At 38.6% G+C, this 121,896-nt stretch overlaps 3 protein-coding genes and 1 long non-coding RNA gene across 5 annotated transcripts; 1 reads left to right on the top strand and 3 right to left on the bottom strand.

The window, feature by feature from the left end:
• Positions 1–1,694: 1,694 nt before the first annotated feature.
• Positions 1,695–36,232, bottom strand: FAM171B (family with sequence similarity 171 member B). Of its 2 annotated transcripts, none has more exons than XM_015867883.3 (8): positions 35,991–36,232; positions 15,567–15,800; positions 14,785–14,877; positions 14,274–14,432; positions 12,245–12,412; positions 8,883–8,999; positions 7,940–8,063; positions 1,695–7,613 (listed from the first exon to the last, which is right to left on the bottom strand). In XM_015867883.3, exons 1-8 carry the CDS (start codon positions 36,139–36,141, stop codon positions 6,278–6,280), a joined length of 2,382 nt encoding a protein of 793 aa, XP_015723369.3. In that variant the 5' UTR covers positions 36,142–36,232; the 3' UTR covers positions 1,695–6,277. The 2 variants fall into 2 exon arrangements, with proteins under 2 accessions (XP_015723369.3, XP_085409715.1); XM_085553589.1 differs by lacking the exon at positions 35,991–36,232 and adding an exon at positions 33,120–33,287.
• A 2,997-nt stretch (positions 36,233–39,229) lies between these two features.
• Positions 39,230–84,467, bottom strand: ITGAV (integrin subunit alpha V). The gene is made up of 30 exons (XM_015867881.3): positions 84,166–84,467; positions 81,512–81,639; positions 69,964–70,055; positions 69,378–69,492; positions 68,094–68,155; positions 66,454–66,499; positions 65,023–65,148; positions 63,714–63,758; positions 63,498–63,541; positions 63,359–63,415; positions 62,680–62,732; positions 62,042–62,244; positions 59,485–59,676; positions 59,282–59,327; positions 58,579–58,680; positions 57,246–57,304; positions 56,549–56,703; positions 55,388–55,525; positions 54,736–54,803; positions 54,201–54,348; positions 53,394–53,486; positions 52,283–52,362; positions 50,016–50,096; positions 49,379–49,484; positions 48,319–48,477; positions 46,919–47,032; positions 46,369–46,482; positions 46,169–46,276; positions 45,042–45,164; positions 39,230–44,661 (listed from the first exon to the last, which is right to left on the bottom strand). The coding sequence occupies exons 1-30, from the start codon at positions 84,315–84,317 to the stop codon at positions 44,566–44,568; spliced, it is 3,105 nt and encodes a 1,034-aa protein (XP_015723367.2). The 5' UTR covers positions 84,318–84,467; the 3' UTR covers positions 39,230–44,565.
• Positions 84,468–89,174: 4,707 nt separating this feature from the next.
• Positions 89,175–93,341, top strand: LOC107316440 (uncharacterized). Its single transcript, XR_004308044.2, has 2 exons — positions 89,175–89,566; positions 91,660–93,341. It is a non-coding gene; the product is annotated as an uncharacterized LOC107316440 (long non-coding RNA).
• On the bottom strand, positions 93,053–105,124 carry ZC3H15 (zinc finger CCCH-type containing 15). The gene is made up of 10 exons (XM_015867892.3): positions 104,939–105,124; positions 102,900–103,001; positions 100,912–101,023; positions 99,226–99,378; positions 97,802–97,893; positions 96,944–97,126; positions 96,250–96,396; positions 95,995–96,099; positions 95,610–95,736; positions 93,053–94,986 (listed from the first exon to the last, which is right to left on the bottom strand). The coding sequence occupies exons 1-10, from the start codon at positions 105,014–105,016 to the stop codon at positions 94,796–94,798; spliced, it is 1,290 nt and encodes a 429-aa protein (XP_015723378.2). The 5' UTR covers positions 105,017–105,124; the 3' UTR covers positions 93,053–94,795.
• Positions 105,125–121,896: the final 16,772 nt, after the last annotated feature.

The following is a 121,896-nucleotide window of genomic DNA, read 5'->3' as shown; positions in this document are numbered from 1 at the left end:
ACAATACTTCTCTAAGCTCTTCTGAGGCAGCATTTTCTCAGAAGTCTGATACCATTTGAAAGGATGACATAAACAAAGCTTTGAGAAGCCCACATCATTCTGACAGTTTAAGTACAAATAAGGCATTTGTTTTTAAAACAGGTGTCTGAGACAACTCCTCAGTGTAATTCCTCAGTTCAAAGATATCCCAGAGTCCTGATGTTTCACATCAATCTGTGTAGCAAGCCATTCTTCATAAAAGGACAGCAGAAGCACGTGAGACAATGGACTCCTGAATCATCTCAAATTTAAACCAACTGAAATAGCTTTATTAGTGGAAGGATTTCTTCTGCATACCAGCTCATGATTGTCTTGTTTTACACAACACAGCAGTATTGTTCCAAGAAATGTAACACGAGTACAGCTTTTATCTTCTTGAAAGACCAATTACAACGAAGATCTTAACCAGAGCTGTAATAAATAAAACCAGACTGTTTTTAACAAGGTTACTGGAAAAAACAAACAAAAAACAACAAACAAAAAACCAGCTATTTTCAATGCACAATAATGAAAAGGAGATGAACAAGAACCTATTTATAGTGTCAGGTTAGTTTCTGTGAGGTCTGCTATAGTTCACTGATAACTTAAGCTCAGAAGAGGAACTAAACCTTGACACAGAATACAGTATATATCTAGGTTCCTAAAAAGAATAATGAAAATTAAAGTTCAAATGCCTGCAATAGTTCATTTCTTACCACAAGCTTGGCCAAATTCCAGATATAACTCTTTCCATTCATCTTTCCTTATGTTTAAATAAAAAAAAAAAAAAAAACTATTTTGAAGCAGTTTCTTTAGAACAAACTTAACAGGGTCATCTACTCACAGACTTAAACTATTATTTAAGTAAGAAATACACAGAGTTTAAGTTTTAGGATGGGGGAGTTGATAGAGCAAGTTGAACTCAAGCTCGTTTTCCATGTAATTATTTGCATTTACAGTAATTTCCTGCATTAGATTGCAGAGCACATGCAAATGTCCGCTGTGGCAAGAGAAGCTTTTCTGTGTGCTTACCTGTAGTCTCGCAGTGTTTCAGAACTAATAGGAAATAATTGACAAATGGCTTCTGTAGAAAGTTAAAAAGGCTTGAGGAATATTGCACTATATGTCATTAAATCAATCCTTCATACCCCAAAGTTCAGTTCAAGCTCTCCTATATCACAGAAGTATTCTGTTCTTATTGATATTTTGAGATGATCAGCAGATGGAATTGATATTTCTGCATGTCTGCACATTCTGATACACAGAAATCTTATTTGTTCTTGGAGTCACAGAAAGTATCCAAATGAAAGAATGGAGGAAAACGATTATGAGCATGAACAAAACCTGAAATAGTATTCTTGTTCTCTGGGTCTCCCATTTCAATTCAACAAAATCCATTTACACAGGTAATACTCTAAGCTGCACCAGCAAACAGGACTCAGATGCAACGGGGAGATAAAAGGCTTTCCTCACTAGAAATGGAACAGAATATAACTGAATTAAAACTGGTAAAGTTTGAAGGTGGATAACATCATCCAAACACTGAAATTATGGCCATGGAACAAATACAGAATTTTTTAACCGTTATTTAACAAAGAAAAAAAATGTCAAGTGAGACATGTCCTTGGACAACGTACGATTTCAGAAAGAACAAAAATTAAAGGTATGGCACCGGCGACTTTTAACTCTTTTATTATATTGCATAAGCTCTAACATTTTACAAGTCTTAGTTACATTTGGAACAACAATTCACCGATACTGTAATAAAGAGAGATTAAAAGTCACCTCTGTTAAAATACAGAAAGGTAAAAACATTTAAAACCTGGATGCTGAACATAAGGAATGTTGTAAATGAACATCTCATCTGTTCTTGAACGTTTCTGACAATGATTGCCAAGGTAATGAAGTGCCTGCTGAGTGTAAATCTCCAACATGCAAGGTGATGACAACAACTATCAGCTTGCCTATGTCTTGGTACTTCAACACCATTCTGTGGCTTCTGTGCATCAAGTGTACACTGAACAGTGTCATCACACACAGTAGCAAGATGTTGCAAACTGTTAGTACTGTTCTAACATGGACTGAAGTGCAGCAGGTTCTTCAAAGGAACTGAAAAAATGAACTGAGGAAAAATGTAGCACTACAGTTTTTGAACAGATGCAAATATAGAAATGTTGACTAATTGTATGTTGTCTAGAAAAAGTTCCATTCTGTAAGATAATCATCAGGCTGACTGTCAATAGCAAAGACTTGAACAGATTTCTTCTGCCAGTCTAGAAAACTATCTTAAGTAATTTTTGTCTTTTAATCAGCAGAACACACTGAATACTGCTTTTAAAAGAAAATGAAGTTTGGATTAAAATCTCTTAACCCATTTCTAGTATGAGTTCTTTCACAGAAACATACCCATCCTCTGTTAGAACTGTAAACAATGCAAGTTAGGCCTCAAAATGAGAAACAAACAGGTTTTATAGCACAAGAAATGCTCAATACACCTTCTGCTGTCAATAAGGATTAGCAACTCTCAATGGCTTTTTATGATCATCACAATTTGTGTTAAAAACAAAATGATTTCAGTCCAGAAGTTAAAATCCCATTTTCAGACCCGTAAGCCCACTGACTTCCCAGATGCTTCATTCTGACTTAATAAAGTGAAATGGATTACGTACATGCCTTGTAAAAGATACTACTATTCAGATTGCTAAAGATATACTCCTTTAATTTTTTTTCAAACATAAAATACAAAAAAGACAGGGTGTACAACAGTCATTATTGTCAACATGCAGAAGTCAGTATTCCAACATAAAAACACTACATCTGCCTCTGAAAACATAAAAGCAACACAATTCAAAGTTAGAATTGGGGTTTTTGGCTAACAGAAAAAAAAACAACCCACATACCTGTGCTTCTCAGTTAGTCAGGAGTCCCACTCATAAAATAAGTCCAATGAAAGAGAAAGGCACTTCAGCAGGCTAATTCAGGTCTTGGGGTATTCCTAGTATGCCATGTTTCACGTGCAGTAGTGGACAACGGTTGTAGCGCACTGCATTTTCATTTGTACCCCATTACAACAGTAATATTGTTCATCTGCATCTTATTTTAACTGACAAGAAGAATTTGAAGTGCCGTCCAATCATCTCAACCTCTTTGGTACAACTGACTGCACAGAAATAGCAGAGAACTAACAAATGTGCAATCCTGCATTCAGGATTATCTCTTGTGCATCATCTCCAGCTCTGCAGTGGTAAATAACGTCCCTAATTATCAAATCAGCTGCGCATTCTGGTTTATAAGATAGCCAACTTCTCCTAATTCTGAGAGTATTAGAAACATTTTTCTTGCTAATTCAATATAATTGTCAGGTAACTTTCTTTTTTTAAATTTCTGTAGTACCTGGCTTTTTGTAACCACCAAAAAATTACTTTTTATTACCTCATTTGTATTCTGGTTAACATACACATATTAAGGTACATACAGCTAAGTATTATTTAATCTGATCATTTATATTATCATAAGATCATTTGAATTTGAAGGGACCCCTAAAGATCATCTAGTCCAACTCCCCTGCAATGCACAGGGATATCTACAGCTCCATCAGGCGCTCAGAGCCCCATCCAGCCTGACCTCGAGGTCATCCACTGCATCTCTGGACAACCTCCAGCACCTCACCACTCCAACTGTAAAATACTTCTTCCCTACACCTAGTCTTTCCTCTTTTACTTTGAAATGATTTCCCCTTGTCCTGTCACAACAGACCCTGCTAAAGAATCCATTCCCTTCTTATAGCCCCCCTTTAGATCCTGAAAATGTTTATAGTGCATCTAAGAACCGATCTGAGCCACACAGACTCATGTGCAGAAGCAAAGCCTCAGCTAACTCCATCAACCACCTCAGTACCTACAAATTAAAACATGCTTTAAACAAGATAATCAGTCTGCTGTATATTTAAATGACTGCAGAAAAACACGACTAGATTTACATGAATCCACTGTCAGGGATTTACTGTTATTTTCAACAGAATATATAAAAATCTCTTTTCAAAAAGGGATGCATCGCAACCGACGCAACTCTAAGCAGGGCAATACTGAACCTTATAAATAAAAGTAACTTTCAAATGAATTTTGTGTTCGTATGAATATACACTTCAAAATATATAATGGGTAAGCAGTAAAGGAAACGGTGAAAACCACCACTTTGGGCTATGGAGTGAATACAGGAAAATAGGTACTGTATTTCATACACATAAGTTAAATTAGTCACAAAGAAAAAGTACAAAAGCAATGCTAACATGGAAAGCCATCTTAACCTCTAAAACAAATCATCTGCATAATTAAATCAGAGTCTTTCAGCGAAAGACAATTAGAGACATAAGAAAAACTTGGACTAATGGACTGCTAGTAACATCCCAATTATGTCACGTATTCTCCTAGAATATTAGGTAATTGCCCAAGAATATGTCAGACACCTGACAATCCCAACAGAACAGACACACTTGACAGAACCATTTCCTGAGTGAACACTCCCAGAAGGCTGTCATGTAAAGTACTTCCCAGCTCTGTGTGCACACGTGGGACAGACATTAATGAACACTACCACCGTACTTTTCTCCCCCCTGCCCCCAATTCCTCAAAATAAAGAATTCCTGAAGGCAGGAAGGTGTGCTTCTGCAAAAACAGTGGCAAAAATGCAGCAGGATGGCAGAACAAGACAGACAACTAAGTGTATCACACAGTTTACCTGTGTGCATTTCATTCTTGGGCCTCAGTGTTGAACCCCAACTATTACAAACTAGGGGACATATTTATAGCATTTCTTTAGGTTGACTTGTAATCAAACTTCCAAGGCCAAGATACTGGAACTTATTTAATCGGGGAAGCATCTTCAAAGCCACAGCAAGACATTCTATATATGGTACAAAGCACATTCAAGGGGTACGCATATTTTTCTGTTAGCCAAAGTTAAAACTATCACTTTAACAAGATTAACGTTAAAAATAAAGAACATTTTCATGGCCTTTCCCTTCCTCTATACATATCTTAGTTACATTTCATGCATCCATGACTTTTGGTTAAGTTTAACTCTGAGTTGAGTCATAAGTAGTATTTATATTGCATTACAGACCAAATTTTGCAATCTGCTCTCATGCTTATAAAAAACCCCAATTTTTAAAGCCTGCTTAACCCCGCTGCGATGCACAATCTGGAATAAAAGTAGCTTGGGTTAGTAAAATGTAGGCACATAAATCTCCAAATCATAAAATAAAAAGCAACAGCTTTCCCATCAAAGGGCACTATTACATACTACAACGTAACTCATCTAAACTTGCATACTTCTTCATCACAGGCCAAAGTCAAACTTATAAATCCGCAGGAATTCAAGACAATGTTTTGGAGCACAACTGTTTCAACAGTAGGCAGAAAAGAGGATTTTAACTAGTAACAAAGCCTAGAAGAAGCCACTGATGTTACCAGTAACGACAGCTTTAAATGTGACCAGAACCAGTCCTTTTCTGCAGGAGGTGGATGCTTCCGAGCTGATGCCAGTCATCAACATCCTCAGATCAGAAAAAAGCGGACTAAAAAAGATGGGCGACATCTTAAGACAGCAGAGATCAAGAACTCCAGTAACCACAAAGCATGGTCACAGGTCCCCCTACTGCCACTGCTATACAAAACAGTTACCTCTTGCACACCGATGGACATGGAGAGGATAGTAGCATGTCAGGACCCTTCCGATAAATCCAATAGAGCTCTTCTTCTGGTGCCATGGGACTAAACGAAGAGGTATTATACAAAGTGGTAGCAACAAACCTCTATAAAAACCTCACATATAAAATACTGTACAAATATTTAGTAGGACCAAGACTGAGAAATGGCTTGAGCCACAATAGCGACGCTTTAACAAAAATTAATAAAAGATTAAACAAATGAAAGATGTGCCTACATTTCTCACTGTGCATTTCAACAGTTGAGTCAAGAACAAAAATGACTGGCTGATTAAAATGTGGACCATCTCACTACACTGCCAGCAAAATTAGGAATCAGAAAACTTACATTTGCATATTCCTGTTATCAATTCATATTGAATATCAATTGCCCAGTTGAAGTTATCGTAACTCAATCTGTACATTAAAAAACGTTAATTTTTCTTGATACTAGAAAACAATAATTCCCTTGTAAACCCTACACTGCAGAATTACACAAGCAGCCAAGAGGTCAACAACCAGCAGGGAGAGCAACAGCACAAAGCACACTGTGTTTTAATTTATAGGAATAAGTGGCCTCTCCTCCCTTTTCTTCCAGATATTACTTTTGCTATCTCTTTTTGTGAGAGACGGCCTATCCCTTTTTTTAGGGGAAGGGATACCGGATTCCTGATTTCCTGACACAGTTTTTCTTCTTAGACCCTCTTCGTCATGCTGTTCTATGGCTGGCCCATTCCCTCCGTCCAGAATGTGCCTCGCAGCCTGGTCCTCTGGAGTACACACGGTGGTCCCGCTTTCGCTACTACTCAGATCCAGATCTTCCAAGTAAAGGATCTTTGAATGCGGCATATTTTTTATGAAGGTTTTCTCTCGCTCCAGTTTCCTACCAGGATGATGCTCATTCATGTCCACACCAGAGTCCAGACTGGTGTCATTGCTCTCTGTTTTCTTGCCCTTTTTAATATCTATAAAAGAATGCCTCACTTGAGCTATTGGCTTTCCATCCAGGGACACAAACCATGCTCGAGGATGTGGAGATGGCTTTCCTTTTGAGAGTTCCAATAATGTTTGTTCTGAAATGCCTTGAAGCTCAGATGAAAATGGAGTCATTACAACTGCCTCATTCAACGTTCCAGGGACAGAGACGGATTCCAGTAAGCTGTTAGTGTACCGACCCCAGTTTGATGCTTGAGAAGGCAAGCCTTGTTCGCCATCCAATGTGCTTTTTTCATCTCTGCAGGCAGAAGGCTGCGGATGAGAGTGCACTGGCATTTTAGGTAGTGTTTGTATGTAACCATCTCGATTCACAGGCTCCATCATAGGGCTATACACTAACTGTCCTTTCCTTGGCAGAGTTGCTGATTTAGCGGCATGCAATTGTTCTGGGGAATGGAAAAGATCCGACGTTTGAAGAATAGCAATAGGTTGATTATAAATATGCATTAGATGTTCTGGGATATGGGAAAGCCCATATATCTCCTCTTGCAGTGTAAGGTATCTGTTTTGCTCTTGAATCTCCCTAGGAGCCTGGGAAGCAGCACTGTTAGCATGCTTTGGTGGCTGTAAGTGTCTGAGTCCAACACCGGGCTCCAATGAATGAGGTGAATTTATTGACTGACCAGTCTGATAGGATGACTGATAAGAAGCATCTTCTGAGTAGATTTTAAAATTGTCTCGTGATTTTCCATCTTCTGTGTCTGTGGACACCCTTCTCTGAGGACTGTATGAAGACATCTTGGGCGTGTATAACTGTGACTTATCCTCTAACTTCAAAGACCCCTTGACAGCATTGATGTGATTTATATGAGTTGTTGATGTTGTCTGGTCTTTCTTTATGACATCCAGTTTAGTTGTATTTTTTTCCTTCTTTTGTGTCCGACCACATTTGTCCCTAAGCAAAAGAAACACAGAGTGACTGCAGAGCATGCTAGGAAATACAACTGCTCATTGCTATAGCTGAAAATCATATGTTGTTTAATAAGTTACTAGTATAATATACCATCAAAAAACTTAAAATGAACATCCATAAGCACCAAAATGAAAGAAATCTTAGCCTATATATTGGAGTCAGGCATACGCAGCAAACCAAACATTTTAAAGTCTTAATATCTTAACGACTTTTCAATAGGGTTAAGAAACCTGACAAGTCCAAGTAAATGTCCATCAATCTTAAATTAAATTAATGCTGAGCTCATTACAGCCCCTCTTTTTGCTTACCTGCAGTAACAAAGAAGAACAGCGAAAAATCCAATTATAATGATAACAGTACCTCCCAGTATGGCTGTAAGGAACACCGTGTGATAGGCTGTTATGTCCTTGGAAACTGCACTAATTATCGATTCTAGATTTTCAAACAAAAAAGCAGACAAGAATTACATTTCACAATCACAATCAAGTAACTGTTCTTGATACGCAGATCTGCAGCTAATACAGCACACTGAACTTATCCCATAATTGTGTTTCTGCAGTAATCTATCCCTTAACATTTTGCTATTTCAGCAGACTAGAAGATGTGCAGCGTTCACAGTATAATGGATTTCTCAAGGTTCACCTTAGATGCTAAAGCAAGACCGTGACATCTACTCAACTCCAGCCAAATGACATTTGTCTAGGGTATCCAAATGGAGTTAGAAACATAATCTATATACTGGTTAGTGCTTCTGTTAAGAAATGCTTTTATAACACTTGCAGTTAGACATCACATTTCTCCTGGGAAAATCCCTAAATGTTAATATGCAAAATCCAAGTACAGAACACATGTATATACAAAAGGATCCACTGAAACCATACACCTAAGCCTAACCTCTCCTTGCATTTCTTCCTGTTTTAGGCTATCCTGAGCTGTAAGGGACACAGTATTGCTGAGTTTGAATCTCCAAAGCTACTGTTTCCTTGCAAGGTCCTTCCAGAAGATGTCAATAGTATAAATGTATCACTTTGAATGCTGCTGTAGGGAAATCCAGGCTGTATTGCAAGTCGTAGGAAACAACCGCATGTAGAAAGGCATGCGTAATCAGAACTCAAACAAGCAGAAGTGATCCAATTGTTGAAATTCCATACTGTTTTCCCTTCCTTTTGTTATTCAAAACAATCAAACTAAGCCTGATGACAAATTTGTACTTGAGTTATTCACTACTTCCTTTAACCATGGTTGCAATACCTCTTGTTCCAGGCAGCGGAGCTACTATCCAGTAGCCTAAGTGTTGAGCAGTGTACGTCCACACTAATTGACCATTTGCTTCCTTTACCATTCCTAGGCCACGGCTTACCCAAGCACCTGAAAAAGATAAGATAATGCAAATACCATGCCACGGTCCTCTCCATATAAAGCACTGTCACTGAAACACTTCCAAAAAAAAAAAAACAAGAAAAAAATGAACTTCTGCCCTATACCACATATCTTACATTTTCAGTTAAAAATGCAAGTTTTCACTTGATGATTACAATACAAACATCCTTGTGTACATTGACTTTGAAATAAAATATCATCAGTAATTACTTAGATTATTTTCAACATTCATTTCTGACTGTCAGTTATCTGAAATGGATAAAACCTGCAAGTTACTTCAACAAAAAGAAAACCCATCTTATTTTATGAACTTAAACAGGTATAAAACTAAAGAAAATCAAGGAGCGAGTAATTTAAGGCTATGAAAGGAAATTTTCCATCAGCTCACACCTCTCAGTGGGAAAGCAACATAATCTAATAAGCTACAATAGGATAAACAATGCTCGTCATGAACGTTCCTTTCTTGTTCCCTCCTCCAAGACAATAACAGCTGAATTAGACCAAGGAAGGTCACTTGTTAGGCCACAGACACCACACCATCTGGTAGACAATCCAAAGGACAAGTGTCATGGTATGCCAGCTTCTACAGCTAATAACGCATGCAGTAGAAGAGATGGAATTAAACAGCACATTATTTGAATACATTAATTGCATACCATCTGGGAAATCCTGAAAAACGAAAACTGTCTCCTATAAACAACCTTACATTTTCAAACTACAAATACCAAGGAAAAAAAAAAAATGTTAACACACACAAAAAGTAAGAACCAAATTACATAAAAACTGCGATTTACATAAAGTCTGTCACATAATCTGATCTCCTGTGCCACACGTGTCCACAACCCTCCTTCACCTCTCCAAACTATTCGGCACTAAAATCTGCAGTCTTTTTTTGGTACTTAAGGTGGCTGGCAGAGAGCGAACAGCCACAGCCCAGAACCCTGAAAGACATGGTTTTTGAATTACCTTGAGAACCTCTTGTCCAGACTCAGAAGCAGCAGCACCTCTAGGTGTCTTCCATCCCTAATTCCCACACAGGCTTTTAAAAACATAAATTAATAGCACGACACCACACTTAAAAGATTCTAAGTCTCCAAAAGCTCTACTTGAATTAAGATATCAATAAGAAGCAGTATAATCTCTAATAACCACTACAATTTGACCTTGCCTACATAGGCATAGAAAAAAAATAACACACATTAAGAAAAAAATGAGAATATTTCTGAGTGCACATTGCACGTAGAGCCTGATCTAGCTGTGATGTCCCTGTTCACTGTAGGCGAGTTGGACTACATGACCCCAGAGGTCCATTCCAACTCTAAGGATTCTATGATTCTGCTGACAGTTGTAACAAAGTGTTAAGCAACAATAAGGCCACACTCAGCATATGTAAATAGACTATGCATTTACAGCAGCTGTAAGAACAATAACTGAACTTCATCAAGTGTCAGTACCAGTACACTGAGCTATCCCAGGGAGCACTTCATGAGCTGACACAAGAACACAGTTTCTATATTTTTATTTCTGGTGTGCGTGGATCATTCACATAACAACACAGACTTTTCACTTACCTCTATCAGCACTAACACAGAAGTACTGATTATATGTGACAAACTACCCAAGGATTTGAGAATATGGAAGTACACTTCAACATCTTTTTTGGGCCATCCTGCACAGGAGACCTTTCATACCACAGCCTATCACAGCATGGTGATAGCTCTCTGCTCAGCCCCTGTAGGGGGTCGTGCTGCTACCTGTGGATACTCTTGACTTTGTGCTAGAGCTGAGACACTCAGTTGGCCCAGCTTCAGTCACCACCACTTTTATTATTTCGCTATTCCTCAGCTACCTTAGAAATGAATCACAAACTGCAAAGCTCAGAGTAAAAGTAAAATAAATAAAGGTATGTAAGAAAAACCATACAGAACCATAAAGAAACTTGGAAACATCTACTCCACAGGACATCTGAAGAAGTAAAATTCAAAAAATGTAACTTAAAGTTACACCTCAAAAAAATCTTTCTCCTTGATCCCAGTTCTCCTTGTTCTTCCCTCACCAAGCTCCAGGCTCCACCTCAGTACTGCACTTCAATGATGATCATCACAAACAATGTACCTCGACAGAACCTCTAATAGCGAACAACCCCAAAGGCAAAAAAATCAACTACTCTTTCATCGCTGCGGTTGTTAGGTTAGCACATCATGTTCTTACTCTACCCTCAAGACCAACACACCTCATCAGGCACGTTAGGTAGGCTCCTCAGCACTCATATATGCATCTTACACTGGTTTCGTTCTAATTTTCCCCTATGCTGATCTGCTCTACTTCTGTCAGTTCATTGTTTTTATAGCACTGCTGACCTAGTTTTGTTCATTTACTAAGTCAAAACAGCTCAGCATAGGTACAAATGATGACTTAGATGGCTATGACAACAAAAAATTAAATCCCCTTACACTATTTTGCCATCACAGATAAAGACTCTTAGATGAAAAATGCTTCGCCACTTTCCTTTCTGAAAGCCTCCTAGGTATGCAGATAGATTTAAACGTGATGTCAGGAATTTCCCTATATGCCAATTTTTAATTAACACACTTAGTTTAAATCAAGTATGTTGTTTGGTTGTTATTAATGTGATTAATTTCTCTGTCAAAGAGAAGTACATTGCACATTATTCTTGACTAAAATTAGACGTGAACTGATGACAAAAGGTTTAGCACGTCTTCTCCCCAGCCCCACACATATACTTAAAGAAATATGGTGTTCCCGTGGATAATTCTTTCTTAGCCTCCATTTCACTTTCATAATTGTTTTATTCACTTAAGTAACATCTATTCCAGTTTTAATAGCAAAGGATCTTCAGAGCTATACTTCAGAGAAAAAAAGGACTTGAATTCTCAACTCTGATTTATTTGGCTTTAGAAAGTCAAAGACAGAGCGGTTTAAACATGTAATGCCATGCAATATGTGCTCACTGAAACATTAGCCCCCCATGAAAATAAAAAACGGTTAAATTAAACATGCATTGAATAGAAACGTTAATGGATTAGAGAAAACAAATAAATAACTTTGAACAATTCAGACTAGTCAACCAAAAACCAACACAAAACCTCTAGCCAAACTCATGTCTACATAACAACAATTTATCATCACTATTAGTACTTAATGATGAAATGGCACACACTCAGAACTGTGTAAATGTGTTAAAACGTTGATTAACAAATTAGCCTGCTTACCAGATTTCATATCGAATGTCCATGCAGGTATAGCATCTCCTGATTTTACAGTACTTGTAGGAAGAGGAAGCGTAATCTGAATAGGGCCATTTACTTTCAGCTCTTTCCCAGCCAAAAGAACATTCACACATACTGCGGCAAGAGGAGTCAATTCAATGCTTTTGAAACCTGAATTAGAGAAATACCATATCTGTAATTCTGCACTCATAGAACACTTTCAAAAAAAAAATAAAAAATAAAAAATAATAATTTAGAATTTATAATGTATCCTTGCAAACAAAGTCAAGCCCTCATTCAGCTACACAGTAATACATTGCTAACTTGGTCAAATAAAACAAACATTTCTGGACTTGTTAACCCTGTGTTCTAAGCCCAAAGCTTGGTATATCAGATCAATAAAAGAGAAACATACTCCTGACATACAGATCCATCACTGGCTGTGGAATCAGTGCCTAAGCAAAAGATGAGTTGGAGACAGAGAAACCCTTCTTTATCATATAATTCAATTCCCGAACAGTTAGCCAATAGATGAACTTTTTTTTTAATCCTGCAATATACACAACTTTGGAATCAACTGAAGACTTGATGCAAATATACAACTGCCACAAATCTTGTAGTCAGACCCTCTAAATAAACGTTCCTGTATCAATTAATTTGCTAATTTGGCATGGACAATTAACTGAATAATTCAGCTTGAAGTATGTCAACGCATTCTAAGCAAACTCCATATACAAAAATTTTACAGCGCAGCTTGTCATTTTGTTTCCTTTGTTTTCCTTCACACTAATTTGCAAATACTTCAGAGTCCATGATATGACAGACTACTGGAAAAAACTGAAACAGAATTAAGAAGTACTAGAATAATATTAAATCCACGCAGGCTTTTAGAAGCTGGCTGTGACAAAACTCCTGATGCATCAGATATCAATTAGCTTCCACCCACCCTAAAAGGAAGCTTACTCCTACGGGAGCATATGAATAATTTAAAACACATGCCAGACAGATTGAAAGAAAAAACTAAGGGGAGAAATGCTGCTTATTCTCTTACGCTTTAAATTTAACAAGGAGTGATACAGATGAGAACTAAAATAGTAAAATACATCAGTCAACATATCAATTATATGTGATATTCAATGAAAATTAAAGTACAGTTCATGGAAAGAAAACAACTAGTAGCCACCACATGCACTGTAACCAAATTAGGAGCCACAATGCTCCAAGCTCCCTGGGAATCGAAAGAAAAGAACAAAAGAGATTGAACTGTACAGTCTGCCAGAAATAAATGTAAAAATAAATCTCTGATATGATGACAAACACTCAAGTACTTATGACAATATGCAGTAGGATCTAATGGCTAGTGAAATCACTTAGTGCTACTCCAGTGAAACAGAATAACAGAAAACATTACAACTGTGCACTGTATACATTAGAGACTACTTGGTCACAAACAGGCTCATGCGGATTAACAGTGATCCAAATTATACCTTGCACAAAACTTTGGTGCTAGATGTAAAGTTCTAACAAATAGGCCACTGAAATGTAGTGAAAAAGCAAACAAGCCCATTGTTAAAATTGACTGCTGCAATCCCACTGACTGCTTTTGATTCCGATAATTCACACTGTCCACAACTGCATCTTAAGGTGTTTATTTGACTACCTCTCCAGCCTCATGGTACCTCAGTTATCTACAACTGAAAGTCATTTAAAAAATTACTCATAGTGCATTAGAACCCTACAACTGTGCTTCAGCATGAAGAAGAACTATCTTTACATATCTATAAGGACAAATTCACTATTATGAGCTCTGGCTCACTACAGTGAACATAAACCAAACAAATCCAAGAGCAACATTACTTACCAGCCGTGTTCATAGCATTTCTCCATAGGAACAAGAGTAAACCAATTTAAAGCATTGGAAGCTGGTTCAGGCACTTTTAATTTAAGCACATTTTTAATAAACATTGTCTGCTCAAAAGCATTATATTTGAAAAATCCTTCTTTAAAAACATCAATTACACATCTACCATACCTGATTTATTTAGAAGAATTCCTGTCGTATAAAGAAAACTGTCCACTTTCAAGAATTGCTCTGGCACCGTCAAATAAGCTGTGACATTTGTAATGTGGTGATCTGTTGGAAGCTTTATTAAAGACTTCTGAAACTGAACACTTGGTTGAGATTTGGCATCTGTAAAAGAGAACAATTTTGACTTAGCAACGGTAAAAAAAAACATTTCCTGTCATTACTGCTCAGAAATACACTCAGCACAACAGTCTTTTTTCAACTACTTTCTCCAACACTTGTATATTTCTAGTCCTGTATCTGTCACAAATAGTTAAACAATTAACCAAACCTGTAGCCTTGGTATAGGCAATAGCTATCTCTTCTTGGGAAATGCAATGCTTACGTAGCTCCTGCTAAAGTGGCTTCTATTTCCACAGAAGATCAGCAAATATAGATAAATGAACATGAACTCATTAATTCTTTTTTCAATGGATCACGAAATGTTTAGCCTGTAGTACATACACAGTGAACTTACCAGACAGTTTTCCAGTGATTAGAAGAGTATCTTCAAACAGCCATATATTGGCTTGACTTTGTGGGAATAATGAGAGTGTCACAGACGAGTATACTGCAGAAAGTGATAACATCTGTTATATTATGCAACTGAAAAAATAACCATCTCATAAGACCTCTGATTCTGAAAGCATAGAGGAGTTGAAAAAGGAGCATATGAAGACTAGATAAATCAAAGACAGAAGAGGAATTACAGTGGTTACACAGAATGATACACACCGTATGTTTGCTACTGTTGTATGTTTACTAAAGTATAAGAGCGTCTAGGGATCTTAGAAGGATCCTCTTATTGATTTGTTTCTTAAATATAAACTTTTTCCTTGCCTCTTTAAGAAAAGGACAACTTAGGAAGAAGTACTGCTGAAAAGGTGTAACAAAAGGCTACACCTGTTATTCTACACTCAAACCAATGGCACAACAGGAATCACCAGAGAAAATTTTTATCATAAGCACAAAACGCATAAAAAGTCCTTTGCTACACTTAAGTGAATGATTTGTGAGCACACTCAGTATCGCAGTACATCTTACTTTATGTTAACAAGAGCTCTTTTCACTTTTACAGTAATTAGAATGCGTGACAAATCTAATAGGCCATTCACCCTTAACAGCCACACTGACAGGCACCACCTCCCTCAACTGACTGCAGTCATTTTAACCTGACAGTAACTACATCGACAGCTGAGAAAAAGTACTTAATTACCAATAGACACAGTTTAATAATAGGACAGTAAGAGGCTTACGTACTTGGCATTCTCCCAGTCTTCCAAGGCAAAGGTGTTAACATGTAGCCATCTTTGTACGACACAATAGTTAAGCTTAATCCTAATTTATATGGAACTTTTATTAATACTGCGCCATTGCTTCCAGTGAGAGTAGAATTTGTCTTGCTGTAGTTAACGAACACTTCCACTACTGCTTGTGCCAGGTACTGATGACTGATGATGTCATTTACTTGAACCTTTAGCATAAACACCGATCCTATAAAGAGAAAAACAAAAGAGATCATAATACTGGGAGATAATAATGTAGCTGAAGACTCTAACTAAAGCATTTCACTAGGTCCTGCAGTTCATGCCTTACATATTTACGCAGTGTATGGTCCATTCTTGTCCCACCACAGCTTAAGTACTGCAGAAAGGAGGAAAAGACATTCTGCAAGTGAGCAAAAAAACCTTGGGAATGGGATAGAGCTCCCAGAAGTTACCAAAATAAAAAAGGACCATCATTTATCAACAAAAAAAACCCAACACTTTCCCAAATTGAGAAGTAATTCTTCCTGCTCTCTCTTGTGTTTGAACAATGCAGGGACAATGAGACTCAGCGTGCCCTGCAAGAACCCTGTGATATCACACCGACAGTTGTAGCTGCTCTTGTTAGCCAGGTGTAACCATCAACTTGGCTCTCTCACTTCTAGAGATGCCCTTGACATATATTATTTTAAAACAGAGAAATTAAATCCTACATACTGTGGGCCAAAATTTTTTCATACATGTATGAAGTTCTTGACCAGTAAACAAATGCATTTAATCTATTTAATATCTCTCATTGGATCTATCCTCCTGGTTTGGCTTTCACCTTTCAGTATCATGCTTTATAAATGGCATTTGTCTATTGCTCATTACACAGTCCGACCTTCATACCAGCATACCAGGTGTCATGCAAAGATGATGATCATAATGACTAAGCAATACACTGAAAACATTAAGTCCACTTGAATAACTCTCAGTTTAATCTGCTGCCTTGGCTGTAACTAAGCTACCAGGGAATCTTTCCACAGAGAACCGGTACGTGAAAGTGAACCAGAAGAAAGAAATTCATGTTACTTCCAGGATGAAATGCAGTGCTCAACATAAATTTAAGTGCCAACAAACTACTGGTAAAGCAGGTTGTGCCACCAAATGACATCCACTTCCTAATATTTCCATTACAGAATTACTACTATTCAACATCACGGCACTCCTACTACACAAGCATTATCAAACAGATGAATTACAGACACGCATTCCTGTTTAAGTTAATTGTCAAGCTAAGTTTCCTTGAAATTTCGCAACACAGAAATAGACCCAATTTCATTATGTTATCTCCCCTGTAATCAAGATTGATGCCGCACAACAAGATTACTACCACTGACCTTGATTTAAATCAAAAGGCCTCAGGAGGCCAACTGCTATCTATCCAACAAGACAGTATGCAAGGAAAACATGTAACTGAGGTCTCTGTGAAATAAATACCAGCTAGTATCTATTGTATTCATGCAGCACACTACATATCCATGCACAAAAGCTATACTTGATCGCTCAGTTTACTACTACCTATGACATGTAGCAAATACCTTAGAGCTTTGTCCGTCTGATCCATAAGGACAGAGTAATCCACATCTTCCTCAGCAAATTAGTAACTACTTAAAGCAAAATGGTACTCAAACGTAATTACAGAATTAGAAAGCAATGAACTTAGAATGTTGCTGTCATTTCTTATTCAAAGCTTTTCTCAAATATAATTGCATTAAACTTGTTGCTGAGAAAGGATTTCTAAATCTTTTAACTATTAGACACAGTCGTGTCAACTAACCAAATTATGATGACTAAGCAGATCCCTCAACACTGGTCCAGTTGCACACAACCTAGCATCATTTCAGGGGTTCCTGAAACTTGGAAGACAGGCAATTTGCCCTGAGCAATGACCATTGAAACAGCCACTAAAATAGGGCCAACAGGTCACGCCAAACATTCTGATCCTGTTGCCAGAAGCTTTGGCTAAATAGTATTAAAACATATAATAAAATCACTAGCATAGGACTGAAGCTTGTGCCAGTAGGAATGAAGTTTGTTTACCAGGAACAAAACAGTATTTTAACAGCTGGAATTAAGCCATTAGAGAAAGGATCCTACCATTAACAGCTCGATGCAGTCAAAAAAAATTGAAACCTACAATGTTCAAACTTCTGACATTATATAATTCTATCACATTTTTATTTTGTGTGTGTTTCCATTTCCTACAAATAAATCCAATTAAATTAAAATAAAGGGAATCACTACATCCTTCCACCAGCAATTCATACATTCAAAGCTACTATTATGCAGGAATAGGTCTTCCTCTTGTTGCCTTCAGTTACAGCCATGCTCAAAGCCACTTCTCTAGAAAGGTTTGACTGAAACAAGAGACTGCAGAATCCCTCAGGAAAAACTAGATCTTTCCTGCTCCCTCAGCCATGTTTCACTGTTGTACTGATGAATTTGGCCACACCAGAGCATCATGCAGCAGGGCAGCAACAACAGCCTAGTTAAAAGCAAAACAATGCTTTGGTTCTCAGAGCTCAGACTGTGCGTGCATCAGTGCTGCAGTGCCCCTAAGTGATCCATTCCTTCCCAAACCTGACATTCATCTCTGGCCCAACTCTTCTCCAATCAGCCTTTTCAAACACCTCACATACATTTAGTGTGCAAATTTATCAGCGTATTTAACAGCGCTGAGTTATTAACAACATTATTTTACCATTCCCGATACCTCAGTTTTGAAGACCTTCTCCTCTATGACAGATCTTAATGCCCAAGTCCTCAAGAATGCTCAGGTCTCAGATACAATGGAGAATACGGTAGGTTTTTTCTTTTTTTTTTTTAACATCACCACAATGCATACTGAACAAAGTACTGTGGACAACAAAAGAGACTGCTGGTTAACTATTTCACAGAACCAAAGCTCATATGTCTAAGAACTTCCTGAACTCCTGCAGTCTTCTGGTCACTACCACTTGCCAAACACAAGTGGGTCAGCTCTGTCTCAGTATTAAATAGATTAGATAGAACTCCCACAGTTAGAAAAAAGAACTCAGTCTGCGCTAATTTGATTTGCGCTGCCTCTGAGGAATAGAGATTTGTCTCTTGGCAAGCCCATTGAAAATGCCAGCTTTAAGACATTTAAACATTTGCTGATAAATGTTCATACAAATGCAGGAGTTAATTAGAAAAAGGGAAACAATGCCTTCTACAACATTTAGTACGCTTCAGAAGTGCCACAGTCAATAAATGACAACTCACACTGAGCAACAGCACTTAGTGCCTGAGATTTGGTTCCCCATCACAATCCTAATCCACAAATCATACCACAGTGTTAATTCCAAGGAATACTTTGTACGCAGCTATCAATTCCAAGCATAACAGTGTAAAGAAAAATCTGTCTTTGCAATAGCCTGATGTAATAAGTTAATAATTCACCTGCAGATAAACGTGTTACCTAGTTGCTGTATTTACCTGTGGGCCTGGCTGTTCTATCACAGCCCCAGTTCTGATACCCAAAGCCAAAAATGCTGGAACTCAAATGCTCCCGCACCCTGGGTCAGGGAACTACCTGGGAAGCACCCCTACACATTGTGAGCCCCAGCCCCATTCCCCTTTCCTATATCTCACCCATTTCCCACAGTAAGAAAGGTTCCAGGCCTCTTGCCTGGCTAGTACCCTTCTCAAGCACACTGACAACTACCTAATCAAGAAATTACTTTATAGAGTGGAAGGAACGGGAATTATTGTTAAATTATTGATCAGTTCCTTTCTTAAGAAGAGGCTTTTCTCCTTGCCTAGAAAATATTTAATCCGATGCCTGAAAAGTCCTAAAAAGACATGGACTTAAATATGTTTTATCGAAACTGCCAGCACTCCCTGGCTCTCAGCTAATGAAAGAGATAAAACAGTTGGTGTGCAATTTGCTTGACCTTAACTTACTGAACAGTTATTTCTCCTCTCTCTAATATTCTTATAGCACCATATTTTTTGGCTAAAGGTAATTAAGGATATGAAAGGTGCATTGACCTGTGAAGAACCAATCCCATGTTCTAAGAATATCAGCCTGTGCTACCCACTGGAACACTCTATGCATAGCACCAGAGAAAAAAAGTCATGGAAATGCAACCTAGACATACCCAGCTTTAGTAAAAAGATTATGTGGAAACCTTTTGTTCTGCACTAAGGTGCGATGCGCTACGAATGCAAATGTTACCACCCTGCACAGTGCATTACGATGAGCTTACTGGTGGCTCATAACCTCTGCTAACTATTTCATGGCAATATTCTGCTGATTAGTGTCAAACCCACTATGCTTTATGCTATTATGCTTCATAGCTATCAAGTAACCTGCACGTCTGATTAATAACCCCTACATCCCAACATAGGCTTCCTCTGCTATCAGGGCTTTCCTGCTCCCACACAGCCTGCTATAGACTCAGTATACAGATGGCTCTGTACATATATAAAGACATTCCTAACTCTTCACAAGCAGTTCTACCTCATCCCAGCTGGTAACAGAATATCACAATCAGAAACTAATTATGGGGTTCTTTATAAAAGATCTATGGCTGATAATTACACGGTACTCCTCTGCTTCAAAATAATAGCACAAAATAAATAAAACCACTTGGCTTCGCTTTTGTGCATTTAGATACTCACAACAAACAGACATTCTACCTGACTGGGAAGGACCAACAGTTGACAACTAGTTGACAGGGTTTCACTGTAGCCCTGGAAGACAGGCTGGAGGATGCCTCTGCAGGACCACTCCAAGCATTACAATCTCCAGCCAGCAGACTCGCAGGGAATGACCAGAGGGCAGGTGGGAAAAGAAGTGCATGCATAAGGATAGATCCGGGTTACAGCCACAGATAAGAGCTGCCCGTGTTTACTCTTATCTTCAAGCAAAGCAGTAGCATGGCAACTCTTACTTTAAAGCAAGCGTGGACTGCTCCTTGAAGCACTGTTTGGAAAAGGAACCTATTGGCATTTCAGTTTTATTTATCAGTGGTGCTGCTCAGCAGCATTCAACTATAAATAGAGACATACAGAGAACTGCTTTCAGGCAATGTAAAGGCCTTATTAAAAATGAAGTGTAAAGTAAATCAGAGCCCACAGCTAATCAACATCTGCTCCACTTGAGCGCAAACAGCTAATTCCGTGAAGGCAGGACCATAATACGGTGCAGTTCCATAGTGTAGCACTACCATAAAAATATATTTTAATGCAAAATTGGTCATGAAGATGTACAATGAAAAGGGCAAAAAATGTATGCAGTGGAGCAGAACACATTACTGACTTCCAAGGACAAAGCAGGGGAGCGCGGGGGAAAAGTAGGACACAGCAGTATTCACATTGCCCTATTTCTGGTCAACCAATTTCCACAGAAGCCATCAACAAAATCCCAATTATGAAGGAGCTAAGGCCAGATCCTGAGGGGAACAGCGGTGCCTTTCACGCAGAAAGGCATTCGCATTCATTTTTATGGCAGATGTAGATTAACCCATTCTAGGCAGATCTAGACAACTCTGACATACACCAGATTCAAGATAAACTGAGAAAGCTGAAATAGGAAAAAAAATTAACTCACTGTTGCTTAAGCATTGATTTGAAATGCCTTCCACTACTACACTGAGCTATTACTAGTCTGAAAAAATGATTGCTGCTGTCATCCCTGAGACTTTCAAACATTGAATTTTACAGGGACTCTAAACGCAGCATGAATTCAGATAGAGGCATTTCTTTGCTTCTGTAACATACTATGTAAAGCACATACAGACCACAGTGCTGGACTCTTTAAGCATCTGCAAAATCCTACAAAGAAACTGGCGGTTATCTACTGCAAGTTCGTTCATGCCGACAAGTTCATTGTTCCATCACAAGATGCAGGGTTTATGTGGCCCTTCTTTCTACCTTAACTCAACAAAACACAAACAGAACCTAAGAAAGCGTTTTGCTTACCACCTCGATTTCCCACAAGAAGACCAGATGACACCTTTCGAAACAAGTGCACGTTTGCCTTGAAGAGCTGAGCAAAGCAGCAAAGAGGGAGAGTGACATATGTATCTACTGTTATCTCTAACATCAACATTTCAGCTCTGCCTGCTCATTCATTACTCTGAAAATCAGACTTATTAGTTCTCCGTTTGCAATGCTGCCCACTTTTCTTTGAGGACATCTACTCAGTCTCCTTCATTCCATCCTGGGGCTGTTTGGGGGAGAACTCCGCATCATATTTCAGTCTGTGAGACTATGGAGAAAGAACTTCACTTCTTCTAAGAAGGCTTTTTACAAGTTCCATCAGCTTTAAAAGAAGTGACAATTATATAACATCACATGCATTGAATCAAGCCCGCCAGAATGTGCACTTCAAATGGAGAGCACAAATCTAGCAGACTGAACAGCTACATGGGGCTGCCCGTGGCAAATTAGCACAAGTCCAAAACAAGCATAAAGGTCCAAGGTGAACTGGTAGGTCAGAGACTAATTAGTCATTTAGGTCAAAATTGACCCAAAACCCAGTTTTATCTTAGAATAAAACTCTACCAAATAAGATGGAAAATCTGATGATGTACTTAAACAAAAAAACCTTTTTTTAAAGCTAGGTATTTTACAGATAGAAATAGGGTCTACTTAGCTTCTAAAAGAGATTTTTGCTGAAAAGAAGTAACAAAGCCATTGCACCACTTAAGGAATAGACCTGGTTCTCAGTTATACATCCTAACTTCTTTACAGCAAAGTTATTTGAATAGTTAGCACCATAACTTCACATAACAATGAGCACTGAATACCTACTGATGCTTTTACAAAAAAAAAAATGTTCTCCACTGAAGGAATTTACCAACCACAAATTTGGTTTCACTTAAAAACAGAATAATTCTTTATTCTCCCTTTCCACCAACATCTTTTTTTTTTGTTTGTTTTAACATTTTATAGGCACGCATGTGCATACACAAACAGAAATCTTCAGCCAAAAAGATGAAAGGAGCGTTCATTACTGCTCGGGGCAGGGATTCTGTGTGTGCGCTTCTGTTTGCATGCTTTGTTTTTCAAGCAGGAGGTCAAGAGGATGACATGGCTTCCTGAATGGAAATGTTGCCCTCAAATGGATTTCAAATTATGCCTCGTCAGTGCTCAGACACTGATGCAGTTCCCAAAATACTAAGCAGTCATTAGGTCAGCATCAATCAGTGAACTCCTCTCCCTACAGCTTATTGGAACTGGTGACTCCAAATTCAGAAGGAACTTGGAAAAAAAAAAAAAAAAAAAGACATTTATCAACACTAAGAGCCAACATCCTACACACTGGCACACTTGAGTTATCATATTTTGATAGAGGATATAACTGCCTAATGTGGGGAAATACTGCAAAGAATTGAAAGACCTTCGAGAAACCCCAGTATTTATCACATAGACATGCTGTATCAATCCAGCTACTTTATTGCATGATACACACCTATACAAACATAGATTGCGGGCTTACCTTGACTTCACATCAAAAGAAAAATTACCACGTATCAAACACAAAAGCTTTCGGTGCTTGTTATCATTGCACTAGATTTTACATATGATTTCCTAGTTTATATAAAACTTTGTAACATATGAAATGTATTACATGTTACCCAATATGGTATTTTACTGAATGTGTTTCAGCACTGAAGAGAAGGCAAGCAGTAACTTGTAGATAAAAAAAATACAGCTTACAGGACTAACACCAAAGCAGACCTAACAAAAAATTTTAAACGTTAATAAAAATTAACTACTTCAATGCCATCATCTGGACACAGAGTGAGAAATCTGTGCTATTGCATAGGTAAATTATCGTGTTGTCTGCTTCCATTTTCATCTGTTGTACACAAGAGTGGCCTTATTAATTACTTAAAAAAGAAGATATCAGTTGTGAGGGTTGATAAAAGTAATACCACTGAAAATGGTTATACTTCCAACCAAGATCTCAGACCAAACACATCACTATACTGATCAAGAGCACAGTATTCATTCCATAGTTGTTGACAAGAACCAAATATTGACAAAACCAAGCCCCCAGAAAATCTATAAAATAAACCAGATCTTTACAGGCTGCATCTTCCACAATTACTAATGCACAATCAATAAACACCTTCCAGGAATGATCATAGTTGTTAAAGCCATGCAAGAATGTCATCAGGCTAATCCATAAAGCTGCAAACAAATCACTGATCTATCTAATGGGAGTATATCCCCAAACAGTTTCAATCACAAATATTAATGAACATAAAGCAAAAGAAAACAAGTACTTACTTTAAAGATTTTTACTAGCTATCTGAGCACGAGCTATGAAATTCAGAATTAAAATCAGCTACACAATTTGTATGTGATTGGTTTATTTCTGTATGATTTCAACACTTCTACTGCACTGGGAGCTCAATTAAAAAATGCACTGCGCTCATATGGAAAATAGCTGAATGTTCCTTCCTCCCTGCTGCCAGATGCCTTCTCCATTCAACCTACATACTGTAATCAGGATGTTTCAGCACTCAAGACTGAACACGTTAGCTCACAGAAATAAGGCAGAATTCTCATATCAAATTGTATTTCATCCAATCTGCTGCATTGGTATACTTGCTTAACTAATAATAATTTCAGTAACATTCAAAATATACACACACTAGTGATGCTGCCACGATGACAATTACCATAGCAACTTAGCATTTTTATTGGCTGCTATTTAGTTGCATCAGCCAGTCTGGCTGTTAGGAGGGTGGTTACTATGGAAGCTGGTAATTCACCTCCTGGAGCAAAGCAGATGGGCAGACACGACAAATTGCTGCGGTCTGCAGAGCTTCACTTGCTTAGGATTAATTTCTTCATTTTAAGTCCCTCATTCCATAATCTTACCTAGGGAAGACATACGATGAATAAAAACCAACATAAAAATCTTCAAACACACATCAAATAAAGAAAAGACCGTGAGTGGAAGAGATTTAAATGAACGAGCAAATGCCAGGAATAACTCCCAACACCTTCAGAACAGAGCACAGCATCACATAAAGATTAGAAGCTACTGTTGGGTTTCCGATCTCAGTTATGATAGTAAATCTGCGATGCTCTTCTCTCATTTCTTGAATGACTGCCTGTACCATTTACCTTGCATCAGAATCAAGGGAATGACAAGGATGGAATATTACAATCGCAATTCCTTTCACGGTATTGAGCAGAAACCGCAGAAAGAAACATGAAATTCCACATGACAGCTTCTTTCAACTATGATGCCTAAAATACCCACACTACATTTTATACACAGAAATAAAAAAACAAAAAACTAAAATCCACCAGCAGATGCCCACTGGATGATAAGCGAACACCATTTATTTCCCACTCCTGAGATGGACAATCAAACCCCTATTACATAAAAATTCATTCAGCACCATCTCTTTGGTGAAATAATATCATTTCCTACAGAAAATTTCCAGTCATTTGTTCATCCCACCCCTTAATGGTCCACATACATGGACAGGCAGAGGATATTCTGGTATCCTCAAAGCATTGCCTTACTCGAACCTCGTAAATTAGGGGCCAGATTTAACTCAAGTATTTATTAGCTGTGGCTAGTAAGAACTAGCTGGTAAAAGACCTGTACAAGTTCAAGCACCCCCTTAATTTGACACAGAACAAAAAAAAACATGCACAGGAAAACAAAACAAAACAAAACCTTCTTCAAACATGACTCTTAATGCCCTAAAGGTATGAACTTAAGACAGATATGCCTGTACAAACTCACAGCAGAACAGCATAACCTACAAGCCAGTAGCTGAAACATCATTTCACTGATGCTTTTAATGATATCAATCAATAACGCACTGGTCACCTCTCTTGGCTGAAAACATTTCTCTTCCCTAAAAGCTGCAAGATCACACACAGATCTTATTCTCCTTGGAGAAAGATATTTGCTCTGTTCATCTTTTCTTAAGGGAAGAGGTATCCTAGCCCCTCAGTAAGCAGAAGGCCCCTCTGCAGAGATGCATATGGAGAAAATACCAGGTTCACAAGCCAGTGTTTCCCCACTGAAGTCCAGTCCACACAGGAGATGAGTTTAAGGCAGTAGATAGGAAATGCATATCACAACAACAAAACGAGGACCCAATAACCTGCTCTCTCTTCATACACAAGTACTAATAAAGCTGAATAATAATAATCTATGAACTGAATTATTAAGTACCACAGCAATAACTATGATACTTCTAGAAATATTTTGCAGATGATGCCAATGATTAATGGTTTGTTATTATTACTTTCATAAAGTGAAATTTCAAGACGCAATAGCTCCCAAATCAGATCACCTATAAAGCTGCGACAGCCCCCACAATATATCTCGAAAGCTGTAATCAAGTGCCCACAATAACACACCGCTTCTACACACAGTGATGCCACCCAGCTAAGGGGTGATCTTGAGTGCACGAACAATGCCACCGTCACTACTTGGAATCATTATCGCCTCACCACAGCTCAGCACAGGATAAAGCGCTCCAGGGCCCAGCTTAGGGACAGCTGTTTGAGATGGACGTGCAATTATCTGCCCCCCAGCTGCGTCCCCAGCACAAACACCAAGAGACAAACAAGTTCTCGTTGCACAGCAAGCAGCCGAATTCCTGCAGGGAGTAACTGGAGAACAACTTAGCACCATGGAAACCACTCCAAGATGATGAAAAGGGTTTTATCGACACCAAGACTAAAAATGGGACATGAAGTTCTGCGTTCTCCCCCAGACACTCAGATCCACCCAGCATCTGTGACACGGGGCCAGCTTTTGCAAGGCTGACAAAGCTCCAACTTCACAGGGGGAAATGGATCCACTTAGTCCTTTCTGAGGCTATCCGTCCCATGAAATTAAAATCAATGAATAGGAAACACTAGGGTAGGTTTTCCATGTTGAGCTTAGAAAAAGAAGGAAATGAGAAAGAATCTGACAACTAACGAAAAAGCAAACAGACACTACGATCTTTTGCCCAACTCCAAAAAACCATGCAATATTCTCACCAATATTCTGCCTGGGTCTCTGTTTCACTCAATGTCATTACAGAATGTTCTCAGTGTTTGTGGTATATAATCCAAAGAAAATCTCTCCAGTGAGAGTATACATTTTCTCCCTTACTTCCACAAACAATGAATTAAGCTCCTGCTATATTTATTACAGAGCGTAATTTGTTATTAACAGCTTCTACTGTTCCTAATGCCCTCAAATGATGTTCTGCATTCACCCAGCATAAAAATACTCATTTCTCCTGGCCAGCCACTTCATGAAAGATGTCAGAAAAGAAAAAATATTTTCTAGAAAGCCATTAAACAGCTTTTCTTAATTCCATTAACGTCTATAACAGTTCAAAGGGGCAAGCATCACCTCATTCATTCCAGCACAGTGCCCTGTATCTTCCGATGCCTTAACGCCTCTGATGTTTTTCCCAGCTCAGCTCACATTACTGCAGGCAAAGAATCACAGGCAAATTCTCAACCAGCTTTACAACATCATCAAAAATTACTTACAGGAGAACATTCCAATTAGCTGCATTTTTGAACATTGCCTATATAAGGCTATAAATAATGATTAATAATAAATAAATTTGGTGCCTTGCCAGATTTCACAACCCAAGAAATACTCCTCAGGAGGCAGGAAGGCCATGCTGTGCACTGTTATGGATTTCAATTGCCAACAGAGCATTTAGAAAACAGCCCCAATTCCTGCAGCCGAGGATGTAAACCCACCTTCTAATTTAATCACATTAGAAGAACCTACACCAAAAGTAAAATATATTGAAGAACACCCAAGGCATGCTGCATTGCATCAACAGCAGCATAGCAAGCAAAGTAGTTAAGTCCTTCTACTGCATCTAAAAACAGCATTTGTTAAAGCAACCCCCAAATGTTAAAAAAACAAAGAAACAAAGAAAAACTAAAAAAGCTATTCAGTAGAGGAGAAGCAAAACTAAGATGGTCAGGAGGCAGGAGCACAGGTCAACAAGGAGAGATTATGGGATTCTGGCTTGGCTACCCTCACAAAGAAAAGGCTTGAGGGCACCTAAACAAGCCTCCCTATAACTAAGGATTTACTAAGACGACAGCCTTATTATGGTTGTGGTGCATGGCAGGATTACGAGATACAGTCAGAGACCAAAGGAAAGGATCTTATTGGATGTGAGGCAACTCTTCTGCTCTCTGAGAATAAGAAACCTTTGCAATAATTTTCCCTGAGAGATTTCAGAATCCCTACTGTTGCAAGGCCAGACAGGAAAATGCCCCAAACCCCTGCTCTAAACTCAGCAACAATCCTGCTTTAAGCAGGAGGCTGGACACAGAAGAGCTCCTTGCACTTTACCCGAACACTTCATGCTTGCAAGTCTTCACAGTTAGATACTTCAGAAATCACAGCAAACACTGCAAAGGGAAAAACAAACAAACTCCAACAAAGAGCTAAGGTGGTTCAGCTGCTATTTAAAAACACTTACCAGGCCTGCCTGCTTATTTTAGGGGAACAGAAGCACCTGACAGTTTGCAGCTCAGAGCTTGATACAAATTGTACACAGACAAGGAAATGGGACAAAAAGATAAAATATACTTTGCATGATCTTACTGTAACTCACAGAAAACTGAAAACAGACAATGGTGATTCTGAAACAAAAAGCCTCCAGTGTGACTAACATAAGGACTGATTGGACCTACAGATAAAAAGATAAAATAACCTGCAGCTGCAAGCACACTCCAGTGGGAAAGCTCAACAACACAACGTAGGTTAAAAGAAGCCAACACAAAACTGGTGACAAATAGAACTGAAAGACAGGTTGACCACAGAAGAAGCAGATGAACTGCATAGCAGATTGACCACGTAGGAAGTTAAAAAGCTAGATCTAATTCTTGCCTGTAGAACAAGCTGTGTGCCTACAGGTCAGCACACCAATTTATCTGCCTACAACTCCGCTGCTCTCAGCCAAAGCACTCAAGCAAATGCTCAGACCCATGAACTGAAGCACAAACTAATCAGACCACAGTGTACAGACCTCACAGCTCTTTTGGGGCGCACTGCTTGTGTCGATAGTGCACTTAAATGTGAGTACACTGTTCGGCATCCTAATGGACATGGCTCAATATCTGCCTAACGCTCACCACGTTCAATATAAAAGGCACCACAGCTATTAATCCACCATTTGCAGGGAAATCTGCCATGGCAGGCAGGAGTTCACACAAGACTCATATCAAAGCATCTAAACCTGTCAAAATGGGAAAAATCTGAAGACAGAGGGTCTAAAAAGCTTTTCCTGCTCTCTAACCTACCCAGACCCACAATATATTTCCATGTCATTTCAGTAAAGGCCAGCTCTAGCCTCTCACACTGGTTTGACTGCACCTTCTTAGCCAGCACTATCAAGAGTAGATGCAGAATGCTTAAGTGAGGAGGGTCCTGTGAAGGGCCCAGCAGGGGGATCTGACCCTGTATCCTAAGGTCTTATTCTCACATTGAAACAGGTAACAATAGTGCCCTGAAGTCTGACCATTTCTGCCTTTCAAATACCGGAGACACTGCCTAGGCCCACACTGTAAAGCTTAATTACAGCCTGGAGGAAAAAGAAAGAAACACCAGATACTGAAGGGGAAGGAGTAACAACAGAAAGGGAGCATGACAGGATTCAGGTCTGCACTTGGTGTGCCTGAGGGGGCCTTAGGCATGCACAGACAGTAAGGAACTTCGCTCCCTAACCCTGCCAGCCACAGCAGGCAATGCAAAATGGCTCCAGGATTTACATCAGACAGGAACACACATTACTGTGGTCATGGAATGCATGAACAAAATAACCTGCAGAGCTGCAAGTAATCTGTTTATATGAATACATTATGAGCTACCAACCAAATGACAGCAGAATCATCTGGAAACTACCAGTCTGAGCAGCTGGTCAAACTCAGCAGGAAGAAGGAAAATCTTGTCATATCATCTCCAGGAATGACAACTGCTTACGCATTTCATAGCGCATGTTAGTTTGTTGCTTGACAGAACCACTGGTGTGGCACAGAATGCCGGGTTCTATCAAGGAAGCAGTGCTGAAGGCAATAGGAGAGCCTTTCACACAACACACTGTCTGCTGCTATCCACTCCTGGTCACAAGAGCTGGCTCGTGTAAAAGTTTGAAGGTGCCCTCTCCTCACAGGGGAAAAGCATCACATCTTGATCAACCTCTCTCCCAAACAGGGTAGTATATGCCAGATCATCTCTTCTTCATGGGTGAAGTGAATATGGTGAGGCCCATACAGGCATTACCTTCAATTGTGCCACAGTCCCCAATACAGCTTCGACAAACTGCATTTGGCCAGAGACCCAGAACCGACCTGGAATGCAACTGAAATGATGAGGCACAGACTGAGCAAAGTCTTCCTTACTAAACACCTGACTACGGGACAGAAGGTATGGCTAAAATTAATTCATTCCCTTGAGATTTTCACCCCTAAGTTCCCTAGCAGAGGTCATTTCATCAAACACTTCCACGTTGCTGACTGTGTAGCTATGCACATTCATATCCTCACATCAAACATGCTATCACAAGAATTTCAAGGCTCATGTTTCCTCTCCAGCAACAAGTGCAAAGCAGGAAGTGTAATAACCCCTCTGCAGCCTGATTGACAACATTTCCTGTAGATGCGTGGAAGATGTTGTTTAGAAGCAGGCATGAGGTGTGCTGAAATACTGCTGGCTATGCCCTGTCAAACCACATTACATAGAACAAGCTAGAACTGGTGATGGTTTCATCCAACAGGACACAGTAGGATAACTCAAAAGTGCACTAACCTCTACAGTGCAAAGGCCATTCCTAACCAATGGATCTGGGTGCTCTGATGACACACCGGATTGCTCTCAACCTCTAAATCTGGAATTAAATCAGCAGTAATACAGAGGACTCACTTGATCTATCACATCACACCTAAAATCCTCAATCATTACAGCAAGGTTCAGTGACAATAAAAAACATGCAGCTTTCTAGACAACATAGTAATTCCCTTTCTCTTTAAATGCCAAAAATAAGGTTCATTTTGAATAAGCTTTCCTCTCAGATCTTCGCCTTCAGAGGCTTCATCCACTCAGCTAGCTCACAGATGAAATGTACCACAGATCCCCAGCGACACACACAGGGGTTGTATCCCAGACCCTTCAACTGCCTTATTTTCAGCTGACAGCAACCGGGTGAATGCTTTTTACATATCAATTGGTCTTCGATGGCGCGTTGCCTGCCAACAGACTAAGAGAAGCTATGAAACTTAACAAAACAAAGAACTACAAACACTATCACTTGCAATCCAAAGCTTCCTGCCGTCACTGATGGCTCCCATTTCCTGTCATGTCTGTCAGGTGCAACCATGGATCCCATTTTCATGTATACTCAGCCCTGCCCTTCCTTCTCCCAGGTCTTGTTTTTTTTTTCCTTCATCAACTCAAGAGTCTTGAAAGCAAATTCTCTGAGCTCCAGAACATGACGCTGTGTAATATATGACAGATTTCACTAGAAACACAGGAGAGCTACCTACATGTTCACAACTCTTCAGTGCTTTCCTATTTATACCTACACATTTCTCCTAAGTTAGTTACCACTCGTCTCCTTTGTACTCAACCACAGAAAACTGCAAACACTTCCCTCTGCTATGGACCGAATGGCTCAAACTGCGAAACACACGGACAAATAAATGAAATTACCTTTTTTTTTTTTCATGACTCCATTCTGACTCAAACTACAGATGCTTTATCACCTCTCCGTGTCCTAATGCCCTTCCTTGTGTTCCGTCCTACTACTAAGCTTTAGAGCAGCACAGAAAGCTAAGTCACTTAAGACCATCAGGTCTAATAAATCAGGACAAGTTTAAGGCTTGCACTCTTCCCGTGCATTCTCAGCAGCAGAAAACTCAGCAGCAACTAAAAAGCCCTTCTCCAAGCTCCTGTCAAGGAGGTGCTGTTGGTTGAATGAATTCTTATTGCTGCTTGCACAAAACCATTTTGTTGGTGTGTATCTATAATACTTATGCAGTTCTTTTTGATAACAAATTATTTTTAACCATTTCGGAACTTAGTCTCTGCTACGTTTCAGGGGCTTCTTCGTATAAGAAACATACCGATTCCCAACGAACATTTACATCTGAAATAATATAAACCATAACAAAAAATCTCCTATGTCAAAAAAACAACTAGGTCCTCCACATCCAAATAAGAAACAATTAGTATAACGTAAATCATAAACTCTGATAACTTAAAAAATATATTATCTCCCCTCACACCAGTTGCATTCCAAAACCGACTGGGTAAGAAAAACATTTTCCTGGTTGTCTAAAACAATTAACCCCAGAGCTGATCAGAGCTCTCTAATTACAGAGCCCTGACTTTCAGAGCACAAAATCTCTTGTTAAGCTAGATGTTAGATGACTGCTCGATTTTCTTTTGAATAAGAATACTATACCATTTCCTATATAGTTTTTAGCACCTTGCTCGTTTTCTCAGGGTCTCTGCCTGCAATAGACGCCCTATAGCAGTGCTGCATTTATTCCTGTCCTATTAATCCCCTGCCCAGTGCCTAGAAGTGCAAGACACCCCAGCTTTGTTCCAACAAGCAACAAACCAGCAGTTCACACAGCACTGTATTATCAACAAAAAAACAAATGTGGATGACAATTTATTATCACTAACTCAAACCAGACTGACAGAACAAGCTATCAAAACCAAACGCAGCTCTGAATTCCTCAGTACCATCTATACAACATAAGGAAAAATACTTCACTACTGAAAACAAACACCCAAAGCAAAGATTAGAGAAGCAGCCAGTCACACTAGGCAACATCAGAAATATCTCTGTTAAGGCAACTTGAAAGAACCACACACAAAAAAAGCTACCTCCTCCTTGGAATATTGGAACAAGTAAGACAAAGAACTTCAGAAAAATTTTAGTGAGAAGTCCCACATCTAGAACACGGTTTCAAATTAGATAGCGACTTATCGGAGGCAAATAGATAATACTTGAGAAATGGGCAATACTGTGAACCCAAATGCACAGGCAGCACACAGACATAGCATCCACCATCCAGGGGGGCAAAAGTATCCTTTTCTTCAGAGATCCCCAGCATTTAAGCATTTCTCTTATCAGCCTGAACCAACAAAGCAGTCACCTGCTACCGCTTGCATTTCAACCGGCAAAAAAACCAAGCTGATCTTCTGTCACATACAAGGCCACATACCATTAAAAACTAAAAACAACAAAGGAATAGCAGAATAAGTACATTCCTTTTCCCTGAATTCTGTAACATAATGTAGATTGGAGATGATTTATATAAAGACAGAAGGCAAGGCAAGTCTTTCCTTGTTTATACTGGGATCTCAAAGGGCATGGCAAGTACCTATAGAGCAGAACATGCATTGATATGACATATACTGACGGACATGATAATTATTATTCTTCAACACAGCTCAAATCTAAATTAATGTTGGATTTGTTTGGGTTTTTTGTTTGTTTGTTTTTGATACCTTAATATGGTGCATGTCTTCCAATTTATTTACACACAATGTGATAGGTCCTACTTGCACAACGGCTGCTTTTCCCCCGGCATTGTTCATTCAGTACACATCAGATATGCCACAGAACCGAGGCAGTGAAGGCAATTAGGGGTCTCCGCTCAGTTCATTGCATAGAATCTGCATTATAAAGAGAATAAAAAACGCGACATATCCAGAATATCCATGCTTCTTAAACACTGACAACTGCAACCCCACAACACCTGCAAAGGATATGTATTGATACACATTAGCAAAGAAAAATAAATAACACTTGCCAGGATCAAAGCCGCCACTACAATTTACTGCCTCCTGAATCCTGCGCTCAAACCCACAGACCCCAGTGCTCAGTATTTGAAGCTCGCACTGACTTCGCTTTGATCACTGCTGCACGCCAGAGCCCAGATGTCTGAACTGACACACAGAAAATGAAAAAACTCCCTATGAATAACAAGGAATTAAGACAGTCTCTCCACTTTGGCAATCAGCAACTTTACCACAAAGGCTGGCTTTCTCTGCCAGAATACTTTCTTCTATACTTAAGAAGAATAGCTACATTCATTACATAGCACAAGTCAGACTAACTTCTTGAACCAAACCTCTCTTCTGCATGTTTTCAATGCCTGGCCTTTAGTACTTCATTATTTCTTCTGGCAGCAGAGGGTTTGTTGTTGTTTTTAAGGGAGAAGAAAAGAAGGAGAACAGAACAACTATTCAATCACGTGCAGCAGCCTCCTTGTCTCTCCACCTCCATGTTAGCAATACAGTGTGCACACCATCACCTTCATACACAGCTGTGCAGATGTGAGCATTTCTTCCCGAGCAGCATGTTAATTACGCTGGCAGAAGTTTGTTAAGCCAGGAGAGCATTGATCTGTAAAACTGCATAATTAGCACGGACTGAGCAGGGACATGGATACCGGAGTGTCAAACGAGAAAAGGTTGTGAACTCCAACCTCAGCTCTATGCCTTCTCTGTTTAGGAGGTTATGGCTCCTTTTCCCTTTCAACACTGCTATCACAAACAACCAGCATAAACCCAAACTCAGGTTTCTCCTCTTCCTCCTGCCTGCAGAGCCCCAGCGCAGAGCCTGCAGCTGCTGCAGGAGCAGCCTTTAAGAGCACAGCCCTTAGGGAACGCTCTGCTTCCAGGCTCCTGCGGGCACAGCAACAGCCATTTATCCTGCCTGCCTTTCAGCAGTAACCCCTCACGAGGAGAGCTCATTTGAGAGGGGGAGGGATACGAATATCTGATAAAGCCAGGTCCAGAGCCAAGCCACTGCTTTTTAAAATTTCAGATGCATCAAGATAACATAGATTACCTATAGTTCTTGACCGAGAAGGAATGCCACATGAAACACAGCAATGCTCAGCAGCTTTCATAGGAGGTTTCCTGACTGTGATAAGCTTGTTGCTTTTGAAGATAATCACCATAGGTTTTATCAATTTGTCATGAGAGAATAACACTGAGATGATTTAGACGGCCAGCCAATGAGTGACACAAAGCTGTAGCTGTGCTTATACACGACATAAACAACTGCCGAGGGGCAGCACAAATGACTGCTTCTAACACTTGTAAGGTGGGATTCGTTATGAAAGCTACATCCATTACCACCATTTCAGGACTTGCAAAACCATGAGACAGGGGGAAGCAAATAAAGCAAAGCAACAGTCACCCCACTGGGCACACAGCCCTGCAATGGCCACCACTGTGAACAAATGGCTTTAGGGTCAGCCTGGGTTCCACAGGGATTTTGGCAGCACTGATGGCAGTAAGGTCCTAGAGCTTCTCAAAACAAAATCGATCTGCAAGGGCAGAGAGAAGCAGCGAATCACAACAAACGGTCTTTTTTGCTAGTTTTGATGAGCCAAACGCTGGCTGCACAAGGTAGGAATGCTGACGGTGCCTTTTCACAGGGCTGATGCATGTTACATTTCTCTGAGAACAAGGAGTGCACCCAAATAAAGAGAAAAGAAATGGTTCAAAGGGAAAAGGCAGAACCAGCCCAGCACAGGCTTCCTCACAGTCCTACGGGTCAGGCCTTTCGACCTAAAGCGATTAAGGAAAGAAAAATCAAATGAAGGCATTTTAAAGCACATATCAAGCATGAGTTCAGATTTTACCCAATGTAGCTTCTTGCTTGCCACATTGAAGAAGTTAAAAGACCATAATTTGGGATCCTTTTCCTTTTCTCACTCTCCCTTTTCTCTTGTTTCCCAATTAACACACATACTTTGGTATGTACACGCTGCTGCAGTTCAGCAGGAATGCAAACCAACCACATGCCCAAAGCTAAGCACACTCTCCACCTTCTCGGAATCAGCTGGAAATAGAAACGCACACATGGCAGAGCCAAGCATATGCTTCACTGAAACCCCCAAACGGAGCCCGGGTGCTAAAAGCGCTTCAATAATTAATAATTCAATAATTAATAATGCCTGAAAGCACTCGGGGATCCTCCGCCGAAAGGCAATATGGCACGACAGACCTTAGCGTCCTCCTAACTCGAGCGGTTAATGCTTTAGAATGTATCCACAACCGCGACAATGAATGCTGAATGCCTCGCCTTAGTGCGGCTCTGCACGCGGATACAGCCGGCGGTGCCTCCCCACACGCCGCGGGGCAGCCGCGTTATCAAAGATGGATCCCGCTCCGCTCCGTTCTCGCATCCTCCGCGCAGGTACGATACAGCAGCACCGACACAGCCCCGCTCCGCCCGACCCTGCGCCACAGCCGCTTCCCTCCCCTCCTCCATTTTAACCTCTCGTAGAAACGGGGCTCCTCGGGGTCGCGTCCCCCGCGGAGGAACAGAACGGGAAGCGACGACAGATCCGGGGCCGTTACCTGAGGCCGGCGAAGGGCCGGGGGCTCCCCCCGGCAACGCCGCTCGCTCCGGCTGCGGGCGGGTGGCAGCGGAGGTCGTCGGCCGGCCCATTAGCAGCAGCATCAACAGCGCCAGGGGCAGGATGGAGAGCGGCCCGCGGGTCCCCGGCATGGCGGGCAGCCCGCGGGCAGCGGAGGAGCATCGCGGGCGAACACCGCACCGGGAGCACCGGCAACGAGCGGCCTCTGAGCCCGCCCCCTCTGATACGTGTCGGGGAGGGGCCGCCCGGCGGGGCGGTGCTGGGGCTGTGAGGGTGTGAGAGGCAGGTGCTGAAGTTTTTCCATGTGCTGCTGCAGTAATAAGCAAGTTTATTCAGAAGGTACAAAGCTGCTTGGAAATTTACTTCCTTTTAAAATTAACAAATTAATTAATTAATTAATTAAATTAACAAATAGCCAAGCAATGGTCTTTATTTTAAACAGCCAAGCTGTAGTGTTAACACCTCAGAAGATTTCTTCTATGTAGAAAAAAAGGAATACAACAGAATTAGAAGCTGTGGAAAAATATATACTTTTTCCATAGGTTACAGTGTGTTTATTCTGGGGATTTTTTTATTAACTCTAACAAAAAGTGATAAGTTTTTCTTTTAATTTATTGTCACACTGTACAGTATAACATGGATGTTCAATTGGCGTTAACTGCATAGATTCCTGTCTGTCACTGAAAATACAATTTTGTTACAGTTGCTGAGTGTTTGCTAGAAAACATGTCTTCAGCCACTCGTGCCTTACAGGCAAACTGTGCGGTGATGGGAAAGCTTACCACCTCTTCATTAGGTAAGATTCATATTTTCTTCATATTAGTTTGAGTACGTCGGTCTTCCTCTTCATCAACCCCGAAAAATACATTATAAGGAAACTCTTCTGAAGAGATCCCAACTTGAACAAAGCAAAAGTGCTTTGCTCAAAAATGCTCACAAAAAGATCACTTGCTCAGCGCCCATTTACCCAGGTCACATCCTCTGAGCAAGTTTCCTATTCAACCTTTTATCCGGACAAAGAAAAGGGGCCTGATGCTGCACAGCCTATGCTACAGTTCAATTCACTTATGAATCCACGTGCCATCCTATGTTCAGAGAGAGGAAGGAGATCAACAGAAAGCTCACTAAATGCTTTAAGCAGTTTGTCTCCTTAGTTAAATAATGTCTGATGAAGGGTGTGTGGTATTGGGTGAGCTTGGATCGAGTAGATGTTCATTTCCAAGAATCCGGGCGCTTAGAAAAATATAGATCATGTTTGGTTGATGATGGATGGTCTAACCTCCTACTTGCAGATGCAACATTTTGAATTGATGTTGATGGTGTATATAAGCATAATTAATCCTTATGAAGTTCTGAAATAAATCCATTCAGCACATGTTAAGAGATAATGTTGTTGAAAAACATTTCACAAAAGAAAGTATCATATGAATATTTGGTGCTGGTACTGCACTTAGATAAACTGCTGAAAAGGCGCTTGCATACCCTGGAGAGTACAAATAACATGAAGTTCAGAAAACAGGAAAAAACACAATCAAGTTTACAATTTCTTATCCATGTTTTCTTGAATTATTAAAAAACAAAACAACAACAAAAAACAAGTTTTAAGTCATTTATTTCACTCACCTTCCTGAGTGTTTATTTGAGGTACTAGGTCCTGCAGAAACTTCTGCACTCTGCGAAAACTGGTCTCATAATTAATAAAATAGGAATAGATTACAAGATATAAACACATCGTTAACTACCGAAGCAATGTAACATGGCATCTGGTAATATTTTGTCAGAGACTGATAAGCCTGTACAAAGGAACACAAAGTGTGAACATGAATGTGTAATGGAAATAAGAAGTAGACATGGTCTGCATGTGAAATAGTACAAACATGGTATGTCTTTCTAGCTTCTAACATTTGAAGGTCTATGTTAAACATTTGGGCCCTACTGCTAAGTCCACCTGTGAATTGAGATAATGGCTCAGCAACCAAGACAATGATGGTTTATCTGAAAGACACAGTAAAACAGATACCTGAAGATACCTTGAGTGACTATGGCCTTCTGACAGCAGTAATCTTAACTCTTTGTAAGCATTTTATACAAATACTCAAAAGTCTCAGTTTTCACCACATTCTTGAATTAATTGAACAGGTAATCTTAAAATGCATTTATATATGCTCATACTTATTAATCTACCAGTAACTTAAAACCAAAGAACATGCGAAGCAATAAAACTTACTTGGAGATAGCAGCATTCTGTTGATATGATAACATGAAGACATGGACCATCATGTTCGTTAAGGTGGTTATGGCGTAAGATCAAAGGATGTTGAAAAAACATTCTCCATTCCCATGCTGCTGTACCGATACAGCTCTTGTCATTATTTTCTTAATCCTGCATTGTTTTAGAACTGATAAACGGGTACAGCAGTCACTGTGCTGATAACTAACTGAAGCTATCCAAAACTAGGCCTGCATCGACTGCACCTTGTATTGAAAGAACACTCGGAAGCTTGTTTTGATTATTGCCATAATGTTTTGTACATGCTTCAACTGCAGCTACTGTAAAGGCACAGAGCACTGTTAATTAAAACATCACGACCAGTTTTTCATTAATTTCAGTGCCCTCCTTACCCTCATTCCCTTTAGGCCAACAAAATCTCTACCTACAATCCAGCTAACCCAGTTTTGGATATTTTCAAGTGCTCACTAATTCCAACGTTTATTTCTGAAAACTAAGTGGGCAATCAATGAAAACTATAAGTGTATAACTTCATCATGACACCAAGTATTTACCATCTCCCCACTCAAAAGAAGGATCATCTATTAGACTGCAATCCTAAAATAAGATTAGCATAAGAACACAACAACAGTGTCAACAAAAAACAATACTTAAGAGAAGTTTCCTGTTTTCTACAATGACGCGACAGCTACAAAATCTAAGTTGCTTTCAGTACATGGAAATTTCTTTGAGAAAGTTGGTTTTTTTTTTTTTTACTGTTATGACAAAATTCTTCCTGAAGAGATGCTCATTTCTGCTTGTGATGATGAATTCTTTTGACTAGAGATTAACCTGCACTGTTTTAGCTAAAAATGTAGGCATTATTGAAGTATAACCATTTCATGGTTAGTACATAACCATGTTTGTAAACATATACTACGAAATAATTTAAGGTACATTAAATTATTATTTTTTTAATAATCTAGAAAAGACAAATGTAGGAAGCCATGTTATTTGAGAGGTATTTTATTCCAAAAATTCTTAACAAAATCAATTCAAAATACATTTTTTCAAACAGGTTATCCAACAATGTTTTGAAATTGAATACACGTATAGAAAAATACAACCTAATAAAATCAATTTTCAATTAAGATGAAAAGAATGCATTGAAAAGTAAACCATAGCTTAATAGCTATTTTTGTTATCAGTACAAAATTACTGTGCTGTAATACTAACGTTTTTTGCAAGGTTCATAATTTAATAAAAATAAGGTGACTTCAAATGTATATTGCTCTCTTTAAATGTACCGAACACCTTGGAAACAAGTTCATAGTTACTGAAAATATTTCCATTCATTAAAAACATTTACTACATAACTAAAAAACCCAAAATGCAGCAGTCTCATTAGTATGTTAATTTTCTGCCTGTGCAAACAATGCTATAATGATTTACTGCACGAGCAAAAACTCAACGCACAAATTCTATTACCAAAAAATATAATGTTACATTTTCAACATATTTATATCATAGCAAATACCAGTTGCCTTCCTGGACTAGAAAGGGCCACCTAAACCTAAAAACATCTTTTGAAGATGTCTTTGAAGCTTTTGAAATGCTACATCAGTTCTTCTTTTACTTTAAAAAAGCCAAGGGTCAAGTTACTCAGTCTTAATGAAGCGTATCTGGAGAGGTCACTGCATGTAATGCTAAGTTCCTTGGGTTATTTTACTGCAACCTTCTACACAATGGAAATAAAGAGACCAACATTCTATAAAACAGCAGTAGCACTACAGACTCGAATCCATTACTGTACAGTCTCTAGTCATGTTTTCAACAGTGGATTTAGATAATATTGTACCAATTTGCAAAAATTCAACAATCAGCAATAGATACAGTTTAGAATATACAATGTGTTTCACCCAATGTGGGTGATCAACATCTCCTTGCACCACCCATTAACCATGTCATTTCATCACACTAGTTTTGTTGAAGTTTTTAAACATGCTGACCACTGCAAGCCATCCAATGCTACATCCCTTCCTAGACAAATAAAACCCGACAACTTGGCAGTGTTTCGATCATGGTATATTGCACTTAGGAATTAGAAGCTAAAGATTCGGTACCCAAGAGCTCAGATCCCACTTCCATCACTGTGAATCACTAGAGGTCAGCATGGAATCATGCTCCCACATGAGCCATTGGTTTGTAATAAGAGGCCACTGTCACTACTTACGGGTTCATCCCATCACTCGAGTAAGCTAACAAACTCTCCCTATACTGTAATGCTCATCTGTGGTCTGCCAATTACTTTTTATTATGGACTTCCATTTTCATTTCAAAAATTCCTTTATTTTTTCTTCCTCATTAACTGTCAACAACATGGAATGCAGAGAGTGTAACTGAAAGGCAGCTGCAGTCAATGTCAGGTTTTCTGACATTTCGCTGGATAGGCCTTACCAGAGACCTAAGGGAAAAATAAAAAAACCTAACTGCATTTTCACCAGTGTGATGTTGCTCCATTGTTGACTGGGACGGTATGGGATGAATACTGTAGGGCCTATGGATAACCATCAGCAAAGTTCAGTGTCGCAGAAAATTTAAGTGCAACAGGACTCCTTAGGAGAACCAAAAATATGCTGATTACAGCTTAAATGATTTTTAAATACCCATCAGAGTCTAGCTAAATTACTACTTAAGCACAGACACGCATTTGGAAACAAATAAACAAGTCTTTGCTTGGAATAAACGGGTTATAGTTTGATGAGCATTGTATGAATCCAAGATCCATATGTCAATCAACCTGTAACAATGGGACAAGTGAAATGATTAACTTGGTACTAACAACTGTCAGCAACTCTCAAATATTTCATTTTCGGTTAAGCAATGTCTACCTTTGCAGTCATGCTTAAACAGAAGCTACCTCCACTTGGTAGTGTTTCTTGAAAGCAACAACCTATGAGTTACCATCTTCCTTTATCATTTTCTAAACATACTCAAATGTTATACCAGACAATATTCATTTTTGAATCTAAGTCACCTTCCATTATGCATCATGAGATACTGCAAAAATTGTAAACTGGAGCAGTTATAGAATTTCATCTTTCACTGTAACAGATAGAGCACTTGAAAATGTTCTTACTGGTGAAATAATTACATAATTGCTGATATTATATACATAAAAATGATGCTTATAAAATGTAACTCTGTCAAAAGAAGGCTAAATCAATTACCTGATGCTGTCTTTGTGTTTGCTTTCTTGTTTCTAAATGCGTGCAGTATGCATCTTATTTGCATTGGTTTTGACTAGAGGGCATTCATTTCATTCCAAAAAACAGTTTTTAAGTTTATGTAAAATTTTTATCAACTCTCAAAAATATGTGCTATACTAATATAGTGATGCCTGTGCACCACTGTTAAGTTTTTAGCGACACAAGTGCATCTATAATTTCTTTAATTACACTACCAAATCTGAAACGCAAAAATCAAAGACCCTTTGTACAATCCTTCAGAAAAGTGATCTGTTCAAACCCCTCCTGAAAGAATAACATCAATTTGAAGTGATTTCAAGATGTTATATCTATCCCTACTTACGCTCAGCAAGTTAACTGTATGCTCTATTCATGTATGCTATTTTTCTTTCTTTAACCAATCAAACTGGAAATTAGAGGATGTGAGAAAAGTAACTAAATGCATTTACTCTCAAATAGAATATCAGAAAATAAAAATCACTTAAATAAGTCTTCTGTGTAACTTCAGCACATGGAAGAAACTCCATACAATAGATGTACCAACAATATGTACCTCTTTATCTTAAAGAACAGCAAATTTTCCAGTTGCCACAGTATAATAGAGGCATAGTTAGCACTGACATTAACAGGGCTACAAAATGCCTTGCATGTAACCTTCAGAGACCGTGTTTTATTATATTGTTGATTTTTTTCTCCTCATCTCCTAATAGTGCCTGGACACACAAGTAGTCTAATAAAATTTCAAGTCAACTTGATATGTGTATGTAAGAAAGAAATACACAAGAATTAGAGTTATCGATCTGTCTGGCAGTCCCAAAAGGCTCTTAACCTACTAAGATTAAGACTAGGGAAAACAGTCTTGTTGAACATAGATTGATGAGGTGTGAGAAACACAAGCCGCTGTAAATAACTACAGTTGTGTTTTATAAAAGTCACATTTTGAGGCCAGGATCAAACCTGACTTCCAATTCCTTACTATAGTACTAGTAACAATACTAGAAACAAATGCAAAAGAAAGACCTTGTTAACAAGGAAAACCTGAAAATTCACTGAAAACAGGATTTCAACCCTATATTCTTTCAAATAAACTAATTAGATCTAAATAACTAGTTTAAAATGAAAACATATATAATGGAAAAACACACAAGACAAGATGTGATATACAAACTGGCCCTCACAGTCTTTTTGACATCTTCCTTAATGACTCAAATGCCATCACTGTCTGGAGACTAAAAATGGACTCAACAATGAAAGCCCTTTGTGAATTACATATCTCAGAAAGGAGGGAGAAATGAGAGTCAATTCAAACTTTGCATTTCAGGTAATTCTGGGTTTACTGGGCATAGACGCATTTATTGGTGAGATGCACTTGTGAATGAAAACCAAAAATTATGATTTTTTGTCTAAGAACTTGTCACACAGAAATGACATCAGTATAACTAGAGTAGGAATGTTTCTTTATGTGGCTGCATTCTTTTTCAGAGCAAAGAAAAAACAAATCTCATAAGGCATCTTTATACCAGTTTAAGTACATCTACTGTAAGATTTGGGCAACACAGCTACATATGTCAACCAAGTGCCTGCTTAATTTGGACTTAATGAAATGCATACAGATGTTTTGTTTGCTCTCATAAGTACGTGATGCATCACTTTACTGGACCAATAATAAGAGAACTGAGCTAAGAGAAACAGTGAACAGCAGCTTGAACCCACTCACATTTTTGTATGTGTATAAACCAGTAGTCTCTCTTCTGGCAATGAAATGTATCAAACATAATAAAAAATATTTTGTGCAATCAGCTGTACAATGAACGAATGATTTGGAACAAGCCAACTCAATGTTCTCTTTTAAAACCCTTTCACTTTGCCAGCTGTACTGTACTTTGTCTGATCACTACTCTCTTAGGGTAGGTGAAAGTGAGGCTAAAGTACTGATGTATGTATACTAAATGTATTTGCATGGCACATAGTGTAGTATAAACCACTCCTGTTATCACTATATATATATACATACATATATATATATATGTGTGTGTGTGTGTGTGTGTGTGTGTGTAGTCAACAATGGAATATGAGAATTATTAACAACTTCTCCGGGGCACATCAGGTAAACTGTTACTCAGGTAACCAATCTCCATTGCTTTGCCAGAAACTATAACTCAGCCCAAGTACCATACAGATGCAGACTTCAAACCCTGCAGAGGTTTGATCTTTGGAGAAAGGTTTTCTCATCAGACATGTCTGTGGGTAGCCATGGTCCAAGATCTTGTCCCTGGTCATTACTAAAAGGCAACATACTGCCACGACACTATGGGACACATGGACCTCGCTGCATAGAAATACATAACAAAATCTTTGGATCTTGACCTGAATATTTTCACTAGGATCCAGAAAGGAAGTACATCATCTCCAGCCCTCTACCCCTCCCTTAATGTAGGGTCAACCCCTTTCGTAAGGGACCTAAGGCCTGGAGAACATCATCTGTAATATCTAGAGGGAAGACTCAAGACAGGAGAGCAGTCCAGACTGTACAGCAGGTATCACACGCATGTGATTCCACTGAATAATCTTTTTTGTACTTTCTGAGCAAGAGGGAAGTTCCAAGCAGAGTTAATGAGTCAAGGAATATTGTTTCGTAAAACAAGCCATGGTCATTTTTGTGCAACTAGCTTTCAAGAGCACGTAAATCATCTGTAGTGTACAAAAACAAGTATCTATTGAAACGAAATGTAATCTTTCAAGTATCTACAGAAGCTGTTGGCTTCAGCTGTACAAGAGGAGTCTGTGTAGTAGTTGATACCCAGTCTGTCAGCTAAAAACATGTCTCCTACATCCCAATAAGCAAACTCATAGCACTGTATTTTACTTAAGGGTTTTCACACGCAAATCAGTGCAGCAACGTTAGTCACACATACAGACATGATTAATAGAACAAGAAGGATTTAAATATATTGCTCTTATTTAAGTGTGTGCTGATTTCTCCTGATACCGTCATCCTTGCAGTCACAAGTGTTTTTCTCCTTAGGGGGGAAACTTGTATTTGAAACTAAGATGTAGGCATTTTAAAGTTTCATAATGTCTTACAGATAAAACTCTGCTTAAGCTTCTGATGTTCCTTCCCCATTCTCATGTGGTTGCAGCTGTTCTCTTTCTTGTTCTTCTTGAGGTGGTCTAACACGTTTGAAAAAGCCCATCTGTATTCAGAAAACAATCAAGAAATTGAACAGTGTGATTTGAAAACACACACAGACTTTTTTTCTTTCTGCTTCTTTAACAACAGATTTGAGCTGATCAATTATAGTCATTTCCCACCACTCACTTTCACTTGATTTTTTGACCTCTAAGGCCAATAAAAACCAGACACAGACATCAAACTGATCACTTCAGCACAACCACAGACATTCTCTGTTTATTATTCAACTTCTTCTTGACAAAGCAGTCTTCATGGCTAACTAACAAATTAACACATTTAGGCCACTGGAAAACAAGCTATTTCTGCAAGTTGCCACTACTATTTGAAGTAATACACCACTAGTACTGAAAACAACCCCAAAGTAAGCAATACTGTACTTACCCTGTACATAACGAGCACTAGAACAGCCAAGAGCAATAATCCTGCTAGGACAGCTAAAATTATAACCCACACTGGCACAGGCATAGGCTGTGGTTGAATGCCCCATGTAATATTAGTAGTAACCTAGTAGAAAAACACAATATAACACATTTTGCACAACAGGTGAATTGTGAATTCATTCCATGCATTTTAAGTACTGCTTATCTGGTTTCTATTGTAATTAAAGTAATCTTAATCCAGCACAAATTAACTTTTCACTCCAATGTGAATAAGCAGCCATAGAATTATCACAAAAAGGTTTCTGTGACCCAAATTAAATAGGATTTTCAAGAACTGTTTGGGTTGGGTTTTTTTTTCCCCTTCAGTCAGTGATACCATGGCAACATGTGTTCCATAATGCTTGGGGATTCTCAGTACAACTGCAAGGTTTCGGAAATACTTTAAAAATTAAAGAAAAATTCTTCAGTGCTTTTCTGTTCTTCCCCTTCAAAGGTAAAATGCCTTAAAATTCCTTGGCAGGGGGGATTCAACTCCAGAAGTTCTAGGTGTTAAAAAGCAGTTAATAAATGTCATTGGGAAATACACTCCAAAATAAACCATCAGGATCCTTTTTCAGTCCCTTTTTAGATCTTTAACACTATAATGCCAACCAAAAACTTATTCTGGCAGCAAAATTGAGTGATCTATATCTTTCTTCCTGTTTGCGCCTTGTCTCCTTTCTCATTAGACCTCTCTAGGGCACAAATGGTCTTCAGTTTCACACATTATAATATGGTCGAAGCCCAATACTCAGACTTTAAGTGCTACTACAGCAAAGCACAGTTTTCAAAACCAAATATTTCATTAGCAGAAATGATGTGAATAAGAATACTTACAACTGTTCACCATCACTTCCTTGTTTACTCTTTTCAGTTAATTCTTTAAAGCTACAAATAGCGTTAACTCTAGTTTAAGCACAAAATGTTCTCATTGTTCTCTACTGTATGTAACTGAAATTTATTTATGAATCAAATATTTAATAAAATTTGAATTAAACCAAGCCACAAACAGCTTCTGAACAATCATTCTTTTTGTATCATTCCCAAAATGATTCTTTTTGTTAACTCAAGATAGATTAAATGACTTACCACCGTAGAATTGTGAATATCTTCAAAAGAAAGGTTCTTGTAAGGGAACTCTATAACACTGAACGATGCAGATGACTTGAGGGAATAGGAGTGATTCTGATTTTCTTTCTGTCCAAGAAATACAAAATTAGTACTGTAAATGTATATAAAATGACTTATTGTGTTTCAGAAGCAGGGACATAGTGTACACGTTTACTTACATTCATGAAAGTTTGGGTCCAGAGTCGTGACTTTAAATACAATATTGCGCTCTTTCCCCTCTCCAGGTGGCCAACTTGGCAGACTATCTTTAAACAATCAGCATTTCCACAGCCCTGCACGTGTAAAATAGAAATGATATGAGGAAGATGTAAACATTCAAAAATTTGTTCATCACATTTTTTATACAGGTACTTATTCTATTTTCTAAGCAGGGTACATTTAGCCATTTAAATACATTAAATAAAGACCAATTTTAAATGACTATCGACAGCACTCAATAAAATCACATATAGAAAAATGCTACCGAAGCCATTTCGGCATTTTTAGATCCCAAAGCTGAAACTTCTGACAGTAGGTTTAAGGTATTTTCTTTACCTACATACACATGAAAAAATTTCTACAGGCTGGAAGGCATTTCTCATCTTTTTACATTACCATCCTCCACATTTGTTTTGGTAGGATAACTCAGGTCAATACTTCGTCACATAGAGCTTTCATTTCCCCACTAAAAATCAACATACTGAGGATATATCAATGTTGAAAGCTTACCAAGGTTTGCACATCTCCTTCAATAGCAGTTAAATCTCTCCGACTGATACGATGATTGCGATTATCTTCCCTGCTAAGTGTTTCATTCTTTTCATCCTCTTTGGAAGCAGAAATCTAGGACAAACCAAGAAGGTGCAAACAATAAATAACTCTTACCTTTAGAAAATTCTAAACATGAAAGTTCAGTTCAAAGTTCATGAAAATGATAGAACTTAGCACTTTTCCCCCCCTTTTTGTCTAAGTGAAGCTTTGCATTACTTCAGAACCTGCTTTCAGCTACAGCTGTGATTAAAACAGTCATGCCATTTCCACACCACTGCTAAACTTCTACTGAAATCTAACAAAAAGCCTTGAATAACTTAATTCTTCAACTCAAACCATTTTGAAGTGCAAAATGAACATAAAATACTCAGATTACAATCAAAAATCTCATTTTGTTAAGTTCTATTAAGTATTTTCCCTCATTTAAGATTACTTACTTTGGAAAGAACAGCACTAGTGCGATACTGATTTACCACATCACTGTACTTGTGTATACAGACAAACAGATAACTTTAAAAGTGTACAATAAGTTTCAGTAATTATTTCACTATTTTCTTACAAATTCCATATGTAAAATTGAAATATGTGTATGGGACTAGGCAGAGCCATGCTAATAGTCTACTAAGAAAGAAACTGATAGGAGGATTATCTTCTGATTATTAAGTATTCCTACACAATGAATACCTTCCCTAAATCTTTTATACATACACTCACATAATTCTTCTAAATCTAATTTCTACTACTTCTCCTAAGTTAGTTAAAGACTCAACTGTACTTTCAATCAGAATTTACTGCTTTTAATCTGACATTTCTTTGTCACTTCAGACCTAGGAACAAGTAGTTTCTTCTGTTCTGCTCTTTACAAGCCGCTTGTTTTGCTTGAGAACATAACATTTTCTTAAGCCCTGTTGAAACACAGTTAGTGACCACAGTGGGATCTTTGGAAGAGGGTAAGGAACAGAAAAGCTACTAATAATAAAAATAAAGCAATTCTATCAATAAAGAAAACCTAGAAAATTTAAATGAATTGCCCTGAATTACTAGGAATATTTTTAAAGCTACATTCAACATATTTCAATTGCTTTAGACTGTGAAGTCAAATAGTATAGCTTTCAAGAGAAAAGCAAAAGGTAGTCAGACAAACTTCACTTCAGTTTGGTAATCTGTTATCTACCTTCTATTTCACCTGCCATGTGCATTAACAGGTACCATCAAATGCTGTGGTCTTGCTCCTCAACAATAGAGGAAAACACACCTCAGTGTGTTAGATATTTGGAGGAATTCAGGTTTTCTTAGTATCTTTCCATATAAGCAAATATACCTTATTTCACTCAAACAAAAAGCACAGTACCATATACCTTAATTTTCAATGGATTGATCTCCATATCAGAAGTGCAGTTCATGGGACCATCAATGTCATACTGAACAATATACAACAGTGTATAGTTCTTGTATTTGTACGGCCACTGCAGAGTCATCATCACCTTGCTGAAAGCACTCGGACCATTGTTTCTAAGCTGATCATGAAAATAAATACAACAGATGTAAAAAAAATCCTTTTCTGTTAATGCACTTAGAACCGTTAGCTTATATTTCAGCCACAAATGATACTGACTTTAAGTTGGCTATCCCCAGCAAGTCAAGGCAATAACATGAACAACTTCACTTAAAAATGCTAATTGAAATAGAGTCCTGCAGAAGTCTAAGCTCGAAATTATTTCTGTAATACCATGGGAATAAAAGACTTCTAAGAAAAGCTTTACAGCATTAATTTTTTAGTCTTGAAGCGTTCAAGTTCTCGTAGTATCACAAAGAACCACAGCCTCTGTACATGTGTCAGCCAAGATGCTCTGAGCACAGATAACATATACCCTTAAGTTTCTTTAACTTATAAGAGACAGTGTATCTAAAGAACTTATATTATTAATTTTCACACAGCTCTCTCAGTTTTCTTTAATAAAACAGTCTAGATTAAGGCTGTGATCACTCTTAAAAGGAAGTTTCAAATACTTTCAAATTGTTCAAGTCCTTTACAAGAATGAGTCAGAACAGCTGGAATACTAATGAGAATACTATATAATTTACAGGCATGAGTTATTTTCTGAGTTCAAAGTACTTCATATATTTTATCTAGATTTCAAAGTGCAAGAAGAATCTCATGGACAGTAAAATATGTGCAAACTAGTTACTAAAAATATTTATATTCTCTTGTATTTGGCCTCTTCTGTTACAGTAATAGCAGGCATTCCAAACCTTCTTGCAGATACTAGTTGTTGACCCAGCATAATGAAGTCCTTGATTCTACAGAGGAATAAAATAAAAGCAAACCATCCACTTCAGCAGAAAGCTACAAGTTATGATTTATTTCTTGTCCTTTATCACAAAACTAAGTAATTGAAATTAGTAGTAACTGCATACCTCATAAATATGCTGAACTAGAGGCCCTATATCATCTTCTGTTTCTGGATTCTCTTTGGGCTGCCAATTTGCAATGGGAAGGAATATGTGATCAGGAGATGACACGCTAAACAGTGGAGCAAACAGTTAGTTATAATCAATTATGACACATGAAATGCAGTTCTCTAGAACATCTTAAAAAAAAAAAACACAACCTGCAATTTTTTCAACCTCTAAGTTAATAAACTGTACTGCTGATCTACCAAATACTCTTAGAATAAGATAGGAAAATGAGCGTAATAGAAATCTAATAATGTGACAAGTTGGGCATCTCAAGTTAACCAACTAAGCAACAGGATTTAACAGCTTTTAGCTATGGGTTATGTTTGTTAAGTATAAGCAAAAAACATTAATGGAGTCATGATAATACTAACATCATGCGTAATATTGAAGATGGCATAGCCACAGCAAATTTGACTTTTACAAGAATTTGAAATTTGGGAAAGGTTTGTGGCTGGACAATGATACATGCTTTACAAATGAAAACTCCTTATGACTTCATGAAAAATAGCACAGACCTGAAAGAATTGTAAAGAAACAGATAATGCTCACTTGAAGGGAAAATATTTTTATATATTGTAATAGTATCAACCCTTACCCTCTAATTTCAACAGCTGCTGAAATGGCAAGGTCAACCTGATAGAATACTACAGGACTTAGGTTGTCAAACAGATTGGAACTGCAAAGAAAATTAAAGTGAATTTGTTAGATGAAATAAACTAAGCATTAGTAATAAATATAAAAATGCTAAATCAACCTTAAAGTAATTGGATGTAACATCCGAACATGACCCTTAAGCCACTGCAGAAAAGCAGATAGGTTAAACTAAAAGCACTATCCACCAAGTTCTTACTTAAATGCACCCACCTTCCATGCAGCTTGAGTTCTCTCTGTAGGAAGAAGTGAATTGAGGGAACAAAGCTAGTACTGACTCTGCTCCTCAGCTGTTGCATCTACGAAACTGCTGAATAACATTAACCATACAACTCATAAGGCCCAAAGTTCCTCTTCACAACATCTGTTTTGCCTGGAGACTTGCCCTTGAACTAGTCACAAGGCAGAAAATTATGCTAGGGCTACTTTCACCTGTCATCTTCACAGCTTTTTGAAAAAGCAGATCAGAGTAATTAACATCTGATTCCCACAACTCAGATCTACAAAATTCACAAGATGTTAGAACATGTAGACTCATTTTAACACAAAGTTCCTCTGGACGTAGTTCATAAACAGAGCAAAACAAGTAGAAAGAATATTCCAGTTCCCCTCAAAGTGGAGCTGAGAACAGAATCCTTATCTCCTTAGAAACTTCTTATTCTTCTGTCTGTGAAATCAAACCATCTCCTTTAAAAAGATCTGAAGTCTTCAGTATTATTTCTTACTTCTGCTGTAATTTCAATTAAAAAAAAATAAATAGGAACTCATCCAGTGAGGTGTACTCAAAGACATATTTCAGAAAGGATAAGTGGATATTTCTCTTCCACGACATCTTGTTACTTGCATTATTCTACAACTTTATGATATTAAGTCTGCCAGTTTTCCCAATAGTTCCTTAGTTATTACTTCATAGTTAGAGTGGGAATAAGTTAGATCTCATGGCTATGTATGGAGGGATGATAGTCAGTGATAGTAAGACGTTAAGGAAATGGCTTCCAGAAAAGATAGAAAACATGATAAGAACCTTCTTTCTCTTCAATCAGAAGAGGAGCATGACTTGAGCAATCTCACACAGAGATTCTTTAGTGACTGTTTACTCTGCTAGAGAAAGGTAGGTAGTGGCAGCTGGTAGTGTAAGGGATAAGACAGATGCCCCAAACAAGGTTGCTTTATGCAAAGAAACAGTCAGGTTTCAGCATCACAGCTTACTGCCTGCTGGAAAAGAGGGAGAAAATTAAATAGACAGCAGTGTGAGATCAAAGACATGTTTAATGCTGCCACAAACTTTGATCAGTACGGCAAACCACTGTATCATTAAAACAGAATTCCAGGCTGAAAGCTACTTAACTCTTGCAGATGAAAAATGAATGTACGAGAGAATTATTTATTTACTGCGCATGAAAAATGAAACACTTAAGTGGGAGAGGAAAAAAAGGGTCTGCTCCACTCTAGGGAAAAACAAATTCTATGCATTTGTGTGGTCAGTTAAGTAATAGAAAACTGTTTGAGTAGAATGATTCCCATTGGTCACATCTCCAAATACTGACTATTATCAGTACATACAAATACATGCTTGTATATCACATATTCAAGTGCTGTCCATATCCTGTGATTAACAATACCACTAATTACTTGTTCAAATTAATTTTTGGATTCTTTCACACTGATTACTGTATAGCACATAAAATGGTTTGTTGCATATTGCATCTGCTTAGGCCACCATATTCATTACACCTCTTCAAAACGACATCTCATCCTCCAAATACATAACACTGGAAATAAAGTTTTTAGATCAGAAGCAATTACGCATTCAAACTCCAATTTTAAAATAGGTCTACAAACCGAAAGACAAAAACAAAACTGTGACACTACAGAAGCATCAAGAGATTAGAGCAAATAAAAAAGGTGCAGTTGGTATTGAAACACTTGAATTAGTTTTGGTCCCATTTTTAAAGCAGCAGAATTAAAGTGGAAAATTATGCCTTGGCCTGTGTAAAAGTTTTAAGCAAAAGAAATTACATTCATATAGAAAACTGTATCTTTCCTGTATTTTAAAAACCTTAATTCATAGAAGAATGAGTGGTTTTCAGTAATATTACCAAGCAAAGACTAGACAACTGTCCCAGCATCAAACCACAATCAACCAGTTGATTACCTAGGTACTCAGCACATTAGCTACTGCGAATATGCGTGTTACATAGATTTCCATACCTTCGTATTTGCAAGTCAAACTTCACAGAGGTATCCATTTCAGATTGCTGGTGCACACTGAACCGCAGGCCAGCTAATAGCTTTAGAAAAATAGAAAAATAGCATGGTTCAGCAGAATAAAATACAAAGCAAAAGTTTCTTAATACTACCATATTACTATGAAATTGCTTGAGAATGGAATCATAATGAGAACACAGTGAATCACCAAATTAAACTTCTCCAGTTCACGGCAGCATTTAACATAACCCTCTCTCTGTGGATATCTGTAAACATAACTATTCCTTAAAACAGAAATATGTGGTGTACATCATGCTCACCACCTTGGTTCAGCTATTTTTACATGTAACTAAGTATCTATATGTGTTACCAAAAATCGCTATGGTCTGAAGAACAGGGCACAGTTCTAACAGTTCAAAATTCACAGTTCACATTGTCAGTGCATAACTGTTGCGGCAATACCTGCGCAGTTCAGGTTGGTAGATAGGGAATACCTCAGAAATAACATTTATTCATCTGTACATGATGTCTATTGGAAGAAAACACTGTAAAAGTGTTTATAATTGTAACTGATTTTCAATTCGCTTCCTCAGTAAACTAGACCTTTTTTTTTTTTTAATTATCTGCCAGGTAATACTACCAGTTTGTGAATTCTTCTAGTTTTGGTTCCATTAAATTGAAATGTACAGTTCTCAGCTTGACGAAACACTGTTTAAGACCTGACAAAACCTAGACCAAAGCAATATTCATTTTCCATAACAAAGAGAACAGGGTATTATGAGCTAACTAAATAATACATAAAAAAATTAGTATTCAATAAATCTAAAGACACTCCTAAGGGACCAAAACGCATTTATTCCTCTGTTCACTAAATGACACATTTTTTGTTGCATCGTAAAACTCACAAACACCCCTTTCAGAATTGAATTTACTCAGGAAGTTGAAACCAGTTTCCACTGAACTAAGTAAACGTGGGTAGCCAGGTATCAGCTAGATATAATCTCAGCTTCCTGTTGGTAAACATCCCTTTCACTCACTACCTGTGATTATGAAAAGCACCAGCTGCCCTCCTTAACTACTTAAACTACTGAACATCTGTTGGACCAAACCTCACCTTAGTTCCCGCTTTCATGGGATTTCCCAGATCACAAACTACCATGCGAGTTTGATTCTCAGTTTTAAATGCACATGACAGTCTTGCTAGAGCCTACAATATAAAAGAAAAAATTAAGGCACATCATTCTTTACCTCTTGACATCTCTTTAAATGACTAGAGGGGTGCTAGTTATGCTGCATGAATTTTAACATGATTTCTCAGTCGTAACATAATCAAGCACTGTAAATTCAATGAAATCAGAATATTCAAGTTGGCAAGAAAACAAAATGTTACTGAAATGAGAAAGATGTTCTTTTCATGGTTATTAAAGGAGAAATTTGTTACTTTTACTTTGGATAGACCTGATGATTTCCACAATCAAAACCATTTTTCCTTAAGGTTGTTTAAAACATGAGTGAATAAACTTAGGCAATCAAGGAAGTGTTAAAACCCACAGCAGAAAATACAGATTAGAAGGCAAAATAAAATGAATACTCCCTAGCTTACTCAACGAGAGGTGTTCAAGGAGCAAGCAGATTTTGGAAAAATTTAAATTAGAATGGCTACCATTTCTATAAAGACTTATAGCAGATACAATCATGTGTCAAGACCCCATCACATAGACCTTTCTTTGCTGCTATTACCAGCAGACTCAAACTGGAAACATTTGCCAAAGTAACACAGAAACACAGGGCTTGGAAGAATCTTACTGCATTTCTTTGTGGGTTTACTTTAAGACTTTACCTTAATCAGCATCACTGATGAATTCCTGCAGGCTTCAATAGCAACAAGTACACAAAGAAGAACGGTATTTGCAGTTCTTACCTCATTATTCCGAACAACACCAATGAAATCTGCTTGAGGTGGAACAATGACAAAGAGTTCTGCTTCATAGGCTCCTTCCCCCTGATTTTCAGCACTGACAATTAGCGTTAAGGGGTTGTCATCACCAATGTAGATCTTCTTCTGATCACTGAAGTAAAACAAGGGTAAAAGAATTAATATAAAAATAAATCATATAGCCCAACACTTTCTTGTTAACAGAGCAAACAATTCTTAACAACTAAATCCCTGTGCACATTTGCATTATGTGCCTACTTTACAGAAGTATAAGCACACATATCTAACAAAAGTTGATGGAAGGAAATGGAAGGAAAGCTCAACTACAGAATACAGCTAACACCTCTCTAATATGCCTGTTTCAAATACAAATAAAATATCTTTTTTTTTTTTTAAAGAAAACTAAACTATTTTTATTATTTCCATGTTACTAACTAAAAGTTAACCAAAACTATTACAAAGCTCTTGAATTCAAGTAGGGATGTTACCTTTTCTTAAGACATTTCTGTCATATAATTACCTCCTCACTGAAACCTCCAGCTTTGGTTTGCAGATATTATCCTCGCCACAATCCAGAAGAATGTGTGCCTATGCAAAAAATCAAAAACATACCAACATCATGCTTTCTACATAACATGCATTTCCAATAACATTGTTTCATCAGTGCATCAAAGGAACCTGCCACACTTCTCAGCTCTGGGACCAATGCCTACATGCCTTGATTCTCTTGCCTTATTTGGAGTCTTTTTTGCTAGCAAATTGAAACTTTCTACTCTAGTCTGTAAAGAGGCAACTGTATACAACAGAGCAGAAACAAAGAAGTCGTTAAGAGATCTGTAGAGACGCTCCAATTGTTCAAGGATAACATCTTCAGTACTAATACATTCTTTTCTCCAGAAAAATGTTACACTGTACAAATAAAAAGAAGTCCAGTACTAGGGAAATACATATGTATAAGTAAAATAATTATGTGAATATGTTACAGAGTGACAGAAAAAAAAGACACCTAAAAAAAGCATTCAGGTCAATTCTGAAGTTCCATAACTCAAAGGTTAAGGCCTAGATACATGTTTCTATATCACAGTTTTCGAGAAGTGCTAAGTTCAACATATGTGTTGAAAGCTCAAAGTATGTTCTGTGTTCCGTCATCACAGATTTTGTAAGAAATATACCTGTCTGCTCATATTAGCAGGAGTGAACTGGTTGAGGATAGGATGCAACCCTGTTGTATCTGCAGCTGTTTTGTAATCAAGACGATATTCCATAAAAATTGTAATGGGAGTTAATTTGTCTCTAAATTCAGATTCATCCTAAGGAAAAAAATAAAATAAAATAAGAACACATAAATAAAATCTAAATTTCTCTAGTGTTTTTATAAATTGATCAAATGGTAGTAGAAACTAGGAGGCCAAAACAGCATTCGAATATCTGAGCTCTTTTCAAACAAAAAAGCCTCTTCTCAAAGAGCATGCATTATCAACTTTCACTAAACACAATTCTGGTTTTATAAAGCATGATTTACAAATGTAAAATAAGAGAATACAGAAGGATTAAGTCGTAGAACTTCCGTATCAAGAAGCCTTTGAGTCTGAACAATTCTGCTCCTTCCTATAACAATAAATTCTGTAGGCTTCTAAAATCTCTCATAGATACTCATCTTCAGACTTGCTGAAAATATTAAATTACAATGGATGTACTGGCTTTCACACAATTCATTTCAAATCATTGTCGAGTTCATTACAGGACCTTACTTCAGAACTATCTTCTATGGACAGAAGCCTATTAAAAGCTCTTCTCCTGACAGTTTTCAATTATTTTTGTGTTCAATTCGAGGTCATCTCATACAATCATAATTGTTAACTTCAATATGATAATGTTTTTTCAGCCACAGTTTCTTCTCCTCAGTCAGACATCGTATTTGTGGACACTTGTCTACATTTGTAGCGATTGATAAAAAGCAAACAGAGCATTTCAGCTATTTCTATCCCCTCTGATTTGATTATTTGGGGTGTTTTTTTTGGTTGAAAATCGGTTATTTATGTCTCTTACCTCCAATGTAGAAGCACTAGGCCTTCTTATTGAGTTTAAAGTTTGTTGTAAATAATGACTAATTTTGGGACTAGGTGACTTGTCCAAGTGGTGCATTCAAGGGTTTGTAATGCAATCTCCAGCCCATTTAGTGGTGAGGATCTTAATCAAAATATTACTCATCTTCACCCTCTGGCAGCAACATTAACCCAGGAAAGTTAGACCAGTTTAATAGTACTAGATTCATCCATTAGGTATTACATGACTCCAATATTGATTTCCCTAAAATATAAATAGATGCTCACCCTCAGGAAAGCATCAAGTTCTTCACAATTCATTTTGCCTCCCTTAGTAATAGTCATGTTCTTGGAGTGGCTAGGCTGTTTGCTGTGGAGAAAGAGAGCTCTCCTTATAGCTCCTTTTTGCTTCAGTTTATCCAACAGCAGCTCCACTTGGAAATCTGTCCAATACAAATCATTTGGATTAGCAATACTTTACCTAATTAAACACAAAGCAGATTTGCATCAGAAATGAGTTTAAAAGCTGATTTTAACTTTTAAATAACATGTAATGTTATAAATACAGTAATAGATATTTAATACTTGGAAACTGTAAAACTCTTATCTACATATAAAATCTGTTAGTACATCATTCTCAGTACAACAACTAGGAAGTGCCACAGTCATCCAAAAATCGAGCTCTGTTCTTTCAAAACAGAAACTATATTACTGTTTGAGCAATGATAAATCCACAAAATGGTGACACACATGCTTCAAGTCCCAATCATCCTAAAAACCACGCTGATCTTAACTGACACAAGTAAAAGAAAATAAATAAAGATGAAAAAACCCAACACTAAACCCTACTGAAGAAGATCTCATAGATCTATATAGATACTGAACTGGCAAAATTAAGTTATAATGAAAAAGAATTATGACTAGTATTCGTGTCTGCAAGCAGGATAAGAAAGGACAGTACAAAAAAATGCGTAATAAAACTTACTGAGCAAATTAGGGAGCTTTCCTTTGCCATCTGCTTTTAAGCAGAACTTCACTTTGAAGCTGTTTTGGAAGAAAAGAAAGAATTATTTTCACACATTACCCTCCCCCTTGTTTTCTTTAAAAACTCCTTACTGTTTTTATCAGTTCAGAGGTGTTCTCTTGTTAGGCTCCAGTACAATCCCAAGCCCTGATTTCTACTAGCGGAGAAGAAATTGCAACCTATTGATGAACAGACAGCAAAAAAAAAGCAATGCAGAACTCGGGGTGCATGAAAAGGAGCATGGCCAGCAAGTTAAAGAAAGCAATCCTCCCCCTTTACTCTGCCCTGGTGAGGCAGAATCTGGAGTACTGTGTCTAGCTCAGCACTCCCCAGTTCAAGAAAGAGATATTCTAGGGAGAGTCCAGCAGAGGGCCACAAAAAGATTAAGGGCCTGGAGCATCTCCCATACAAGAAAAAGTTGAGTGACCTGGGGCTATTCATGCTGGAGAAGAGAAGGGTGTTGAGTGAGTGCAAAGCAGGTGGGCCTGGGCTCTTTTAGGTGGTGCCTATTGACAAGACAAGGAGCCACAGGCACTAGCTGAAACACAAGAAGTTCTATATGAACATGAAGAAGAACTTCTTTATTTTGGAACAACGGGAATACTGAATCAAGCTACCCTTAGAGGCTGCAGGGCCTCCCTTCTCTAGAGATGCTCAGAACCTGCCTGGATGCTTTCTTGTGCTACCTACTCTTGGGAACCTGCTCTAACAGAGGGAATGATCTGCAGAGGTCCATTCTACACCCTACAATTCTATGAGTTTTGCTTTATATAGCAATAGTTACCTGAGTAGCATAGTGTTTATTACTGAAAAACAAGGTGGGTTCTTCATCCTAAAATCTTAAGGGAACTGATGCTCTGAGTTTGTAAGTTAGCACTAGAAATACAAAGTTGGTTCAGATAATAACATAGAAACAAGATACTACAGTTGAACCAAAAATAGTTTATACAACAGACCATTTTCCGAGTTCCTTTCATAAACCCTGTAATCCATTACCATGTTGGAAAGATCTTGGAAAGATCTTACTCTATTCAACACATACAATTCACAATCTACACAAGAACAATTTATATGAGCAGGCAGCATAGAATCTATTGAAGGCAGTCTGTCTCACTCCACTGTTGTCAAAGACTCTTATTTGGTATTGCCTGTTCTTTGAGAAAAATCTGTGATTTTTTAATTTTTGTTAAGCATCTTTATTAGACTTGGTGAATCCTTTCAAAAGTCCAGGTTTATGAAAATAAAAGTTGAAAAGTTTCTTCTATTCAGAGGAAAACAGGGATATCCTACTTACCACGAGACTTTAACATCCGACAGTGAACAGGCTTTGTTTTCTGGGTTTAGAATGGTTGGATTAACTATCAGGGCAGCATTCACTCTAATAACTGGTCTGGCCCTACAATGAAGACATGCTTTGGAACATCACTCAGCACCATGGTATACAATGCCCTTCCCACTACACTGCAAAATACACGCTTGTAAAATAATGAATGAAAGTGCAAGAGTAACATATAATCTTGGAGTTGATTTATGAAAAAGCTTCTCTGCAGTCTTTTACTACCATCAGAGTTGTGACAGGGACAGTTGTGTTAAGGAAAAGTACTTCCTATTTTCAACATAAACAAATAAGGTAACTTCCCTACAGGCTCCCCCAAAAGAACAAATCTGGTTGAGAATATTGGAACTGCACAGCATAGCAGCTAGCAGCAACCTGTGTACCAGAATCCAGAAAACTGTTAATCAGAAAGCATTAAAGACAATTTTAGATTTTCTCTTAGCAACAGATATGCTGAAAAAGGATAAAAAATAAACTGCAGATTACAAACTCCTCCAGTAAAAACAGCAGTATAAACTTTTCCTCCTCTTATCCCCAGAAGTCTCTAAGACATAATGGCAGAATTTCAGACTTGAATAATCTTGCTTTCTTTTGTAACTAACAAACGCCAGTGAGCATTCCTTCTTCATTTACTTTTGTAAAAGCGTAGAGTAATACATACCTATACAATACAGCTGTGTCAACACCAAAAGCTCCAACAATCAAGTCTGAGAAAAAAAGAAAAAAAAAGGAAAGAAAGAAGATTTAACACACTTTTTTTTTTTTCCTCTTTCTTTTACTTTTTATTTTTTTAAAAAAAAAAGATAGGCTGTTTGTTAGAGGTAGGGCTGCTATTAATTTAAAGTGACATTTAGAGCCAAGGACCTGGATATCCATTTCTGTCCACATCTGTGGCTCCTTTCAGCGAGTACCCGAAGCTGGGTGGCATAGTACGAGCAGCCCACTGCCCTTCCAGAATCTGAGATGGGACTGCATTCAAACCCATTGCTCTTCCATTGTAGATGTAGACAAGTCCTCTCTTGTCCTCTCCACCGTATGGTGCAGCTACGGCAATATCTGTAAACCAGAAAACCCCATTATTTGTGCTGATGTTGATCTATAATTTCTGATGTTTTAAGTTTCATCTATGTCAATAGAAACAAAACAAGTCTTGAAAAACATTCATACCTTTTTGTTTTTAAATTGTACGCTAAGATATGCTAGAAACTTAGCAAGAACATATAACAACCTTGTATTTGGGCATGGAGAGAGAAAGGAATGCTTCTGCAATTACTTAAGTGTTTCACTAACTCACAGATGGATCATATGGATTCAGGATAGTTTTAAGTCTATTTAACACCCAAAATTATTCACTGCTGGAAACAAATAAAAAAATTGAGTGGAACTATTTGTCCATTTCATTAACACACTCAAGTTCTTCCAAAGGGTGTGACATTTTAAGAGCTGTGGAAGATTCTGAAATCAGCCTAAATCAATGTTAAATATTGAATTCCAGTCTAGCGTGATCACAGCTTGGCAATTTACTTTATGGAGAAAATGTAATTGCTGTAACTGAATTATCTCATTAAGTGAGCACTTGACGGTGAACAATAAACAGTATTAAATGATAATCAGACTCTAATCACACTCTACAGGAAATAATACTTCTGGAAGCTGTTGGAGTTGGAAGTGAACTAATGATCTACAATCAATGTTTCCCCAATAGGTTCAAAGACTTGCTTGTGTCTAACATGCCTTGCTTTGTGTATTAACATGCAAGTGGTTAAACACTTAAGGAAACACAGACCAAGTCATTATATGATTTCCCAGCCTCCTCTTAATTTTGAAAATGTTTCATAAGAGAACAAACACTCAAATGTACCACTTTGTATTTTAATACTCATCTTCAAAAACTTCACACAAACAAAAGAAATTTCAATCTGAAACCATACTGGGATGAAAACTATTTTAATTAGCACTCCCAAAATTAAATGGGACAACAAATAAATAAAGCAGATCTATTAACGACTTCATTATTACACTTATAACAAGAAAGATTTTTGCTACAATTTTTCTTACTTATATGTATTACAGACTGAAATATGATGGAATAAAAACATGGTCTGGATCATCTAATCAAGCCAACAGATTATTGGCTCCCAGCTGTAACCTTTCCAATGTCTTCCATGAATAGATGCAGCCATGTTGCAACTTGACACTAACTCTAGATACTACTAATGACTAAAAGAAATCAAAATATGAACTTCACTGTATTAAATTGCATAAAGTATTTTGAGCTGCTGTACATGTGGTACTTAACTTGAACAATGCAAAAAGATTCTGGATTTAACATATTCGTAGGTGTCCCAAAAATTAATTTTTTATTAATTAATGGCTAACTTAATTATCCCCTTAATATTATTCCATAGATAAGTCACTGAAATAGATTATACCGCTTTATAGATACCACTCATCTGCATTTCTTACAAGGTTTCAGAGTATATTTAACAGATAGAACGAGATATTTCTAAGATAACAAAACAAAAGACAATTAAGAACAAATGCCAGTGATTTCATTAAAAAAAAAAAAACAAACTGGAGCTACCAGTGAATTAAAAATAATAGCCCCACATCATTATTGATCTTTGAGAAAATAATTGCCATCAGAAAGTAAAAACCTAAAACATTAATATTTATTTGTGTAATGTGTTCTCCTACAATTTGTAAGAGTCTCTGACCAAAATTGTGTCTATAGGCTGTTTGTTTGCTGTCCATTCCCAAGTGAAAGTTGCAAGAAGCACTGGCCAAAGGCTTGGGATTCCACACTTATGGATGCATCAGTTTCCATCCAAATACTTGCTCAGAAAACCCGGCTCTTGGTACAGTTGGCTGTAGTTCACACTAAACATTTTCAACAGAGCTTTCAATTATTTTTTTTTTAAATTATATACATATTTTTAAATCTAGACTTTCCTCAGGAAAATCTTATCTATTAAAATACATCTAACCAAGTCTTAGAAACAAAGTTCCTGGTCATCTGCATGTTTCTGGAGAGGAAGGTTGGTTTTAAGCAATGGAAACAGGTCAATTGTATAGAGGATGTCCTAACAAATTACAGAGGAGAGTAAGATACTTAACCGAAATGCCTACTGTACTTGTCACCTAGAAAGAAATATGCTACCAGCATAACAACTAAAATAATCCATGCTGTAGTTTAAATGGTATAGTCTCTGCTCGATGCATACATGTAACTCCTGTTAGCATTCTTGGGAGTAGCATACAAGCATCGAAAGGAGTCTAGACCTTAGCATCCAACATTCACTCATGGTTGGAATACTTGATGTTTGCAGAATTCAAATTTATGTTGTCTATATTTAATCTATAAACTTAAAATTATGGTAAAACAAACAAACAAACAAACAAACAAAAAAAGACATCCTACCATTAAAGCCATCCTGGTCTAGATCACCCAGAGGTGCAATAGCACTGCCAAATCTTGCAAATATCTCAAAACCGTTCAGCTTCGTGATCCGAAACCCTCCAGAGGCTCTTTGCAGACAAATGGAAACCTGGCCAACCTCTTGAAGTTTACCATCAGAACCTCTATCCATAAAAAGGGGGGCTCCAATAAACAAATCTGTGTAACTGAACCAAAAAAGGATAAGGGTCTTTTAATAACAGCATGAAAATCCCATTTCATTCTCTCAAGCATCTACTAGCAGGAATAGTATAGCACTCAAGCCAATGTTAACAATAAAGTTACTTATCTTTGAATTGCATCAGAAAGCAAATATTTATGGCAAAGAAAGCCATACAACTAACAAAACAACTTAATCCATTTAAAGCATTAGAAAACACATGGTTGCTTTCTTTATTTTCTTTGAGATTATAAAAATAAATCTACATTTTATAAAATGTTTAAGTCTAGTGAAAAAGTTTATTGTATGCATACAGTTTAATGAGACAAAAATGTATATTGTATGTTGTTTTTTCTGTTCTTTTTTGTTTATTAAATAAAAGCTTTTTTGTATTTATAGAAACACTAGGGTGGAAGGGGGAGAAAAGAAAGAGCCCACTTACTCATCCCCATTGATATCTGTGGCAGCCACTGAATAGCCAAAATAGGCAGCCATCTAGAAAAACAAAATACAAAATGAATTTCTGAGCTGTTATGATATAAACACACAAGAACATTTGTGCAAAGCTTTTTAGAAGCAATATTAGGGGGATTATGATATACAATGAAAAAAAAAAAAATCTCATTATTTATTTCTCTTTTAGACCGTTAGAAGGTAAACCTATCAGTTACCTTCCCCATTCTGCCTTTCATGACCCAGTAGTCTTTCTCAGTTACCGCAGTAAACAGCATTTGCTCTATCCAAATATGACTGTTTTCCTAAGTATCATTAAGTGTCTAAGAATCATGGAACAATTAAGTCTGGAAAAGGCAAAGATCATCTAATCCAACCATCAGCCTGTCACCATCATGCCTACTAAACCAGGTGCCTAAGTGCCACATCTACCCTTTCCTTGAATAACTCGAGACAGTGACTCCACCACTCTCCTGGGGAGCCCATTCCATAAAACAGGAATGGTACCATAAAACAGGAACAGGCAGAACTTAGGATTCCTACAAACTTTATAAACATTTTTTGGCACTGAAGCTAATCACACAGTAAGTTTTACATAATCCAGTACTCAAAATTGTTTATCAACACTTCATATTAAAAAGAGCCTCCTTGTCATCTTCCACACATACCTGCTCTCCAGTGAAGTTGTACATGGAAGACATGTTTTTGCCATTGTAGATAGACACCTGCATGTAAGAAAATACACATTATGGGAAAGCAACAAATTTAATCTTCTCATTTGCTACATAAATATTAAAAGTATCCTACCATGCCTAGAGTTCTTGCTGCTCTTGGGACTCCTGACACAAAGTCTGCAATACAAAACAAGACACCCATATAACATCCAGTTCCAAAGCATACTGTCTTCACTTAAACAGGGTAGCTCATTCCTTTGCACTATATCATTTGTTCTACACCCCTTTTTCCCAAGTTTTGCCCGGTGTATCACTATATATTTTTTTTTAACACAAAGAAGAATCTTACCCTCTATGCCATCACCACTGAAGTCTCCGACAGTCACAGAATAACCTGATTAAAAGAAAAAAAAAAAAAAAAGGGAGACTTCAGCCACGTAACTGTGCCATTTTACTTTAAATGTAAAGACCTTAAGAGACTTTAAATACCACTCTGATTAACACAAAGCTTCTCTTTGAATGTCACATTCTTTATTCTCCACCTACCACGCTATGAGTTGCTGGTTCAGTTCAGATTCAGAGAAAAAGTACTAGCAATGTTATTCACAGAAAAACAGCATATTTGCCAATACTGATCTCCTCTCCAACTAAGATATTTTGTAACAGGTAACCTAGAGATTACACAAACAGCTGGCCATTTGCAACTGGAGATTGTGCGATGACACACCCATCTACATACATCCATGCCGATCTTCATTAGAAGCATAATGAATTTTTCTGCATTGCGATAACTTTCCTCCTTACTATCTAGTATGTAAATTATAGTCACTTCTGCATGCAAAAACAAGAACATCAATTTTAATCCCTTTCTCTCTGCAAATGCATTAAGAATATAAATGGATTTACAGAGATTGTTTGAAGGAACCAAAAAAAGATGGGGGCTTGCTCATCACTAAACCCATAATGACTGCAGTCACAAGCAATAGTTGGTTGAAAGCTTAAAACTTAATGAGCAAGAAAAAGCATGAACCCTAGATACTGCAGTTTTCCATACGGTTACTACTATTCTAGGAAAACTTAATCTACATACCTGAAATAGTTATCGAAAGAAATTACATACAAGGAAGATAAGCGTTCTAACATTAACTGGGTATTTTAGAACCAGTGCCTAGACAACGTCCATATGCCCCCTTCCTATTTTTCTAAACCCAGTTAGGCATGCGTAAAGCTTAATGATAACTTTTTACTTGTCAAAAGCTATCTTTTACTTAGCCTTCTTTCCAAACATGATTCTATCCCAATTTATTTTTGTTTTGGTATGCTATTTAGAAACAACTGCTTTTGTAAAATAAACAGCTATGTAAGTAACTTGTCAGGTAAAGATCATCCCTGATAAGTTATCTGCGGCCTAAGTTACAGGGCACCAAAATAAATGGAAATAGACCGATTCACTTTGTCATCAGCTGGTTTCTGAGTCAAGATAATAGCAAGATATCTAAGCTTCTTTCAAATATGAATTACAGCATTTTCAGCTCTTTTTCTGACTGCCAAATTTTAAATTAAAACCGTGGTCTATACTTGAATAGAAAGAATACAAATAGCACAAGAGGTTTTGTATTTAAGAACAACAAGGTTTACTTCCCATTCCAGTTACATACCCAAGTAGCTGTCATCAAAAGCAGCGCTAGCAGGTCGGGTTGCTAACTGGTCATCATATTTTGTACTGTAGACTTTGGAGTCATATTTAGCCACAATCTCAGTCACTCGATCAGAAATGAGTTGGCCTAAAAACAAAGAAAACGGCTTAAAACACATGTGTACACCATGAGTAAACAAGACAAATTTATGAGATGCTTACGAAGCAACAGCTCTTCCTTAATACTTAATACAGAGAACAGCCAACAGGAGCAGCAGCACTAGAAAGGAGAATTTAGCATAGCAGTAAACAACTGTAGTAAGCTACTAACACAAGCTGGTGCTTTACTGCCTTCCTCCTGTTCTCATTTCACTAGCCACTAGATGGTGACTTGATCACATCGCTTTCTTGGAGTTTAAAATTACACTACATTGCAAAACATTTTGTTCCAGGAGAGCACTGACTTCATATACACATTCCCCGGGTATGCATGCAGTGCAGGGACAACTCCCCTTCCTTCACCTCTGAAAGTGGGGGGAAAAAAACAGTTTATACAAGTACACTATTGCTATCATCTATTCAGAGCTGAGATTGTCATTTCATATTAACAGAAGAGATTAAATAGTTTTAACAGATGAATTAGCAGCTTTGCCAGAAAGCAATAAGGTGAATATAGGAACATAATTTATATTGTATTCTGTCTGCAGCTGAATGTCAATCATTTCATTTTGTTTGGACTTTATAACACAGATCTAGAAAAAAGCCTCCTGTGATGCCAAGTCTACACATAGCCTGGCATTACACAGAAAGTTTTTAATAAATGCTGTTATGTACATTAAAATAAAAGAAACAGATGGTGGAAAATCTGTTCTGATTCTAGCAACCATCTTCTGAACTGAGGGCTATAGGTAAACACCGTATGAACCTGCAAACAAGTGCTCACTGAAGCCCACATAAACAAAACACATAGGTAGTGTTCCCTGGAAACAAATCACCGCAGTTATGACTCGTACCACAGCGCAAACAGACTATTGCAAATAAATACATTATATCTTTGCCTTCAAGGGAAAATAACAATAGTTCTTCGTAAAGTACATTACTCATGGAAAATGCATGTTTGATGTTTGTGTGAGGAAAAAACCAAAACCTATAAATTTTAAAAGAAGCAGCAAAAAAACAAAGAATACTTCTCCTGGGAACACTACTTACGTGATCCCATTAAAAAATGCTTAAAGTTACCACACAGCTATTTAAAAGACAAAATTCATCTAATCAGTTATTATTTCAGCTTCAATCTGTTGCCTTGATAACTCCGGAATTATTTTGAACGAAGACAGTAAACTGTTTCTGTGAGCTGTCTTACTGACAAAGACTTGGACAGCAGTTGCAGGAGGGTGGATACAGAGAAAATTAAAAAGGTATCCTATTCTGTAACTTCAACAGTGTATCTTACCTTGCCAGTAAAAACTGCCAGGTCCTCCAAGCAAGACTCTGTCTCCCTTGTGGGGGGGGTGGGGGGGTGGGGAAAGAGGGAGGGGGGAATAATATTCAAACAAATTAATTCTTAAGACTGAATGAACATATCCCATATTCATGGGATCCAAATAACCACATGAAAATAAACTGTAAATAAACCATGTGTAAATAAACAGTAGCTAGACTGCCCCCTCCCCCCCTTACATTTTTTGAAGGAGCAATTGATTAATCCTAATAAAGAATGTATGTACTGTAGAAAACTAAGGTAAACCACAACATCAGTTACTTGCTTCATTATATCATCCATCTAAAATTAACAGCATAACTTAGCTTTTTGCTGTAGTAGAACTTTATATCCACAAAAGGGAACAGAAATACACGTAGGATAGAGTATAAAGACTGCTGAAAACCAATAATACAGTTTCTGGCCAGTACTAGACTCATCTTCTCCCCCTCCTCTTTCTATTACTTTTTGTTAGAAAAACACAATTCAGAAAACCTATGATGTAATTCCCTCAATCCATAATCCTTTGTAGAACTGCAATCCACAAATCATTTCATGCAACTTGAACCATATTAGCTATCTCAGTGCTGGGAATTAGTTCCCTAAGTATTTCACTCAATTGAGCCATTTGCTTCACCGCCTAACTAAGCCACTTATTCTCATTCTACTCAAAAAACTCCAATATTCACCACTCAGAACAAACTAGGTCAGAGATTTGGAGATACCAGTCTTGCCAACTCAACTAGGGAGGTGGACCGGAGCCCAGCATTTGTTTTAAAAATGGCTAGAGTCTGCACAGTAGTCCTGAAGGATACGGGCCAAATAACAGAAACACTTCTGGGCCAGTATTACTCTTTCCACAGTCTGTGGAATAACAAGGGTGTGCTCAGGCAAAGTACAAAGGGATACTACGCAGTTGTAAGGTGTGAAAAACCCAGCAGATGACCACACCACAAATGGGTCTTAACAGGCTGAGATAATACTAAACAACTTAACTGATAAAACCATGATGATAAAAATATAATTGTAGATAGTTCTGAGATTCACGCACAGTTCTATTGTGAGTGGACTTGAGAAATTATTGCTAATTAAAATATAGATATGTTACACCATAGAAAAAAAAATATAAGAAAAACAGCAACAAAAGGAAGCCCATTTCTCCTAGTCACTGAGACAAAGCTCCACTCTAAAAGCACTGTCTACCAGTTCCCTTCTGCAGTAATTTACTTTTCCTCAACAAGTAGCATTAGCCGTGCACTAGTCCTTCCAGTAAAAAAGCGTATAACTGCATTTTACCTGAGTACTGCTGCAGCAGGGCCTTATAGTTATGAGACTGGAAAACTGGGTTGTTTATTTTTGACATGACTCCTAGAAGTGTTAAGTGTACTGTTGTGAAGGTGTAGGGAGAAACATATTTATGCTACTGGAATGGTTTAAACGGATTGTTCTTAGTTTACAAGGAGTCCATTGTTTTCTTTCTCTCCCCTTCCTGCCCAGGAATGGTGGTTTACATTAAGTTTCATAACGTCTGTGCTTGCAGACAGACTTAATCACAGCGGTAGTTAAACTGGAAGCGTCTGCTGACTAACAGGAACTAAGTAACAATCACATACCTTTGTAAAGTCAATACTAAATCCACCTTGACAAAATCCTTGCCCATCTGCATCAATAGTGGCTAAGGAATAGATAGAAAAGGGGGGGAAAAAAAAAGAAAAAAAAAAAAAGAAAAATCTTAGTTTAGTCTTAAATTAATTAATCTTAATTTAACTTAATTAAACTTGGTTAATCTTAAATTATCAGGAAGAAAGGTTGCTAGTTTAATTCAAGAAATCATGGAAAATATGTAAGAAAGTTTGCTTCTTTTAAGGAAAAAAAATCTGCTTTGTAAATAACCATAGAATATTTGAAGTATTGCCTTAAAAGAACTAGCACACATCTGGCTGAAAAAATCCCCATGTATTGAGACTCATCCACGCCTAGCTTAATCTTATGACCATTTAGCTCCATAACAGAAATGGAGGGAGATATGAATCTAGGAGTGTGACTAACTCACGTTCATACATTCTTATTTAACGCCATTGTTGGACCACAATGGATTTCAATCCAGCTGCTCACCAGTGACTTGGAAAAAAAAATAAAAACTGCAAAAAAACTTAATACAATTACTCAACCTACAGGCTTGCATATTCAAAATAAACAAACAAACAAACCAAAAAAAGAAAACAGGAAAAAGAGCTTATAAGCTTTGAAACTGTGTACCAATTCATCTACACAGTTATGGTTCAAAACATTTGGAGGGTAAGGCTCAGAACTGAACAATGAATGTAATTAAAACTGCATCAAATATATACTCATTCATGAAAATCAGAAGCTTCCTCTGCACAGTCTTGTGCAAATGAGTTTTTTCTTCATGCTACAAAAATAATTAACCTTCAGAGATGTCTAGATTTGGTCTTCAAGTGCCACATGTGTCATTCTAATGTTATGCTACTCAGACAGCTGTGAAGAGCATAATCTCAAATATTAATACAACTTCTGCTTACTGCACTGGCTACAGAGCAACACACACATCTCAAGAGAAGGAGAAAAGAAGGACTTCGATTCAGTGCAAGAGCCATTACTACTGAAGTGGTCAATAAAAAGTCTGGCATCTTCAAGTTTGAATTATATTTGGATCAAAGATTTCTCTCTGGCCTGTAGTAGAGAAAACTAAGTCTGGACCCTGAGCATCAGTTGGAGGAGAACACAGGTGTCTGGATCTAGCTTAATTTGTTTTAAACAGCAATAATGGTGTATATGAAATGGGGAAATACCTGTATAAGCTCTTGCTTCAGATTAACAAAGAACATAAGAAGAACAATTCCTAACGCAAATGCAACAAATTGCTCTACACTTACTTGACCTGCAGGGTGCATATTCCACAGATTTAGATCCATCCCGCAGGTAACAAGTCCCCACAGGCTCTCGCTCTTGTTTTGTTTCAGTTCTCCAGTGATACAATGGGGCACAAGCCTAAAGAAGAAGATACTACAGTGAGAAAACCAAGTCCTCTCAGAAACACTGGGAGATGTGGACTAGGAGGACTAATAGCACAGAATTAAAGCTTTCTAGAAACCAAGCAAGTTTTGACAGATGCACCATGGGTTAGTGGAGATATCATTTGGGTATAAGTATTCATATTGTTAACAATAGCTGACCTACAGCAAAACCTTTAGAAATACTTTCTTAAAGCAGCATTTGTAAGGAGTTCTTCAAGAATTTTTTATCGCATTCTGACTTCAGAAAATGAATACTACTACTTTTCTCAAAGCCAGATACAATTGCCACAACCTTAGTTTATGACCAGTTCAAAACTGCAAAAAAGCTAATTGTGGTAAACACAAACCAAGGTGATTAGCTGATTCAGAATTATCCAGATCTTTCCATGTCTTTTCTACTACAATACAGCAGTACTGAACCATCTGAAAAGCAACACAAGCTTACCAGAATTTTATCGTTTTTGGATCTCACAGACGCTCCAAACCACTGATGAGACTTAAATTCCAGTGGATCATTGGGAGCAAAATCTCTGTTGCCTGCAAAGAAAATGATAAAGAAGCATAATTTCACAGTAAACTGTTACAGTAAAAAGTAAAAGCATTCTAGTCAGTTGTTATGCCACACCCAGAAAAAAAGCAGACAGCAGTAACACTGGAAGACGTCACTCTTTCAGTGAAATAAGCTTTAAAAGTGATTTATTGATGCTTATTTTTACATTCTGGGCAAAATTAAGCTATTTTTAGTGTTGTAAGCACGCAACGTTTACGGCATCTTTGACAGGAACACAGTAAATATCTCATACTTCAGATATTTCATTTTCGAGTCAGATTACAGCACTGGTGAAGAATCAGTGCCAAAGCTAAGTTAAGAAAGTGCTTCTAGAAGAATAATTACCGTGATCAAGTCAGGCAAATTTTGCCATTGCCTGCAGTCAAGACAGAAATTCATCTACTATTCTAGTGAGCATTAACATTCCTATTCTGTGAATGCAGCATGCCAAGCACAGCAATCAGCATTCTTACAAGTTGTGACAGCAGACAGTAATAAAAAAAGGGTAAGAATTTACTCATACAGAGGAATAATTTCATTTTGCCCTCTTTGATGATGAAGTCTGGTAAACGCAACATATTGAGTGGTATTTTACACTGTTCTAAGAAGTCTTCAAAACATTTCATATTTCTCACGTGCTTTCAATGGAGAAGTAGAAACTTCACCAGCCTCATGAGAAAATGAATGTAACACTCTGAATTATTATTATTATTTCTTTAAACATTACTTAAATTGCTGGTTTGCAGTGTCTAAAACCAAAGAGTCCAAGAGTTCAGCACCCCTACATCACTTCCACAGACTGGAGGGAAACCACAAACCCAACCTTGTTATAAATCAGCAGTTCTGGTGCTCAAGACCTGTGACCACTTGAATCACAACTTCCTTTCAAGTCAGACATCTCCTAAGGCGTGCTTTGTCTCGAGAGGCTGTGTCACTTCCATTAGGAAAATCCCATGAAAAGTACAGTAAAAGCAGTTCTTATTTTCGATCAGCCAAAACAAGCAAAGACCTGGACTACTCTGATTTTGCTCTAATAAAAGAATAATGCAGAAGTCAAGGCCAAGCACACAACATCACAGAGAACTATTGTGATATGTTTTGTTCTTTTTCTCCTACTTTCAAAGGTAAAGAGAAAATGAAGGGGGAAAAAAAAAAGAGAGAGAGAGAGAGAGAGAGAAAGAGAGAGAGAGAGAGAGAACTTCCTTCTGCCATATACTCATTCACTTTCTTACTTAATAGGTTTTTTAAACAGGGAGGGTCTGATGATTAACCATATCTGCATAAATGAATGTACACCGCATACTGTCACACAACACTCGGGAAGAAACATAGTTTGAAGGTCAGCATGTCACCTCCTCACAAAAAAGGAAAAAAAAAATAACACCTAAATAAGGACTGCACAAATTAATTTCAAATAGGGAATGTCTTGAGGACACACAGAAAGTCCCTTTTTTGCTATATCTTTCCCTTTGCTTGCCTTTAACTCATGAAAAAATACAGTTTTGCTAAAGGATGCAGTCATGTGTTTGAGACAGTTTCAGATGCAGACGCCCTCAGAAGGAGTAGAAGTTTCCATGTGATGCTATCCATACGTTCCTGCTGCCAACCTTTGTCATAGCCCTATTCCCCACTGGTCACATAGACAGAAGGTATCCTATAGGGGAAAAAAAAACAAAAACAAAAAAACAAAAAACCCACAAACAGCTAGATCAGGGCCAAATCCTGCTAACTTCAAGGGGAAGGAGGCAGTGCTGACCTCCTGGGGAGAGAGCAAGGATACAGGGCCAGGGCTGGGACCTAAATCCTTTCTGGCAGCGCTATGGGTTTAAACTCAATTTATTCTCATTCTAACACCACACCCAAGGTTACACATTCTAAAGAGAGATTTGATTTCTACCCTCTGTTTGTCCAGCTACTCTCAAAATCAAAGCCACCTCTCAGCTTTACTTGCCAAACAAAGCAGTATGCTTTAAGGAATATAAACCTTGTTGGGAACAGTTACCGTGTGGAATTTTATGTCTCTCTGCTCTTGGGTATTTATGCACCACTACCTATTTATGACTACAATGGAAAGTAATATAACAATTTTAGACTGTAAAGCAAAACCCTATCCTAAATCTTATAGAACATATGGAGGATCTGGAGACTTCCAACATAAGCTTCAACCACTAGACAATAAGTAGAAGGAATGGTTTTGTCAGCATAGTGGTTAAGCAGCTATAGAACATTATCAGCAAGCTGATTTTATTGTAGGCATAAAGGAAATAATTTGCCTCAAGTTTCAGTTGAACGCATCAGCTGAGAAAGAATGAGGTGATAAAAAAAGACAGATTATTTCTTAGCAGTGCCAGCTGTCCACAGGCTCAAGTGATTGCACTAGAAAGAGGGGAAACAATTGTTCACCCAGCACACGCTGCCAGAACAACAGCTCTCGGCCTTTTCCCATTGTACTCCTGAGCTACAGAAGCTCCTGTGCTACCCACACCAAGGAAAAGGCAACGTCTAGGATGGCAGCAATAAACAGATCTTCCTCTTCAGGCTTTCAGGGACAACATCATTTTTTTCTACAACATTGAAAAAGCTCAATAATTCTGCTCAACATTAAAGATAACTTTAGAAAACTGTTATCAAAATAAAACTGAAAGGTAAGCAACAAGGCTTTGAGATATAGCCAGAAGCTGGCACAACCCCAAGTTAATTACCTTTCACATGTCAGTGCTCCACAACCCAGCAACGTCATGTCTGAAAGCTTAAAGAAAAAACTGGAAATTCATATACTTAACAAAAAAAAATCCACAGCATGTACAGTAGAAGCTGCTCCACCAGACACCTTAGTGAATGCCAGTGCTCACACACATGAGACAAAACATCTGCCTTAAGAATCTGTCTCAGAATGAGTCTATCCTGCATTGGGTGCTTTGCTAGGTAAAGGTGTCCTTTCCAAAAGGGGGCTGCTTTCAGCTGTGGACTGGCTGTGACACAGCTTATACCCATAGTGATACAAATGTATAGCCGTAGTGATACAAACATATACCCCCGTAGTGATGCAAAGTGAATGCATAGCCAGCAGGTATATAAGAGAAGACTCACCAGTGTTGAAACTCAGTGTTGAGATGGATGCTCACGAATGTTGAGGATCGCCACAAAAACTCCACAAAGGAGCTATCTCCAAAAAGAGATGCTACCTTATCAGTGGTCAGCCCGTAAGTGGGATCTAGGAGAGGTGAAGTCAAGCTCTACCCCTTCAGGGAGCACATCTGTATTACCTTCACCTGTGCTCCCTAAGCTGACGCCGTTGCTTGCCTCAGATGGTTAATCAGAGGTTCAGGCTGTGATCAACAGTTTCACATACACTCAGCAAAGTTTGTTAGAACACAGAAAACTAAATCAAGTGAAAAATAATTTGGAGGCATAGACTTAACACATGCATTGTAAACATTAAAATTCAGGCCCCTACTCTCCATTCCAGAGGAAAAGTTGGTTTTATTTGTCCACCCACCTCCCTTCAAAATTCCCCATAGGATGAAAAAACACAGAAAGAGATTATGATTCTTTCCCTCAGCTTTAGTTCTCCCAAGGAAATAATGATCTTAAGAGGAAACCTGGAAAACACTTTGCCATCAAAAAACCCCTTGCTTTAAATAAGAAGCCATGTGGGTTTCTGTTCTTGACTGGGAAAAACAAACATAAAAAACACGTGAACCTTCATTGGAGCAAATCAAGGTTAAATAAGGTATATTAACTCTTCTGTGAAACAAACTGACATTGAGATTGACTTTGTTTAAGTTTTCATAGAATTCAAGGGCCTGGTTTTGTTATTGTTTTATCATTGCATAAGTTATCAGTGAGGAGGAGAGAGGGGATGAATAAGAGGAAGGAAAAAAAACTCCCCCTCTAATTGTTTAAAAACAGCAGCTACTTTAAACAAAGCAAACTAATATAGACAGGATTTAGACATACAGGGATTTATAAACCCAAACGAGTCTTTTCACATAACATAGTTGCCTTTACTGCTGTGACAGTTGTCATAGCCACTGATATTTTACTCCTATTTTTTATTTCCTCTGGACTGTCTGAACAATGTCTTTTAAGTGCCTTCACACCACTGCTGTACAGTGTAAACAGGCATTCAAGCAAATATGCCAAATAATGCAAATTAGATTTGGACTTTTATTTTTTTTTAATTCAGAGTTGTTCTACAAATGCTATTTTCCAGATTAAAATACAGCCTTTCTGGGGACTTCTCCTAGATGGGACTTTACTTCCAGGATTGTGCCATTGGACTGTAGGGTCGTATCTGAGAAGACAACTTATGCTGTGGTTTTCCCCTTTGCTCCTTCCCATTGTAGTAAACATCATATGATGATTTCACATATCTTTTTCATTATGGAAAAAAGGCTGACGTGGCAAGCCAACAGTACTTGGCCTCACAACATTCTTTCTTATGGGGGGTGATGCGGTTGTTAAGGCCACAAATTGTTAAGGCCAGAAGAGTGTGAAAACTCCCCACATCGGTGCTCCTGGACCAGAGGATCATCACTTCACTAGACTACATAAGATAAAAAAAAATATACCATTTCATCACATAGAATTAGGATTTGTGAAAATCGAAGTAGAGGGATGTTAACTAGAAATAATATTGAAGGGGGAAAAAAAGTCTTGGTCATCCTTCAAATAAAAATAATAAGATCAAAAGCTTTTTCAGCACTGATTTTCTTTTGGCTACCTGATTGCGGAAGCTGCTGCCTTCTTTTTCCCAATGCAAATGTGATCCGTTATAGAAATACATGAAATGACAACAGCTGTCTGTAACCTGTCTGATTTTTGTATAAGGAGAGAACTGTACTCATCCATTTAGCTTTGATCTGGAGTACCAGACTGAACTGAAACAACCGTGAGACAAGAGGCAGTGAACTGAAGAAGCCTGGCTCAGTATCAGCATGCTATAAACACTAAGTTGTAAATCTTAAATGGCCACCCAATTCACCATATTTCTGTCAAAATAAACCTCTCTGTAACAAAGACAAAGTCAGTCATATAGCCAGTTCTAGGTAAAGGGAAACACAATGTAGGTAGGCAGAAGCAAAACAACCCTATGAAATATACCAGAGCACTGTTATCATAAGCCAGAATTTGACACAGCAGAAAACTAGCTGCCATTTAAAACCTCAGAGATTTCAACCTCAGTTACAGGCAAGAAGGAGCAAGTCCAAGTTTACCTTCACCTGAAAGCCCCAGTGCCGTGAGGCAGCTGATGACTCACCACGGTTTAGCAACAATGCTTTGATACTGGCTCAGAATAGAGAGGAACAAAGATTCCCACTTACTCCCCTTCCCGCTCCTACAAATCCTGTCTCTTTCTCTGGGCGGAGCTGGAACAACTGGATCTTATCCTTTGCCTAATATAACTAAGAGCCTTTTTTTCCAGCTTGTCATGCAGTTGGGATCCAGCTACTCAAACAGAGCCAACAGCATTCCTTTAGGAGCCTACCTAATCATGAAAGCATGAGCATTTTTCCACCCTCAGCTGTAATAACAAGTGGAGGAGGTTTTATACATTCTACCTCCCTCTTTTGTATTCAGAGGGGTACCAAAAGCCCAAGGCTGACTTTAGTCATCCCAGCACATGATAAGGATAACAACTGAACTTCAATGAGATTGAGGTAATCATAGATTCAATGAGATAAAATTGATTCGTTCCACAACAAAGAATGAATAGTCTTCACAGGACTTATTGGTTTGCTGTTGACTAAATCAATAGGAAATACCCACACAAAGTGCACCTTAATCCTAATAAACCAATCTCCTACAGATTAAAAGTATTCGCAAAGGCACGCCATTCCCACAAAATACTGACCTATCCCCCAGTTCTTTATTCTTTCCCACTCATTCCACAGGTGGAAATGAAGCTGTTATGAATAACTGACTCAATTGTGCAGATCATCAGAGCCTTAAAATACAAGCTCACAACACCCACGCAAGTCATGACTTCTCAACATCAGCAGATCTTACACTGTGCTGTGCTACAGGATAAAGCTGCACAAGCAAGTTAAAATATCCACTTCAAACTAAATAGGTCACAGATAGATACAGCTATGCCAAACTGGTGGTTTAAGCTTCCACACAAAGACTCCTATTGTCTACAATCACCCACTTGGGAACGGAGAGAAACTAAACGAGAATTAAAAAAAACCCACAAGTTGGGAACATAATGAAGAAGAGGGGGAGTTTTTATTAGTATTTTCCTTTTCAAAAGCTTTTTCCCCACCTTTCAGCACTGATCTAAACAAACACACTTTAGAGAATTTAATCCAAAAACAATTAAGACTCTGTCATTCATTTGAAACAACTCTGACGTGTGAAAAACATGGGAAGGTGTGGAAAAGAAGAACAAAACAACTGGCCAAGCGGCAAACCTGTATGCAGGCAGTAGCTTCCCCAAAGGAGCAAGAGCACAATGCACAGAACTGAATACGACTTCAGCACTGGAGATGCTCTTCATTTTTAGCACTTAGTCATTTCTGTGAGACATCCTAACCTTGAGTTTTGAGATCTATCACAACAATAAGAAAAGCTTTTCACCGAAAGAATGAATGATAATTTAGCCTTGCATCAATCTGTTACGCCAAGCATATCACAGGAGCACAACAAAGCACTTATCCAAACAGCCAGTGCTGTGTGTGCTAAAAAGAAAATCTGTTCAAGAAATCTGCAGCTCATTAGCACAGAAGTTCAAAGTTGTTTGATGAGCATATTTTCCCTTGTAATAGTGTGTAGAACTGTCTGCATTCTGCATCTCATCAGATCAATCTATGTGCTGAAGCTCTTGAAAGTGTCTGAACACTGCTTTTCTTTTCTTTCTTTCTTTTTTTTTTTTTATGCCGCCATAACAAGCTGCACTTCCAAGCATCCTGTTCTGGAGCCAGAGCATCTTCCAGTTACAGCTCTGACTCAAAACTTAACAGCATAAAAATATTTCATTAGTAATTTATTCAAAGTCATGGGACTATTGAAGAATTCCTGCTTCTACCAACTCAGTTCCCAATATTCTTGATTGATATAGATAGGCCAAAAGATGGAAAGTACAATCAAGTCATGAGGAAGACTGTTTCCTTTTGGATAAGAAGTACTTCAGAAACTCATTTGGTTTACATTGATTTGTGAGCATATTTACATTAATGTGTAAGCATATTGCTCACACGTGTACAGTTTGATTAACTCCAACTGCTTACATGGATCACTGCAGAACTTTATGGTTTGTACATAAAAAACAACAAAAATGCAGAGGGAACCTGTAAAAGTAGGTTTCCCATTTTAAGCCAGGTTCAAATGAAAACAAACATTTTCTCAATGAGTCCTTAAAGTTTGAGATACTTTGTAATTTGTAAACAAAATATATAACACCTTGCAAAGAAAATGATTTGATAACATCGTTCGTTACACAGCACTGTGGCAACTTGGAATTATGTGCTACTTTCATGTGAGTTTCTACCAGCTTCTCATCCTGAAGAAATATACCTGCCTACACACTGAAGCTCTTGGAAGTCTACTCAAACAGAAGGAAAACAAATCCCAATTATTTTACATAACAATTCAATTCAGTTTGTGGTGAAGCTGTGGCAAATGCAATAAGAAGTCAAAACACAGAAGAACATAATGACAAGGAACTTCAGTTTAGTGACAGTGGAGTGTTTAGTCACTGAATCAGCAAGATAAACAGGAACAACACAATAAAGTTCAGTTCTTGTTTGACACTTTTAGCAAGGTCTGTTTCTAGCAGCAGGATAACCGGTTAGAGACACAGGCACGGATTGATACGTTACTTATGCAGCAGAGGAACAAAGTCGTGCATGCAGGGAAGCTTTCCTGAGTGGTTGGACTCTTCTTAATTTTACTTCAAAGTGTTAAAAAAAGCCTGTCTGAAATGTTTGCCCAATGATATTTTAAAGCCCTTTTGAAGGGATTAAAAAGGTATTCTATCATTCTGGCTACACACAAAAAAACACATGCAGCACAGCCATATGTACCTCGAATTTGGGGGCATGTTCTACAACACATTTGTTATGCAATTTTCACATAGTCATAACGACACTAAATCAAAGCCAACTGATGTCAGTGCTAAAACTCTCAGAAGCCCCACAGTGAAGCATCTTTACATTTGGGAAGTGTTAATGTGCGATGTAAACATTTTGCCTTCCAAAGCCACCATGTATACCAGAATGTCAAAAGCAATTAGTGCAATGTGCACACAGACATGCACGCACACAGGCACACGTGTAAAACATTCTCCCACCGCGCAGGGAGTCCTAGTTCATGAAGGCAAAGGGAGAACCTCCCTCCCACACACAATTCTATTGATTCTTTAGGTGAGAAAACAGCTTGTATAGGAACGGCAAAAGAACAACAATTTCTGGCTAGCAGCTTAAAAACTGTAATATATATTTAAACAATGAATTTTATGTTACATATTCAGATAAAAACTTCCATATATATATGAATATGTGTATATTCACGTATCTTCGGCATGAAAGATAGGAGAGCTCCATGAATAGGCTCATCTTGTGAGGCCCCCAGTTACCTCCCCTAAAAGAGCAGGAGTTAAACACAGGAGAGAGGAAAAAAAAAGCAAGGCTATACAAGCAAGGATTTAAGCATCAGTTCAATTACTTATACCACTTCTCCAGAGGAGCTGAGGGTGAGCGACCAATATGGCGAATAGGAAATAAGCACTTGAATAACTCCTTCAAAAGTCAGTATCTAAGAGGCAGTACCTTCTTGCTACAGCTATATACAATGCAACAGCTTTAAGTGATTGAACTGCTAATAATTATATTTAAGCCAAATCAAGTGACAGAAAATAAAACCTGTTTCTATTAAGGCACTGATGAGCTCAGTGTGGCCTCTGCACAAATGCAGAAAAGGAATCACAGCTTGAGGTAATCATTAATAATGTACAAATATTAATAAGTTATGAGTTTATGAGGAAAAGAAAATGAGGGGGGAAAAAAATAAGAGGTGCCTCCCTTGCATTACCTCTGTTGTACCCTACCTGTAATACAACCAGAAGGTCAGTGAACATAGTAAACCTCACTCGGAATAAGACTTGCTCATTGCTGTGCTGCACTCACAGCACAGGGACACAGCCTCTTCACTCATGCTGCGCGTGTGATGCGGTGACTCGGCCTGGCCATGCTGCCTGTGCCATCTGGCACAGGAGCCAGGAGGCACAAGCATGACTGTGCCTTAAAGCAGACAATTCTGATCATGCCAGACATTGTGCAGACCTTGTCAGCCACAGACAAGAGGACAGAGATGCAGAGAAAGCCATGTATACAAATGCCCGTATAGTTTACAAAGAGTAGGTTTGTCACCAACTGTAAGCAATTAGAGAATTCTGAAGAAACCCAGCTAATGAATTATACAGAAGGCATGCTACTTTCCCTATTAACAAAACAGCTAAATAATCTAAAATAGATCTGCTTTGTCTTTCCAGAGCTAGGCAGTGCCTCCGCAATTATAAACCACAACAGCAAATGTTGAAGAAGTGATAGATGAGCTTGAATTCTTGCAGAGACTGCATTTAGCTGTCTATAAAAAACACCCTTCCCATTAGCACTGCACATCAATGGTCACATCATCAGCTACTTCTCTCCTGTGAGGAGGGAGCATCGTAAGTCTCCTCTGATTCCTGGTGCAATGCAGTAAGGTAGGGACAAGCAGGAGTGGGGGACTGCACTGCTCTGGCGTAAGATTTGGTCATTCTAATGTAGGGAATCAACCATTGTGTTACAGACAAAGAAAAGGACAATTTATTTTGTTTCAGAGCATTGATTATTTTATTACACTGACACACAATAGCCCTTTTCACCCAGAGAATAATCGACAAATGCATTATTTCCCACTTCACTGACACAAAGCTGGATTGAGTTAAAACATGCCTGACATAAATTCTCTTAAGCCACTAAGACCTGCTAGTCCTAATGCTAAAACACAAATGATTAGCACATCCATTACTTAAATGGCAGATTACTAGCAAAATGCTGCTTGTTTGTTGAATAACACGTATCTTAAGCACAGACACCAAATGAAGCAGTGAGGACTTTGTTTCTAACTACTGTGCCTGCTGTAAAGATGAGCCCAAAGCAGTTCTCAAGACGCACCTGGAACCTAACAGAGACACAACTTCCCCTGCAAGATGTTCTTCAGCTGTTATATAACTGGAAAATATTACCTACAGACATCGAGATTATGCTTAAAAATACTAAAAAAGTATACTTAAGTAGTCTGAAAGAAAGGCTTCTGTAGGCTGCTGTGGATAGATACCAACACGGGTCTTGTGTGAATCATTACGAGCATCACTTGTGGTTGTACTTTTGAACGAGCAATAAGTTGATAACATGCCAGTTATCAGAAATACAAACAAAAACACCTAAGAACTGAATACCAGCAGCATTCTATGTTATATCTCAACTCTGGGACTGAGTGAAAAGCCTCCTCAGTATATTTGTACCTGATTTATAGAGGACCTGTAGACTGACAAGTCAGCAGCATAGGCTGAAATGAATTGTACCCTACCAGACTTGAAAGCACAGGTGTTTCCTCCTTCATACCACACAGATCTTTCTTAGGCATTCCCAGGACACACATAGCTTTTTCCACTGGCCTGAAACAGGCTGAGGAAATCCCGGTGCAGCACTGACCAGCACAAGCAGAAAAGCACTCACAGCACATTCTCACATGACCTGCCACAGCTTGTGGAAATCACTGTGTGTACTAGAGCATGAAGGCTGAGCGAGATGTTTTATGTCGGCATTGCTGCTGCTCAGCTCTGATACACTTCAGAGACAGGTAAGCAATGCCTCTGACCTGAAGCATCCTGAGAATTCCTATCAGGAATGTAATACATTACAAAGCTACATCCAAGAAGAAAAATAAAGAAAACGCATTGTTTTTTTTCCCCCCATGGTTTAAAGTTCATATCCCCAGTTTCAGATTAAGCCTCTGAATATTTCCTCATACGCGACCTACTCTGCTATGAAATAAGGATCACACCAATCCCCACATGCCATGTTCTTAAAAGGCATCTCATGTCCCTCAGTGTTTATCAGAAATTAGATTGTTAAATGCTTTAAATGTGCTAGACATTACAGACAAAAACATAATAAACCATCAGGTTAATAAAATAATAATATAATAATAATACTAAAAGAAGCAGCAGGTACACTCAATTTGGCTTTCAACACATACCAAATATAACAGTGCTTCCTAAGAGACAAGAAAAACAACAACAACGACATAGAGAGGCCAAGTCTTGATTTCTTGTTAGTCCAAAAACTGATGCATCCAAATCAACCATCAGGAAGCACCATGTGAGCAAGAATCCCTCCTGCAACACCCCAGGATCATGGCAGAGTCCTCTCCCCTGCAGCAAACGGCACATTACCTGTGGGGTCGAAGATGATGGGCTGGCAGTTCCTGTTGGAATTCCAGTTACACTGCAGCACCTGGCCCCCTTCTACCACGTTGTGCTGGGAGGTGTTGGCTTTTGGAGCTCCCACCAGGAGAAATATCCTGGAGCAAAAAGAAGAAATAGAAGATTCCAAACTTCAGGCACAGACACAGCTCTTATTGACATTCTAACAGGTCAGAGATATGAATGGATAAGGCCCCCGTGTTAAGGTTAAAGCTAAAACTACTTGAGGTATCAGAGGAATCGATACTGGGCTTGGCTGCCTCCTTTCTGCAAGCAAAAGTGGGTAAACCCTTTTTGACTTAAGGCATGAAAGAAGACAAAGAATGATGTATTCTGACTTACTTGAGATGATATTTAAGTAAGATGAACACCTCTTACACCCCTTTCTTCCCCTTTCAAAATAATAATAATAAACCTGTGTTTACACCACAGAAGAAGTAGTAGAGTATTCCTGTAGTTTAACCAATAAATTGTCTGGCATCATTTCTAGTTAATGTTTATGTAAGATAATTTACTGGAAGGCATTCAGCAACATATATCCAGACCAGCAGCACTTCTACACTCGGAAGGCGTTAAGCAGCAAGTCAGCCCAGCATTAGCCAACCCTTGGCTAAAAGCAATCGCTAAGCAGCCAGAGAACCACACGTTAGTGAAGCTCATTACACAATAAGCATTTACTTATTAAAATGCTTCACCATATAAATGCCTGCCTATGTAAGTGAGGTCCATTCTGAGCAGGAACTTCTATGCTACCAGGCTCATGCAAGTGGTAAAATGCAGAAGCTGCAAACTAAGGAACAGATGGAGCACAAAGGCAGACCAAACAAGGCTGTTAACTTCTTCCAGGAACTCCCACAGCTCTCAGACACACGACTCATCAGCACTTTTCTGAGGAAGTCCTCATGAAGCACAGGCAGTGACATCCAAAAGAAGCCATGATGTAGAACTAAATGCTTCCTTTTACCAGAATCTGCTCTGCTGTGTTAAAGAGAAAAGTCTCCCATTCACAAGCACCACTACCTCATATCAGATAAGGCAGCTGGTTTTGAAACAGGCATAGCCAAATAAGCAGGTTGAAGAGTAATTCCCCTAGAAGATGGATCCTAACTTCACAGACTCATTCTGGCTGTGATGTTTATCCTCCAGACTTCGTTGTTGTTCAGATCTTTGTTTTTTTCTCCTTCATACAAGAGTTTCAGGCATAAATACATAGAAACTTAGCAAAGCTCAACTCACGAACACCAACAAGCAAGGTTATTTTTCAACTACATTTATTGCATAACCTTCAAAATACCCTGGTGAGGGCTCGATAGAAAAGCCACGCTTCTCACAGTCCATTGGTTTCCCCTAATGGCATTCACAGACCAGCTTACGAGAGAAACTATTTGAGATGCTTTAATGGAATTAAAACGTTCTCTCTGGACATACCAGAAAAGTCTAAAAATAAACATTCATAATGCCAAGTGAAGAAAGACATACATTGTTATAAATGCAATCTGTGGAGCAAGTGGTAACTTGCCTCCCTCCTCACTCTTACTTCACTAGTTTTGAGATGCCCACCAAACTAAATAACACCTTTAAAAGTTTACAGTACTCATTTTCACCTTTCTTTCATAACATAATCTTTGTGAAGAGATATATTAACCACCAATTAAATAGTTGTTACGAAACCCTGCAAAGGTACAGGCACCTCTTTTCCCAAGGCAAAAAAGAAAATGCTTTTCTAGAATCACAAGCCAAACTATTGGACTTGAGTAGTTTGTAGCATTACTGGTAGTTCATAAGACCAGTGACTTATCTACCTTCACTCCACGTGCTAAAGGAAAGAGGGATCTGAGAGAGATTTCTATTTCCACAGGCATACACGAGCTGTACTCTGATACAACCTATCTCCTACACAGGGGGCCAGCCATCCCAACAAAATGCTGCACACAGCACTGGGAAAGCATTCCCAGCCTCAGCAGTCAGGGTTCCGTGGGTGTGCATACAGGAATCATCTCTTCCCAATGCTTAACTACATGCTGGGAACAACATACTACATACGTGGGAACAACAGATTATCAAACTCAGTGCTTCTGTCTATGAAAGGTCCCTTTTACATTGTGAAGTCACACCTTCGGCCACTTGGAACTGCAATTACATCCTGAGCCAGGATAAACCCTGATAAAACATCAACACTGACTCACGGACTGGGTTTTACGTACACGTTTCCTCAACGTGCTTTACAGCAGCTAACAAAACAGCAGCTTGAGCTTCTGAGAGCTATTAACTCTGCTGTACCACTAGTCAATCCGAAGTGCTTTAACTGAATTTAAATCACTTGAACTCAGCTGCTTTTTACCTCCGTCCTGAAAAGAAAAGGTGTTGTGAGAGCCGCGGAGCGACTTTGTTTCACAAAGCGGTTTGATGCGAAAGGCAGCAGGGGTGAGATGCACAGATACAAAGAGAAGAAAACAAACAGAACATATTTTCTTTTAATAACAAGCTCCGAGGGATTAGGACAGAGGAGATGTTGCAATACACACGCAGACAGGACGGCTGCCGGGCAGCGGAGCAGCCCGAAGAAGCGCTGTAGACCCGCTCCGTGACCGCAGGGCCGAGGGACCGCGGGGCCGCCTACTTACGAGGAAGGGTCGGGAGCGTAGAAGTCCACGGCGAAGCCGAAGTAGCTGCCCTCGGCGCCCGAGTACACGACCGGCCGCTCCACGTCTAAGTTGAATGCGCTGCCGGCGCTCAGCGCGCAGCCCAGCAGCAGCAGCGCCCGCATCCCGGCCATGGCCCGCTGCGATCCCGGCCCGGCCCCGCTCGAATGGAAGGGGCGGAGGGCGGCGCCGGCGTGGGAGCGGGATCGGGAGCAGGAACGGGCCGCTTCCTCTGCCCCGCGCCCAGTTCCCTTTTCTCGGCGGGACGGCAGGAAGGAGGAGCGGCATCATGTGGTGCCGGGGGCGGGCCCTGCTCTCGCCACCGCCCGGCCTGATCCGGAGCCCGAACCGAAGGCCCGATTGGACTGAAAAACAGCTAGAAGAGGAAGCGCCGAGAGCAGCGCGGAAAGCCACGAGCACAGCAAGCCCGGAGAGCCGGCCGGGTGGCGGAACGGCGGTGCTGAGGCCTTTGGGATGGGGATGCGTGGCACAGAAGACATGCCGCGGGGTACACGCTCCCTACCGTATCTCGGGGCCCTCCGAAGGGCTGGGACCGCTCCACGGCAGCTCGGGGACAGCTGGTGACTTGTTAGACTCGGTCTGACTAGAGGTCGTCCTGCTCTAAGAGCTGTGCGGGTTATAAGGCCGGTGGTTCAGCGTGAGCCCAGCTGGCAGCAGTCCACCCTGAAAGATGGAGAAAATAAGGAAGCAGACAGAACACCTGTAGGCAACCTGATACGGACATAAGAGGTGGCACGGAGCTGCACATTAACTCGCTGAACAAAATAAACACCGTCTCACAACCAGCGAGACTTCCTGTGTTCGGAGGGAATCAGCTTCATTGAGTGCAGTCAAAGCGGTATATTGAAACGCTGGCTCAGGATCACTTAGCACGTTATATTTTGTTTGTCTTTTAATGATTTATTCCTCATAAAGAACCCAAGGACCTTCTCCACCCCCCTTTAAAATAAAAAAAAAAGTCTGCTTTGTCACCAACTAAACAATGAATCACATTTCAGAATTAGGAACAGCTTCCTGTTTATCTTGGAGGGCAAATCTAAAGCGCTGTGCCGCTCTTGGTGGTGTCTACCCCATTAGTGTGGCACACACATGAAAGAAAAGACACATGCAGGATCTCAGGGAGAAGAACTGAACTTTGGGGTGATAACTTCAGTTTCTGACCTCACAGAGAAAGTTGCTTAATATAAAAAAAGTCTATTTCATTTTATACTGATTTAATGAAAATACACAAGTTAAAGTAATCAGTTGTTGAGTTTTACAGCCTGCCTGACTGCTGTGTTGTATAGGACAGCCTGACAAACATAAGCACAAGGGCAGTGTGAGGTCTGCTCAGGTAAAGAGTGTTGCAGCCAATTGTCCTTCCTGCCAAGAGATAATAATAAATACTTAAGGAAGTCAACCAGAAAACTAAACATCTGACAGAAAAGAGAAAGTTCCTGTGCCCACGCTTGACACTTGTTGCTTATATTCCTTATTCTGTCACCTCTTCATAGGGAAGACCATGAACAAGAAAAACTGTTATGATGTAGTGACTTGGCTCTCCCAGCTGTTACACCACTGTCCTGATCAGAGCAACACATCAGAGGGGTTAATAAGTTTCCATATTCTAGCAAATAACAAAAGCATAAAATAACAAAATACCTGATATAAGTCTGTAGATTTGGTAAAAGGAAGGTTTATTATCTCTGTTTGATCATATACCTTCACGACACCACACAAACAGCAAAGGACAGATTATTTGTAATATATGAGGGTTTCCTACTGAGTGGAACATTTTAGCTTCCTAAGAATTGGCTGCTGCGTGCTGCCAGTGGGTTGATAAGTGAAAAGCCACGGGAGTGGTTTAGATGTGGCATACATCACAGGTTGCTCATCCCCAAGGATATCTTCATCAGACTGTTTCCTTGCCGCAAGAGGACAATTGCTTCACACACCCATCTATCTGCCCTCCATCACTGGGGCTGGGGCAGGCGACGTCGCCCACTCTTCCCCTGACTCAGCTCCCACCATGATGAGTCACTCACAGGGACAGGGCTGTCTGGGCTGCTGCGTTGTGCAGAACCCACTGATCTTTCCAGGCAGATTGCAGCTCTCCTGCCCCCACCTCTGCACAAGGAATAGAAATGCAGGCCTGGGGTGTGCTTCCAATCAAAGCTCATCTCACTATCAATTAAAAGGAAGCATTTTCTCTTGCCACAAATACAGCAATTGAGGCTGTAGTTGGCACTGAGCTATTACATCTGACAGAATCACAGGCAAAGGAATGATGGCCTCAAATACATGCTTCTATATTTACTCTCCCAATTACTTTTCAGTTTGCAACCTGCTAAGGCCTACAGCAGTGGAAAGCAGCCACTAGGAAGTGAGCAGAACCGTGACAGTAAGCTATAACCTTGTTAGCTTTTCCTTGTACAACTGATCATTAACACAGTCAAATAAGGCTTTGCAAGATGCCAGGCGTATTTGGAGAACAGGCACTTGTTGCTTTTGCTTTTTAACCATTCCTTAGTCTTCAACCTGTAGAATGAACAGAGTATTTCAGAACATATACATATATATTAATTGCAATCCTGTCTTCCTCTCTCATGACATTACAGCCATCAGCAAGAAACAGTTCAAGTCCAGCAATCTAGAAGTTAAAAACATGAGTTCAGCAGGTTCTACTTAAAAGGCTCTGCAAAACATCCTTAACTAAGAGAGAAACTTCAGCTTCTTAGCAGATCCAACATTTCACAGCAGCACTGCTAACATCTGGAGCACAGAATGGATTACTATTGACTCATGTGTTGATACTGCTGCTGGCTGGCAGAATGCTGCCTTCAACCACATGAGTACTTCAGTACACATTCCTCTCTAGTACCATCCAAGAACTCAGATTCAGACTTTAACTGCATGGAGCAGACCTTTAAAAAGTAAGTTGCTCTCTAATACAGCAGTAGAAAGCAAAAATAGCTTGACAACAAGAATAGCTTGACAAAGAATTGACTTAATGTATTATTTCAGTATTATTTTTGTCAAACACTCATCACTTAATGCTTATTTTCCTGGAATTCCATTGACACTGCAAACCACAAAAGCACTATGGGGTGCGGGGTGTAGCAAAACCACAGCGGCTGTCTTGTAAGCTCAGGTCGTTGTGGTTCCATCACAGTTCAACAGTCCATCAAAGCCTCACTCACTGGTTATCACTGGTTACCAGGAGCTGCCCGTAGCCAGAACCTTTCAGGCAAGTTTCCTTTAGGAATTTGAGAGTGTAGCCTTATTTAAAAGGCAGTCTCTAACCGGTGAACCACTCTCAGTGCAAAGTTTAAGATCTTCCGATTGGAAAGGAAATGAGTCGCATCCCAGCTGTTTTCTGGTTTGCTCAGTTCTGATAGCTGCATTACCTCACTGTTAGTCAGCATCTCCTCAGTCCCTGGCGAGTGCTGCAGAACACTGGTTACTCAATAGGAGTTTCTCTAAGTGGGGATTTCAAATCTCTCAAATCAGAGACAGCTCCACACAATCTACAAAGGGATTCATATCTCTTCCCTCTGACAAAATCAGCGTTACAAATCCCATCCTGCTCAGTTTTTGTTCCACAGATCTGTCAATCTAACAAAGCAACTTACGCTGACCTTGTACAGTAACAACCCCCAAAGACTCAAAAAGCTTTTCAAACACCATTTAAACTCTGGCAAAAAGGATCAAAAGGAAGAAACACAATAAATCTAAGTAAGTATGACCTCATCCCCTTTGGAGATGGGGAAAACCCAGGAAGCCACCACACCACCCTGCAGCCAACAGGGCAGGGCAGTGCCATGAAGCTGAGAACACATGTACTGAAATGTGTTATGATGTGTACCAAGAAGGCGTTACTCCAACCCACACTCAGCTGTTACTAGAAAGCAACTCACTCTGATAGAAACACATTTGAGATATAGCTCTGCCTGGAGCAAGGAGAAATGGAGTGCTTCCTACAGCACAGACCTACAGGCACAAAAAGATACGGGTCACATCTCTGGGATTGCCATTTATGGACAAGATTCAGAAGTGTTTTGACTTCAGGAAGTATTTAAACATCTTCCAATAGGTCACAGGGTTCAAATTTCCTCCTTCCTCGGCCACAAAGAATCACAAAACCAAACTGCCCTTCTCCGAAAACAAGGAACCCAAACTCACCCCCCCGCTTTCTAAGACATGGGATTTTGGTCCCCTACAACAAAGCAATGCAGTCCTATATTAAACCCAAGGATGTCAACATCTACACAAGGTTGTACTCAGCAATTATGATAAATATGTATTTATTTCTAATATAAGTGGAAGAAAAAAGCTAAGGAAAATAGATTAAACTTGACAGATCTGATTCTCTATGATAGCAGTAGTTGTTTGTTCTAGTTTTCTTTCTTGTTTTTTCACTACTTCTTTAAACTTACATGGTTATCTTTTAAAACAGCTTTGGCTTTTGCCTGGCCTGTGATGAGGAGTTGGTTCCTGTAGGCTCCGAGTTGAGTGCTACAGGCTGAAGAATTCCTGGAATGTAACTTCTGTCCCCCATTTCTACCCCCAAAAAAATTTGCCTGTTAATGTTGACAAGTTGCTAGTGATTAAAAAAAAGACAATTCTTAGCTTTAAATAAAGGCCTTATTTTAAAACTTCTCTCCTTTTACCATCTATGGGTTTTTGTTCCACTTCCTCCTGCTTCCTATACATATCAAGAATGTGCACCCATCTATTTATAGCACATATTCTGTCAAGCTGTAGCTTTACATTTCCTGTGGGGCGGACACTTCGTGGGTCATATAACACAGAATTGCTCTTCACAGAACAGAGACCTTATGCATTGGCAGGAAAAAGACTGGAGGCTGACAGGGCTGATAACACTGAAACAATACGTAGTTATGACACCCAATAGCTCTTTATTCCTGGAAAAACTTCACAAAGATGAAGTAAGGGTGGTTAAATAAACATCTCACCCCCCATTTTGATTCATCTGACATACAATTGAAGAGATAATGTCTTAATTACATCCTTTCTGACCAACTTCACTAACCCTTCTCTTGATTTCTTCAGCAAAATCTCAGAGCCCCACAAGAGCATGCTACTGGGCAGCATGGAGCTCCACGACACTTACTGAGCAGCCAAAGACAGAAGGCAGGCAGCTGGAACACACAACAGCCACTCAGCCTATCAGCACAGAGAAGAAAGATGTCAGAAAACCCTTTGCAGCAGTGTTTACACTTGGAAGGGAGAGAGGACAACAGAAGAAGGCAGTAAATAGACAAGATCAAAGGCTCCTTCCTAAGAAATTATGCTGTTAACCAATCCATGCTTGAGATTTCAAGGAGGCATTCAGTTGCACCCATGAAATGATTCGCCAAAGGTCAGTTCACCTTTTTCTTTTTCATTTTATTAGGTCTACTCTTCCCTATCAGCAACAACTTGACTATTTGAAACGTTGTTTCCAAAGTTAGCAGAAATCTTTCATTAACAGCTTGCAGGGAATTTTGATTATTGTGCAGATACAGCACAGTAGTGTTTAACATTCAGGCTTCGCATTCGGAGTACAGACGTGACAGCCTCAGTGTCAGGACATTAAGCAAGGAAAAACACAGGAATGGAAGCACAAACAGGACCAAGCGCTCTGGAACACTAAGCCTGTTGGATGTCAGTATGGGTCAGAGAACTACACAGTTTTAGATAGTTCTCCACACCTACAAAAGATACTCTACAAGCATATCATACATTGACAGTATGGTTTCATTCTAACAGAAGTCCAAGGATATATTCATGGTAGAATATATTTTCCTAATGCCTTACGGTGCAAAGAACATTATTTTGTCCTGTGAACTTCTCACAGTAGTTTTCCCTTTCTGTGTCATTCCATGTCTTCTACATTTAAACCTAGAAATGTTTTACAAGTTGGATACTTGATCTTGCATTATATCTTGCCTTACTGGAGCAGTACACCCTAACATTGCTCAAGTACAATTTGGTACAGTTTTGAAGTATTTCTTTAGTTTCATGCCAGTCTTTTGCAAACTTGCATCCAAATCTATTACACTGCTTGAGTATTCTCAGCCACAGATGTCTGAAGCCTCTTTAACACAAACGAAATGCCACTGTATACGATCAAAAGAACTGGTTATTTTGCCATTCCTTTCAATAATGTGTTATGAAGGAGCCCATTGTGTTGGCATATCAGGGCTATAACATCATAAATGAATAAAAGATCTCAGCCTTGTTGCTAAAACCAGCAACAGCCACTGACTGTAAAAAAAAAAAGACAGAACTGCTATTGAAAGGCAGAAACTGGAAGTGACAGAAAATAAGCAAAGGTCACTTCAAAGCCTCTAATATTACCAGGGGTGGGGGGAAGAGAAAGGTGATTTACAGATATCACTGTAAAAAGCACTTAATGGGATCAGAACCACACAAAGCACATCCAGTACAGCACCACAAAGAAAGAGCATCTGCTGATTAAGGCCCATTCAGCTGAGCCTCACACACCACCAGAAAGGTGAAGTTACTAATTTGGTACAGAAGTTTTTCTAGCACGGAAATGCAGTAGATGATGTCCTTAGAACTGAAATAGTTATTTTTATTTACTCTTTCTTTTTCAACATCACTTACTCTTCTAGGCAACAAATCAAAGCAAAGTAAGATATGACAGCACTTCTGCTCAGCATCTTCCCTGCAGATCATAACCTAGAAGTTAGGACACACGTTCCACACAAAACATCGGAGCTGCAGAACTGCTGCCTTCCAAAAGGTGCTATAAACATAAAGGAAAATAAAGAGGAGAAGTAAGGCATGTGGATGAAAAATAAAGCCATCAGAAAAGTCTCACACACAAGATATTCTTACCTTAGAGAGAATGAGATAGCTCATCAGATAGCTGTAATAAGTGAGGCAAAGAAACATATAACCTTGTAGTATTGCCTGACTTAAAAAACAAAACACCCTTGGCTTCATTCAAGTTAACCCAAAGAAGCACATGAACATTAGCAGCTCATGAAGGTGTTGCATTACTACCTTGCAAGACAACAAAGCCAGCAAAAAAATAAACACTTCCAAACTTAGACAACTTACCTCATTGAAGGGGCATTCACTTGGCAAAATAAATAGCCATGAGAACATCTGATACAATTTTGCTCGACACTTATTGCACACATCTGACTAAAAAAACTGTGAATGTACACAGAAAATGAGTGTATTTTCTATGTGCAAGTTCTTTCTAAACAAACCATCTTTTAAATAAACACTATTCGATATGAGAATCATGAATTGTCAAGGAAAACACCACTGCTCCATCAAGTGTTATTGAAATCTTTCCTAGGTAAAATACAAACATTAGTAGACAGATATGGTCTAATTAATGGCAGTGCAAGTACTGTGATAGTTATATCACAGCACATTGACCATATTTATGGTCAATCTTCACACTTAATTTTTCTCCATTTTTCTCCTTTTCAGCCACTCTCCACTTGTGTATATCCTAAGCAGGAAGCTGCGTTAACACAGAAGAGGTAAGCTACTTGAACAATTATATAGCCCTCACAAATCTCATGAAAATATTCAGTAAATCAGTTTAAGGTGTTAAATAAGTGTCTAGAATGGACTTTTGTCTTTCGAGCTTTCAAGTCACCAAACATTTCACTTCCTTTAACAGCAAACTGCTGACTGGAAATACCATAGAACGGTATGGGCTCTCTGCAGTGGTTTTTTTATTATGGGTTTTGGCCACCTGGATGTTCCCTGTACAGAAACAAGAGCACAGAGAACGCAGAGTGCCACAACAGCATTATTTCCCCAGAAGACACAAAAACCCTGTAGCTACACCACAGTTCTCACACAGGTTTTTGTCCACTTAAGTCTCTGGGCAGAGACAAAGCAAAAAGCAGGACGTGCTGTGTTTACTGCACATTATGAGTGAAGGACGATGCCTGTGTAGAACCTGACTTGAACCCTCTGGATAGAGAACCTTCCCACAATATTAACAAGACTCCGTTTTTTGTGACCTGAGAAAACATGCACTGCTAATTTTGGATTTCTGATTTTTCTCTAACTGGACATATAGCAATAGGCTTTTCACATGAAATGAATTACAAGACAACGGCACCTATAGGGACAGCTCATGGGTAGGTAACATTCAGGTGGAGTTAACTTCAATCATCTGTTAATTTCCCTTAATTAAGGACTTTGCACCAAGATCTAACAGATCCATGTATGACTGGAACTCTATTAGCTGCTACTTGAGGCTTTAACTCAAGTTGTCTTCAACTAGTAATACTAAAGCTTATCTTCAAGTAAAAAGAACGAACAGCAGCATATTGCTAATAATCCTGGCAAGTGTGCCTGAGCGCTACCCAAAGGAATCTTTAGAAGCTTCCATCCTGCTTTTGTGGTTAGAGATCTATACAGAGCACAGCCAGGAGGCCAACAGAAAAGCAAGTGGACTCTGAAAACGCAAGAATAAGTTGAGAAACTAAGTATAAAACAGAGCAGCCTCCTAACCACATACAGTTATATCCAAATTGAATGCCTAAGGAAAATGATTTAGTTAAATACTAAGTCATGGTTATTCAATCTAAGTAAATAGTTTGCAACGTGACTTAATCCTAATACTTTTAAAATGCATAGCAGGGGTTTGCATTGCAATTGAACTCTTTACACTCAAACAGGGCACATCCTGCTCACTGATCTTGATGCATCCTCATCTGAAATGAGTTAACCTGTAGAACTATACTGACTTAATAACATAGTTGCAATTGTTAAGATCTAACATTTTAACATCAGCCAAACCAGATAAGATGGCAGAAATAAGTTTAACACACTGCATACCAACCTCCCAGACAAAACATAGCCATTTCCATCCTTATTAATTAGTTTATTCCCATTTAAAATATACAACTTTGAAAAATTATGCATAATACATTCAAATTTGAATTGCATTCTTAAGCATCCTGATAACCAAACAGCCGATTTCTGGCCAGTATAATACAACAGACAGTCAACACACTTTGTTTATGGCCACAAGAGAAAACTCTGCAGAAATTAACATTTATTATCTGATATTGCAGCTCATCCTTGAACACTTACATGTAGGAGTCCATTTCAGTAGATCCTTTCTTCCCCCCCAAATACTTTCTTGTTCCTGTAAGACAAAAATAATACCACAAAGATCCCAAAAAGGGCAAAAAAAAAAAGTGTAGGTCAGCTATTTTAGAAATAGCATTAACAATACAAGAGTTGATTCAGCAGTGTCAAAAATAACCATTAAAGCTCCTATTACCACTTGACAGTGGTTTGAGTAAGCTCGCTAACAACGCCATGAAGCTTAACAAACCTGAAGTAGTAACCTGAAAACTTTAGAAAAATGGCCATATAAACGGTATCCTTTAGAACAACAGTACTGTTACAGATTCTTAGTAGTACAGCATTGAGGCATAACCTACAGCCCCCTTGAAAAAGCACCTCGATAGACATCGTTATGGTAAGGTTTAGATAAATTTCAAAGGGCACCTTAACATGGTTGAAACCTGACAACAGCTGCCCCCTGCAGGGTACACAGCAACATCCACAGCTCTGCCGTCAGCCAAATGTAATGGCTACAGAACTTCAAGAGTACCCAACATAATACATCGCATTACCAACATATTACAGGCATTTTTTAGACTGTAACATCCCCTGCTCCACAGAGCTCAGTCCTACCTAACATACAGCAGGGAAAGCATCAGCCTGGATTCAAAACGGGCACTGTATAGCTTGGATTACAACTGTTAATGGATGGGTGGGAGATGAGAGCAGGAGGGGAAGTCAGCTGTTGAATCTGACACACTGCGTGAAGAATAGGAAAGAAAAGCATCGAGTAGACACTACCCCTAATTGAATTTAAGCCGACGTAAATCACTTCATGAGGACTGAAGAGAAAGCATCCATCACTGTAACAGAAAATTATGTTACTACCCATTTGCTGTCATATCCTAATTTAGCATAGAAAAATCAACACGGGGCTTTGAAAGTCAATAGTTTTTATTTACAGTTTTCATGGCAAAAGGCCATTTTAAACAGAGGGCACCTTATTGTACTGTATCATGTATCAATTCAGTGTCTGTATCCTCGGTATCCAGCTGATCAAATAAAGCTAATCAACACATAAAGAAAAGTGACCTGCATCAGCTCCTCTATAGAGCGCGCAGCGAAAAAGCTAGTCAGGCAGTGCCTAAATCAACACAATCACTATTAAAAATGCAGTTCCGGTCAAGAACGTTTACTTTTTATTCCATACTGTACCTGGTACGAACTTCCCCTTACATTTGCATACTGGCAAAGCAGTTACACTTCCTACTATCAAGTGACTTTATAATACCATTCACTGCAGATTCATTCAGTTGCCAGGTTATTATGAACTATTCTGAGTATTTTAGTGTGATCATAGCAAGACCGGAGATGAGACTGAAGTAAAGTCATCCTGGTATATGACATGCCCATCAGACTCAGCTGGGTAACCATAAACATCCCATTCAAGAATCCTATTCAAAAAGGAGAAAAAGCATAGTCAGTTTGCACTTTATCACATCAATTTTAATTTCCTCTCGAGCTTTTTAATTCATTCTTCTAAATCAAGAGTGTTCAGTTCTTCTTCTAGTTCGTCCAAGTCCTCGCCAGTAAAAAGGTTTTCGTCAACAGGAACTGCATCGATGGCTCCATTTTCTAACTCATCACCATCACGATCTCCTTCAGAATCAATTTGTTCACTGTTGTTTATCTCACCACCAGAAGCTTCACTTAGTTTATTGTCTGAAAACACAATTTGTTACATGTCTTAGTGTCACAGGTTCCTTAACCACTAATTCAACATCATATTGAACAGGCTCTGAAGTTTTGCAACATCACTTGTTAGCAGTTAACATATATATTTATACTAGCTCATATAGACTAAAGTGCACATGCCCAATCAAAATGCAGGGCTGGATCATTAGTTACTAGAACAGGACAAAACCAATAAATCAAATAACTAACACCTCAACTCCAACTTTTATAACAGGGTAGGGATTAATGTTTTGCTCCTATACAGCACCTGCACTTCAATGACTCAGGTTAACCTTTAAGAGCAGGGTTTGCACTTCAGAGTCACAACAAAATTAAGTGTTGCTTGTAGAAACTGAAAGCTCATCTACACAAGCTAGAAAAATATTTAACATTGCTTTAAATTAATAATCAAGAAAACTAAGAAGTGCACACAACATTTACTAGCAGCACTGTCTCCATAAGTACAGTGATTATGATAGCCATTTTGCTTATTCTATTTCAATAATAAAAACAATGCTTTTTGGCCAATCAAGAACTCACTTCTGCTTGTTTTTTGCTCAAGCACTTAGCAACTCCTTCCCTTAAAAGCAACACCCAAACTAGCAACTTACCATCTCTTTCTATGCAAGCGTATGTGCTGAATCGCTCAGGACTAGCCACAGTAATGCCAGTTTCATCTACAGCCTTTGGGACATACAGGCTCAGGTCCACATCATTGATGCAAACAGGGTCTTCCACCTGCAAAGTGTACCAAGGTATTGCATATGAATCACTCATCTATTCAGACCTTAATGGCTGCAGAACTTCTACACACTTTGGCCATCTTGTTGTCATTATAATTGATGAAACGTTCTGTATTAGCATTGAATTAAGTACTTGAAATTTCAATTGCTCTCAAATAACAAGTACGCCTTCCAAAAAACAACGCTTTTTGAATATTTAATTTTAAGTCAAGGTATCATTCCAGTTACTGTTTTCTGTTTGTTTGTTTTTTACCTCATCATCTTCTCCCGTTCCTTGAGTGTAGCGAGTGTCATCGGCTTCTTCATCATCAGCATCAACCAGCTCCGGTCGGAACTCAAACACCTCACGTCCACTAATCTGTTAGCAAAAGAAGAAACAAAACTGATCATTTTGTAGAATTCACAGGGCTATTACATGAAGAAGAGAACAACTACAACTCCAGGCTTTCTAAAAAGGCAGACAGTTTAGTTATTCTTTTCATAATAAGAACAGAAATGTAGAACTTACCACCAAAGCCTTGCCAGCTTTGAAATCTGCTTTCCTCCTTTCCATATCTTGCTCTGCCTTATCAATTTTTTCTTGCCTTTTTCTTCTCTTCCATGCAATAAAACACTCTAAAGTGATTTTGGTAACATTTGGTCCTAAGGCAGCACGCTGTCAAGTAGAAAGACTGATTAATGCTAGAAATGGTTTCCAAAGGCAAACCCTAGGGATAACAAATTAAAGATATATAATTACTCTTTTCTAGAAACTAATTGAAACTGTTCCTTTCCAATTGCTTCTGCATTCTCATCACTGTTAAACATACTTCAACTTAACATCATCATACAGAAACTAATAACAGAATTATTCAAGGACTAAGGCAATGATGAACCAGGGATTCTAAGAAACGGTCCTGAGAGATAAAAGTACAAACAGCAGTAACAAACAGAAGCCTCCTGAAACAGGGTTATCAATAACACCCTAACAGTAAGAATGTGGCTATACTTCACAAACTCATTCAGCTGATTGAGATGAAAAGAGACAGACTAAACAAAATAGAAGAATCACAAATTAATACACATCCCTCACTCTAGCCCATATAGAGATATAACCACTCAGTGCTTTCCAATAATTCCCTAGGATATTGATCACAATTTTCCTCTTCTTTTAAGTATAGTGAAAATAAACACCACCAAGAAGTACCTATTTGAATTTTTACCTCTTTTTCTATTAGATCTTCTAAGGAAATCTCATCTTGCTTTTCCTCCTTCTTTTTGTCTTTTTTGAGTACAAAACCTGGAGGAAGAGCATGGCGATACATGCAATTGTCTCCGCCACCCGGACAGACCCAAAACCATCCGTACTTGTTGTTTTCAATAGCATCAAGAAAATATTTGCAGACCTGCACAAAACAGCAGTTGTTAGTACAATATTCTTTTCATCCCCAGCAATTCACACTAACACAGTTACTACAAGCTTACAGCACAGTAACAAAAAGCCAGCTGAGCTCAAAAATGAAGAAACACGTGATGTGCACTTCTATTAAAAAAGTAGATATAAAACAAGCAGCTAATAATCTTAAACCTTAAATACTCAACAGCTTTTGCTCTTCATATATTCACAGTTAAGATAGGCTGACTTGGAAGGTTGGTGACTGAGCTACAGTAAACCCAGCAGCACTTGTAAAAGCAGGTTCACGGTTTATTTTTGGTCATGAAGATAAGCTGTATTTCTCATCAAAACAAATGCGACCCATTACAGATGTTAAAAGTTCCAGCTCATGATCCTGACATTAATATATCACTACAAAACTTCTGACAAGCAATTTATAACACTCAGTCATACTGAAGATTAACTATGGCAAGTATCAATAGGCTAACTGGGATTGTAAACAAGGTAAGACGGACCTGAAGAAACCAAAAAAATAAAGGGCAAAGGATTAAGATACAGCACTTAGCATACAAATAAAACTTCTTGGGAGTCAGCTGTCCAGAAGTAAAAATGACTCCAACAGCTTCTCACCACTACTAATTAACATACACTAAAGCTCAATAAAAAAAGAAAAGAGGACACATACTATTTGAGTTTTGGGTTTTTTCTTTTCTGCCTCACCGTGCTTCTTGTTCACCACCTCTTCTAGCTTCTTCTCATCCCAGTTATCCATTGTATCTAGAAGACAAAAGAAGTTCGTACAAGCATTTCAAATACTAAATATGACTAGCAAGGTCCATTTTTTCTCCAATTAGCATCATTACTACATAATGATTACCTTTTAGTTAACCTAGAGAACAGAATTATTAAGCTCAGGCTTTTGTAGTGCATCAGAGAATAGTAGGACATAAAAGAGACCTCTAAAGATCATCATGTTTAACCCCACTGCAAAGCAAGCCTCCTACAGTAGACCACACAGACAAGTGTCCAGCTGGGTCATGATTATCTCCAGAGGAGACTACAACCTCCCTGGGCAGCATGTTCCAGCACTCCATCACCATTACTGTGAAGAAGTCCTTATGCATATTGGTGCAGAACTTCCCAAGCTCGCATTTACAGCTAATTCTCTTTGTCCTGTCCCCACAGACCATTAAAAAGAGGTCTAATAGTTATTAACATTACTAAGACCTCCTCTTGGCCTTCTTTTTTCAAGGCTGAACAAAGCCAGGTTGCTCAGCCCCTCCTCCTAAGAGGTGCTCCAGACCCTTTTTCACCTGCAAGGAACTCCACTGGACTCTTCCCAAGAGATCCCTAGCTTTTTTTCTTCCAGAGAGCCCAGAATTGGCTACAGCACTCTACCTGCTGTCTGAACAAGGCAGCATAGAGGTGGAAGATCACCTTCCTTGACCTGCTGACCACTCTCCTTTTAATGCACCCCAGGGTCCTGTTGGCCTTCTCAGCCACTGAGGCACACTGCTGGCTCATGGACAACCTGTCAATGACCAGGACCCCCAGGTCCTCCACAAAGCTCACCTCCAGCAGGTCATACCCCAACCTGTACTGATACTTAAACTTACTCCTCAGGTGCTAGACTCTCCACTTGCTTTTAGTAAACCTCAGTCTTCATCCTTCACTAAAATGCTCACAAGACATCTTCCTCAAATATTTTAACTTTTATCTGTGCATGCATAAAATGTGTTTCAGGTAAAGACTAAGAGATGTGATTCTATTTATACATTATATGGAACTTCAAAGAACCTAGCTATGATGAGGAAGAACAAATCCTGTAAGACCTCTTACAGGTAGGACAATACTTTATACATAACAGAACCCTAAAACCCCCATCCAAGACCATTTAGTGATACTTGTTCAAAACAAGGTCTATAAAACACTTGTGAGACAGCTTTTAAGAGCACTGATCTAACTTCATTTAGATATTCAACAGAGCAGTACGGGTTGCTGTCACTGCCAACCAGATTCATTGGGATCACAGAAACACAACTTGCTTAACCTTAAAAATACAATTGCAAAAACGAGATATTCATCAAGCAGTTTGTAGAAGCAGCGTACCTTTTTCAAGGTCCTCATCTCTCGCATCAATGTAGACACTACGTTTTTCACACTTTCTTTCCAAGGACAAATCATGAGAAAACTTGCACTTGTCTCCTTTAGTGCACTGCCCTTGCTTGAAGAAAGCACAAACTACAGATTTGGGATCAGCACCTGAAAGAAGAAAATGCTTCTATTATAGTAACACCTTTAAGCAAAATACTACAACACAGCAGAAAATGCATGTCACAAGTTTAGAGAACCTTGTCTAAGATATTACCGTATTTAGGATCCACATAGAATGAAATAAGTCTTTATAAATAGGTTACTGAATAGTAAGTTAATCCCAATAGCCCTTTCTTCACTTCAAGTGGATACAGCGTCCTGAAAGCATGACATTTAGTTTGTATAGCAGTATATTTGTGCTGAGTATCAATGATGATGTGACTACTGGAAATATGGTAGCAGTATGTCTGAGAAATATGTGCTCATGTAACATGACAAATCAGTCTACATAAGTTCTTTGCTACATAGAGAGCCATTTTGGTGCTAACATGTGATAAAGCATCTTACCAATGTCAACTTCTCCTCAATATAATCAGTAGTATGTTAGAAGAAATTAAATTAACCTTATCTGTATTCATTCAATCCACTTCCTTTTTAAAATAACACAAAGATAGTTGTTCCTAGCATAAAAAATAAGACAACGCTGTTAAGATGGGAAGTACTGAATCACTAAGTGTGGTTTTCAAGTAAACAGCACAGCAATAAATGGATCATCAAGAGGCAAAAGAAGTGAAGAAGGGTTTGAATTTATCCACTAAACGTAACAGATTAAGTACTACTGATTTACTTAAGTTCTCAAGTGCTAATATATGATTTAAAGCTTCAGATTCTTGCTTGTTAATTTCAAGCTTGGTTCAAGTTTCCAGGGTCTATATTGTGCTCGGCAGCAGCTGTTTAAGACCTTAAATAAAGATCTAATTTACCACCAAGCCAACCCCTACAACAACTTCAGGTAACATAGTTGAATTTGGTGGCAAGCTCAGGATAACACCACAGTTTTAATTATGATAAGGCTAATGTTTTGAAATACCTTTAATTCAATAGCTACCACTACATATAAAAATATAAATCCTGGCCTTTAATGTTGCTAAATTACATGAAAATAAAGATAAGTTCACTTCAAAAACAAAAAAAAAAGACAGACAAAACCCCACACTTCTTTGGTAACTAAGCCTCATGCCAGGAAGCACAAGACAGCAAGGAGACCACACAGACCATTCTTAAATTAGCGTTACTTTTTCCTTCCCTATAGCAGACAACTGACATGTTTCCTAGCATTACCTAGCACTTGATCTGTCATTCACAACTTAATACAATACCAGCATGCTCCATAACTGCTCTCAGCTCAAACCACATTTTTGAAACAAAGTCCTACTGTTACCTATGAAAAATGGCCTAAGTAATAGACAAAGTTTTGTACTTACGATGCACATAACAGCTTTAAGCAAACACAACTTCTTGTAAGACCTGGATGTTCATGCTTCCATAGGTCATGTTAAACAAGTATCAGTATGGGAAAAAAGTACAAGTTGCCAACACAAAAACACTCAGTTAATAAAGCTCAGTGCCACAAAGTAGTTTTAAATGTTTTACTCAAGACAGATACATAGATAGTAGAACATAGAAGTTTGTTACTTGTACCTTTGCTAATTTTCTGCGCAGCAACCACAGGCTTGAAGAGTTCATTTAATTCTTGAAGTTCCTTCTTCTTATCTTCTTTTTTTAATTTCTTTTCACTTTCTGCTTGAGCAACCTACAATGACACCAAATTCGATATGAGTAATAGAAAATTATCATGACATTGCTCACTTCTTAAGAACCTTAGTTTAAAACATCAAATCAGCCTGAATCAGTACACAGCCACATTTCAATGCCAACACATAGGTTATAAAACTAGATCAAGCTTTTCCTTAGTTTTTATAGGCACAAAGAAGGAGGGAAGACTAAGGGACGAGCTTTCTTAGGAAAGCAAAAAAAGGTACAGAAGATGTTATCACCATCCCTGCCTTAATCTCTTTTGGAGAAGTCAAGAAAAACCTATATCTTGCACAAGACTGGTAGGGAAGGGTAAAGATGCATGAAAAAGGCCATGAAAGAAGCATCATGCTTAGCTAAGTTGATTTTTATCCTTAATGGAATCTAGTGCCACTAGTAACTAATATTTCAGGTACACTGGAGAAGAGGAGGCTCAGGGGAGACTTTACAGCTCTCTATAACTTTCTGAAGGGAGGTTGTAGTGAGCTGGGGGTTGGCCTCTTCTCTCATGTAATCAGTGATAGAACTAGAGGGAATGGTTTTAAGCTGCACCAGGGGAGATTCGGGCTGGACATTAGTAAGTATTACTTCTCAGAAAGGGTAGTCAGGCATTGGAATGCACTGCCCAGGGAGGTGGTAGAGTCACCGACTATGGGAGTGTTCAAGAAACGCTTGAATGTGGTGTTGAGGAATATGATTTAGTTGGGAAGTATTGGTAATGGTTGGACTAGATGATCTTCTAGGTCTTTTCCAACCTTGATAATTCTGTGATTCTGTGATTACTAGCAATACTCAATGGAACATTAAAAAGGAGCTCACTTCTTACAACTGATTTGGTAAGACAATGCCAAGCTGTTCTAAACTGGAACCAATTACAGAATAGTCTGCTTTTATACAGAAATTCCCCAGTTCTGGTTCACAAAGGATGCAGACTCAAACACAGCAACTACCAAAAGAAAAAGTGACCTGATTCTTATCAACAGTTGCAGTCTAGGCTTTTAGATGTTCTTTAGATCTCCGGGACAACCCTAAGTGTAAACTGTTTTACAAGATAAGATGGGCATCATCAGGACTGCTATGAGGCTCTGAACACCATCAGTTACGAGAATGTGAGAAAGATACTTCATGTCATGTAGCAGTAATCCTATAAATGCTTCAGATTCAGGGACTTGACACAAATCAGAGAAGGACTGCAGGAGTCACATCAATGTTTTTGAGTGACACAAAGCAGCTGCCATTACTGCAACAAGTTAATAATTTGAGGACATGCACACTGGGTTTTTAAAGTCATATTTGACATTTATTTGTTCATCCTTATATTATGTAAGGCATCTAGCACAAATTACAATATTATGAGGTTAAATGATGCAAACAATTACTCTACAGGCTTATTCAGAGGGCAGGAACGTTATGAATACCTGGCTGCTAACCACTCCAGCACCATCAGTGTAAGACCTGGCTCACTTCCATTACAATAATATTTCTCCCAAATCCTGCTTTCTAAACAATGAAATATTAAGCCTCAGCCTCATCAATACCTTATGTAGGAATACTTTAAATGCAATTACAATACCATTAGAATACTGTATAAACAGATGTTGTCATTACTGGTGTTTTCTACTTCTCAGTACAGAAAATATACCCACACTGTGCTATGATTATGGAGGCTCTTTTAGCTAGATGAGGTTTGTAAAAAGCCTTGTCCAAAAGCGCTAAGTTAATGACAATGGGCTAATGGGTTAATGACTATGATTCTCACAATCAGCAGCTGAGTACCGTTTCAAAATGTTTCCTACCTCAACATTACATGGCAACACCAACACTGAAAGAGGATTTCAGTACGCAGTGGAAACATAATACAACTGAATACTTACCTGACGTGGATTTTGCTGACCAAATTTAACCTGGTGAGTCACAGCCTTGATAAATTTCTGTTGTTTCGCACCTTTTTTGTTCTTCAGTCCAAATGTTTTGTCCTAAAAACAGAAAAACAAATTCTTTGTAACCAATCAAGAATTAGAACCAGTTGCTATAAAAAAGAAAAAACATAACCAAACACCCGCCGTTCCTCCATGGCTTTCAGTTAAACATCAACTCTTGCCTCTAGCAATGCTACCATTCAAGCTACAGAGCAGACAGTGTATCCCCCTCACATCACTTCCAAGTGAGCTCTGCACAAAGCCCAACTAAATGGAGTTGCCAATAGCTATTCCTCTTCCCCCCAAACCAGCACATTCAAGTATTAACACAACTGTATGCACGTTCAAATATTAGTCCAACTGCATGCACTTGTGAGATCTGAATACTGCTATTCCCCTCCTGTACATGTGAAGCTCACATATTCATATCTAAGCGTATTAAGCGTAATAATATCAGTATTTATTCTTAAGTATTAAAGGCAATTCATTTTCCAACAGTACACACTCCAGCACTTCCTCTAAGCATGCTCTGTAAGTCCAGACAGGTGTTCATACTTCCTAAACCTCATAACAAGTTTCTGTTTGCATTACCCAAACCAGTTCTCCCTGCACATCTTCAGTGTTATTACTAGATGCAGGTTTCTATACCAAACCTTTCTAGAAAGCTAATTAATAAAAATGGCTCCCTTCCACAAGCGCATGAGAAACAACTTATCTGTTCTAAGTGTAACACACACATAATAAAACCTATCTGTGCCAGGGATGGGATTGCAGGGTTTCTTTCCTCTTGTAAAGAACAAATACCAGATGTTCATCTGGCAATCATACCTCACTTCAAACACACTACTAGCAATTAAGTGAACACCCATCCTAGATGATGGATGGAAGAACAGCTCCGTGGTCACCCTGTTACCATTTACACTGTGTCACATCACAAGAGAAGTGCAGGTTGGCCTCTGCCACTTGTTGCTGGGCTGTGTATGTTTTGTGCAAGGAATCACAGAATGACCCGGGTTGGAAGGGACCTCAAGGATCATGTAGTTCCAACCCCCCTGCCTGGCAGGGCCACCAAACATACACCTTTACTAGATCAGGTTGCCCAGGGCCCCGTCCAACCTGGTCTTGAACACCTCCAAGGACGGGGCATCCACAACCTCCCTGGGCAGCCTGTTCCAGGGCCTAACCACTCTCCTAGTGAAGAACTTCCCCCTAACATCCAACCTAAATCTTCCCTCTTTTAACTTAAAACCATTTCCCTGTGTCCTGCTATTGTCAGCCCTTTCCAAGAGTTTCCTCCCCTCCTGGCAGTAAGTTCCCTTCAGGTACTGAAAGGCTGCAATGAGGTCACCCCGCAACCTTCTCTTCTCCAGGCTGAACAAACCCAACTCCCTCAGCCTGTCCTCATAGGGGAGGTGCTCCAGCCCCCTAAGGAACTGTGCGGGTATTCAGGTAAATCACACGGCTGGCTCCTGTAGCAAACGTCCAGTGCAATATAAATGGACTCGGTTTATCAGAATCGCTTCACGTGTTACTGTTAATCATCCGTTGAAACGTTTGGCCTTTCAAGCACTATTTTTTCTGGAGAAGACCGGGTTTTCCTACATCACTGGATTCAGCAAAACCAGAAACATTAAGACAATATCTAACCCGAAATTCCCAAATACAATTCTAACCGAAGCAGCACCGTGCAGCCCTGGATTTCGGAGGCCGGCTGTGCTCCACCCGGGCAGCCTTCGGGCCGACCCATCCCCGCAAAGCCCGCTTAAGGACTCGCAACTCCCCTCCTTCATTCTGTGGTATCGTACACATTTGTCCCACCATCCTCCTCACTCACTCACACACACACCCGTCCTTCGGCTCCCACTCAGCAGCGGCGACCCGCTCTCCGGCCCCACGAGCGCCGCCCGGCGGGCCCGGCACCGAGACCGAAGAACGCTTGGAGGAAGGCCGCCCGGAGCCGCGTGGAACAGCAGGCCGCGGCCTGCCCGCCTCACCTCGATGATCTTCTCCTTCTTCTTCTGGTCCGCCTTCTTGCTGCCCCCCGCCGGCTGCTGCTGCTTCTTGGGGGGCATCGCGGGGAGGCGGGGCGGCCTCGGCTCCCGCTCGGGGCCTGGCGGTGACGGACAGAACGCCGGGCCGGCTCCGCGCCGCCGCCGGGAGGCGCAAGGCAGCTGGAGTGCGGGGCACGACGGGACTGAGACGCGGGGCCGCACAGCGCACGTCAGGCGGGCACAGCTGCGTCAACGGCCCCGCCCCGAGGCGGCCATTTTGGGGTGGAGCTCGTCTGAGGGGGCGGGCTGAGCTCCTTTACTCCGCCTCAGAATCACAGAGTGACCCGGGTTGTTGCTGGGCTGTGTATGTTTTGTGCAAGGAATCACAGAGTGACCCGGGTTGGAAGGGACCTCAAGGATCATGTAGTTCCAACCCCCCTGCCCGGCAGGGCCACCAAACATACACATTTACTAGATCTCATTGCCCAGGGCCCCGTCCAACCTGGTCTTGAACACCTCCAAGGACGGGGCATCCACAACCTCCCTAGGCAGCCTGTTCCAGGGCCTAACCACTCTCCTAGTGTATACATCTATTGCTCTATATCAAGAAAAATAATCGAGAAATCACTGAAAGAAAGAGGGAAAAATAACTGAAAAATCACTGTAAAAAAAAAAAAGAAAGAACCTTTGCCTCATATTTTCATCTTCCCATTTACAAGAGTGCATGCAAACCAGCAAGCTAAACAACAGAATCAGAGAGAAAAGCTCCCCACCTACGGTCACAATAACAAAAGCACCACGTGTGTGTCCCTGCATTCCAGCTCAGCTCCACCTGAGACTCTCATTGCCTAAAGACTGCCCTAAAAAAGCAACTTAAATAATGTGTTTTACACTCGGTAAGAGTAAGGGAAGGAATATGCTGCTGTACAGAGTTTTCTGTGTCACGTGAGCCTTGGCTACCCAAAGAGCTGTACTAAATAAGTCAACTTGGAAATGAACACTCTTCTCTGCAAACAAAATGCATAACACACTCTTAAAGTACCAGACACAGGTCAAGTTTAGCACACCAATAACTACTATCTGTGCGAGAAAAAACAAACACTACAACCAAAGCTACTTTTGAACTCTGTATTTATAAAAACCACATCAGTTTTAACAAGCCTTAAATTTAACAAAAAACCTGTCTCATTGCACTTAAACAAGTTATTACCCCACAGTTCTACTACACGTGATGACCCCTCAACAAAAAAAATGGCATATAGAAACTTCTTACTGTAAGTACCATAACACAGAAACAAAAAACAACAAATTCCACCAACCTAAAAAACCATCTTGTATTATCTTTTTAATTATTAAGAACAGCTGCAATAAACTTCTTGTAAGCTTACTTGAAAATGTTGTTCTTAGATTCTATTCCATAATGTACTTATATATCTATAAGCAAATCTCTGTACATTTATACTAGCTTCAAAAGTGAAAACATCTTCTTAACTAATACAATAAAAGGTTATGAAACTATGCTACTATATATCTCTGACTCCAGAAAGACCAAGAATGCTTTCCATTAAAGGAAACTCAACTCCTACAGAGGCTTTTATAAGATAAAGTGAAATGTAATTGGTTAATTAATTTACTTAATTGGTTTATAAAGGTGGTGGTGTTGTGATGAGCAGTATGAGCTATATTGGTAAGCTTGCTGGGATTATGTTTTGTGGTACTCTTTGTTTTTGATTTTGTCAGATAGAGTTACAGTCAGGTGAGTATTCTGTATTTTATAGTGTTGCTTTTGTTTATTTTGATGGGTGAGTGAAGGTGAGGGGTTTTATGAAGGGTTTCAGAAAAATTTCCATTAGCTTTGTTTGATGGGGGTTTTCTTGTTGTTTGAGGTTTGTGTTTCCTTGTGCTGGAATTCAAATGTTAATAAAAATAGTGGTGATTGGTGCCAATGAAATAGTATTATTTATTTGTGTTGTATTATTGAGAGTGTTTTGAGGTTTGTGTTTCTGAATAGCAGTAGTGGGCAGGAAGTAGGTGTCTTAAATATGATACAAGTGGGTTTTTTTTAAGCATCTGTATTTTTCTAGTGCATTCTGTTTGTTGGGTGTGAGAAGGTTATTGAGACTTAACAGTTATATTTTAAGGGGGAAGAAATTATTTTCTAAAAACACTGTTTATTTTCTAGAAACGCTGTTTCTGTTCAGTTTCCGAATAATATATCATTGATTTGTTATTTGTTGCCTTTTTATTTCAGAACAGTTTTGAAGAACTGCTGAATAGGCTTTTGGCTATACAGAGCAGACATTTGAAAGATATAGTAATGTGGGATATCATACAGTATTATTCTTAAAAGCTATATTGTAAAAGCTAGTGTAGAACTTAAGTTTTTATCTGTAATTACTATTTACATGGCTCCTTTCTGAGACTTAGTAACAGAAACAAATTGGTCAAGCTTTGTGTTTTTCTTCACAAGAGAAATGGGCCTGAAGTAGTAGTATATAACCACTTCTAATTTGATCAAATTAGTTGTTTGTGAAGTTATATGGAACAGCATAAATGAAGTTAATTTGGTTCGGACTTCAAGAAAATATTTTTCCTCCTATTTTTTTCTGATTGTGGTCAGGTCCCAGAGTTTATATTACATAGCTGCTAATTGTTGCTTTATACTTTTAGTACAGTTAATGTTTTTTTACTTAGTTTCTGGGTTATGAGAGTTTAAATAGAATACTGTATGGGAAATCACAGCTTGAACCACTGATTAATTAGCTGAGGCAAGTGTTGGGTCAGCTGCAGGAGTGCAGGTGAGAGTAAACTAGCTGTGCTCCCTGAAGGGGTGGAGTTCTGTTCCACCTCTTCTATGACCTCATTTAAGGGCTGACCACCACTGAGGCAGTATCTCTTGGGGTTTGCCCCCCAATGGAGACTGCCTCAGCTATCTGGTCCAGGTATTGACACTGGTGAGTTTTTTTTACTAATAATCTTTGACTATTTACCACCATCTTGGTCAATATCTTTATATTAGTCACCTTTAAACCATCTTCTGTTATTACCTTTAAAAATATTTTTTAGGAAAGTAAAGTTCTGTTTTATTTGTGGTGGGGTCGCTGTATATTGAGGTTTAAATTGTTTGTTAACTTCAAGAGAAACACTGAAATCTTCTAGTTAATATGAGTTATTTGGCTTACTGGTGCACCAGTTCTTATATTAGGTTAAAAAAAGCAAACCTACCAACTCTAAAATTAAGATAACAATCAACTGTTGCTTTTTTTTTCAAGACAAGTCATTTCAGTCCATTGTTCAGCTAACACTTGGATTTTCTAACTAAATATCATTTAATTAAGGGTACTGACGTGCTCTGGGGATGCAGAAAATGGTCTAATTACAGGCCTGCAAAGAAGTAATGAACAGGAGTCTCATTGCGGGTATATTCTTAAGTTTTTCTTAAGGGAGAACTGGCCTTTTCCACCACCTTCCCCTCAACGAAATTCTTTACAGCTGGACTCAGGGTTTAGAAGAACGTGTTGTTTCTTCTGTTTTTGCATAGAAGTGAGGGACTATTACACCGAGCTCTACATGCTGGACTATTCTCCTTCGTTTGTCACTGGGTCAAGGTTATTTTTGTTGCAGTGTTTGGTAGCTGAATAGTGTGTCTATGAAGAATAGTCATACAGAAATAAGTTGATGTTATAGTATAATACAGTGAATAAGGATTTTAGTCAGTCGTGTCCCTTTTCTTGTAGAGTGTGTATATATTAAAATACTTTGTTTTCAGCTTTCTTTTATAAATGGGGCATAAGTATTCATTTGTTTGGTTTTTTGTTCAGTAGCAGGTTGATAATGGTTACACACAAACTTAGCTTTGTTTTGGAGTATGATTCTGATTAGGATGTGCTATAATAAACAGTTGTTATTTCTGTGTCACTTAGGAAACAAGTTGTTGGATTATTTAAACAGACTCAGTTAACGTAGTGTGCAATGGTGAAGATATAGAAATTGAGTATCATGCTGAAAACAACATAAAAATTAAGTGGAATATGTTTAATGACTGTTCCAAGTGCTAGTGTGAGATTTCATGGTTTTTGTGTATAGGTGTAGTTAGTTCTCAAATGCTGTGTATGTGCTTTGTATACCTGCTGGCTTGATTTGGAATGAGGGCGTTAAGATGGATGCTAATTAGTAGAAGGTGTTATATGCTTGATTGTTGCTGTTGTGTTTAGGCTACTAGTTACAATGAACAAAAACGGCTATCACATGAATTGAGGTCTGTGGGGATAAGGAAATGATAAGTAATGTTCATCAGCAGCCATAAGGTGTCACTATTGCTCTGTGTTCCAGCACAGTTGTCTCGAAAACTGCGCAGCTGGTCCAGTCTTTTACAGGAATTCCAGTGTCTCTTATGTAATTGTGGGGGATTCACAAGCTGCAGGTTGTGTTGGTGGTAAATTATAGTCGTTATCTATAAACAGATAATATAAAATTACATTTTTTTGGAGTCATAATTATTTTTATAAGGAGTTTGCTTCATCTTTTTACACCAAGGATGAGGGACTGAAAAACTTTTAATTAGATTTTCCAAAATGTGGTAGATAAGCCAAGTAATTTTGTAAGCTGCAAGGTTTAGATGCAAGTTTAGTTAGTAGATATTATGTGAAGGGTTACAACCTTGCCTATTGTTACCTGCCTGTCTCCCACCTGCTGTACTGAGAGAATCACATTGGTATTGTTCCTAGAGCATCAAGATGTGGGTAGGAAGGACTGGGTGGTTCTGTGCTGCTGTTTCTAAATATGCACAAGGGTAGCATGAAATCTCAATCTGGAATGACCTTACTGTAGCTTGGGTTGTGTCATAAACAGTCTACAGAATGGCACTACCCTGTCTATTTTTGTGCTGTAAGGTTCTTGCATTATAGGCAGTGTATGCCAATGCCTGATGGTGTAGTTGTTTTGAGAAATCTTTGAAGATATGAAGATTAAATGCTTGGAAAATCGTGGTGATACATTGTGAGTGGCATTGTTTTTAAGCTTTGTGTAGAACTATCTTTAGTAAGGTAATGAATATTACAGATACTAACAGCACTTCATGTTACTAAGATGGCCTTTTAATGAACACCCTTGACTTAAATTGAGAAAAGCCATTTAGATATCACCAATGCTTAAAAATGACATGAGCCAGCAGTGTGTGTTTATAGACAGGAAGGCTGAGGGTGAACTGGTCTGCATCAGCAGAGGCTGGCAGCTAAGAGAGACAAATGGTGGTCCTTTCTTTGCTCTTGCGAGTCCCCATCTGGAGTACTGTGTTCAGGCCTAGGGACACTGGTATGGAAGGTATGTGGAGCCATTGAAGTGGGTTCAGAGGAGGGCTGTGAAGATGGACTAAGCTTGTTCAGAGCTTGGGGAAGAGAAGGCTCCTGGGAGATCTCATTGTACATTTCCAGTACTTAAAACCAGGAGTGGGACTGACTTTATGCATGGTCTGGTAGCAGTAAGGTGAGGAAGAATGGCTTGAATCTGATAGAGGGAAGCTTTAGGTAATTTTTTAGGTATAATTTCTTATTCACAGAGTGGTAAGGCACTGTAAGAGGCTGTTGAGGATGTCCCATCTCTGGAGGCATTCAAGGGCAGGCTGGATTCTGCCTCAGGACATCCTGATCTAGTGATTGGTAACCCTGCCCATTGGCAGTGGAGTTGGAGGTCAGTTATTCTATGACTCTGTCTTTGTTTTGTTGTACTAATATAGCTGGAATAATGAACTTTAAAGCAAGTGAATTGTAAGAGAATAACTGAAGATTTTGAAAAACAAATTAGTTTGCTAAAAACCTAACTGAAACTAGTTGTGGTTTCAGGACTGCAGAAATGGCAGCCAAAGGATTATAACTTGAACTTCGAAAGCTATTGCATTATATGTTTTGGGTTTATCAAGGACTCAGTATTGGATACAATGTTGTCTCTTGTAGGTACTTATTTTTAAAGAGTAAAATACCCTATACGATTAATGATGGCCTCTGGTGGAGGGAGGATGTGCGGAAAAGGTTAATAATAGTGGAATGAAAACAAGTCTTGCAACTATTTGAAGGAATATATATATATATTTTTGGAAGCTTTGATTTGGGACCCTGTTTTGTCAAGTTCTATCAACACATCAATGTTATAGGTTTGAAGTAGTTGTAGTACATTCATAATGACTGTTCCGATAGTAAATCAAGCCCGTTTTCATTCACTACTTAGTAGCTTGTAGTTCACTGTCTTAACAATTATGTTGCATTCTGGTCTGTGTTTTAGTTTTGCTCTTCAGAATATAGCAGATGAAAATGGAAAATGAGAATGTGCATTAGCATTTGAGAAGAGCTTAGTAAAAAAAAGCACAAACAATTATTGTCTTTGTTCCATTTATCTGTTGGGATTTACGTGTTCTCTGGGCGAAGGGCTTGTTGCGATTTGTGTGTAGTGAGGTAATTTGTAGAAGAGCTAAAGAACACAGGCAGCCTCATATGAAGTACATATTTTTAAAAGCTGTGATGGTAGAACTTTTAGATGCTGTGGCATTTCAATTATCTTATTCTGGCACATAGACTTCAAGAGTATTATTCTATATAGGTAGTAGAAATGAGAGGACTTGGCAGCATGAGTCTGTCATGAGGTTTTGGTTGATAATCAAAATGAAGTTGCCTTTCTGTTTGAGTCTGTACTGTTGAAGCTTGATAAACAAAAGAATCAAGTTGCTTCTTTTTTTTTTTTTAACTTGTTCTTATGTTTGACTTGAATTATGGAGTATCATAAGTAATAGGAATCATTTTGAGAGCTGTTTGCAGACAATCAGGACAATGTGTCACTTGCAGAATAAACCTTCCTAATATGTTCTGTGTTACTGCTGTTTTTCATGACTTTCTAAATTATGGGTGACTTACAAATTCACATTTAATAGCTTAGGCATGATGGTGTAGCACTGTCTTGACTGATCGTTAGTTAACTGAGGTTCATTATTTTAGAAAGAGATCAGTGGGTAACCCAATCATTCTTTAACGAAACTTTTCAGTAATTATTTAAATACTCCAGTGAACACTGTCCCTGCCATTGTTTATGAACCACAGGCTAAATGTGAGAGCTTTGAACGTGAAGAAAGTTCTGGAAGGCTGTAGAATAGCAGGCTTGTTGGGACTGTTAGTCCCACTTATTTTTCCTCTAAAATGTTTTTGTAACCCCATTGATGTCAGAAGGGGAAGCTAGAGAGCTTTGTGGCTGTTCAGTAATATTTCTTGCCTTGTGTGTTGTGACAGAAAAGAAACAGTTATAAAAAAGTTACAATGGAGTAGGACTTGGGTGGGAGTGGTTTGGGTAGTGCACCTGATCCTATTTTGTGTTTGTGTTTTCTGTTCAGCATATCCAATGAACTGGTGCTGTTTTTTTTTGACTGTGTCAGTTCTGCCTTAGGTGCTAGTTGGTCTTATTCAGAGAAACGCGAGTGACATAATTCATGTACAGTTGCATGGCAATAGAGTGAGATGTAAAAAGCCGATACAGTGCAGAATCTTCCATTGTGTAGCTTTTACTTCTTTTTTTTTCTGTCAAGAGTACATGAATGGACTCTGAGTAAGCACAGTCTTACATGAAGATGCATAGTGAGAGTCTTACCTCTGCTGTAGTCTTTTCTGCTGCTTGTTTTCCATATCAAAACTAGCACTGCCAGTGATAAATTTAAGCTGCACAAATAATTCGGGTCCATTTAGAGTTACTGTTCTTTGCAAAGGAGCACTTGAATTACTTATGAAATAACTTCTAGATGTTGTAGCACTGAAGTTCTCCTTGGCAAATGATGTGTTAGCACCTTTTGCTGTATTTCTATGTGTTTCATTTCCTTTTTTCAGTTGCTTATAAGTTTGAACACTCTACAGTTGCCACTACATCTATTATTATTATATGTATTAATTTAGAAGTTGATTGTTATGTTAATTCATGAGAATTATTTAAGACCTGGGAGAAAAACACTTCTCAATAATGTGTGAAGGATTTAATTATGTTTGGGGGGAAAAAGAATAAATTTACTAAGGTTACTTGACAGCCATGATTATTAGTCTAGAATATGCTTCCATTTTTCTAATAGTCTTCAATCTATGATGAAGAGTTGTGGATTGTTGGAAATGTATGGTCAGAAAGGTGGAATTGTTATTTACAAATGGGAGTAGAATAGACTCTGTGGGTTTATCAAGTTACTTGAAAAATTAAATCTTCGCAGGGGAAGTTGAAGTCATTTGAGCAGGAAAATTTTTCTTAGATACTATCCGCTTAGCGCTGCAGACCTTCTGTTTTTTCTTGCACTAATTGTTTAGTCAATAAGATTAACCTACTTGGTTTCTTAAATCCTGTTTAGCACTCCTGTGGTGCTTAGTGTTTAAGTGTGAGTGGTGCTAAGCTTGCTATCTCTAGCCCCGGGTAAAAGATATTTTGTTGGAAGATAGTATTATGGTTTTGAAGCAAAAAACATTGAATTATTTACTTAAGATTATGGAGACAGTCATAATCCTATAAAAATCATGGTCACAGTATAGCTTTATAGACTCAAAAGATGAGTAGACTTGCTATTTGTTACTTGTCCAGTTCTTATGTAGGTTGCTTTTAAGTTTAATAAGACTTCTTCAAACCTGTTCAAACTGGATTTGAAAAGTTGTCTTTCTCTACCTTGCTGCTAGAATAGGTGACAGTAATAAGTTATACAAAATTTGCATTTAAAAAGGCAGTTTTTAACTTTCTAAGAGGATATTCTCTTATATATGAACAATTGTTTGGCTTGAATGTTCTCTTGGGGAATAAGCCTCTAAATGTGTGGGATGGTCTTACAGGTCTGTTTGTGATGCCAGTGTTTATGAAGGGCCAGTCGAGTAGTTTAGTTTCTCTTAAAAGAGATGTATACAGATGTATGTGTAAGTATCAATATTACAGGAAACAGAACAGTGTATCCCTGGGGAATTGTTCTCCAAATCTTCTAAAGCCATTCCTAATAGTAGTAGGAAGTATTTTGTATGTTGCAGGTTTGTTAAATTATTTTTCTTTGAGAAGTTGAAATGAGTTTTATGTGGCGATGTTACTGAAATACAAAAGTTAGCTTTATGGAGAGAGCCAGCAGAGCTCCAGGATGTAGGAGGTAGGCCTGTTTCTTAAGATTCCATACAGATTTAAACTAATTAGTGTTGATATGTCTCGTATCCAGTGACATTATTTGCGTTAACTGCTTAAAATAAGCAGCTTCATCATAATCAACCAATGTTGAGCATAAACTGTGGATGCTGGATGACTAATTTATCTGTAAGGAACTTTGTGAACTCTACCAAAAATTTTGAGGTGCCCAAATTTCATGAATACTTGTCTAGGATTCAAGCTGCCAACACACAGCTGTAGGTTTTTGTCTTAAGTCCGGAATTGCCTTGGCAACTTGGTGTTGATTTCTGTTGATATTTAATCTGTTTTGTTTTGAATTGGTCAAAAATGATGTGTAACCTGGCGTAGGTATTTGCAGACTCTTCAATCTTTCTGTTATAATTTCTAAGAATGATACTAGTATTCTTTTTGATAACTTTTAACCTGTTTATTATAGAGATCATTGACTTGATGTTTGATCATTATTACTTGACTGTACTGTTTGTCTTAATTTGGAAATAACTATAGTTTCTAAGTATTTGGGCCACAGATAGAAAGAAGTGAACAGATACTGCTTACTAAGTTGGTGTTGTCCACAGATCAAGGATTTCTGCTTTGCTGCCTCATAGCCTAGGTAGTGATAAGTTGTCAGAATTATAGAGGAAAATAAGGGATATTTCTCCATTAGTTTTTGGAGTACAATGAGTAAATTTTGGAAGTCACTTCATGTTATGTAAGTTGTTAGTACTGAAAGTTTAAGGACATGTTTGACTTGTCTGTTTTCTCAACAAGATGTGAAGAGATGGAATTAGGTAAGTAGATAAATTAGAGAAGTAATTGAGACTTTGGTTCCTTGCTGCAGTTTTAATGGATGTGAAATTGAATATGGCTGTCCCAGAACAACCGACATCATTGTTGAGCAGTAATGCTTCTAGGTGATCAGTATCCTGGAGGGTCTTTCATGCAGATGAGTGAGTTATTTAACTGGCACAAAGCTTACTAAGTACCACGAGAGTGAAAATGCATTTACAAGAGATTGGTGGGTTGGTGTGTCAAGCCAGCAATTAATCTAAAACTGCCAATGGAACACAGGTATTACTATAGCTGTGAGGAAGAAATTTTCATGTTGGTCGTACATTCATTCCGTGTTTCTGTTTTGCACAAATGTGCTTTGTTTTCTTAGGGTATTTTTCACATGGCTTAACATATCTGAAGGAGTCATCCCAAAATTTCATGTATGAAGTACAGATGCTGATAATTTTATTGACTCTTTTAATTAGAAGTATATTTTTTTAGAGATTGTTTTTTTTTGCGTAGGACAGTTTTCTTGGGTGCCTGTAATAAAGTTCTGTAGCAATTTTGCTTAGGAATAGTAGAATATCACCAAACTATGTATTTGGTGATAGATAGTTACTATCACCAAAAGTAGTTGTTGTTGTTAAATCGAAAGCAGAGTGGAATTTATTCAGACTTCATTTTTATGTGTTTTGTATTAACTTGTAGATTTTGCTGTGCAATTCTTGCAGTTTCATTTGATTTCTCAAAATAATTAGTTTCCAACTGCTTAAAATATGTAAAGGTCTGTAAATAGGCTTTTTGTGCAAAGGTGAGTCCTTCACAGTAGCATACACATGGATATATGTTCATATATAACAAAACAGTTGGGCTTTGTCAGTTAACTTTATTACTTTTTCTGATTCCGTTATGGACAGAACCAAGTATATTTCATATAACAAGGTTTCTGAAGAGGTGGAAGCCTTCTATATGTCTTATGTTTGCTTTGAGACTTTTATGATTTTGGATTATAGATTTTTGTATTTAGACTAGTTTCTTTGCTGTTATTTTAAGAAGCTGCAGTGACATTCCTTTGTATTACAGGAAAAATGCTTGTTGAACTTACTACCATTTTCAACTGAGCTTCTGCTAAGGATTAAAAGGAATAATAATGTGGTTTGTTGTAATTCCTTGATGATTATTTGGCTATTTTTGGCATTTAAAGCTATCTCCAAGCTTGTAAATTGGTCAAGCTTATCTGGACTTGTGTCTGAGGTGGCTAAGGGACGTTGGGATCGTGTGACATTTGAGGTTGGATGTTTAGTTTTCTCAAGGCCTTTAGCTGTCACTGAAGGTTCTAGGTCATGTTTTTCCGAAGGAGAGGTTAGACTTCATAAGTGAAGAGCAGGTGGTACTAAGTATCTAATATAGCTTAGGTGTCCATGGCAATTCTGACCACAAACATTTCTCAGTCATGTCTATGTTAGTGTTGCTGGCTGGTACAGATGATATGCTGTAGCTGGTAAAATAGCTCTTTCAATTTGTTCCTTATGGTGTGGAATGCTGGAAGCTCCTGTGCTTACGTTAAGTGAAACTGCTCAACTAAACAAGTGCTTGTTGTTGATCTGAGCTTCTCACATTTGTTACCAGCTGCGTGCATTGGCAGGGGGTAGGTTATATTAGCTGCAACCATCTTAAATACTTAGTTTGGAGTTCTGATGTGTTAAAGCTGCTGGTGGTGTACAGGGTAGGTGAATGGTCTAGTATGTGTCCTGTCTATTCCATCTTTGTGACTACCAGGGATGTCTTCTTAATTGAAGTTCTCCTGAATTATGTGCAGCAATGAATGTCCTTTACAGCACCTTCGAGTATTGAGATGGTTATAACTGCTCATGCCAGAAAAAGAAGTATTTAGTGTACTTAAATACATGTGGCCATTTCATTTTCACTTGTGGTAAAGGTAACTTATGGCAAACAATGAGCAGAATACTTATGGTTGAGATGCCAATGGCAGAGCAAGGACCAGGTGCCTGGACTTCAATACCCAATGTGATAATCATCTCTTTTTTGCCTGTTTTGATTGATTTGTTGTCGGACTCAGTTGGATGATAACAATGAACCTGCAACCCACATTGGTTTCTCCTTCTCCAGTGAAATACATGAGTAGTCTGTCTCAAAATATATGATCAGACTTGACTTGGTTAAATAACTGGTTTTGCAAATTGATAAGTATACAGATTGTATTATCCTGTTGTACGAAGTAGGATCTTAATAGAATCCTCCCTCTTAATCCATTCAGTGAAAAGGTGTGAGAAATTCTAATTTCTGTTTCTGCCGGTCTTGCACTGAAATCCATACATGGAAGCCACACTAACTGGAATCATTCTGGGAGACACTGAGGCTGCTACTCCAGAAAGCAGTTGAAATATCTGTTTGAGTATATGACTATACATAAATATTCAGCAGTGGTTCTCTTTGCTGAGGTGACATCTGGACTGTGAGCTGTCGTGAGTTTGAATGAAATGAAAGCAGGAAGATTAGATGGCATTCTGTCTCATATCTGTCATTGGCTTTATGAAAAAATGGAATGAAGATTTTCAGGGAAGGGAGAAAATAACAAAGTTGTTAAGCATAAGGCGTAGAAAATAGTTGAAATAATTTTTTTTGCTGTTGACAACCATGTATGAAAGATTTTGGGCTTGATATAGATTTGAAATGAGAGTGCTGGGTCTTCCTGTATTTCAGGTTTTCATCCTCTTACTTTGATCAAGGTGTGTGTTTGGAAACTCTGGAAAACATATTGACAAGTTTTTAGGAGCCAGAAACTTTCTACTCTCTGTTGGTTGTGATCGAATGTTCCTGAGTGTAATGATGATTTTGTACTACTTCACTCAGTTCTGCTAGGATTAAGCTAGACTGCTGTTCACAAACAAAAAATCAAATTGATTCTGAAGTCAAGTGTTTGTTTTGAAAAAATTAAATGCTTTGCTTATTAGCGTTATGAGTAACTAACTAATTTCTGGGGGATAAGTTCTTCTTTAATTCTTTTTTTTTAACCTGATTTATAGTGCCAAAGAAGAGCTTATTTTCTAGAACCATTAATGTAGATTGTCTTTAATTCACTGGCTTTTTAAGTAAACTTATTAAAACTGTTTGCTTAAAAGATTGCAATATGTAGGACAGCCTTACTAAAGTATTGCTGAATAATCAAAATCCTAGGCTTTTTTTTTAATTAGGAAAGGAAACTAATGTTCTAGTCAAATGTTCCTGATATGTGATTTTTGGTTTTCTTAGTAATTTTTTAGCATTACCACACTAAGTCCTTTTCTGGACAAGGGTACACAAAAAATTCTGACTAGAGATGTTGTGTTGTTATCAGACTGATGCTTGGTTCTGTTTTTTAGAGGAAGAATTCCTTCTATATGGTGAGAGCTATGGTGGTTTGCTTTTGTGGGTTCTTCCTTCTCAGGCTGTTTTACATAGATACAGGTATCCTACAGCTCCATATTATTCCAACTACTTATTTTGATGTGTTTTGTTTACACCCTGTGAGATTTAACCCAATTTCCTGCTTCAGTGCTTCTCTTATTTTAGTGTAGACAAGTCTCTAGATTATTTTGAGATCGTGGTATAGTACATATTGCACTCAATGTTCCAGACAGCACTGTGTAGGTCAAATACACAAGGTATAGGAGACAGCTTATAAGCAGATCAGAAAATACATTATTTACAGTTGTCAAAGCTATTCTATCTTCTGAATATCTTGGTATTCTGATTAAGCAACAGAGCTGAGAGGATTGTAATCAACAAGAAAACTGGTATTAGTAAAATGCTTTGCATAAGCATTAACAGATACAGCTTGTTTAAGGACATTTCATATAAGGGATGTTGGCAGTGAGTTAATGGTAGCTTTCTTCCCGGAGAATTAATGTGCACCTGAGCTGGAGAAAGCTTTGTTTAATGCTTTAAAGGTCAGGAGTGATTCCAATACTTTCCTAAAGCTAGACTTGGAGAAGAGCTTTTAAACCCGGGTTCTTGGATTGAAGGGTGCCAGTTAATTTTTAAAACATAAGAACATGAAGGAAGCTCCTGTGACATTAATAAGGAGGTAAAGGGTTTTTTTTCCTCTATTTTGCTTAACTTATTAAGTGGAGGTGCTACTTAGTTGTGGATGAGAGTCAATGCCATGTGAAACTTAGTTAAGAGTTTTTGAGGTGTGCTACCATGCTAAATTCTTTTTGTGAAATCCTTTAGTTGCAATTCAAAGGTAGTATGATGTAATCATTCATTTCTTTAAATAACGCTTTGTCACAGTTCAGCAATGGTCAATGATCTATTGGCATAGGAAGCAAGTAGAGCTGGGGTACATGCAGCCTTCTAGGGTAGGGGCTGCTGTGTGTGTTCAGGTATATCATGTGCTGTGGACAAATGCAGCGCACTTAATTGTGTAATGTGCATCTGATAATATAATTTTTAAAATAACCCTTTGCTTCCTTTGCATGTAGATTTAAGGCTATGACTGTAAACCTTGTTTAGCTCAGTAGTATTTATCCATTTTATAGTGGTCATCCCCCTCTGACTTGGTGGAGCACCAGTAGATCTGAATGTCTTAGTTATGAATTATTGCTGAGTAGTTAATCAGTGTCTCCAGGTTCAGAAGATTGCTATTAGGAACTTTAATGTAATTCGCCTCCATCAGCCAATACACACAGACTTTAATTGCCTTGTAGAATAGATCAGCTGTTACTATAAGGGTCTGATTGCATCTCTTTGAGCTAAGTGGTGTATATTTGTGTTCTGCCCTTATTCTCCTTGCACGCATTTATCTTAGCAGTGTCACGAGCTGGATTGAGGGCACATCATCAGAGTGCAATCAGGAGCCAGTATGTTGAAGTGAGTAGCAAATGGAGGTTTGCAGTGTGAGAAGATTAAACCCTACAGTGCGAGTCACATAAACTACTGTGCTGACAGATGGGTCACTGGAAGTGCTCCTTTCAGTCGAACTGTTTTAAAACATTAAGAGGGAAGTATAACTGTAACACTTCGCATGCTTATAAGATGAAAATAAATCAGTCTCCACATATTTCACTCAGTGGAATTCACTTAGCTCCATATTGAAGCACTGGCTAGGTTTTAAATTTCAGAATATATCTGATTATTTGTCCACTGTTTGGGGGAAATCATTCATATCTGTTCAATGTAGATGTTGTTTCTGTTCTAGTTCCAAGACGTTTCCATATTATTTACTACTTTAATTTGTGTTTTGAATTTCACTGATGCTAAAAGAGATCCTGTTTTCTTTAATTAAGCTGTTACAGTTGCGTTTGTATTCCCTTTAATTTAGATGCTTTGTTGTCCCTATGGGCAGCTGGTTTTGAAGATAGTATGAGGTGGAGCACATCAAATAAGAAGGCAGGCCAAATCTTTGTTAAAATGAATAGAACTCTTTCCCTTGACTTCAAAGGGAAAAAGAAAAGGCATAATTAAACACAAAGGAAAGAAAACTAGGTGCATTGATTTCAATGTGCATAGGAGCAGAGCTAAAAGAGTTAGGAGTGATCTGCAGCAGGTACAAATGGGGGAGGTGGAGTAACAATATAGCTCAGACTAGATAAATAGTACTGCAGTTTAAACAGCTATAACCTCAGTGTAGTATAATAGGAAAATGCACTGGCAAGGACAATAATTGGAAGTTTATGAGGTTAGGTATTTTGGCATTCTTGATGTCCCTGTTAGGGGCTTGTGGGCACTGTTTGGAGCTAAGGGAGGAGGGCAGCCATAATGCAGTTGAGTTACTCTTGTTTAATGTAAATGCAGTAGAGACTCAGCCCTTTGGTTTTGTCCCCTCTTGTACCTGAGGGGAATTTGTATGGGAAGAGACTGAAGAGTGTCCTGTGTCCCAGCTGAATGCCTTGTGTCAGAGGCACAGAACAATTGTGGCAGTTGGTGGCTGCACAGCCTCTTTCCTAATGGTGTTAAGAGTCGGAGCTTTGGAGACCATTACTGGCAGCTTCAGTGTCTAACCAGCTCCTTGGAACTCTGTGGATCTTAGCAAAAGTGCAGGAGCTGTTGCAAGTGGCAGCAATCTGCAAATCCACAATTTGCTGGAACATTAACAATCTGTTGAGGGGGAGGGGAAAATGACACCTCAGCCCTTATTCAAGGACAGCTACATAGTGTATGCATGTTGATATGTATTCTCTGAAGGAATAATGAGCTAGTAGTGAAAATAGCTGCAAGAACTCATTGAACGCTGATCCACAAAGAATGTTTTATGTGTACACCAACCAAGTGAGTCGTATAGCTACTTGAGTGTTCTATTGTTGTGCAGTGTTGGTTCCTGAGATAGGCTGAATGTTGTAGTCTTGGTATGGATGTGCAAAACTTTATTGCATTTAAAGCAGTGCTATTTAAGTATTGCCTTGACAGTACAATTGCTTTAGAACAGCTTTTAGCATGTCTGACTAATCTTTAGGTGAGATAAGAGCAAGGGCTACTTCTAGTGCTTGCAGAGGGGCTTGTTTTCCCCAGACAACAGGGAACAGTTGACATTTGCAAGAGAAGGTTGATCTTGCTGGACAGTAACCAGTTGTATTGCATGTCAAGCCTTTACAAAATGATTTTGAGGGGCTGGTTACTTAGGCACAGATTACTTGAAATATGTGTCCATGTTTGGTTTTGTTTTTTTTTGTTTTTTGTGTATTAAGAAACAAAGTTTCATATACTTTCCTGATCAGACTTTTTCCTCACATGCTCTAAACTAGCAACAGCTGCCCCGAACAGCTTGCCACACCCCCCTCTGGGTTCTGTTCTGCATGGGTACCAGCTGTAGTTGATTGCCTCCCTCAGCTGTCTGATAGCCGACACGTAGGAGGTGGTTTTGTACTTAGTTCCTACCAGTGGGGTCACAGAAAGGTCTCTGCTTACCCCACACCTGTGTGTTGCAAGAAAAATTTATTTGGAGTTTTATTATGTTTGCCTTTAATAATCATGATTACTTGAAATCATGAGAAGGATATTTGTGATATTGCTGTTTGGTACTTAATCTGTTAAGACAGCCC

This window comes from Coturnix japonica, chromosome 7 (genome assembly GCF_054131305.1).
Source record: "Coturnix japonica strain WE chromosome 7, WE-NBRP24, whole genome shotgun sequence".
Lineage (NCBI taxonomy): Eukaryota > Metazoa > Chordata > Aves > Galliformes > Phasianidae > Coturnix > Coturnix japonica.
This window is presented reverse-complemented; position numbering and strand designations above follow the sequence as displayed.

Bases quoted from the DNA above. Each gene is read 5' to 3' on its own strand.
- ITGAV (XM_015867881.3), bottom strand. From the start codon at position 84,317: ATGGCCGGGATGCGGGCGCTGCTGCTGCTGGGCTGCGCGCTGAGCGCC. The intron at 59,328-59,484 runs GTCCTTGGCTCT...TTTTTTTCTCAG, and splicing joins GGACAGAAATGGATATCCAG to ACTTGATTGTTGGAGCTTTT. The intron at 49,485-50,015 runs GTAAGGGTTGAT...TCCACTGTTTAG, and splicing joins GCAGCTGTTGAAATTAGAGG to CGTGTCATCTCCTGATCACA.
- ZC3H15 (XM_015867892.3), bottom strand. From the start codon at position 105,016: ATGCCCCCCAAGAAGCAGCAGCAGCCGGCGGGGGGCAGCAAGAAGGCG. The intron at 101,024-102,899 runs GTAAGTATTCAG...GTGTCATTGTAG, and splicing joins GTCAGCAAAATCCACGTCAG to GTTGCTCAAGCAGAAAGTGA. The intron at 97,127-97,801 runs GTATGTGTCCTC...TGTTTTGTGCAG, and splicing joins AAAAACCCAAAACTCAAATA to GTCTGCAAATATTTTCTTGA.
- FAM171B (XM_015867883.3), bottom strand. From the start codon at position 36,141: ATGCCGGGGACCCGCGGGCCGCTCTCCATCCTGCCCCTGGCGCTGTTG. The intron at 14,878-15,566 runs GTACGTAAGCCT...CACTTTCTGCAG, and splicing joins GAAGACTGGGAGAATGCCAA to TATACTCGTCTGTGACACTC. The intron at 8,064-8,882 runs GTATTGCAACCA...TTGAAAATCTAG, and splicing joins TCCGCTGCCTGGAACAAGAG to AATCGATAATTAGTGCAGTT.